This window comes from Pelobates fuscus, chromosome 8 (genome assembly GCF_036172605.1).
Source record: "Pelobates fuscus isolate aPelFus1 chromosome 8, aPelFus1.pri, whole genome shotgun sequence".
In the NCBI taxonomy this organism is placed as follows: Eukaryota; Metazoa; Chordata; class Amphibia; order Anura; family Pelobatidae; genus Pelobates; species Pelobates fuscus.
The window spans coordinates 121,231,243-121,375,421 of record NC_086324.1 but is presented as its reverse complement, the minus strand read 5'-3'; the positions used below and the strand labels follow the sequence as shown (position 1 = coordinate 121,375,421).

At 42.9% G+C, this 144,179-nt stretch overlaps 1 protein-coding gene across 2 annotated transcripts; it reads right to left on the bottom strand.

The window, feature by feature from the left end:
• Positions 1–54,887: 54,887 nt before the first annotated feature.
• On the bottom strand, positions 54,888–118,887 carry SLC29A4 (solute carrier family 29 member 4). Of its 2 annotated transcripts, none has more exons than XM_063430271.1 (11): positions 118,475–118,887; positions 115,867–116,046; positions 110,033–110,170; positions 93,745–93,858; positions 85,860–85,988; positions 84,439–84,513; positions 83,642–83,907; positions 80,034–80,157; positions 60,469–60,656; positions 59,721–59,961; positions 54,888–59,171 (listed from the first exon to the last, which is right to left on the bottom strand). In XM_063430271.1, the coding sequence occupies exons 2-11, from the start codon at positions 116,036–116,038 to the stop codon at positions 59,029–59,031; spliced, it is 1,590 nt and encodes a 529-aa protein (XP_063286341.1). In that variant the 5' UTR covers positions 116,039–116,046; positions 118,475–118,887; the 3' UTR covers positions 54,888–59,028. The 2 variants fall into 2 exon arrangements, with proteins under 2 accessions (XP_063286341.1, XP_063286342.1); XM_063430272.1 differs by having other exon boundaries at positions 115,873–116,046.
• Positions 118,888–144,179: the final 25,292 nt, after the last annotated feature.

Below are 144,179 nucleotides of genomic sequence, written 5' to 3'. Positions count from 1 at the left end.
ACACCCCCCCCACACACACACACACTGAACCTTTCACACACACTGCACCCCTCACACATTGCACCACTGCTCCTATACCCTACTACAGCCCCATATCCCAGCAGACCTCAGGTAAGTTTTCAAACTGTTCTTAAACGGTTTGACTACTTACTCTGGGAGGGGTTCCCGGCCCTCCTGGCACCATAACCACTACACAGAGCAGCAGTGGTTATTGTGCATGGATTATTTCTTTAAATAATCTACAAGTGCCCCCGTAGCCACCCAGCCAGCCAGTCAGCCGACAGGCCGGCCAGCCAGCCCACAGGCCAACCAGGCCACCAGTTAGCCAGCCCACAGGTCAGCAGCAAGCCACAGGCCAGTAGCCAGCCCACAGACCTACAGCAAGCCACAGGCTTACAGCCAGCAAGCCCACAGCCTGCCAGCCGCAGCCAGCAAGCCACAGCCTGCCGGCAGTAGCCAGCAAGCCCAAAGCCTGCCGGCAGTAGCCAGCAAGCCCACAGCCTGCTGCCAGTAGCCAGCAAGCCCACAGCCTGCCGGCAGTAGCTAGCAAGCCCACAGCCTGCCGGCAGTAGCCAGCAAGCCCACAGCCTGCCGGCAGTAGCCAGCAAGCCCACAGCCTGCCGGGAAGCCACAGCCTGCCAGCCGCAGCCAGCAAGCCCACAGCCTTCCAGCAACAGTAATTAAGGTAAGAGGAGCCAACTTGGCCTAGGTATCAGCAGCTATGTTGTGTTGCTATATTGTAAATAGACCCCCCTCCAGGCCCCCATTAGACTCCATTGTAGTCTCTAATGGGGCCTGAAGTAGATTCTTTCTAACACTCTATAAAGGACACTGAGATAGCCTCTGCTAGAAAGTCCTCCCCTCCATGGCCCATTAACCCTCAATTGTAGTCTCTACTGGGGCCTGGAGGCGACTGTTTCCAGCAGAGGCTATATAATGGACGCTGAGATGATCTCTGCTAGAAAGACACCCTTCGAAGCCTTTTAGACTCCATTGTAGTCTCTAATGGGGCCTGAAGTAGATTCTTTCTAACACACTCTCTAAAGGCCTCTGCTAGAAAGACCCCCCTCCATGGCCCATTAGCCCTCAATTGTAGTCTCTACTGGGGCCTCGAGGGGATTATTGCACTTTTGTTCCTTGTGTCTAAAGATTGTGTAGGGTGTGGCTGGAGGCGGGACATGGGTGGGGCTTGCTGTGGAGCATGGGTGGGGCCTGTAAGGGGGCCCTTGATTTATTTTGCCCGTGGGCCCTGAGGGTTCTCAGTCCGCCCCTGAGCAGTACGATATGGTCTAAGGAGGCTATAGAAGCCTTTGGAACTCTCAAACAGCGGTTTGCCTCCGCTGGCATATTGATACATCCTGACACCAGTAAACCTTTCATACTGGAAGTTGATGCCTCAGAGACAGGGGTAGGGGCAGTTCTCTCCCAGAGGGAGAGCCAGGATACTCCATTGCATCCTTGTGGTTACTTTTCTAGAAAGTTGTCTCCTGCTGAGCAAAATTATGATATTGGCAATAGGGAATTGTTGGCCATTATTCTAGCTCTCAAGGAGTGGCAACATCTTTTAGAGGGTTCCAAGGACCCCCTTTTGATCATTACTGATCACAAAAACCTGGCTTACATAGGAGATGCTAAACGATTGTCTTCTAGACAAGCTAGGTGGTCTCTGTTCCTTTCTTGCTTTAATTTTCTTATTACTTATAGACCTGGTTCTAAAAATGTCAAGGCTGACGCCTTATCCATACAGTTTGATACTGAGTCTATACAAGAGCAAGAAAAGTCCCATATCATTCCCCCGGAATGTATCATTGCTTCCACTATCCTTTCATTATCCTCTCCGCTGCTTGGCTCCATCATGGGGGCTCAGTCTCAGGCGCCCTGCGGTAAACCTCAGGACAAATTGTTCATTCCATTGGGGGAAAGGGTTAATATCATGAAGGTGTTTCACGACAATGTGTCTGCTGGTCACTCAGGTATTAATATATCCACTTATGCTATCATGAGGTCATTCTGGTGGGATTCCCTCAGGAAGGATGTTAAGGAGTATGTGCAGGCATGTTCTGTTTGTGCGGTTTCCAAAGTACCTCATAAACTCCCCTGTGGCTTGTTACAACCTCTTCCCGTTCCTGAGGTCCCATGGTCACACTTGTCTATGGATTTCATTGTAGAACTTCCTAGTTCTAATGGTTATACCACTATTCTCATGGTTGTTGACCGTTTTTCTAAAATGGCTCACTTCATCCCTCTCAAGAAATTACCGTCATCTCAAGACATGGTACTGATCTTTATAAGTGAGATTGTCCGTCTGCATGGCATTCCTCACAATATTGTATCTGATAGAGGTTCTCAGTTTGTATCCCGGTTTTATAGGGCTTTCAATAAGCAATTGGGGATTGAATTGACTTTTTCATCCTCTTACCACCCCCCAGACTAATTGTACAGCTGAGAGGGCTAACTCTTTGGAGTTATACTTGCGTTGTTTCATTAATAGCACTCAAGACAATTGGTCCGAATTATTACCATGGGCCGAGTTTGCCAGGAACACTGCTGACCATGACTCCTCTGGGCATAGTCCATTTTTTGTTAATAATGGCCGGCATCCTACTGTCCTACCGGCTGCTTTTCGTGTCCTTCGTAGGATCAATCCTGTTGCGTACTCTCTGGCCCTTCCGGCCTCCTTGAAAATTCCTAATACTTTAATGTGTCCTTGCTCAAACCTCTTGTTTGCAATAAATATACTGTCTCTTCCTCCCTAAGTTGTTTCTGGACAGGAAGAGTATGAGCTCTCCTCCATGATTGATTCCAGGTTTTCTCGGGGCACTTTACAGTACTTGGTGGATTGGAAAGGTTATGGACCAGCCGATCGTTCTTGGGTTCCGGCATCTGATATACATGCTGGCCGCAAGATTCGCTATTTTTTTTTTTAAAGACAAGACATAATACATTTCACTGAACATAGACACAATAAATATTACATTATTCGATTATTATTAATAACCCTGACAGTAATCTCTAGATCCTTCTCACTTTTCCTTTCCCTTTTTCCCCTCCATTCCTTTTTCCATCTCATAATATAATATGACATACAAAAACATACACTTAACAATATTTCCAGCTAAGAGAACGGGGGAGCCAGGATAGACTTCTATTAACTTTTTACATTCCTTTTAGACATTAAGATACTTTTAGAACAATGTAAGCCGTGTTTTTTCATTTCTATTTTACCGAATACATTTAGTACATACTTTAAATTTGCTGTGTGATGCCGAGCCATTCTTTCATTGTGTTTGGTTCTTTAACTATACCGATCTCCATTTTTATCTGATATATTACTTGTAATTTAACTTCCTCCCAGATTGGGACTTCACTAGATTTCCATTTTCTAGCAATTAATATTTTAGCTGCTAACAGGATATGTATTACCATTGCAGCATATTGATCAAAATTCTGAATTATATATAGTTGTTGCAAGAAAATATCTGGCTTTATATCAAAATTAATTTTAGTCAGTGATTTAATCTTTAAGGCTACCATTGACCAATACATTTTTTATTTATTTTATTTTACATTTTTTCCGTGCATAAAAAATCAAAACATACAATTTCGAGGTACCCCAACTGTAATCCTCGAAACAAGCATCAAATGGTACACTTGGGGTATCAAGTTAGACATGCACAATTTTATGTTATTAGGGATAAACATGAGTGTAACAGTTATGCTAAGCCTATTAGGAGAAGGAGTGTATATGCAACTTGCAATAATATTTAAGCTTGGGTTAGGAAAAGCATTGTCGTGAGTGTGCACTCTGTGTTAGGCATAAACAAGTGTGGTATGCGCAGGCTGAATATGTGTGGACTTGAATTATATTTCTGTAGCTTAGCTGCTAAAACATTACTACAATACGGTTGAGGCCAACATGTGTTTCGCTATCTACCCCTGGTGTATGCAAGTGTGTCTCATCGCCAAAAATTAGGTGTGTTTTGACTAGGGGTATAGCATGGCGGTATGATTAGCAGTGGGTTGTAAGCAGTCTCAGAGGCAATGGGAGGTTTGAAGGGTTGGGCGGATTTCTTATCTGTGGTGGTAAGTGTCCCATTCAGCCAACTCCTGCCTGTGGCATGTTACAGTCCCGTTTAGAAGCTTCTGCCACTTTTCCACCACTTGGATACAGGCCTGGTAGGTGGGCTTGATCAGTAGGGCGATTTGAAGCAGCCATGTTGCTCCCCTCCCGTTGTGGCCCAGGCGTCTTGCTTGTGTACACTCGTTGGTCGCAATGGACCCCCGGTCCTCTTATCTGGTGCAGGTGTTGGTACTTGCTGGGGGTCGTGTGGCGTTGTGGTGGTGGGTGGTCCCTTCTGCCCCGGGACTGTGTTGGAGCTAGTGCCCTCTTACCACTGACCTGGGATCCGCTGTGGCCCATGGTCGTCCCTGTTGGGAGGTGGCGGTGAGTTACATAAAGTTGCACGGGTCTTCGTGTGGCATCTGTCCGCCGGTGTGGTCGACGCTTGCGGGGCATGCCCCTGGGTGCTCCCAGCCCGGGAGGGCCTCTTTTGTGGGAGGTCGCTTTTTTTGTTTTCTTTGTGCCCTGAGGTGGAGGCCCCGGTCTCCTCCCGCCATGGACTTTTGCCTGTGAGGGCGGCGTGGGATGGATTGTCGCTGCTTGCAGTCGCTTCATTCACTTGGCCCAGAAGCTATCGAACAGCGCATTGATGGGGTCATCAGTAGAGTCATAGGTGCTTGGGGTGGGATTTGGTCGTTGTTGGTCTCGAGTGTCTGGTTCTATCAGTGCTGCCATCTTGGAGGCCCTCACCACCGCGTTGCTTGAAAGGCTGGCGGGAACCGACGATTGGTGCGGCGTGTGGGGTCTCCCTTCTGGTGGGGACCGGGATAACCCCCACCGGTTCACAGGGGGGGGGGGGGATCGGTTTTCCTGCATTTGAGGGCCCTTGATTCGGGCGGGAAGGCGGCCGTCCTTCCCCCTCACCTCCTCCGATAGGCCCAAGCCAGCCACAGCGTGTGCACCAGCATTGTGTCAGTCTGAAGGTCTTGGTTATTCACCACTCTTGTCGCTGTGGTTTGCTTTTTCAATGTATTTGAGTCCATATAGCTGGAGCCCATGTGAAGTGTGACCAGCCAGCTTGCTTGCTCAGCTCTGCCCCCCTGACCAATACATTTTAATTGCTCCACACTATATATATATTGCTCCACCATATATGCATCATTCCTGCCTTATGAACCCCACAGCGCCAGCATTTATCGGAGGCATCTGTATACATTTTAGCTAGCCTATCTGGCGTTAAATACCACCTATTCATAATTTTGTACTGGAGTTCCACTAAATTAAGAAAATGTACATTCTTTGTAAGCAAATTTAAGGCCTTCTTCCAGTCTTCATAACTTATAATGTTACATAGCTCCTTTTCCCATTTATTTATTGCTTGGCAGATCATTTTTTCCGGGTCTTTTTCAATTAGATTAAAGCATTTTGAAACCAGTTTTTTTATAGTATTTTGATTTTTTAATAGTTGTTCAAGTATTAATTGTTTACCAGAATAGTTTTTGGGTAAGTGCTCTTTGAGATAGCCCTTTATTCTCATATAGATAAATATTTCTTTAGTCTGCAGCTTATACTCATCTACTAGAGCGTTGAAATCTTTTACTTTACCATGCTCTACTATATTATTTATTTTCATAATCCCCGATTTAATCCAGCTCTGTATATTTAGATTTGCGATATTATTTTGCAGATATCTAAGATCAATACTAGTAATAAGTTTATCTTGTAAATCCAGATCATTTCTTAATTTATTCCATATAGGTATAATATTATTTAGAATCAGACCCTTGTAAGTATATCTCTGTCGATACTTATATTTATTATCTGTCTTCCATAAAAGGGAGCATATATCTTCATTTATTTCATCTTTAAGTAAGCTCTGCTCCACTTTATACCAGAATTGATCTTTGGCTAAATCGGATTGGGTTATTATTGCTTTGGCTATATTACATGCTCTCCACGTTTGACTTAGCTGTGGGATTCCCAGTCCTCCTGATTTTATCTTTAACATTGAATGATTACGACTTAATCTTGGACGTTTTCCACCCCATATAAATCGGTTAAAAATTGATTGTGCTAAGGAGAGCCAGCTTTCTGCACAATAGAGAGGTATCATGTGGAAGAGATAGACCCATTTTGGATATATTTAGAATATATGATAGAATTTTATCATATTTATTCTTCCCCACCAAGATGCCTCTATTCCCTTCCATTTTTTCAAAGTTTTTCCCGTAAATTCTATAATTTTCTATAATTTTAAGAATACTATTTGGCTCATTAGTAATCTCTCCCAGAACTTCTATGGAATTCTTTTTACAATCAAATCCGAATTTGTCAAATAGATTTCGCTTGGTACTTAACGTGAGATTAAACGGGAGTACAACTGACTTATTTAAATTTAATTTATATCCTGAGTATAGTGAAAATTCCTTGATAACATCCATGACCTTTTCCATGGATATCAAGGGATCCGTCAGTGTGAGTACCACGTCATCCGCGTACATTGTGAGCTTTACTGATTCTCCCTCTAATTCTACTCCTTTTATAGAATCATTATCTCTAATTTTATGTGCTAGGGGTTCAAGACTTATCAGGTATAAAAGTGGGGATAGAGGACACCCCTGCCTTGTTCCATTTGTCAACTGAAACCACTCTGAAAAGAAACCACTTCCTACAACCCTAGCTGTTGGAAATGTGTATAAGGCCATGATAGCCCTAGTAGTAAATATAAAAAACACTAATTCACCAACACAAACACGCAGGTGGGTGTTGTGCCAGGAAAAAGAAGTACAACCCTGTAGAAATGTACTAATAAATCAAAAAAATATTTACAACATTATTTATTTATAAAGCTAAAAATCATAGCCTCCTTACTAATAGGTACTCAAGGTAGGTAGGTACTGTAGCCTATAGCCAAATATAAGGCAACTATCAGGGATAGAACAGGAGAGAAAATTGCAATGTAGGTATATAACCTGCACTAGATGAGGTTAGTAGAATGTCATGAGAACCCTATAGTATGTATCAGGCAGGCATAAAGCTCTCCATCCATATATAATACACCAGTAAGGGATCCAGAGACCTCTCTACCTGCTCCCCCATTCTGAAAACTTAATGCTACCTTAAATCAATCCCTGTTACCTCGGCATAGCATAAAGCTAATGCCTACCAACACCACTAATCCTATAGTAGAGCTAAATACACAAAAAAGTGCTAACACCCACAACCCAAGTGCATGGTGAAAAGAATAAAATAAAAAAGGAGAACGCCCGACGCGCGTTTCGGCGTATCAAGACGCCGTCATCAGGGGCAAAAGCAAACAAACTAGCCACATCTCCAACTTCCTTAAATACCCAATATGTAATTAGCCATATTGGTATCAGCTGATTCCTATAGAGGATCCTCACATACCGTTGGACCGGCCGAAGAACTGCCCAACTGACGTGCGGCAGCTCCCAGTTCAGCCCAAATTACCTCCGTGTATCCTATGTATCCAGTACGTCACCGCTAGGGGCGGTACCAGCCGGATCACGTGGGCGGAGGGGGGGGGGAATCAGCCACTACTACCACACTCCCCTCTCTGCCAACACGAGTGAGTCATAACGACATCACTAAATGGGCGGAGTTACCGCAACATATAAATACAGTACACAGAAAAGGGGGGTTTAAAACGGAACATACATGCCGTTGCCAATCATCCCTAATCCAACCCACCGAAAAGATGGGTCTATGGGTGTCCAGATATTGACCTTTATTCACTGATGCTTAATACCAGCTTATATCCAATAGTATTTATTCATAGCGCATCAATATGGGATCCATCAACAAGGGATAATTCTATCCCCATAAAGCGTATACCCACTGAGGAATGGTTATGGCAAAGGTGTAAATGTCTCGATATAGGGTGCCATTGTCCTTTCTTTTGAAGTATTACATTTGGGATTTGGTGCTGAACCCGGATCTGGTTGCACCCTGGTTCTAAGGTTGGAAGATTGAGTGCAGTTCCTGTGTTACATTCAGAACACAAAACAGACATTACTTCCGTGATCGCACAGCACTACAAAGGTCAGGTATTGTAACAGAAAGGTGTTGAACTATGTTAAATTTACTACATCATCAGATTAATACAAGAGGCATGGGTGAGCTTATGTGAAGGCCAATGATTTGATTTAAGTAGAAAAAAAAAGGAAAACGTTCCCCACAGATCCACAAATATTAAACTTGGCAACACGGATTAAGAAAATAGTAACTGATTAAATCTTTAATTAGCTACTACTACTAATAAAAATAATAATAATAATTATAGTTGAGCTGGGCAACTCTTGTGAGAAGAAATATAATGAACATGTAGCATAGTGACAAAGAAATGTACAGTACACGATGTCATAATGCCAGTTTTTGTGGAGACAGCAATGGCTATGAGCTTACCGTATATACTCGAGTATAAGCCGACCCGAATATAAGCCGAGGCCCCTAATTTTTCCCAAAAAAACTGGGAAAACTTATTGACTCGAGTATAAGACTAGGGTGGGAAATGCAGCAGCTACTGGTAAATTTCTAAATAAAATTAGATCCTAAAAAAAATATATTAATTGAATATTTATTTACAGTGTGTGTATAATGAATGCAGTGTGTGCGTATGAGTGCAGCGTGTGTGTATGAGTGCAGCGTGTGTGTATGAGTGCAGCGTGTGTATGAGTGCAGCGTGTGTGTGTATGAATGCAGTGTGTGTGTGTATGAATGCAGTGTGTGTGTATGAGTGCAGTGTGTGTGTGTATGAGTGCAGTGTGTGTGTGTATGAGTGCAGTGTGCGTATGAATGCAGTGTGTGTATGAATGCAGTGTATGAATGCAGTGTGTGCAGGGCCGGTGCAAGGATATTTGCCCCCCCCCCCCCATATGTCCTGACCTCCCCTCCTCCTCCCTCAGTGGTCCTTACCTCCCCACCCCCGTGTTCCTTCACCCCCCTCCCCCAGTGGTCCTGACTCACCCCTCCCCTAGTGGTCCTTACCCTCCCCTCCCCTAGTGGTCCTTACTTCCCCCTCCCCTCCCCTAGTGGTCCTTATCCCCCCCCCCTCCCATAGTGGTCCTTATCCCCCCCTCCCTCCCATAGTGGTCCTTATCCCCCCCTCCCTCCCTCCCATAGTGGTCCTTATCCCCCCCTCCCTCCCATAGTGTTCCTTTTCTCCCCCCCCTCCCTCCCATAGTGGTCCTTATCCCACCCCCTCCCTCCGATAGTGGTCCTTATCCCCCCTCCCTTCCATAGTGGTCCTTATCCCCCCCCCTCCCTCCCATAGTGGTCCTTATCCCCCCCCCTCCCTCCCATAGTGGTCCTTATCCCCCCTCCCTCCCATAGCGGTCCTTATCCCCCCCCCTCCCTCCCATAGCGGTCCTTATACCCCCCCTCCCTCCCATAGTGGTCCTTATCCCACCCCCTCCCTCCCATAGTGGTCCTTATACCCCCCCCCCTCCCACAGTGGTCCTTATACCCCCTTTTTTTTATTATTATTATTATTTTTTATTATTATTTCTTATTTTATTTATATTTTTATTTATTTTTCATCCCCCCTCCCTGCTTGATACATGGCAGGGAGGGGGGCTCTCCTTCCCTGGTGGTCCAGTGGCAGTTCAGTGGGGGGGAGAGGGGGGCTGGCAGAGCTGTAACTTACCTGTTCTGCAGCTCCTGTCAGCTCTCTCCTCCTCTGCGCCGTCCGTGCAGCTCCTTCTATCAGCTCACACTGTAAGTCTCGCGAGAGCCGCGGCTCTCGCGAGATTTACACTGGGAGCTGACCGAGGTGCTGAACGGACGGCGCGGAGGAGGAGAGAGCTGACAGGAGCTGCAGAACAGGCAAGTTACAGCTCTGCCAGCCCCCCTCTCCCCCAGTCTGTATTATGGCAATGCAAATTGCCATAATACAGACCTTGACTCGAGTATAAGCCGAGTTGGGGTTTTTCAGCCCAAAAAATGGGCTGAAAAACTCGGCTTATACTCGAGTATATACGGTAATTTTATATATCATTTAACAATATGCTAAATCACTTATTTAGAAGAGGCCACCTCATAAATATTGGTCATATTATGGATGTTTTAAAATAGAGAGACTATTTCACATATGCCGGGTCTTCCAATTAATTGCTTTTTTAGTGCAATAAACATCTAATGAGACTAATTAGTTACAAAATATATTAACTAATTAGTTAATGGCACAGTAATTAAATTAATTCCTGAACACTAGCCTGTCACCAGGCCCTTGAGAACTGATCTGTATACCATTGAGCTAATCCAACACCTTTGCTATGAAACAATGGTGCTTTTTTATTTCTTCAGAGACTACTGTCTTCTAATCAGCAGTACAATTATGCAGTACCTTTCCATTTTATTTTGGCACTATGAAATAAATATTTCTTTAAAAAAATATATATGCTGAATGTAACAATGAATGATGTGTTATAAAAACGTTACTTTTTTATTTTTTTTAAATAAAAATGTACAGAATTTTAGCAAAAAAAAAATAAAAAAAATATAAAAATAAAAATATTGAGGCCATACACTTCAAAACACATACGTTTTACTGAGGTATCCATGTTGAGGCAATTGGACAGAATGAACAGTTTTTAAGTATTTGTCATCATTATATTACTTTGTCAGCCGTTTTTGCCACAGTTGCACTAATTTAGAGCTGCCTTTTTTAAAAGCCTTAAAGGGTCCAAAACAGACACAATATGGAAAGAAATGTTTAAAAAGATAATCCTTCTCTATTTTATTTATAGATTATGCATTAAAAATAATGCAAGCAAATATATAAAAAGTAAACAAATACTTACCATTAGAGTTCCTTGTATATTCATAGTTTAGACAGGTTGCCTGCAGTTACAGGCAGACGCATTCTTCACCCGAAAGAGATACTCCAAAAGGACCATCTCATTCTGTTCTTTGAGGTTTCTTCTATACACCATTCTATTAGTTTTATTGGATAAATATTCGAATTCCAAGTTACTGTGATTCCTATCACACAGCCAAGCTGATTGTCATCAACTCAGACTACGTACAGCTATCAGCAGTGGAACAGACTGTATAAGGGCACTCATTGGTTTTACTTTCCCTTAATTAAGAAGATAGCTCAGACCAAGTGATACGTGTACATGTCGCATGCTCGGCATAAACAAAGTTTATATGGATTAATAGAGCACAGATAATGAGAGAGAAAATTAGAAAAAAAATGCAATAGTACTTTAACCCCTTAAGGACCAAACTTCTGGAATAAAAGGGAATCATGACATGTCACACACGTCATGTGTCCTTAAGGGGTTAAACCCTTAAGGACGCAGCTTTAAAAACTGGATTTACCCATAAGGACACAGGCCATTTTTGCGGTTTGTGTTCAAATGCAATTTGCATCTCTGTCATTTATTGCACCTATTATATACAATTTTTAGAGGGCAAAAAGAGCATTTACTTGATGTCACATATACAGTTGCAAGAAAAAGTATGTGAACCCTTTGAAATGATATGGATTTCTGCACAAATTGGTCATAAAATGTGATCTGATCATCATCTAAGTCACAACAATAGACAATCATAGTCTGCTTAAACTAATAACACACAAAGAATGAAATGTTGCCATGTTTTTATTGAACACATCATGTAAAGATTCACAGTGCAGGTGGAAAAAGTATGTGAACCCTTGGATTTATTCACTGGTTGAACCTCCTTTGGCAGCAATAACTTCAACCAAACATTTCCTTTAGTTGCAGATCAGACGTGCACAACGGTCAGGAGTAATTCTTGACCATTCCTCTTTACAGAACTGTTTCAGTTCAGCAATATTCTTGGGATGTCTGGTGTGAATCGCTTTCTTGAGGTCATGCCACAGCATCTCAATCGGGTTGAGGTCAGGACTCTGACTGGGCCACTTCAGAAGGTGTATTTTCTTCTGTTTAAGACATTCTGTTGTTGATTTACTTCTATGCTTTGGGTCATTGTCCTGTTGCAACACTCATCTTCTGTTGAGCTTCAGCTGGTAGACAGATGGCCTTAAGTTCGCCTGCAAAATGTCTTGATAAACTTGGGAATTAATTTTTCCTTCGATGATAGCAATCCGTCCAGGTCCTGATGCAGCAAAGCAGCCCCAAACCAGCCCCAAACCATGATGCCCCCACCATCATACTTCACAGTTGGGATGAGGTTTTGATGTTGGTGTGCTGTGCCTCTTTTTCGCCACACATAGTGTTGTGTGTTTCTTCCAAACAACTCAACTTTGGTTTTATCTGTCCACAGAATATTTTGCCAGTACTGCTGTGGAACATCCAGGTGCTCTTGTGCAAACTGTAAGCGTGCATTAATGTTTTGTTTGGACAGCAGTGGCTTCCTCTGTGGTATCCTCCCATGAAATCCATTCTTGTTTAGTGTTTTACGTATTGTAGATTCACTAACAGGGATGTTAGCATTTGCCAGTGACTTTTGTAAGTCTTTAGCTGACACTCTAGGATTCTTCTTCACCTCATTGAGCAGTCTGCGCTGTGCTCTTGCAGTCATCTTTACAAGACGGCCACTCCTAGGGAGAGTAGCAGCAGTGCTGAACTTTCTCCATTTATAGACAATTTGTCTTACCGTGGACTGATGAACAGCAAGGCTTTTGGAGATACTTTTATAACCCTTTCCAGCTTTATGCAAGTCAACAATTCTAAATCGTAGGTCTTCTGAGAACTCTTTTGTGCAAGGCATCATTCACATCAGGCAATGCTTCTTGTGAAAAGCAAACCCAGAACTGGTGTGTGTTTTTTATAGGGCAGGGCAGCTGTAACCAACACCTCCAATCTCATCTCGTTGATTGGACTCCAGTTGGCTGACATCTCACTCCAATTAGCTCTTGGCAGCATTTCATTCTTTGTGTGTTATTAGTTTAAGCAGACTGTAATTGTCTATTGTTGTGACTTAGATGATGATCAGATCACATTTTATGACCAATTTGTGCAGAAATCCATATCATTCCAAAGGGTTCACATACTTTTTCAAGCAACTGTACATAGATAAATGCTTATTAATTATACAACAAATGCCAAAACAATAGGGGACAAAACAAAACATTATTTTCACAGTTTAGGCAATAATAGCGTGTGGATAATATATCCAGCTTAGAAAAAGTAATTCAAAATAAATTAATTTATGTGTCTTGATTTATAAAGTACATAATATGTATAGGATTTCAGCTTATTTTGAAAGTTAGAGGTCACAAAATAAAAGGACTAAAATAAAATTTCAATGTGAAACAATTTTAGAAGTTGGTATGTTTGTCTTGTAAGTTTAGTAGCCATCATAGAAAACAAAATTGTCATACCAAAGTATATATTTATATAAAGTAGACATCACAGGCTATTTACCTAAGGTTATTTTGACACTTTTTACGTAGCCATTTCATCGCCAATCTCTGCTAAATGTTGGAGTAACATTGTATTTTTTCTCTATTTTGACATGTTGAAGGGGCACATTTGAGACACAGCCATTCAGGTTTTTTTCTAACTTTGAAGTTTTATGCTGTGTCCATGTTCCATTTTGGAGTTTAGCTGGTTGGCTATTCAAACTTCCCCACAAATGCATACCATTTTTTAAAGAATACACCCTGAGGTATTTAAAAAGGCATATTTTGAACCTTTATTTGTGCATATGATTAACAAGTGGGTTTGCTTTGCCACAACAGCTGGAACAAACTGAACAATATACACAGTAGAACAACATTATGGTATTGAAGACATTGCACATTTTTTGTTAAGTTTTCAGGATGAGCGTGCATATAAACTAGCAGAAGCATATTATGTCAGATAACAACGCTGTCCAGGAGGAGAAAGTCTCATAACATGATAACCTATAATTATTTGTGGGGTTTAGTGGCTGCTGGGTGTGATTCTTAGAGTTAAGGCAGGTTCCAAGGTAACGTTGCTTTAAATTAAGGTGCCCAGCGTTAGTTGGAAATTTGTTAATCTCCGTGACTGGACCATCCTGACTTGTTAACCATCCTGACTTGTTAAATAACGAGAGGCACAACAGGCTGAGCAGACTCACAAAAAGAAAAAGAAAAAAGTAAACATACTATTCATTATGTTATATATTAGGCAAGAGCTTCAACCGGCATGCAAGTATTACTTGACTGGCACATAGGCATTAAGGAAACTGAAAATGGAGGGGTGGGTGGCGCTAACAGCAGTGCCGCTATGACCTATACATTAAGGCTAAGGCAAGCTAGGTGTTAAAAATCAGGAGTTAGTGTAAATAAAGTGGCCTGTGTATTTATGTTGGTGCTTAGTGTCCATGGCAGGTGACCCAGAGGTCTGACTTAGAGTCTGGCAGTAGGATCAGCCAATCCCCTTCAGTGGCATTGATGGTACCTGTTTAGGTAAGTATAGTCCCTCTGCTTTCTTGGCGCTCTGCTTGGGATGGCATTGCTGCTGACGTCGGTCGGTACCGTGGTGGGAGAGTTGCTGCCGCTTTGCTCTCTCAGTCAAAGCTGCAACGAATGTCGTTTCCCTGCGTCTGTAGGGCCCCCCGCGACATGCGGTAAGACCATGCGCCCTCTGGAGTGCCGATCTCCGAATGCCTTTGTGGGTATTGAAGCGGTGGGTAGGGCGCTTTCCCTTGCGGCTTCTCAGCCCAGGAGAGGACCGCTGGGCGACCCAGGGAGCCGGGGGCCGGGTGCAGCAGCCATTTTGTGTGTACCTCGTGGGTTTTCAGGTGGGCCATCATCTTGCTTAGGTATTGCTTGCTGCCTTTGGCGCTGGGCCAGTTTTCTCTAGAACTCGTTAAATATCGCGTCCAGCCTTGCGGAGACATCTGCTTGTCTCCCAGGGACGCATGGCCGAGGCTGCTGCTGGAAACTCTGGTGTCTTCTGTGGCTGTATGGGATAATTCTGCTGTGGTGCAGTGAGTAACCACAGCGGGGACCGTGATTACCCCCGCCGGTCCGGGGCGGGGGGGGGGGGGTAGCAGGGCTGTTGTGAGCTGTCTGTGCCAAGGGATAGGCCGCCTCCCCCATGCACATGGTCCCGTTCAGAATTAGGCCACATGGCCGGACAGGGCGGTATTGTGGTGTTGTCATAAGAGATGAGTTTCCCCATGTTCCCAGCTTTTTTCTGTGCTTTTCGGCCCAAGCGTCTTTGGGTGTCGATGTACACATAAGTTGCTTATTTTCGTTCGTTGGTGCCGCAGCTCCTAGAAAGTGCTGCCGGACATCTTGGCTGTCAGGCCCCGCCCCCCTTTTAAGCCCCTTTTCCTTTTTAAAACTTGTTTTTAATTTTTTTTAATTATTAAATTTTTTTAAACTTTTTGAAACCTTCTTAAAACTTTTTTACACTTTTAAAATTTGTATAAACTTTTTTAACATTAACCCGTAACTAGCAGTAAGCAGCACTTACAGTAAATTCCCCAATTACCCATAACTCCCACCCACCCCAGCTAGCAAAATATATAATTTAAAAATATTAAATTAATTAATGAAATGAATTGAACTCCTGAGGGTTAAAAAATAAATAAAAGTTAACCCTCACTGGTTAAAAAAATCAGTATCACAGTTTTCTGTATTTTGATCACTGTAGGCAGTGATCAACTGGCAGGGAAGGGGTTAATTTTTATTAGGACTGGGTAAAGCAGGGTGGGATTTTTTTAACTTTTTTGAAACATTATTAAAGCATTTTTGTACCTTTTAAAAAACTTTTTTTAACGTTAACCCTTAGCTAACCTAACACCAAATTCCCCAATTCCCCACTAACTTTCACCCACCCAGCTAGCTAAATATATATATTTTAAAATATTTAAATTCATTTATAAAACAAATATAACCCCTGAGGGTTAAAAAAATAATAAAAGTTAACCCTCAGGGGTTAAAAAAAATAATCAGATCACAGTAAAATGTAGTCCATGCCAATTGATCACTAATGTCAGTGATCAATTGGCAGGGAAGTTTTTTTTTTTAATTTAAAATGGGTAAAGGGGGGGGGGGGGGGATTTTAAACTAACTTTCTTTTTTTTCACTGCTGATCCGTCTCTCTGCACTTCACACTGAGCGCGGAAGCACAGGGAGGTGGCTCAATGGTCCCTGGGCCTGCAGCATGTGTGCTCGCTCTGACAGGCTGTCAGAGTGATCACAGCTGCAGGGACAGTGCAATCGGGTGCTCCCGGTCTGCCTCGAATACTGAGGCAGATCGGATTTCCGTCATGCGTCCTTCACGGTAGGTCTGCCTCGACGGAAAATTTCCGTCAAGCGTCATTAAGGGTACAAGCAAGATAATAAATTGTCTGATAGATCCAACTCCACTAGGGGCAACAGTCCCACCTTAGCAAAATACCTCTAATATATATATGCAACTGAATAAGTAAAATAATACACAGAGACCAAACTCCCTCTTGGCTTTCTTTAAATTGCTCATTATGACAGGAAACCCACAACATCCCCATAGTACGAGACCACTTAAAATACCTAGGAATACGGCTACCAGGTGACCCGACCAGGATACACCACCTGAATTATGCCCCACTGATCCGGACACTAATGCAAGATATGGAAAAATGGCAGGACAAACCAATCTCCTGGATTGGGCGCATTCACGCAGTAAAAATGAATGTGCTACCAAGAATCCTGTTCCTCTTCCAAGCGCTCCCCGTGAAATTGCTGAAATCCGACTTGGCTCACCTACAAAAAGCAATTGGTGATTTTATATGGCAAAACCGCTGACACAGAATTTCCAGGAACATATTGTACAGACAGAAGCAAAGGGGGGGGGGGGGGGGGGTTGGGCCTGCCACACCTCTACTCCTATTACCTAGCGGCACAACTGGCACAAGTCGCGATGTGGCACGCGCCTCTGGGGGTGAGAAGATGGGTAGACCTGGAATCTCTCCTGATGGGGGCCGACTTGCCACAGTACCATATGTGGGTGCCCAGGGAAGATAGACCAATCCTGAGAACTACATGCCCGGCCATCCTAAACTCCCTGAGCCTCTGGGATGCCCATGCACACAAGTATAACCTGACATCAAAACTATCCCCACTGACCCCCCCTCCTAAGAAACAGGGCGTTCCCACCAGGTATGGCAGTCAGGGAATTTGCGAACTTGTACACACCTCACCCCTACCGACTTTTTTAGATATATACAGATACGAGACTATGTCCAACAACCACTTGTGCGACAGGCGGCGACAGGTCCCCTGACATTTTTTGAAAGGATGTGTCTCAACGAAACCACTCGGAAGGGCTTAATAACCATGATGTATACACATTTATGCACAGAAACGAGGGAGTGGGGAGCACTGACATACACAGAGGCATGGGAAAGAGATCTGGGCGAGGTACTGGAAGGAGAGGAATGGAGGGACATCTGGGAGGCAAATCACACCGTTTCCATATGCGTAACACTACAAGAGCAATCCTATAAAACGATGTTTAGATGGTACACCACACCGGTTACATTACATCGTATGAGACAAACACCAACAGATGACTGTTGGAGGGGTTGCGGACATCGGGGCACGTACACTCACATGTGGTGGGAATGTCCCAAAGCCCGAGCATTCTGGACAAAAATACACCAATTGGTATATAGCATTTTCCATAAGGCTCCCGACCTGAACCCATGGACGTACCTCATTAACAGATCCATAGACAACTGGACTAAAGGGGAACAAAACTTACTCCATAAAATTACATTAGCAGCCAGAAGAACAATGGCACAAACATGGTTACAAGCAGACATTCCCTCCTTACAGAGAGTGATAGGTAACATAAAAAAGGTACACCTAATGGATAGCCTGACGGCCAGACTGTGGGGGACCACACATAAATTTGATAAAACATGGGAACCATGGCACAACTTCATTCTAACTAGCCCCCCCTGAAATAACGAGCACACAGAACCACTGCAAGCCGCACTGAACCGTCGCATATACCCCCCCCTTCATTCCTTCCTCTCTCTCTTTCTCCACCTTTCTTCCTCTCTTCTCTTGATGGCCCAAGATCCCTTGATCTCAGGGTCTAGGGGGCGCGAAGATACTACCCATACACTATAGCAATCTAGACAGACCATGGCTGACCCAGAGTCGCAACGAATCGGGGACCTGGGAAGGGGCCCTGATCCGAACTAACCACACCAAGATCAGTATGCCAACATCGGCACACACCAATAGGAACATACGAATACTTGCGGGGGAGTCCCAGAGACAGTCTAGACCAAACCACTTGCCTAAACAACAAGAGGGCCCAGGCCAACGGATTCAACCTCAATACACACGGCACACGAAGTTTACAAGTAAGGGTAGGACGCACGGTTCATATAGATTACATACAATATGCAAACCAAGTTACAAGACAGGCACACAGACATGAAGCTAAAGTTATCTTAATGTATGCAATAGAATGTCACACCTGTCGATTATGTTAAAGTTTTACCTTGTTGATAAAAAGTAAATGAAAAAACTCCTTGACGGACGGGGACAACAATGGCATGAATGTGTGAAAGGCTCTGTCACAGAATACCCTTGTTAATTTGCGACGTTGTACATATTCATGATATGCCCGATGGCTTCTGCGTAAGCCAGTAAGCCAATGTTATGTCACTTTTGTCCGCCAAGATGGAAAAATAAAGAATTAAAAAAAAAAAATTGCTCATTATGGGTCCTTCAAAAAGTCCTTCAAATTATGAGTGATTTTCCTTCCAGAGCCAGTTACCCTTAGCATTAATTCTCGTTGCACATGCCCGTGTATATGCAAACACAAAAATGGGATGGGGAAGACAAAGGAGATACCTCATAGAGTACCATTTAAAACCAATACAATTTATTAATGACATTGAATCAAACTTTACCAGCATGTCAATGCCTTGAGAGAGTCTCTGTATTGCTCCCACACTGTTGAGCATTCTGCCAGTTACAAAACAGTAGAAGCAGTTTGACACTCAACATTCAATTTCTTGTATTCCTAGGTTCTTCGGAATCTTGTCAGTCCATGTTTGACCAAACTGACAGTCCTCTATGCTATGACAACAAACCTATTTCACCAATCTTTTGGCTTTATCAATGGATATTTTGGTTCAATGTGCACCTCTTGATTTTAAATGGTGTTACCCTATGAGCTATCTCCTTTGTCTTCCATCTCCCCTTTTTGTGTTCACATATACACGGGCATGTGCAAGCAAAATTGATGCTATGGGTGACTGGCTCTGGTAGGAATATCACTCTTAATTTCAAGGACTTTGAGTACTTTTCAAGAAGGCCCAGAGGGAGTGCGGTCTGTGCACACCTCTGTATAAAAACACCAACATTATATTTACACACACAAATGCACACCTGCATACAAGCACCAACATTCACACACACACATACACTATAGAAAAACATGTTTACATATTAACACCGCTCACTGCTACATACAATCCTACAAGGATGGGCAAATGGTAAATCCCCAGATGGCAAAGCATTGTGGGACTTGTACGACAGCTGGGGATCTACTTTTGGTCACCCTTGTTATATTGGGGCTCCAAAATAATTCTTGCACAAGGGCCCTCTTTATGTTAGTTCCACCTGATAATGTTTCTTAACTTTTTTTGAAGGTATAGATTATTTTTTTCAGTACAATCTAAACCCAACAAAACAATAACTTTTTCTACACTGCCAGTATTGTATACTTAATAGGCATGTGCATGGAGAAAATTTTCGGTTCGGTTCCGAAATTCGGGACTTATGTAATTCGGCACTTCGGAACTTCAGCAACTTCAGGACTTCGGCACTTCAACACTTCGGAAATTTGGAAATTCGGCACTTCGGGACTTCTGTAATTCGGCACTTCGGAACTTCGGCATTTCGGGACTTCGGCACTTCGGGACTTCTCTTGCAGCCGCTTAGTAAATAACTCCCTAATTCCCACGGTATTAGGGAGTTATCTACCAAAAGGCTGGAAGACCTAAATTGGTCTTCAGCCAAATTTACTAATACTAAGCAAAAATTACTTAGCATTAGTAAATTTTGCCCGTACTCGCTATACCGCGGGTAGGGGCATGTCTATTAAAGAGTGAGCAGCCTGTGGCGAGTGGGGGCTTTTAAACTAAACCTATTGCCCCCCCAACCCCCACCCTTAGCGGTGGGTGGGGGCCCTAAATACTAATAAGGGGGGGACCTAATGTTCTCCCCCCTGGCCCCCACCCCTGAGCAGTGGGTGGGGGCCCTAAATTAGAATAAGGAGGGGACCTAATGTCCTCCCCCCTGGCCCCCACTACTGAGCAGCGGTTGGGGGCCCTAAAGTAAAATAATGGGGGAGGGGACCTATTGTCCTCCCTCCGGGCCCCTAACCCTTAGCGGTGGGTGGGGGCCCTAAATACTAATAAGGGGGGGACCTAATGTTCTCCCCCCTGGCCCCCACCCCTGAGCGGTGGGTGGGGGCCCTAAATTAGAATAAGGGGGGACCTAATGTCCTCCCCCCTGGCCCCCACCCCTGAGCGGTGAATGGGGGCCCTAAATACTAATAGGGGGGGACCTAATGTCCTTCCCCCCACCCCCACCCCTGAGTGGCGGCTGGGAACTCTAAAGTAAAATGATGGGGGGACCTATTGTCCTCCCCCCTTGCCCCCACCTCTGAGTGGTGGGTGGGGGCCCTAAATATTAATATGGGGGGGACCTAATGTCCACCCCCTGGCCCGCACCCCTGAGCAGTGGGTGGGGGCCCTAAATTAGAATAAGGGTGGGACCAAATGTCCTCCCCCATGGCCCCCACCCCTGAGCGGTGGGTGGGGGCCCTAAATACTAATAAGGGGGGAACCTAATGTCCTCCCGCCTGTCCCCCCCACCCCTGAATGGTGGGCGGGGGCCCTAAATACTAATAAGGGGGGGACCTAATTTCCTCCCCCCTGGCCCCCACCCCTGAGCGGCGGGTGGGGGCCCTAAATAAGAAATTAACCCCTTCTCCCCCAGGTGACTAGGGGTCGCCAAACCCCTAGTCACCCACCTCCCCAAAACAAATTAACCCCCTACCTACACCCATCACCCTAAAAATAATGAGGGGGAGGGGGACCATTAACTAAGTACCTGTAAAAAAACAAACAAATAACTTACCATTTGATGTTTTCTTTCTTCTAAAATCGTCTTTTTTCAGCCCCAAAAAAAGGCCAAATAAAAAATCCATAATAACCGACACAATAAAATATTTTAAAAAAAAACGAGCGCAAAAGAAAAAAATCCATCTTCACCCATGGAGGGCTCCACGCAGAGTGAGCTCTGCAAGGCGGGGGAAAGCTTATAAAGCCTTGCCCCGCCCTTCAATTAGGCTCAGAGCACTCTGATTGGTGGGTTTAAGCCATCAAATCAGAGTGCTCTGACAGGTAAATGAACAGACTGACAGGTAAGTATCTACATTTACCTGTCACAGCACCCTGATTGGTTGGCTTGAAATCCACCAGTTCTTTGGCATTTTCCCACGCTGTGTAATTTGACTCATAACACTCTGATTGGTGGATTAAGTAACACTGTTTAATAGACATGCCCCTACTCGCGGTATAGCGAGTAGGGGCATAATTTACTAATACTAAGTAGTCTTTACTTAGTATTAGTAAATTTGGCTGAAAGACTAATTTAGGTCTTTCAGCCTTTTAGTAGATAGCTCCCTAATACCGTGGGAATTAGGAAGTTATCTACTTATTCATTCCTGTAATTACATTGACTGGCTAAGTAACTTACATTTTATATGAATGTATGTTACTTGATTGTTGTAAGTGTTGCAAATGCTTACAGCTGAATCCTGGCTACGTTTGTATACTTTTTATTTAAAATTGTATACAGTGTAACATTCTTCATTCTTCCACTGGGTAAGTATATTAGTTCTTAGGCAATACTGTGCTTCGGAACTTCGACACTTCAGAACTTCGGCAACTTCGGAACTTCGGCAACTTCGGAACTTCGGCACTTCGGAAATTCTGTAATTTCGGAACTTCGGATCGTCAACAATTCGGCAATTCGGAAATTCATCTATTCTGACATTCGGAAGTACCCGAATGTCCGAATTGCCCCAAATTCACATTCGGACTGAAACGAATTGCACATGTCTAATACTTAATATCAAACAAAAAAGATCATCTAAGAAAGTTCTGAACTGCCTGTATTACCTGTTTTATAGAGCAGAGGCAATGATAATGTAAGGCATGTGTAAATTAGGTATTTTTAATATCTCGAATGTCAAATTAACTACAGTAGAAATGCTAATTCTTGGCAAAGGCTTATAATTCGCCCCAAATATATCACCAAATGTTTTAAATTTATTTATTGATGTTCAGAAATTTACTAGAAAGATGGCACTGAAGAGGTTTTTTTTGCTAAAACAGAACAAGAAGGTTATAATAATAAAAAATTAGATCTTAATGATATGATCTTATGATAAATCTAATTGTTGTCCGAGTGAAAAAGGTAGTTACGTTGAACTATTTCTTAAGATGGTCCTAAAAGATTTAAATCAATTGAAAGATAAAAAAGATCAAGTATAACCCTACTAAAAGATAAAAAAAAGGTATTGAAAAATCTATAGAAGAGATATGACATTGTCATTAATAGTGCAGTTAAAGGAGGTGGGATTGTAAATATGTCGGTGGACTACTATTTAGAGTAAGCTAATAGAATTTGGGGAGATCTAAATACGTATAAAATATTAGGTGAAAATCCTAACCATAAATTCAATAAAAAACAAAACATTTTTGATCCGAATATAAAGCAAATTGTCATGATTACTAGTTGATTCAGCACGTAAGATTGTGTCACATTGAGGACTAATAGGTAATGTATTACCGAGCCTTAGAATGGCCGGACTTAACGCACCAAAGAATAGTCAGGATACTTGCCGAGGTCAGGGACACAGAATGAGACACAACGATAAGGGAAAGCCAGAAGTACGGGATACTAGCATACAGGGAAGTCAAACGAAGCCAAATTCAAAAACCAGAATGTAAATGCTCAGGAACACACTCTCGGACAACCACTAGAGAAACCACGACAGGGCAATAAGGAAAAGTAATTTTGAGCTTAAATAAGTGCTTTGCATTTCTGATTGGCCATGAACGGCCTTTGACCCCAAAACGTGCGCGCGCGTCTCCCGTGTGACGTAACACGAATGCCGACATTGTCATTAACGTGGGTGGATGTGGGGGTATAATTTGGCATGGACCCGCAGCGGCTGGGGTCCATTAACATATTGCAAGAGTCATTTGTACAGACGCACGGCCACTGGGCGCAAATACCGCAAGATGAGGAGGAATATGTTACACAAATGGAACTAGTGACAAAAAGATTTTTGCTTTCCTATTTTTAGAGTTCCCAAGGGTCACCAAATTATATTTCCTCCCAAAACGTCATAAATCTGTAGATTGACCTCCTGGCAGACCCATTGTGAGTGGGATTGACTCACTGAACTCAAGCCTATTAAAATATGTAAACTACTTTCTGCAGAAATATGCTCAAACTTTGCAATCGTATCAGAAAGATACTAAACACTTAGGATTCAAGAATAGTTAATTTTATCTCAAATTCTAAATGCCACCAACCCCCTTGGTTGAATAATGTACCTTTAGGTCAATTTCAAAGAATTAATAAAAACTGTACAGATGGGAATGTATGCCAAATGCAGATAGAGAAAGTTAGAGCACAATTTGAAGAGGAAAAAATATGATACAGAGCTTTTAAGAAGATCAGTACAGAGAGTGAATTGTTTAGACAGAGATCAACTAATACTACCTTGTGAAAAGAAGGATACTGAGAACAACCAAAATTGATCTTGTTCCCTTATATTCAACTATAGTTCTCAATCTAAGCAACTTAAAAATATCATCCACAAAAATTGGCACTTATTACTACAAGACCCCACATCTTACCTCCTAAACCCAAAATACTCTTTAGAGGAGCACCGACAATTAAACAAAAATTGGTGCATATTTTTAAAGCCCTTTGATCCCGAAAGACATTTCTTAAATTACCATAAAGTTTTTTTTAAATGTGGGCAGTGTAATATTTGCAATTTATAAAAGTGAGCCATTTTTTAAAACCTGCCAACTACCATTAGGACAACTGTGTTACCATTTGAAGGTGGCAATTAAACAATAAATTCAATAGACAGATGTCTATTGTTGATTTAGACTGAGCCCACGTGATACAAGACTGAATGAAGTCAATAACTTCTGCTTTTAAAGAAGCCACCAAAATGAATGAAAAATAGACTTATATTTCTTTGTAATACTGGGATTTCCAGCAGGTTTTGTATTATGATACCAATATGATGTTTGTTCTGTCCTTTTCCTAGATGTATAATTTATCAGGAGAAAATTCTGAGGGTTTTTGATCATGGTACATTCTGATTCGATCAAGCAATTCTGAGGATATAGTGATACTGCAATTATATTAGGAGGAGGTACTATGGGTCCTGGATCTTTGTCTACCACCTCCATAGGTTTAAATTGTCTGAAAAAAGCATCCACGTTCGTATTGCGATACCCTGGTCTGTAAGTTATAACATAACTAAAATGTGACAAAAACAATGCCCAATGAGCTTGCTTAGAAGTGTCATGGGAGTCGTAACCCAACACACAGGAAAGAGGAAACCACAAAAAATACGATCCAAAAAACGTATTACCAATCCTTAGAATGGGCGGACTTAATGTAACTTAAACAACAAGAATCAGGGTCAAGAATAAATAAAGGACAGAAATAACAGGAATACTCAGGGTCAAGACAAAGCCGGGGTCAGGATACCAGAAATCACGAGTCAAATACAAAGCCGGGGTCAGGATACCAGAAATCACAGAAACCATGACAGGACAAAAACAAGCCTTAAATAGACTTATCTATGTACTGATAGGTCCACGTCATTGCTGCGATCCAAAACAGATTAGGATCGCAATGATGACGTGGGCAGACGTCACGTCCACATCTATATATAGATGTCCTGCTGCGCGGTCGCGTAGTTCAGTCAGACCACGTGGCAGTAGGAGGTTGGCTAGGATCGAGAGTCTCCCTCAGTGTACTGCGCAGTCGCGGTGTGATTGGACTGCGCGGTAGAAGGTAGACTAGGACCGAGGGAGGTGAGTTTCCCTCAGTGGGCAGAGGCAAGTAATGCCCCATTAAGATAGATGTTTTGCTTCAGCAATATAAGATAAGTTTTGATGGTCAGTCATTACTAATATAGGATGCCCAGATCCTTCCAGCAAGTGCCTCCATTCTATGAATGCCAAGATAATCCGTTACTTATATCATGGTTCCATTCAGAATCTTAGAGCTTTTGGAATAAAATCAACATGGGTGTATTGATTCTTCAGGATTCTTTCTTTGGGATAGCAATAATATCAGGAAGTATTACTTTACTGAGAGTGGTAGAGATTAACACAGTGAAGCAGTTTAAGCATGCGTGGGATATGCATAAGGCTATCCTAGCTATAAGATAAGGCCAGGAAAAATATTTCCTGAGGTTTCAGGTTATTGCCTGAACATAGATAAAACTGAGGCATTACCAATACACATTTCCACGGCTTTACTGTCCACCCTTAAAGGGGCGTAACAATTTAGTTTCAATTTTACAAGTATTCACTACCTGGGAACATACCTCCCAGCAGAGCTCTCCCAAACTCACACCTTTAACTATTCCCCCCTTCTTGAAAGAGCATTCCAAGACCTGAAAACATGGGACAACTTATCTATATCATGGTTAGGTTAGATTTTTATATTTGTTTCAAACGCTCCCAGTACCCATCTCCAAAATGGAGTTCAAGCTGCTACAAACTCAGACAACTTTATATGGGTCAACAAGAGGGCTAGAGTTAAAAGAGCTTGTGTGACAGAACGCCGTCACGGAGTGCCATGCCCACATGTGCCCACTTGCTTGCCCGCATTGTTTTCAGGTTGCTGGGGATTGCCTTAGGTTGGCGCAAGTTAAAGGGCTCAGCTCGGGACGCCTCCCCTCCCTGAGCGCTGATTTGGCGCTGCTTGGTCTAAGCGCGAAGTTTGAATTTACCAGCCTAAACCAAGCAATTCCGTGGAACTAATTGCGTGGATGTACAGAGCCTCAAGCCCAGACTTTATATGATGATTTCTCAGGCCCTGTACATCCGATAACCCTGCTATTTGCAGGGATTCTAGCTGGGACCCGGGGCTATCCAGGGATGTATGTTTTATTGTGTGTGCCCATATCCTGTCTGGGTGCATGGAGTCCCCTAAGTTTTCCCCAATGTATGTGATGTGTCTTACTCTATGTAATTGTTGTACTGTTGGTATCTCCCAGAGCGGGAGATGGATATCTGTAAACCATCCCCCTCCAGCCTGAGACTGAGGGACTTGTGCTGAATAGAATGGAGACCACCTGAGGGGGTCTGTGTATAAATTGGCTGTACCAATAAAGCATTTAAATTAGACTCCCAGACAGGGCCGGTGCAAGGATTTTTGCTGCTATAGGCAAAAGTAAAGTTTGCCGCACCCCCCCATGTGACATCACAATGCCCCCACCCATATGATCTGCCATGTTAAGTAACGCCAGTGCTGCAGTGTCGCCGTGTTTACATTAAAAGGCCTGCAGGGACAGGCTATAGACACCAGAACCACTACATTAAGTTGAAGTGGTTCTGGGGACTATAGTGTTTCTTTAATGTGAGGTAAATTAGAGATTAGTGCCACAAATAATATACTAGATTGCCTACTTACAACCAGAGGTGGATGATGATGGGCTCTAGCTGCAGTCTGGCTCCACTGGTCTGGTGTAGAACATGCTCTCTGGAGGCTGTTTGTAACTGTGGTCACAAAAATCAATGTTCTGGGAGAACGGGAAGCAGCTCCATTTTTTTGGGGCCCTTTACACAGCTCAAGGTCTGGGTCCCAGGGTCCACCTTCATGTTCCACCAATGATTTTGTTCACAGGGCGTGGAGTGTGTAGGGGATGTCCTGATATGTGTGTAAGGAATGCATTGTGTGAATCTGTGTTTGTATGTGTAAGGGCTGCAAGGTATGTTTCTGTGTATGTACGGGATGCAGTGTGTGCGTCTGTAAGGGGTGCATTGAGTGTGTGTAAGGAATGCATTGTGTGTTTCTGTGTGTGCAAGGGATGCATTGTGTGTAAGGGTTGCATTGCTTGTGTGTGTGTGTCTGTGTGTGTAATGCATTGTGTGTTTTTCTGTGTGTAAGGGGTGCATTGTGTGTGTGTGTGTGTGATGGGTGTCAATCTCTCCCCCCTCCCTTGCCACTCTCTTCTCCCCCTCTCCCTCCCTTGTCGCTCTCTTCTCCCCCCTTGTCCCTCTCTTCCCCCCTTTGTCACTCTCTTTTCCCCCCTCCCTTGTCACTCTCTTCTCCCCCCTCCTTTGTCACTCTCTTTCCCCCCTCCCTTGTCACTCTCTTCTCCCCTGCTTGTCCCTCTCTTCTCCCCCCTCCCTTGTCACTCTCTTCTCCCCCCTCCTTTGTCACTCTCTTTCCCCCCCTCCCTTGTCACTCTCTTCTCCCCTGCTTGTCCCTCTCTTCTCCCCCCTCCCTTGTCATTCTCTTCTCCCCCGTTGTCCCTCTCTTCTCCCCCTCCCTTGTCACTCTCTTCTCCCCTGCTTGTCCCTCTCTTCTCCCCCCTCCCTTGTCACTCTCTTCTCCCCCGTTGTCACTCTCTTCTCCCCTCCCCCCTCTCATTCCCCCTCCCTCCCCCATCAATTCCCCTCCCTGTCAATTTCTTCCTCCCCTCCCTGTCAATTTCTTTTCGCCCTGTCAATTTATTCCCCCCCTTTCATTTTATTCCCCACCCTTTCAATGTATCCCCCCCCCTTTCAATTTATCCCCCCTCCCTTTCAATTTATCCCCCACCCTCCCTGTTAATTTATTCCCCCCCTTTCAATTCCCCACATCCCTTTTAATTTAACCCCCTTTCAATTTATCCCCCCAACCTTTCAATTCCCCCCTCCCTTTCAATTTATCCCCCCTTTCAATTCCCCCCTTTCAATTTTCCCCCCTTTCAATTCCCTCCCCCTCCCTTTCAATTTATCCCCCCCTTTCAATTCCCCCCTTTCAATTTATCCCCCTTCCCTCCCTGTCAATGTATTCCCCCCTTTTAATTCCCCCATCCCTTTTAATTTACCCCCCTTTCAATTTATCCCCCCACCCTTTCAATTTATCCCCCCCCTTTCAATTCCCCCCTCCCTTTCAATTTCCCCCCCCTTTCAATTCCCTCCCCCTCCCTTTCAATTTATCCCCCCTTTCAATTTCCCCCCCTCCCTTTCAATTCCCCCCCACCCTTTCAACTTATTCCCCCCCCCACCTCTATTGTAGCACGGCCGAGCTCTGTATGATCCGCGGGTACAGGGAGCTTTTGTTTCCTGTACCCGGCCGGACTGAAAGGAAGTGAACACTCAGTGTTCACTTCCTGTTAGTCCGGCCGGGTACAGGAGACAGATGCTCCCTGTACCCGCGGACCATACAGAGCTCGGTCACGCTACAGTGAGGGAGTGACAGGAGGGAGCGCTGAGCGCTTCCCTCCTGTCAGCCCCTCTCCTCTGGCTGCGCCCTCATGGACGCACCTGCCCGGGCAAAGCTGCAGCCGCCTGAGGCTCTCTACAGAGCGCTCGGGCGGCTGCAGCATGAGGGGGGCCGGCGCTGCCTAATCCGCCTAACAGGTAGCGCCGGCCCTGCTCCCAGAGCTGTGTGTTGTCCAGTTACTGGGGGAGAGAAATGGGCTAATCAATGTACAAGCTTGCTCCAGCTCGTAAGGACTTAGAGCTCTCAGGGCTGTGTGTCGTCCAGTCCCTGGGAGTGGATAAAGCTATCCTGTTCTGGCTAGGAAGCGGTCCCTGGTGGAGGTACCCTACCGGGGTACAGGGAGCTCTGCCACAGCTACCATGTACATCTCAACTAGAGAAGGTGAACTGGGTATACCTCATTTCTTGCACTACTTCTATGTGGCTCAGCTGGCACAGACCCAGTCTCTACATGCCCGGCAGGACTTAAACGCTGGATTGACTTGAAACATGATCTGTTCATTAGGGACTTTCCCTCCCTTTACACCTGACTCCCAAAACAAGCCCGAGCCTCCATCCCACCGACAACACCGGCCTTAGAGATCTCCATTACGGTATGGGACAAACTTACCTCTAAAGTTTCTCTAATCTCATCTCCTTTACCCCTTACCCTGATCCTAAGGAATGAACAGTTCCACCTAGGAATGACCCACGTGACTTTACCTCCTTAGAATTTATCATTTTGTTCAGGCCCCACAAATAATTTCCTTTGTAGAATTACCCCAAAAGACACAGTTGACACCATTTTACCACTTCTGATGTTTGCAGATACGTGGCTTTTTGGACACCCCAACTAATAAACAGGCAGTCACCACCAGCTTAACAGCGTTTGAAAAAACATTTATCCAATGCTCGTTTCAGAAAAGCCAGATCTCGGCTATCAATAGTCCTAAAACTACTACCTACTGTACTATCCTACTGTCATGGTTCTGATCAGGTCGGATAAGAGACGTATGCCGGGGTTGACCTTATGTTCTTTATTGGAATTCTTTGACATGTTTTAGACTTGAAATAATAAGAGTAGTAATACAAAAGGGGAGAAAGCAGAACCTATAAACTAGATTACAGGTAAGTATAATGAAATGATTAAAATAAAGATTTTAGGTAATAAGCCCCAGACAGGTTATAAGGAAATAGATAGAAGTAGAACATATAAATGAAATTATAGGCAGAAATAGAACCTATAAACTAAATTATAGGTAAAAGTTAGAAGGAGAACCTATAAGCGGAGTTATAGGTAGAAGGAAGAACAGAAATAAGAGTTAGACAATATGCCCCAAGCAGGTTATCAGGAGACAGGGAAACCTATCAATGCGATTACAGCTAAATTAAGAGATGGAAAACCTATAAAAGAAATTATATGTTACAGGCAAACAAAATATAATAAGACAGAAATAAACAGAATATGAAGGTTTAACAAATTCAGGTTAGTTATACGTTTAGTTGTTCAGTCTCTTTTGTTTGGCGGCAGTTATACAGTTATTAGATAGTTGTAATAGGGTTACTCAGGATAGATGCAAATAATGAGGAAAGTTTGTATTATCCAGGTTGGTTGTGTTGAATTCGGTTGGAGTAAAATAGGTTTGCAACAAAGTAAAAAGGTAATAAAGTCCAGTATGAAATAAAGCAGGTTGGTATTGGAGATTAGGTTTTGTTACCAAGCTTTTTGAGAAGAGCAGACTGGAAACAAAGCAGGTTGGTTAGATAGATCAGGATGGTTCAATGGTATTTAGAGTTGAGCAGGTTTTCTCAGTATGAGCCAGGATCAGAAGTCATCTCAGGTTCAGAACAGCAACTTCTATCAATGTAAATGCCCTTTGGTTAGCAGGGTGTGGCCTCTTATAGCAGATTTGGATCATCATGCAATGGAGAGACTGAGGTTTGGCTAGTGACTAGGGAGGCCACCAGTGGAGAAAAACTGCTATTATGGTAAAATAAAACAGAAGAAATTAAACATAATTTTAATTGTCAGCATAGGACACCTACCCTACTATCCTCAAACTACCACGAAGGTTCCTTATCATATGTCTCAGCTTGGGAGAGGGAACTGGGACCCCCTGAGGATACCCTTATCGATCCCCTCCACTCACTCTCTTACACTCCTTCTCTTTCACTTCTCCTGTTTTTCACGACTCCGACTATCCACCACTCAAATACCACCCAACACTTTTTCTCCCACCTCGGCTAATTATATCTCTTTGTCCAACCCATGGGCATGCTAAGACCATTTCCATCATAGTAGACACTGTCTCACCTTAAGCCTAAACCGCAAAGTACAATGCTGGAACCTGATTTTGACTCACCACTCACAGCTTGCCCTCAGAGGCCTTTACACACCTAGAGGGAACCGACTCCAGTTTGCTCGTCTGCCTAGTGACTCATCTGGTGCACCTAGAAAGTATGCCTGATACCATCCAGCATGTCTTTCTCAATGTTGTACAAAGGCAACTAGCGCGACTTGCCAAGACACAACATGGGGGAGACCTCCCAACCCAGAAAACCATAGGCACACTCCGGATCTACAGGAATACCATACTTGCGTACCCAACTATGTTTGCAATGGTAATTATTATTAGTTTTTTCGTACCATTGTCTCATGACACTTATGTTAAGTTGTGTTTATATGTTCTGCTGTATGGATTAAACAGCATTTCTTAAGATGGATTCACATTTATTTTCTATGGAAAATAAAAAACTATAAATAAAGAATTTAAAAAAAAAAAAAAAAAGCTCACCAAAAGAATCAGCATTGGCTGTTGTGATTAAAAAAAGATGATGGCTGATGGGCCGATTTGATGCACTTTTTCACCAAAGAGCAATTGCAATATTGGCAGCAGGGGTACTGGAGTAGTGTAATGTGTAGGCAGTGTCATGGACTTAGCTGTGCCTGGTGCCCGTGCTGCTCCCCTCTTCTGGCCACGCTTGGCTGCATTATATCCGTCCTCAGGCCGCGCAGCTCAAATGCTCCATGTGGCCGTGCGACCTGGATATTGCTTACCTTCGTTCCCGTGAACGGCTACCTCTGCTGGTTCGTGGGTCGAACTGCAGCCCGGATAAATATATTATGCCATGACGTCATGACCTTAGAGGGACCACTTCATCTAGGCAACCCAATGCTGTTTGGGGTCGCAGAGATGACGTGGACCAATGGGAACTCTTTTGAGCCTATTTAAGGCTTGTTTTAGCCTCCATTCATTGCCCTGTCGTGGTTTCTGTAAAGATCCGCTCTTTGTGCTCTTATTGATTTTCATTGTGATTTTCTGTGTTTGATCTCAGCTTTGTATCGACCTTGTGTCAGGGTACCTGTTGTCTCTACCTCAGAGGAGGTGAGACACTTAGAATTCCGTCCTCTCAGAGGGGCTGACTCACTCGTTCCTCGCAGTCCTCTCGGCCGTTTACACGCCGGACGCCTCTGATCCGCCTCCTTTTATGACGCGGCTCTAGTAGCCGACGTCATGACGACTATCCGTTCCGACCTGTCAATGTCAGACCTTCCGGCATTCGCTAACCGTGGACTTCCGGGTTCTCGGAGCGCGGCCACTCCCCCTCCTATGACGTGGTCGTTCCCAGGGTTCATAGAGAGTCCGCGTCAACACCACAGTGCTTGATCAACTCGAAAGCTCCCGCGAACTTCAAACTGAATAATTACTTCTACTGTGTATCGGACCCGGACTGTTTAATCATTTACCCTCCTTCTCCTCTCCTACGACCTCGGACTGTTTTTGGATATTCTCTTGCCTGCTGCAACCTCGATTCTCTCTGGAATCTCCATCACCAATTTGGATTATCACTCCTTCATAAGTTAAGTAAACCAGATTGGCTCAACCTTAATATATAACCATCCTAAATCTAAGTGGTTCGCTATCTGCTCCACATCAACTCATAATCTTATTTCCAACACCTACTTATTTATCTTCATCCCACTTTGGAACTTCTCGCTGGTTGTGTTAAAATTACCTTATCCTAAAACAACTTCAAACACCGCTGCTGGTTATAACCTGCCAGGAATTAAAGAGACAGTTCATTTTGATTATCTTTTTTATTTAAAGTAATAAACGTTATCAAACTCAGAAATCTGCAGTTGTTTCCATCTTATCAACAATTGAGCGTTACAGATTGATCAAGCCTAATTAATGGATACAGCAGATCTCACTTCTGAAATCACCAGATTAAACCAAAGGGTGGATACTCTCACTCAAGGCATGCAAGATCTACAGATCACCAATGATAGAATCCTTACTTTTGTAAGGGACTTGCAAACCCATACTCCTCACACAGTTACACACTCGGCTAGTGACCCTGCTGTCTCCAACCCCGAAAAATTCTCTGGAGACAGGTCCCAATACCGAGAGTTCATCAATTCCTGCAAGTTGTTGATTGCATTAAAACCCCGATCATATCCCACAGAAAGATCTAAAGTTTGTTCTGTTATTTCATTTTTGAGAGGTGAACCCATGGCCTGGGCTCATTCCTTTCTTGAGAATGATGATCCCATATTGGATTCTCTGGATGAATTCTTTGAAGCCATGTCTCTCCTTTACGAAGACCCAAACAAACAAGCGACTGCAGATTTAACCATTAGAACACTGCAGCAAAGAAACCGGCCTGTGGAAGATTACATTGCTGAATTCAAACGATGGGCACCTGAAACTCAGTGGAATGACATAACTCTACGTAACCAGTTCCGTATTGGGTTATCTGAAGCTGTCAAAGATGAGCTCTCCAGAACTGAACTACCTACTACACTAAATACACTTATTCAACTGTCAATCAGTATCGACAGAAGACTTAGGGAAAGAAAAGCTGAGAAATCACTCACTAGCTCTCTATGGAAAAAACCCTTCACCTCTTCAAAGGCACCGGAGAAACCTATAACTCCCGCTGAACCTATGGAAATAGGGGTTGTGAGAAGTTCTCTTACTCCAGAAGAGAGAACCAGAAGAAGACAACTGAACCTCTGCATGTACTGTGCTTCGCAAGAACATGTGGTCCCAGACTGTCCCCTATTGAAACGTCCAAGAGGCGGTAAGCATGGTTCTACCACGACTATAATGAGTGTACTTCCTTCTAAACCAACCTCTCATTTCTCCTCTGTCTCTCTCATATTACAGTGGGACAAAGAAAGAATTACGACTAAGGCCATTATTGATTCCGGTGCTAATGGGGTGTTCCTGGACTCATCCTTTGTTACAAAAAATAAAATTCCTTGTGTTCAAAAACGTAATTCCGTCTCTGTCAGAGTTATTGATGGCTCCTTAATCTCCTCGGGGCCCATTCGCCTTGAAACTGTCCCTTTAAGGACTACTACTAATTATGTCCATTCTGAATTTCTTATTTTTGATGTCATAAATTCTCCTCTTTATCCTATAATATTAGGGATAGACTGGTTACGGACTCACAACCCACTTATTACCTGGGCTCCTTTCTCTCTCACGTTTAACTCTGCATATTGCCAGAAAACATGTCTACAACACATCCCCATTTTGCATGTTACTAGGGAATCCACTATACCTTCCAGCTATTCGGAGTTCGCTGATGTGTTCAGTAAAAAGGAAGCAGAGACACTTCCTCCTCATCGACCCTATGATTGTCCGATTGACCTTGTTCCTGGTGCTCCTATCCCTTTTGGACATATTTATCCCCTCTCTGAATCAGAGCTAAAAACCCTCAAGGAATACCTAGATGAAAACCTCCGGAAGGGGTTCATTAGACCTTCCTGTTCACCAGCCGCTTCCAGCATGTTTTTTGTGAGAAACAAGGACCAGACTATTCGGCCAATCATCGATTACAGGTCTTTAAATAAAATAACTATCAAGAATCGTTACCCTCTTCCCCTGATCAATGAACTGATCGAAAGATTAAGAACAGCTACCATCTACACTAAACTTGACCTTCGTGGGGCATATAACCTTGTTAGAATCAAAGCCAATGATGAATGGAAAACGGCGTTCAGAACCCGATATGGTCTTTACGAATATCTTGTCATGCCCTTCGGGCTATGTAACGCCCCTGCAACCTTTCAGCATTTCATTAACGATATCTTCCGAGATCTCCTAGACGTTTGTGTCATCATTTACTTAGATGATATTCTCATCTACTCCAACAACCTTGAAGAACACAGAAAACACGTGAGATGGGTATTATCCAGATTAAGAACACACAAATTATACGCAAAACCAGAAAAATGTATATTTGAAGTCAATGAAATCACTTTTTTGGGATATGTTATCTCCCCTCATTCAATAAGTATGGATACTTCCAAAATAGATTGCATTGTCAACTGGTCTACTCCTACTAATACTAAAGACTTACAACGTTTTCTGGGATTTGCCAACTTCTATAGGAAGTTCATTAAAAACTACTCCAAGGTTGCTCATCCCCTCAACCTGCTCAATAGCAGTAAACGGTCCTTTGCTTGGAACGAAGAGGCTCAAGCAGCCTTTGATGAATTAAAACGGAGATTCACAAGTGCACCCATTCTTCAACTACCTAATCCTGATTTTCTCTACGTCATGGAAACGGATGCTTCTGATACAGCTATCGGGGCTGTCCTCTCTCAACACCAAACGCCTCAAGATCCTCTCCATCCAGTAGCTTTTTTTTCACGATCCTTGTCTCCTGCTGAACGAAATTATCCTGTAGGAGAAAAAGAATTATTAAGTATTAAAGCTGCATTCGAAAACTGGCGTCACATACTTGAAGACACACGCACTCCTGTAATTGTTTATACCGACCATAGGAACCTTGAATATCTTCATTCCAACAAAACACTCTCTGCCAGACAAGTACGCTGGAATCTTTTCTTTTCCCGTTTCAATTTTCAAATCATCTACAGACCTGGATCCAGAAATAAAAAGGCAGATGCCCTGTCCAGAATTCACCAAGATCTTCCTGCAAACGAAACTCAACCTCCTAAAATCATAGGTATTATTTCGTCATTAACTGATGATATTAAACATCTCAAAGAAGAAGATCTTGAACTTCCCAAACAAGGCAATCTATCAAAAAAGGACGGTTTGTACTACTTCAAAGACAGGTTATACATTCCTCCCTTGTTTAGGAATAAAATACTCTCCCTGATTCATGATTCCCCTCTGGCTGGTCATCCTGGTACAAGAAAAACACTGGAGCTGTCTAAAAGATATTACTGGTGGCCTCGCCAGGACAGAACCATAGAATCTTATGTCAAAAACTGTCCAACCTGTCTGAGATCAAAATCTGACCATCATCCACCATTCGGTCAATTACTGAGCCTACCTGTTCCAGAAAGACCTTGGCAGTCCATCTCAATGGATTTCTTGGTAGAACTCCCTCCTTCGCAACATCATACCACCATTCTGGTAGTGGTAGACCGTTTCACCAAGATGTCCCATTTTATTCCTTTAAAGAAATTACCCTCTTCATCTGAACTTGCAAAAGTATTCATCAACAACATCGTGAAACTTCATGGTCTTCCTGAAGAAATCATATCAGACAGAGGAACACAGTTCACCTCCAAATTCTGGAATGAGATGTGTTCCTCCCTCAACATTCAACGTAAATTATCTTCAGCCTATCATCCTCAAACCAACGGACAAACAGAGAGAGTTAACCAATGTCTTGAACAATACTTGAGATGTTATTGCTCTCATTTACAAGATGATTGGATCACGTGGTTACCAATGGCAGAGTTCTCATACAACAACTCGGTACACTCTAGTAGCAAAATGACTCCATTCTTCTCGAATTTTGGATTCCATCCTTCTTCATTCCCCGATCAAGGACTTCCTTCTTCTAATCCATACGTCTCCAACCATAACTCGTTCATGTCTGCCCTCTTCCTCAGGTTACGTGATAACCTTAAAAATGCATCATCTGCTCAGAAAAAGTTTTTCGATACTGGTAGACGACCTTCCCCTACTTACAAGGTTGGTGATCTAGTATGGCTCTCTTCAAAAAACATTGTTACCAACCGTCCCTCAAAGAAACTAAGTTCACTCTTCCTTGGGCCTTTTCGTATATTGTCACTCATCAACGAAAACGTGGTTAGATTGAAACTTCCACCTACCATGAAGCTGCATCCAGTCTTCCATGTGTCGTTGCTTAAACCACACCACTCCGACCCTTTCATGAGGGATGTTCATACCACTCCTGATCCCATTCTGGTACAAGGTGAAGAGGAATACGAGGTTCAGAGGATTCTCGACTCACGAATCCATCGTGGTTCCTTACAATATCTTGTCCGGTGGAAGGGCTACGGAGTTGACGAAGACTCATGGGTGTCGTCCTCCGCGGTGCACGCTCGTCGACTTATCAACGCGTACCATGCTCGCTACCCATCCAGACCTCGTTGACAGCATCCGGTGGCTGCTTCTTATGAGGGGGGTTCTGTCAGACCTTCCGGCATTCGCTAACCGTGGACTTCCGGGTTCTCGGAGCGCGGCCACTCCCCCTCCTATGACGTGGTCGTTCCCAGGGTTCATAGAGAGTCCGCGTCAACACCACAGTGCTTGATCAACTCGAAAGCTCCCGCGAACTTCAAACTGAATAATTACTTCTACTGTGTATCGGACCCGGACTGTTTAATCATTTACCCTCCTTCTCCTCTCCTACGACCTCGGACTGTTTTTGGATATTCTCTTGCCTGCTGCAACCTCGATTCTCTCTGGAATCTCCATCACCAATTTGGATTATCACTCCTTCATAAGTTAAGTAAACCAGATTGGCTCAACCTTAATATATAACCATCCTAAATCTAAGTGGTTCGCTATCTGCTCCACATCAACTCATAATCTTATTTCCAACACCTACTTATTTATCTTCATCCCACTTTGGAACTTCTCGCTGGTTGTGTTAAAATTACCTTATCCTAAAACAACTTCAAACACCGCTGCTGGTTATAACCTGCCAGGAATTAAAGAGACAGTTCATTTTGATTATCTTTTTTATTTAAAGTAATAAACGTTATCAAACTCAGAAATCTGCAGTTGTTTCCATCTTATCAACAATTGAGCGTTACAGTCAATCAAGTCCTGAGCACGAATCAGGACTCGTCAGGGGCGTGATCATCTATTTAGAACCAGGGTATAAAATAAGGTTTTGTGTATTGGTTCATTGCCCTGTCGTGGTTCTAGCTAGTCTAGTCACTCAGTGCTCTTATTTCTATTTGTCTCTTTGGTTCTGACCCGGCTTGTATTATTCTACCCTGCTTACCTCTATTACCCTTTTGACCCGGCTTGTCTCTCGTTTACCTGCTCTCTCGTTCCCTCGACCTCGGCTTGTCTCTAGACCATTCTTTGCTTACTCCTTACGTTAGTCCAGCCATTCTAAGGTCCGGTATACGTAACTTCTCCTGTTTGTACTCTGCGTGTTGGATCCCTGTCCCGATCCTGACATTACGACAGGGCCAATGGATCCTGCAGGTACAAACACTCAGGTCGGTTCTCCTGACTCTAGATTTGAGGCCATGGATCATAGAATGGACCAGATGGCTCTAGCGTTGCAAGCCTTACTATCTCGTTCTAGTAACCAATCAGAAGAGATGCGTACTGCATCCATCTCTCCTGTAAGTTCAGGCCTAGAGGTAGCCACAGTAGGTGCTTCATCCCGTATAACTCCCCCTGTACGTTATGGTGGCTCTCCGGATACGTGTCGAGGTTTTTTAAACCAGATAGGTATTCATTTCGAATTACAACCCCGCTCCTACCCTACAGATAGGGCGAAGGTTGGATTCATAATCACACTACTCATTGATAAAGCTTTGAGATGGGCTAATCCTTTGTGGGAGAATGATAATCCGTTAGTCTATAATTATAATGCCTTTGTCACTGCTTTTAGAAGGACTTTTGATCCTCCAGGTAGAAAGGTTAATGCTGCTAGACTACTGTTACGTCTTAGACAACATAACCGAACCCTTGTTGATTATGCCTTAGAGTTCAGATCCTTGGCAGCAGAAGTCAAGTGGAATGAACAGGCTTATTGTCAGGATCGGGACAGGGATCCAACACGCAGAGTACAAACAGGTACAGGATACGTATACCGGACCTTAGAATGGCCGGACTAACGTACGGAGAGTATAGAGAATGGTCAGAGACAAGCCGAGGTCGAGGGAACGAGAGGACAGGTAAGCGAGGAACAAGCCGGGTCAAGGATAACAGAGGTAAACAGAGTAAGTCAAACAAGCCGGGTCGGAACCAAAGGGATAACAGAAAATACCAGAGCACTGTGTGACTAGACAGGCTAGAACCACGACAGGGCAATGAGCAAATGAGAGAAGCAAGTTTAAATACCCTGGCTCGGAGGGATAGACACGCCTCCGACAAGATCTGATTAGTCTCTAAAGGATTGAGTGACAGGTCGTTCCGGGCTGGCGTCATGACGTCGGTTTCCGGACGTCCTGCTACAAAAGGAAGTGACTCCCTCGCGGCCGGCGTTTACGTGACCGGGTGGACCGCGAGGAACAGAGGAAACAGCCCGTCCGGACGGATAGACGTCTAAGTCTCTACCTCTCTCGGAGGTAGAGACTTCAGGTACCCTGACAGTACCCCCCCTCTCAGATACGCCCACCGGGCGGAAGGAACCGGGACGAGATGGGAAGCGAGAGTGAAACGCCCTGCGGAGACGAGGAGCATGAACATCCTCTTGAGGTACCCAACTCCTCTCCTCAGGACCATATCCCTTCCAATCGACCAGATATTGTACTCTCCCCCGGGAGATTCGAGAATCGATAATAGAGTTAACCTCATACTCCTCCTGACCCTCCACCTGAACAGAGCGAGGAGAGGACGTTGTGGAGGAAAATCTGTTGCAGACTAGTGGTTTCAGCAATGAAACATGAAATGAGTTAGGGATGCGTAAGGCAGTTGGAAGAGCTAGACGATACGCAACTGGGTTAATTCGAGTCAGCACCCTGTAAGGTACTTTTAAACGGATGTTTCTTGTACTCAACCATACTCTATCACCTGGAACAAACACCGGAGCCGCCCTTCTACGTTTATCGGCGTGTTTCTAAACCAGCATAGAATTGTGCAGAAGAATTTGTCGAGTCTGATCCCACAACTTCTTCAAATTGGCAACATGAACATCAACCGACGGTATCCCTTGGGAAGGAGAAACCGAGGGAAGAATAGATGGATGAAAGCCATAATTCATGAAGAAGGGGCTTGAATGAGTAGAATCACAAACGAGATTGTTGTGTGCAAACTCCGCCCAAGGAATCAAACCAACCCAATCGTCCTGTGTTCAGAAACAAAACAACGTAAATATTGTTCAATTTTTTGGTTGGTGCGTTCAGCAGCTCCGTTAGACTGAGGATGATAGGCAGAAGAGAAATTCAATTTGATACCCAGTTGAGAGCAGAAGGACCTCCAAAAACGGGAAACAAATTGGGGACCTCTGTCAGATACAATTTGGGAGGGTATCCCATGTAAACGAAAAATCTCCCTTGCGAATATCTCTGCCAATTCGGGTGAAGACGGGAGTTTAGGCAGAGGAACGAAGTGAGCCATCTTGGTGAATCTGTCAACCACGGTGAGGATGACAGTCTGTTTTTTAGAGATAGGCAAATCGACAATGAAGTCCATAGCTAAACAGGACCATGGTTTCTCTGGAACCTCTAAGGGATGCAGAAATCCACATGGAAGCGTATGAGGTTGCTTAGTCTTAGTACAGACCTCACAAGTATCGATGAAATCTTTAATATCCTTACGCAAAGCAGGCCACCAGAAATCTTTGGAGATTAAAGCATACGTCTTGCGAATGCCAGGATGCCCAGCTACCTTGCTGTTGTGGAAACACCGTAACACTTCCAGTTGGAGAGCAGGAGGAACGAAGTGTCTATCCCCAGGAGTCTGTTTAGGAGCTAGATGTTGTAACTTTATGATCTCGGTAAGCAACGGAGAATGAATCCTGAGATTCGTGTTAGCGATGATATTACATTTAGGAACTATCGAGGAAAGAACTGGCTCAGCTATAGTGGACGGTTCATATTGGCGAGATAAAGCATCGGCTTTGGAGTTCTTAGAACCAGGTCTATAAGTAAGCACATAATTGAAGTGAGTCAGGAATAAGGACCAACGAGCTTGCCTGGCGGATAGGCGCTTAGCCTCCCCAATATAGGACAAGTTCTTGTGGTCCGTTAAAATAGTAACAGGATGTAAGGTCCCCTCTAATAAATGCCTCCACTCCTTAATGACCGCTAACAGTTCCCTGTCACCGATGTCATATCTGCTTTCAGGACCAGATAGTTTCTTAGAGAAAAACCCACAAGGGTGTAACGGTTTGTCCACCCCTAACCTTTGTGACAGAACAGCCCCTACTCCCGTCTCAGAGGCATCGACTTCGAGTAGGAACGGCAGAGTCGTATCAGGATGAACCAAAATTGGAGCAGAAGCAAAAATTTCCTTGAGCGTCTTGAAAGCAACAAGAGCCTCAGTAGACCAGGTCTTAGTATCAGCCCCTTGTTTGGTCATATTGGTAATAGGCGCAATAATAGAAGAGTATCCCTTAATAAAGCGCCTATAATAATTAGAGAAACCAATAAACCTCTGAATAGCCTTGAGTCCCTTAGGCAATGGCCAATCTAAAATAGATTGGAGTTTGTCAGGATCCATCTTAAAGCCTTCCCCAGAAATCACGTACCCAAGAAAGTCTATCTGAGACTGGTCAAAACTGCATTTCTCCAATTTACAGTATAGGCCATGTTGCAGAAGTTTGTGCAATACCTTTCTGACTTGTCTGTGGTGGGTCTCAATCTCCCTAGAGTGTATAAGTATGTCATCCAGGTATACAATGACACAATCATGTTGAAACTCCCTAAGAACTTCATTAATCAAATCCTGAAATACTGCCGGAGCATTACAAAGAACAAATGGCATAACCGTGTATTCATAGTGACCATAACGGGTATTGAACGCTGTCATCCACTCGTGTCCATGCTGGATTCTCACCAAGTTATACGCCCCTCTGAGATCTAACTTGGTGAAAATTTTAGAGCCCTTTAAACGATCAAACAGCTCGGTAATCAAAGGAATGGGATAGGCATTTCTGATGGTTATCTTGTTCAAACCTCGGTAATCAATACAAGGTCTCAAAGTACCATCCTTCTTTTTAACGAAAAAAAAACCAGCCCCGGCGGGGGAAGAGGATCTCCTAATGAATCCCTTTTCTAGATTCTCACAAATATATTCCTCTAGAACTGAGTTCTCTTGAGTGGATAGAGGATATACATTGCCCCTCGGAGGCATAGTACCAGGTAGAAGCTTAATTTTACAATCAAATGACCTGTGTGGAGGTAAGGTATCGGCATTCTTCTTGTCGAATACTGCTTTTAAGTCCTGATAGATGAACGGTATCTGTCCCTCTGTAGACTGAGTGGAACTACCCGGTGTGTTTATTACAGCCAATGGGGAAACCCTGCGTAAACACTTCTCCTGGCAGCCCTGACCCCATGAGAGTATCTCCCCTAACTCCCAATCGATAATAGGGTTATGTCTTTTTAACCATGGGTACCCCAGGACTATGGGGACCGAAGGGGACGAAATGAGCATAAGTGATAAGTTCTCCTCATGTAAGATACCAACAGTTAAGTTAACGGGTATAGTCTCACGGGAGATAACAGGCTCAAGTAAAGGTCTACCATCTATGGCCTCAACGGCCAAGGGTGTATCCCTTAACTGGGATGGGACAGTGTGTTTAGTAGCAAAGGCTTGGTCGCTAAAATTCTCAGCAGCTCCGGAATGTATCAAAGCCATAGTCTTTAGTACTCCCTTCTCCCAAGTTAAAGAAACTGGTAGCAGAAGCCTGTGATCTTTATAATTATGAGTAGAGGACAAAATAGAAACACCCAAGGCATGTCCTCTAGAGAAACTTAGGTGCGAGCGTTTCCCGAACGATTAGGACAATTCAGGCGTAAGTGACCTCTGACTCCACAATACATGCATAATCCCTCTCCTGTACTGTCTCTCTTCTTCTGAGAGGCGAGTATTGCCTATCTGCATAGGTTCAGGAAACAGTGAGGTAGTGGAATCAGGACTTTGAAATGCGGGAGCTAATTTAAAGGAAGGTCTAAGGTTCCTCTCTCGAGTGTTTTGTCTCTCTCTTAAACGCTCATCAATACGAGAAATGAACGAAATTAAATCCTCCAAATTTTCAGGGAGTTCTCTAGTAGCAACCTCATCAAGGATTACGTCTGATAGCCCGTTCAAAAATACATCTATATAAGCCTGCTCATTCCACTTAACTTCTGAGGCCAGAGACCTGAACTCTAGTGCATAATCCACGAGAGTTCGGTTCTCCTGTCTCAGGCGCAACAGTAATCTGGCTGCATTGACCTTTCTACCAGGGGGGTCAAAAGTTATTCTAAAGGCAGCTACAAAGGCATTATAATTATATACTAACGGGTTATCATTCTCCCATAGTGGGTTGGCCCATCTCAGAGCTTTCTCAATGAGTAAGGTGATAATAAATCCAACCTTTGCCCTATCTGTGGAATAGGAGCGAGGTTGTAATTCAAAGTGGATACTGATCTGGTTAAGGAAACCACGACACTTCTCAGGTGAGCCACCATAACGTACTGGTGGTGTAATACGGGAAGAGGCACCTACAGTGGCTACCTCTAGGCCTGAGCTCACAGGAGAAATAGAAGTAGTACGCGTCTCCTCTGGCGGGTTATTAGCACGAGACAATAACGCCTGTAGTGCTAGCGCCATCTGATCCATTCTGTGCTCCATGGCTTCGAACCTAGGATCAGAAGGACCAAGCTGACTGTTTGTACTTGCAGGATCCATTGACCCTGTCGTAATGTCAGGATCGGGACAGGGATCCAACACGCAGAGTACAAACAGGTACAGGATACGTATACCGGACCTTAGAATGGTCGGACTAACGTACGGAGAGTATAGAGAATGGTTAGAGACAAGCCGAGGTCGAGGGAACGAGAGGACAGGTAAGCGAGGAACAAGCCGGGTCAAGGATAACAGAGGTAAACAGAGTAAGTCAAACAAGCCGGGTCGGAACCAAAGGGATAACAGAAAATACCAGAGCACTGTGTGACTAGACAGGCTAGAACCACGACAGGGCAATGAGCAAATGGGAGAAGCAAGTTTAAATACCCTGGCTCGGAGGGATAGACACGCCTCCGACGAGATCTGATTAGTCTCTAAAGGATTGAGTGACAGGTCGTTCCGGGCTGGCGTCATGACGTCGGTTTCCGGACGTCCTGCTACAAAAGGAAGTGACTCCCTCGCGGCCGGCGTTTACGTGACCGGGTGGACCGCAAGGAACAGAGGAAACAGCCCGTCCGGACGGATAGACGTCTAAGTCTCTACCTCTCTCGGAGGTAGAGACTTCAGGTACCCTGACACTTATATGGACGTATTTCTAAACGGACTATCAGACGAAATTCTAGATGAGGTTGCCACAAGAGAGCTTCCTGAAAATTTGGAGGATTTAATTTCTTTTATTTCTCGAATTGATGAACGTTTAAGACAGAGACAGAACACTCGAGATAGAACCCGTAGACCTTCCTTTAGACTTGCTCCCTCATTCCAAAGTGCTGAATCTACAACTTTAGCGCTTCCAGAACCTATGCAGATAGGCAATACTCGTCTCTTAGAAGAGGAGAGACAGTACAGGAGAAGGGAGGGGTTGTGCATGTATTGTGGAGCAAGAGGTCACCTACGCCTAAACTGTCCTAACCGCCTGGGAAACGCTCGCACCTAAGTTCCTCTAGAGGACAGGCCTTGGGTGTTTCTATCTTGTCCTCTATACATGACTATAAAGATCATAGGCTTCTACTACCTGTTTCTTTAGCTTGGGAGAAGGGAGTATTAAATACTATGGCGTTGATAGATTCTGGAGCTGCTGAAAGCTTTATTGACCAAGTCTTCGTCACTAAACACTCTATCCCATCCCAGCTAAGGGATACACCCTTGGCCGTTGAGGCCATAGATGGTAGACCATTATCTGAACCTGTTATTTTTCATGAGACCATACCTGTTAACTTAACTGTTGGTATCTTACACGAGGAAGGTATATCTTTTATGCTTATTTCATCTCCTTCTGTTCCAATAGTCTTGGGGTATCCTTGGCTTAAGAAACATAACCCCATTATCGATTGGGAATTGGGTGAAATAGTCTCTTGGGGCCAAGGTTGCCAAAGCAGGTGCTTACAGAAGGTCTCACCGGTTTGCGTAGCTGACACACTGGTTAATTCTACCCAATCTACAGACTTACAAATACCACCCCTATACCTGGATTTAAAGGCAGTCTTTGACAAGAAGAATGCTGACACTCTACCTTCACACAGGTCCTTTGACTGCAAGATCAGACTCTTGCCCGGTACCATGCCTCCGAGGGGCACGGTATATCCTTTATCTACTAAGGAGAACCTAGTCTTAGAAGAGTATATTCGTGAGAACCTGGACAAGGGATTCATTAGGAGATCCTCCTCCCCTGCCGGGGCCGGGTTCTTTTTTGTGAATAAGAAAGATGGTACATTAAGGCCTTGTATTGATTATCGGGGATTGAATAAAATAACTATTAGAAATGCCTACCCGATTCCTTTGATTACTGAGCTCTTTGATCGTTTAAAAGGCTCCAAAATTTTCACCAAGTTAGATCTCAGAGGGGCGTATAACTTGGTGAGAATTCAACAGGGAGACGAATGGAAAACAGCTTTCAATACCCGTTACGGGCACTATGAGTACACGGTAATGCCTTTTGGTCTCTGTAATGCTCCAGCAGTATTTCAGGACCTGATTAATGAAGTTCTTAGGGAATTTCAACATGATTGCGTTATTGTATATCTGGATGATATACTTATACACTCTAGTGAGATTGAGACTCACCACAGACAAGTCAGAAGGGTATTGCGCAAACTTCCACAACATGGATTGTACTGCAAATTGGAGAATTGTAGTTTTGACCAGTCTCAGATAAACTTTCTTGGGTACGTTATTTCTGGGGACGGGTTTAAGATGGATCCGGTTAAACTCCAGTCTATTTTAGATTGGCCATTGCCCAGGGGACTCAAGGCCATTCAGAGGTTTATTGGATTCTCCAATTATTATAGGCGCTTCATTAAAGGATACTCGTCTATTATTGCGCCTATTACCAATATGACTAGACAGGGGGCTGACACTAAGACTTGGTCTACTGAAGCTCTCGTTGCTTTCAAAACACTCAAGGATCTTTTTGCTTCAGCACCGATTTTAGTTCATCCTGATACGTCTTTGCCTTTTCTACTCGAGGTAGACGCCTCGGAGACAGGTATAGGTGCTATCTTGTCTCAAAGATTAGGTGTGGATAAACCGTTACATCCATGTGGTTTTTTTTCCAAGAAATTGTCTGGGCCTGAAAGCAGATATGACATTGGTGACAGGGAACTATTAGCGGTTATTATGGCTTTAAAGGAGTGGAGACATTTATTGGAAGGGACCTTGCACCCTGTTACTATTTTGACAGATCACAAGAACTTGTCCTATATTGGGGAAGCCAAGCGCTTGTCCGCCAGGCAAGCTCGTTGGTCCTTATTCCTCACTCATTTCAATTATGTGCTCACTTATAGACCTGGTTCTAAGAACTCTAAGGCCGATGCTTTGTCTCGCCAACATGAACCCTCTACTATATCTGATGCGGTTTTGTCCTCTGTAGTTCCCAAGTGCAATATTATCGCCAACACGAATCTCAGGATACACTCCCCGTTGCTTGCCGAGATCATGAAGGTACAGCATCTGGCTCCCAGACAGGTTCCCGGGGCACGGCACTTCGTTCCTCCTGAACTCCAACTGGAACTGTTGCAGTGCTTTCACAACAGCAAGGTAGCTGGGCATCCTGGCATACGCAAGACGTGTTCCTTGATTTCTAAAGATTTCTGGTGGCCTTCGTTACGTAAGGATATTAAGGATTTCGTCGGGGCATGTGAGGTCTGTATGAAGACTAAGCAACCTCATACGCTTCCTTGTGGGCTCTTGCACCCCTTGGAAATTCCCGAGAGACCATGGTCCTGTTTGGCTATGGATTTCATTGTCGATTTGCCTATTTCTAAAAGACAGACTGTTATTCTCACGGTGGTTGACAGGTTTACTAAGATGGCTCATTTCGTGCCCTTACCTAACCTTCCGTCTTCTCCCGAATTGGCTGAGATATTCGCGAGAGAGATTTTTCGTTTACATGGTATACCCTCCGAAATTGTCTCTGATAGAGGTTCCCAATTTGTTTCCCGTTTTTGGAAATCCTTTTGTTCTCAATTGGGTATCAAATTGAATTTCTCTTCTGCATATCATCCCCAGTCTAACTGAGCTGCTGAACGCACCAACCAAAAGATTGAACAATATTTGCGTTGTTTTGTTTCCGAACACCAGGACGATTGGGTCGGTCTGATTCCTTGGGCGGAGTTTGCACACAACAATCTCGTTTGCGATTCGACTCGTTCTAGCCCCTTTTTCATGAATTATGGCTTTCATCCTCCTATTCTTCCCTCGGTTTCCCCTTCCCAAGGGGTACCGTCGGTTGATGTCCATGTTGCCAATTTGAGGAAGTTGTGGGATCAGACTCGACAAATTCTCCTTCATAATTCCACGTTGTTCAAACAACACGCAGACAAGCGTAGAAGGGCGGCTCCGGTTTTTGTTCCAGGGGATGGTTGAGTACCAGAAACATTCGCTTGAAGGTTCCCTCTATGAAATTTGCGCCTCGTTACATTGGCCCTTACAAGGTTCTGACTCTAATTAATCCTGTTGCGTATCGCCTTGCCCTTCCACCTGGCTTGCGCATTCCTAACTCCTTTCATGTTTCCTTGTTGAAGCCTCTAGTTTGTAACAGGTTTTCCTCCGCTGCACCCTCCCCTCGCTCTGTTCAGGTTGAGGGCCAGGAGGAGTATGAGATCAACTCCATCCTCGATTCTCGAATTTCTCGGGGGAGGTTACAATATCTTGTGGACTGGAAAGGATATGGTCCTGAGGAGAGGTCTTGGGTGGTCCAGGAGGAGGTGCATGCTCCTCGCCTCCGCAGGGCTTTTCATTCCCGGTTTCCGTCTCGTCCCGGTTCCTTCCGCCCGGTGGGCGTTTCTGAGAGGGGGGGTACTGTCAGGGTACCTGTTGTCTCTACCTCAGAGGAGGTGAGACACTTAGAATTCCGTCCTCTCAGAGGGGCTGACTCACTCGTTCCTCGCAGTCCTCTCGGCCGTTTACACGCCGGACGCCTCTGATCCGCCTCCTTTTATGACGCGGCTCTAGTAGCCGACGTCATGACGACTATCCGTTCCGACCTGTCAATCAAGTCCTGAGCACGAATCAGGACTCGTCGGGGGCGTGATCATCTATTTAGAACCAGGGTATAAAATAAAGTTTTGTGTATTGGTTCATTGCCCTGTCGTGGTTCTAGCTAGTCTAGTCACTCAGCGCTCTTATTTCTATTTGTCTCTTTGGTTCTGACCCGGCTTGTATTATTCTACTCTGCTTACCTCTATTACCCTTTTGACCCGGCTTGTCTCTCGTTTACCTGCTCTCTCGTTCCCTCGACCTCGGCTTGTCTCTAGACCATTCTTTGCTTACTCCTTACGTTAGTCCGGCCATTCTAAGGTCCGGTATACGTAACTTCTCCTGTTTGTACTCTGCGTGTTGGATCCCTGTCCCGATCCTGACACCTTGTGATTTCTGGTATCCTGACCCAGCTTTGTATTGACCTCGTGATTTCTGGTATCCTGACTGGCTTTGTCTTAACTCTGAGTATTTCTGTAATCCTGACATTTATTTATCTTGACCCTGTTTCTTGCTGTATTAATACATTAAGTCCAGCCAGTCTAAGGCTCGGTAACACGTGTTTCAAAATCACCTTTAGTGGGTCTCCAATTTCTTGTGTGTTGAGTAAAGACTCCCCGTGACAGCCAGAAACTGAGTAAAGGTGAACAAATGTATATATAAAAAATGTTTATTTGTGCTTATAACTCAATGTCACCTATGTCAAAAACCTGCGTAATTGAGCTTGTACTATGCTGTTGTGGCATCGTCATTTTTTCTGTGATTTCATGCACAATAAAAATAAAGAATTTTAAAATGTTTATTTGTAGGATTATAGGCCTAGATTGGAGTATAGATCTGGTATATCTTATTAAAAGTCCATTCAGGAAGGAAGCAGAATAAAATAGCAGGTGTAGTGGTTGATGGCTCTTGAAACCTTGGGGATGCAGCTTGCATTATGTCAAACTGTTGGAGACAAGGCTGGCGGAGTAAAATTAACCAAAACTAAAAACACAAAAAAATATATAAAAAACTGAAGAATGTACAAGACAAATTTCCTGGGAGAATTATGGGCCCAGGAAGGAATTCAGCTTTTAAATGTATTGTTCAGAAAATACACTAAATGATCCTACCTGCAGTCTGTGGTGAAGGATGGTGATGAGCTCTGGGTTCTTTAGCACATGGCGTTTAACCAGATACCTGGGAGTGTGTGTTTGTAGGGGTTGCAGATCTCTACTAAACTTCACTCTGTGCAGCTAAGATAGCGGTTGGCCTGCTTGGTTTAGTCTGGGTTCAGAACCTCATGGAGTTTTAAAGCTGCTAGTCGGCACCGAAGTACACAAGCTTTATGTGTTCCTAGATTTTAGTGCTTGTATTCCCCTGGTTTTTATGTCCTTCAGCTTTGTGACCCACAGGATTTAGTGTCTATGTACCTCAGCTTTATGAACTCCTTGCTTTTATTGTCGGTTTCCACAAACTTTTAGTGCTCTCAAGCTTTGTGCTTATCCTTTTGTGACAAAACTCACTATTTTACCAGTGTCCACGATAACCCCCTGATAAGTTCAGTACTAGGTTCCTTAACCCCATTCATGTTTTTCCCGTTCGGGAGCTACAAACTCCCGAACACCGACCACCCTCTGGCTCATTAAACATCAAACATCCCACAGACTCAAGTGCTTTCTCTATGTGGCCATCTTGTAGCATGAACGCAGGCAGTGGAGCCTGGTCGTCGAGTGTCTGAAACTATAAGTCAGACACTTGACCACACGAACACCTGTTAAAGCTTACGAATGCCTGCTTCTTTCTGCAAAAAAGCCAGGAGAGCGCCGTTTGGTAGGTTTGTTTTCATGAACAAGGCGAACAAACGCTACATATGAGCCAGGGGAACTGTTCGTCTTTTTGTTCATTTTGGAACTCCCGAAATTGCGGTCGGTCAAAACTTTACCCCGGTCTCGATTCAGATGTATTCGTGGGATCTGAGCGCTATTTGGACAACTTGGGCGCTCAGATCCAGGCTATCCGAGAATATAATATTTGTGAGGGTTCCCAGGGCTCGAGTCCTGCAGGAACGCGTGGGAACGGCGTTCCTGCACTTTTCCCACAGCAGGAACGCCGTTCCCATTACTAGTCCTGCAGGACCCAGGCCTGGCACAAGCGGCTGCCAGAGCAGGGGGAGTACAAATCCGAATCCCCTGCCTCTGACTGGGGACTCGGATTTTTAACTCACCTCTCCCCCTGCAGTCAGTGGAGTCGTCCGGCCTCTCCTAATGATGTCAGTAGGAGGGGGCGTGACTTTCTCTGCTCTTCTCACAGGACCGCTGGGGAGCAGAGGAAGCCACGCCCCCTCCTCCTGACATCATCAGGAGAGGCCGGCTTACTCCACTGACTGCAGGCTGCAGGTTCCAGATCCTGTCCCACCCCTCCTGGCCCAAGGTAAGCCTCAGGGAGTGGGGAAGGCACTTTAGGTTTTTTGTTTTTTTTGTCCCTTTCCCCAGTCCCTGTCTCCCTCCTCAGTCCCTGTCTCCCTCCTCAGGCCCTGTCTCCCTCCTCAGGCCCTGTCCCCCCTCCTCAGTCCCTGTCCCCCCTCCTCAGGCCCTGTCCCCCCTCCTCAGGCCCTGTCTCCCTCCTCAGGCCCTGTCTCCCCTCCTCAGGCCCTGTCTCCCTCCTCAGTCCCTGTCCCCCCTCCTCAGGCCCTGTCTCCCTCCTCAGGCCCTGTCTCCCTCCTCAGGCCCTGTCTCCCTCCTCAGGCCCTGTCTCCCCTCCTCAGGCCCTGTCTCCCCTCCTCAGGCCCTGTCTCCCTCCTCAGGCCCTGTCTCCCTCCTCAGTCCCTGTCCCCCCTCCTCAGTCCCTGTCCCCCCTCCTCAGTCCCTGTCCCCCCTCCTCAGGCCCTGTCCCCCCTCCTCAGGCCCTGTCCCCCCTCCTCAGGCCCTGTCTCCCCTCCTCAGGCCCTGTCTCCCTCCTCAGGCCATGTCTCCCCTCCTCAGGCCCTGTCTCCCTCCTCAGTCCCTGTCCCCCCTCCTCAGGCCCTGTCTCCCTCCTCAGTCCCTGTCCCCCCTCCTCAGGCCCTGTCTCCCTCCTCAGTCCCTGTCCCCCCTCCTCAGGCCCTGTCCCCCCTCCTCAGGCCCTGTCCCCCCTCCTCAGGCCCTGTCCCCCCTCCTCAGTCCCTGTCCCCCCTCCTCAGGCCCTGTCCCCCCTCCTCAGTCCCTGTCCCCCCTCCTCAGTCCCTGTCCCCCCTCCTCAGGCCCTGTCCCCCCTCCTCAGGCCCTGTCCCCCCTCCTCAGGCCCTGTCCCCCCTCCTCAGTCCCTGTCCCCCCTCCTCAGTCCCTGTCCCCCCTCCTCAGTCCCTGTCCCCCCTCATCAGTCCCTGTCTCCCTCCTTAGTCCCTTTCCCCAGTCCCTGTCCCCCTCCTCAGTCCCTGTCCCCCTATTTAAGGCCCTGTCCCCCCTCCTCAGTCCCTGTCCCCCCTCCTCAGTCCCTGTCCTCCCTCCTCAGTCCCTGTCCTCCCTCCTCAGTCCGTCTCCCACCTCCGTCCATGTCCCCCTATTTAAGGCCTTGTCCCCCCTCCCCAGTCACTGTCTCCCTCCTTAGTACCTTTCCCCAGTCCCTGTCCCCCTCCTCAAGCCCTATCCCCTTACTCAGTCCCTGTCCCCCTCCTCAGTCCCTGTCCCTCTATTTAAGGTCCTGTCCCCCCTCCTCAGTCCCTGTCTCCCTCCTCAGTCCCTGTCTCCCTCCTCAGTCCCTGTCCCCCTATTTAAGGCCCTGCCCCCCCCTCAGTCCCTGTCCCCCTCCTCCAGCCCCTGCTCCCTTCCTCCAGACCCTGCTCCCTTCATCAGCCCCTGCTCCCTTCATCAGCCCCTGTCCCCCTCCTCAGCCTCTGTCCCCCTCCTCAGCCCCTGTCCCTTTCCTCAGCCCCTGTCCCTTTCCTCAGCCCATGGCCCCTTCCTCAGCTCCTGTCCACCTTACTCAGCCCCTGTCCACCTTACTCAGCCCCTGTCCACCTTACTCAGCCCCTGTCCACCTTACTCAGCCCCTGCATACGAGCCTCAGCCCCTGCATACGAGCCTCAGCCCCTGTCCCCCTCCTCAGCCCCTGTCCCCCTCCTCAGCCCCTGTCCCTCTCCTCAGCCCCTGTCCCTCTCCTCAGCCCCTGTCCCTCTCCTCAGCCCCTGTCCCCCTCCTCAGCCCCTGTCCCCCTCCTCAAGCCCTATCCCCTTACTCAGTCCCTGTCCCCCTATTTAAGGCCCTGTCCCCCTCCCCCCTCCTCAGTCCCTGTCCTCCCTCCTCAGTCCCTGTCCTCCCTCCTCAGTCCCTGTCCTCCCTCCTCAGTCCCTGTCCCCCTATTTAAGGCCCTGTCCCCCCTCCCCAGTCCCTGTCTCCCTCTTTAGTCCCTTTCCCCAGTCCCTGTCATCCTCCTCAAGCCCTATCCCCTTACTCAGTCCCTGTCCCCCTCCTCAGTCCCTGTCCCCCTATTTAAGGTCCTGTCCCCCCTCCTCAGTCCCTGTCTCCCTCCTCAGTCCCTGTCCCCCTATTTAAGGCCCTGTCCCCCTTCCTCAGTCCCTGTCCCCCCTCCTCAGTCCCTGTCTCCCTCCTTAGTCCCTTTCCCCAGTCCCTGTCCCCCTATTTAAGGCCCTGTCCCCCCTCCTCAGTCCCTCTCCTCCCTCCTCAGTCCCTGTCCTCCCTCCTCAGTCCCTGTCCTCCCTCCTCAGTCCGTCTCCCACCTCAGTCCCTGTCCCCCTATTTAAGGCCCTGTCCCCCCTCCCCAGTCCCTGTCCCCCCTCCTCAGTCCCTGTCCTCCCTCCTCAGTCCCTGTCCTCCCTCCTCAGTCCCTGTCCTCCCTCCTCAGTCCGTCTCCCACCTCAGTCCCTGTCCCCCTATTTAAGGCCCTGTCCCCCCTCCCCAGTCCCTGTCCCCCCTCCTCAGTCCCTGTCCTCCCTCCTCAGTCCCTGTCCTCCCTCCTCAGTCCGTCTCCCACCTCAGTCCCTGTCCCCCTATTTAAGGCCCTGTCCCCCCTCCCCAGTCCCTGTTTCCCTCCTTAGTCCCTTTCCCCAGTCCCTGTCCCCCTCCTCAAGCCCTATCCCCTTACTCAGTCCCTGTCCCCCTCCTCAGTCCCTGTCCCCCTATTTAAGGTCCTGTCCCCCCTCCTCAGTCCCTGTCTCCCTCCTCAGTCCCTGTCCCCCTATTTAAGGCCCTGCCCCCCCTCCTCAGTTCCTGTCCCCCTCCTCCAGCCCCTGCTCCCTTCATCAGCCTCTGTCCCCCTCCTCAGCCTCTGTCCCCCTCCTCAGCCTCTGTCCCCCTCCTCAGTCCCTGTCCCCCCTCCCCAGTCCCTGTCTCCCTCCTTAGTCCCTTTCCCCAGTCCCTGTCCCCCTCCTCAAGCCCTATCCCCTTACTCAGTCCCTGTCCCCCTCCTCAGTCCCTGTCCCCCTATTTAAGGTCCTGTCCCCCCTCCTCAGTCCCTGTCTCCCTCCTCAGTCCCTGTCCCCCTATTTAAGGCCCTGCCCCCCCTCCTCAGTTCCTGTCCCCCTCCTCCAGCCCCTGCTCCCTTCCTCCAGACCCTGCTCCCTTCATCAGCCCCTGCCCCCCTCCTCAGCCTCTGCCCCCCTCCTCAGCCTCTGCCCCCCTCCTCAGCCCCTGTCCCTTTCCTCAGCCCCTGTCCCTTTCCTCAGCCCATGGCCCCTTCCTCAGCCCATGCCCCCCCCCTCCTCCTAAGCTCCTGTCCCTCTTCCTCAGCCCATGGCCCCTTCCTCAACCCATGTCCCCCCCCCCTCCTCCTAAGCTCCTGTCCCTTTTTCCACAGCACTGGCACCTTACTTAGCCCCTGTCCCCCTCCTCAGCCCCTGTCCCCCTCCTCAGCCCCTGTCCACCTTACTCAGCCCCTGTCCACCTTACTCAGCCCCTGTTCACCTTACTCAGCCCCTGTCCACCTTACTCAGCCCCTGTCCACCTTACTCAGCCCCGTGCTCTTACTCAGTCCCTGCATACGAGCATCAGCCCCTGTCCCCTTCCTCAGCCCCTGTCCCCTTCCTCAGCCCCTGCCCCTCTTCCTCAGCCCCTGCCCCTCTTCCTCAGCCCCTGCCCCTCTTCCTCAGCCCCTGCCCCTCTTCCTCAGCCCCTGTCCCTCTTCCTCAGCCCCTGTCCCTCTTCCTCAGCCCCTGCCCCTCTTCCTCAGCCCCTGCCCCTCTTCCTCAGCCCCTCTTCCTCAGCCCCTGTCCCCCTTCCTCAGCCCCTGTCCCCCTTCCTCAGCCCCTGTCCCCCTTCCTCAGCCCATGCCCCCCCTCCCCCCTCCTAAGCTCCTGTCCCTCTTCCTCAGCTCCTGTCCCCCTCTTCAGCCCCGTGCCCTTACTCAGCCCCTGCATACAAGCGTATCATTTTTTTGGGGGTGAGGGGGGGGGGCGGGGAGTGGATCTTGGGTGAGTTCCTGCACTTTTTTACCCAGGACTTGACCCCTGAGGGTTCCTCTATGTCTTATGTATTTTTAATATTTTATGTTTTTATGCTTAGTCATTCTGACACAGAAATTCATGGGCGTGTTGTTTGAGTGTTCGGTATCCTTGCTGTGTATATAAGTGGGCCATCTGGCCATATTAAAAGAAGTTCTTTATTACCCTTCATCAAGTCTAGGCTGATGTTTGGGTAGCTCGGAGTTATAATCACTATTTCACATGTATTCCCCAACTTGTTTGTAGTGATCCATAGCTTTCTGGGTGACTCCTCTTACTGCCCCCCAAAATGTCTTGAGTTTTTGTTTCTCACACTTCTGTGTAGTCTCACAATTGTGTTTTGGTATACAAATCTAGATTAACGTTTCTAATTAACAAATATTTTTATTTCGCTTAGCTTGTGTATCCATGGGTTAGATTTTGTTTTTTCATTGCATTTCCTATTTGTTATGTGTATCCTACAGTGTTATTCATTAAGTGCAAATTTCAGAAAATGATAAGGTCATTCAAAGTGTATTTTGGCCTAAAATTTGAAATTCACTTTGACTTCCTCACAATTCATACTTAACTTGTTATGATAGCGGTCTTTGGTAAGAAAACAATCTTAGACAGAAAGTTTGTTTATAAAGGCCTGGGCCTGTTTATTGTAGGCACACAGTGAAACGGCAGCACAGAGATTAAAACTAGCATAAAGGAAACAAAAACCCTGGTTCGTCCGAGAAGTATATAAACTATGGGTTAAGAATGACAGTAGGTAGGTGACAAGAAAATAAAAATATAAATTACTCTTTTATAGTTTAACTGCAAGAATTAAAGTTATTTTTTGAAAGCAGCACTTCACCCATCTTCTCTTGTTAGAAATAAAAGGAAATTGTAGACTATACCTTTGAACCTTTACTGTTTTTCCTGCTATTTTTTACTGGGTCAAATAATTTAAATAAAATAGGGACACTAGTATTGGGAATCCAGGTTTGCATTCCTTACGCTATAGTGTTCCTTTAAGAGCATGTTAAGTCTTGACATGTTAGAAATTCAATGATGACTACAGGTGGTAAGTCACTGTGTAGAATATTTGTAATGAGCTGGTAAATATGCTAAAATAACAGACATCCCAAGTCTCCCGGAGGTTCTTGCTTCACAGAGAACTGTCCGGGAGGAATAGAGGGAGGAGGAGGCTGGAGGCAGCGGCTCTATAGGGAGCATGGAGGCAGATGAGAGGCTGTGGCAACGCCAGTACCCCACCCAAGCCACCCTTCTGGACACAAAGGTAAGCTAACAGGAGGGTGGCCGCAAATCTATAAAGTATGGAATCTATGTGTGTCAGTGTGAGTATTTGAGCGTATGTGCCAGTGTGTGTATCTGAGTGTGTGTATAAGTGTGTGTATATGAGTGTTAGTGTATGTATCTGACGATGAGTGGCACAGTTACTGGTGAAGCCACCTCCCTGAAATTATTTTTTGCATGTTGGGATATCTGTAATAATATTCAAAAAAAATGTCAGGAGTAGTTCATTTAGAAGTTACAAGATGTGGTGTTCTTAAGACCTGTCCACCTAAGATGGCCTTATTTCAACATTGAGTTATCAACTCTATAATGGGTTTATTTTATTGAGAAATCAGTTTAATAGCAAATCATGGCGTATTGGTGAAAACAAAAACAGGTTTGAATACCAATGGCCTAATTTGACTTTGGAGTACATATAGCTCACTGAAAAATCCACAAATAATTGCAGACATCATGTAACTTATTTTCTGACTCACATACTAATAAAGTACTAGCCAATCGTGCATTCAGAATGCTTTACCAAATTTATATTAAAACATACCTCATCAATTATTACCATTACAAATGCAACAGATCCTCCCTAATACTGTGTTTCCAAAGATAATCAAACTTGGAATAAATACTGTGTATACATATAAACATTACAAATGTAGGAGCACCCATGATAATAATTATATTTCCCATCACAAAGAGAATATCAGTATAGTTACCAATACTGGTATCTCTAAGATATTTTACCAGGCGTACTCACAGCACAGGTGAGCAAAGGTAGATCCACATATGTTGCACAATTAAACCCCCTGAGGTTTTGCCTGCTTTTAAGGGACACTATGAGTACTATAGCCTTTTCACCCAGCTCTGTCCCCCCATTCAATGTTGATCCACTCCATACAGCCCAGCCCCTACTGTACGTATGGCTAAAACACTCTTTTATTCATTTCAATATTTCAATTAATACCAGCAATTAACAGATCTAATAGGCTGAAAGCAATCGCAAGACACTATCAGCCACTAGCCACTTCCTTATTAGCCCAAGCAACAGAGAGGGTATGGGCTGATGAAAACTCTTGTTTAGCATTAAACCAACAAAATCAGTTTTACACATTACAGAAGGAAAGTGCTAGGTCCTCAAGATAATATAACCACTTCAATGACATGAAGCAGTTACAATTTCTACAATGTCCATTCAAGGCTGGCTATTGCATTTTGTTTTAGAATTAGGCTGGTCTTTTAGCAAGTCCTCTTGGTGGTTATTTTCTAAACAGTGGCCTGTGGGCACATTGACAAGTGTCTGACAGAAGTAATAATCAAGAAACCAAACTGTAAAGTGTCTCTAATTCTCTCACATTGAAGATTATACTAGCTCTGTAGTGCAAGCGTAAATTTTTAAACATCCATGGCAAACTATTGCTTAATTACCGAATACCCAGTATAAAAATTGCCAGAATGAGGCTGATTTTCATCCTATGAGTGCTGCTACTTTAGTGATATTCCAAATATGTTCATGAGCCCAAAGATAAGGTACTATCTTTGCAATTCATATTTTAAAGTTATTATCATAGAGTTGTGCATGTACCGACAATGCACAAATTCTGCAACTCACTGATCAGAAGATATAAGTATGCACAGTGTGAAAGTCAGAAACAGCAGATATTGAGTGTTCTGCTTATATTTTCATATATATACTGTAGTGTCCAGTAATAACAGCATGTTAGATAGGCTGTCGGAAGGTTCTCTGTTTATCAAGTATAAAGAAAGCAAATATATAGTGTCTTGTCGAGAATTTGTATGAAAGTATTTTTTCCCCAAATGCTACATAAATAATAATGACAATTATCACAAAATAGAAAGAAGTACAAGCAAAGTGGACATACTAAGTTTACATATTCACCATTAAACAATACAGAAAAGAAGGGAAGAAGGTCTATGCATTTGAATTGCCTGCTGGGCTTTGGTACATGAACTAAGACCGGGAAAAAATGCAAAGACAAATTAGAATGTAAGCAAGCATTACATGTTACCCATATGTCAAGAACACGCATTCAATTATTTGTTATGACACACAGTATCGGTTTTACCTGGTTCCTGTTTCACTGTTAAATGTCCATTTGGGAAAGCATTACCATGGCGGCAGGAGACAGCGTGATATAGAGTGCCAGCGATAAATGTGTGTTGTTTATGAACAGCAAAGGATGAAACTGTGGGAAATACCCCAGGAATACCCCAGCAGCAAAGTAGTTCCCAGCAGCAAGATGGCCACAGACTGATGGCATAAAGTATGACTATCCAATCAGACAGTGAGGAACGAGGACATGTCCGAAATTCTAACACAACACGACACATTCTGCAGTAGGAAGCACTTAAGAGAATCATAGAAGGCTGTGAGGATAATAGGGCCCTCATTGAGGCAGCACTGAGAAGAACACAAGAAGTTCTGTTTGGGATATCCAAATTTAAGGAACCAGCTACACAGAAAAAAAAGCATTTGCCCAAAAATATTGGATCATGTAAACCGTGAAGTAAGGAGTTAGGTTCTTTCATAGTTCATAGTTCAAAGTATGCATGTCAGCATAGAAATATTGGTTTATACCAATAGCAAGAGACAGTCCCATGAAAACTACATGACCATATTTAGTCTTTTTGCAGTGAGTGAACACAAGAAATTTAGATTATAATAGAAATGCCACACCGCCCTGATGATACAAATTGCAAAAAAAAAAAAAGGAAAATGTCAAGAAATCAGCTTAATGCTTAATAGTAACCACAACAGATGAAGTTGCAGCAGAGGGCCTGGCTGTTCTTTGCTTCCATCTTAAGGCAAAGCTGTAAACGGTAATTTAATGTGGGAATTACATGCTACTGAAAAACCTAGGCTGTCATACAGATGGTATCATTTAATAATCTAATGCAGTAACATGTATGACCTATGTAGACTGGATGGACACCGATCTATTTAGATAGTCATGTGCTGCGTCCTATGTTCTATTTTTTTTTTTTTTTTTATTTATATGTTGGTAAAAACAACTGGCTATACCAGTTATCCCACATGCGAAAGGGAACGTTAGAGTTCTCTCTTCTGAATAATACCCTTTATGCTTTTACTGAATACACCATTAAGACATAAATGTTGGAAATATTGTACGTTTTTCCTCATGATTTCACTGATCATTTGGCTTTTCGGCGTCAGCCATAAAGTCTCTGCGGTTCTCATCTTGGGTTTATTTATCATTGTCTCTTTAACTGTGTTTGTTTTAGTGACATACATTTCCGGTTACGGATGTCTGACGTATACTGTAGACAAGAAAATACTAATTTGCTCATCAGAGAGGAGGTTTCATTGGCTAGTCAAGCTCTGACCCACCAACAATAATGAAGCTGGTTGGTTCCCTACTAAAAGCTGGGAAGCCTGATGTTGATGTGTATTGTGTGCCTGTATTTATCATTTAAATGACAGGCTATCACACTTTTTTATCGGGTGAAGAGAAACTGAATTGAGACTAAAATTCTGGGGGTAGTGAGCTGTTGTAAGTCTCTGTGTGGAAGCAAACAATGTGAGATGTGCTAGCTAGGTTGTAAGCAGAGTATGCGACGGCAGAGCCAAGTGTTAGCCCAGTCATATAGGAGACGGTCATTGTGTTTCCTGTAAAACAAAAGAAGTCAGTGTTAGAAAGCTTAGGAGATTTAACAATAAAATGATAAGATACGATAGGTAGATAGATAGATAGATAGATAGATAGAATAGAATAGATAGATATGTATTTAAGTGATGCAATGAGAAATTGTGAGTTGTTTAACCCCTTAAGGACCAAACTTCTGGAATAAAAGGGAATCATGACGTGTCACACATGTCATGTGTCCTTAAGGGGTTAAATGAAAAAAAATAATCATTTCCTATGCAAATCTGTTAGAAATAATAAGTCTTAATAACTCATTCCACTAGGTTCATAAGATTATTCTTCTGTGTAGCAGTACTGTTATTTATTGGTTGCAGATAATATTTTTGTTTAATTTTGACATTCTTATGATCCTAGTAGGTTTATTGGACTGTAACTCCCTATAATTTAAGAGCAAATACCTATTTACAATAGTGTTATGTGTTTATTGCCCCCAAGCATGTTCTACACTGTTCAAAAGATTAATCTCTATTCTAAATGTAAAAGCAACAGAAACAGATATTCAAACCCTATACCTGCAAGTTCTCGTTGTTCTGGAACCACTTGTCTAACAGCGAGGATCATGGGAACACTCCCAAAGTAGCCGTTGCTGATGCCCATAAGAAGGGAGAAAATGCAGGGCCAAGCAGGGTGGCTGAAGGTGGGCCTTCCACTTGGGTACACACACATTATAAAAAGTGGAATAAATACCACCCGTATACTTGAACAGATGAAGAGATTAGTGCCACTCCAGTCGACTGGCAATGCTGCCAGTATCTAAAAATCAAAACAAAAAAAAAGAGAAAATAAAAAATTCAAAGATATGCACAAGACCGATAAAGGATATATAAAAGTTTTTCATAAAGTGGGGATTCATTCTGCTGAAGAATAATGAGTGTAGGACTCACTCATATGTTTCACCACAGGATATAAATTAAAACTATAATCTTCATGAAAACTGTCACTGTTTAAAACAGTATAGTGTTTATTTTGGCCATTGCAAAGTCTGTATAAAGGGTAGAAAAGATATGGCTATAAATGAGGCAGTACCTAAAGAGAATAGAGTGAAAACAGCATCTCAGTCTCTAACACGAGGTTTGTCACTAAAGTGAGAATTTCTAATTCAAGGTCAATATAGCTGAATTCAAAAAAATTAAGCTTCAGTTTGGCTACTTGGCCTAAAATTTTGAATTCGCTTTGAATTCTTACATTAGTAAATATCCATGTGAGACATTAGCTATGTGGTGTTTTTTGACTCTATTCTCTTTATGGTCAGTGTCTTACCTTCCCCACAAAGTCAGAAAGGTTAAATATGGCCATGATGAGTATAGGAAGCCACTCTCCCAGTGTACAGTTTCGTATTTCTGACTCCAGCCCAGGAAACAGGCAGAGAGTGATGAAGTAGGTAACAGCAATAGACAGCATGTGTGCCCAGATCATTCGTAGAACTAAATAACGATGGAACATCATATCTGCAAAACACAATCAGTAAGAAGTAAACATGGATATTGCCTTGTGACAGATGTAAGGAAGTCTAAAATATCCACTTGCAATCATTATAATGTTGTATATGTATGTACTTTATATTATTTATGGTAAATTCAACATTTTGCCAAACTGTTTTTTAATACAGTGACTTCTCACCTGAAGTCAGCTGGTCACTAGTCCCTTCCTCCACTAATGCCAGAGTTCCTAAACAGTAACTTCAGTTAGCTCTCCTGAGCTGAAAAGTCCAGCAAAGCAGGAAGCGTTAGCCAATTAAAATTCCGGTTCTCCGGCATTTGTAGTTGAGGAAGGAAGCAGCATCTGACAAACCCTTGGTAAAAAGTAAAATCATTCTAAAACAGTTTGACTACTTGCAATGGGGGGTTGTAGTGGTTAGAATTCTTGGATCATTCCTTTTAGTTCAAATGAACAATCAGAGCTTTAGTGATTATATACTTTATGCCACAAAAGGGTAGTTAAGGTTATTGTGATCTTTAATATCAACATGATTTGTTTCGATTCACAAGCCAAAACTAGCCATTTCTTCTAACAGCTTTGTTTGTTATTAGTTAGATTATTATAACTATTAATATAAGTAACAAGAGATTTGCTTACTAGACATGTACACCAGTAAAATTTTCATTTTGAACGAATGATTTTGTACTTAATAAAAATTTCATTAGTCAATCCCGAATTTCGTCCGTAAACCATTTGTTTTTCGGACAAAATTCGTTAAAATTGTATTTGTTTTCGTCATTAGGATGAAAATAGCACTGCTCATGCGCCTAAAAAAAAAAGCAAGGAGGGAGCCGGCAGCGCTGCCAGCTCCCTCCTTGTAATAACCATTCCAACCACCCCCTTGCATTATCTATGTGGGTCATTTTCACCCCTATATTAATAAAAGGGAGGTTAAATCCTCCCGCATGCCCCTACTCACAGCATGTTGCGAGTACGGGCATGTCGCCTGTTACGGTAACCCAGGGATAAAAGGGGTTTAAACCGTATAGGATGCTCCTTTCCCGAATATGAAGACAACTACCGATTACTCCAATCAGCCGAACAGGAACCATACGAATCATACACTCTCCAAACATCCAAATGAGAATCACCATACGAATAAATCCCCCCAAGTACGAGACAAAGCTCCGTATTGAGGGTCAGCAGAAATCTGGTTTATTATGGGCTACCTGCCCGGTATTTATGCAGGTCTTCCACCAGGTGGACACTCCCCTAGGGCAGTGCTCCCCAACCTTTTTATCGCCGCGGACCAGTAAACATTTGATAATTTTTCCGTGGCCCACTTGTTTTGATTTAATAAGACAAAAAAAAAACAGTCACATATATTAAAAAAACACGCAGACACATACATATTCAGAAAATCACAAACACAGTCACATAAAGACATAGACTCAAAATTGTGTGTATGTGTGTGTGAGCGGTGCAGTGTGTATGTGAGGGTGGCAGTGTGTGAGAGTTGCAGTGTGTGTGTGTTTGGGGCGGTGTGTGTATGGGGGGCAGTGTTTGCGGGGCAGTGTGTGTAGTGTGTGTATGGGGCAGTGTTTGGGGGCAGTGTGTGTAGTGTGTGTATGGGGCAGTGTTTGTGGGGCAGTGTGTGTAGTGTGTGTATGGGGGCAGTGTTTGCAGTGTGTGTATGGGGCAGTGTTTGGGGGCAGTGTGTGTATGGGGCAGTGTGTGTAGTGTGTGTATGGGGGCAGTGTTTGGGGGCAGTGTGTGTAGTGTGTGTATGGGGGAGTGTTTGTGGGGCAGTGTGTGTAGTGTGTGTATGGGGTAGTGTTTGTGGGGCAGTGTGTGTAGTCAGGGGCGTATTAGCCGCGAGGCAAACAAGGCATTTGCCTTGGGCGGCATTTTCCAGGGGGCGGCAAAAAAAGCTGCCCCCAAATGCCCAAGGCAAATGTCTTGTTAGCCTTGCGGCTAACAGACATGCCGGCGGGCTGCTGGGCGATCGGGCGGCACTGCCTGCTGGGCGGGCGGGCGGCCGGCGAGGGAGCACTTCCCCTGAGCTGTCTGCTCAGCTCCCTCGCCAGCCGCAGAGTGAGGCTGGGAGGCGGAGCCGGAATATGACGTCATATTGAGGCGCGCGAGGGAGCTGAGCAGACAGCTCAGGGGAAGTGCTCCCTCGCCGGCCGCCCGCACGCCCGCCCGCCCGTCAGGCAGTGCCGCCCGATCGCCCAGCAGCCACTGGACCACCAGGGAGGCATTCCCAAAGGTAAGGAGGCTGGGGGGGGGGTGTTAAATAATAAAAAAATGTGTTAAAAATAAAATAAAAAAAACCGTGTTAAAATTTTTTTTAAAAAAAAGGTGTTAAAAAAAAAAAGTGTTAAAAAAAATTAAAAAAATGTGTTAAAAATAAATTTTAAAAAAATGTGTTAATGTGGGTGGGTGAGTGTGTGTCTGTGTCTGTTAGTGTGTGTCTGTGTCTGTTAGTGTGTCTGTGTCTGTTAGTGTGTGTGTGTCTGTGTCTGTTAGTGTGTGTCTGTGTCTGTTAGTGTGTGTGTGTCTGTTAGTGTGTGTGTGTGTGTGTGTGTCTGTGTCTGTTAGTGTGTGTGTGTCTGTTAGTGTGTGTGTGTGTCTGTTAGTGTGTGTGTGTGTCTGTTAGTGTGTGTCTGTTAGTGTTTGTGTGTGTGTCTGTTAGTGTGTGTGTGTGTCTGTGTCTGTTAGTGTGTGTGTCTGTTAGTGTGTGTGTCTGTAAGGGTGTGTTTGCCTGTGAGTGTGTGTGTATGTTAGTGAGTGTGTGTGTCTGCTAGTTTGTGTCTGCTAGTGAGTGAGTGTGTGTCTGTTAGTGAGTGTGTTTGTCTGTTAGTGAGTGTGAGTGTGTCTGTTAGTGTGTGTGTGTTTCTGTTAGCGAGTGTGTGTGTGTGTGTATTTAGAATGCGGGGCGGGGGAAAGGTTGGGTGGGGGTGGCGTGGGGGGAGGGAGGGCGCCTGAGTTTTGTCCTGCCTAGGGCAGCACAAAACCAGGATACACCACTGTGTGTAGTGTGTGTATGGGGGCAGTGTTTGCGGGGCAGTGTGTGGAGTGTGTGTATGGGGCAGTGTTTGTGGGGCAGTGTGTGTAGTGTGTGTATGGGGCAGTGTTTGTGGGGCTGGGTGTGTAGTGTGTGTATGGGGGCAGTGTGTGTAGTGTGTGTATGGGGGCAGTGTGTGTAGTGTGTGTATGGGGGCAGTGTTTATGGGGCAGTGTTTGTGGGGCAGTGTGTGTAGTGTGTGTATGGGGCAGTGTTTGTGGGGCTGTGTGTGTAGTGTGTGTATGGGGCAGTGTTTGTGGGGCAGTGTGTGTAGTGTGTGTATGGGGCAGTGTTTGGGGGCAGTGTGTGTAGTGTGTGTAGTGTGTGTATGGGGCAGTGTTTGTGGGGCTGTGTGTGTAGTGTGTGTATGGGGGCAGTGTGTGTAGTGTGTGTATGGGGCTGTGTGTGTAGTGTGTGTATGGGGCAGTGTTTGTGGGGCAGTGTGTGTAGTGTGTGTATGGGGCAGTGTTTGGGGGCAGTGTGTGTAGTGTGTGTATGGGGGCAGTGTGTGTAGTGTGTGTATGGGGCAGTGTTTGTGGGGCTGTGTGTGTAGTGTGTGTATGGGGCAGTGTTTGGGGGCAGTGTGTGTAGTGTGTGTATGGGGGCAGTGTGTGTAGTGTGTGTATGGGGCAGTGTTTGTGGGGCTGTGTGTGTAGTGTGTGTATGGGGCAGTGTTTGTGGGGCTGTGTGTGTAGTGTGTGTATGGGGCAGTGTTTGTGGGGCAGTGTGTGTAGGGCTGTGTGTGTAGTGTGTGTATGGGGCAGTGTGTGTAGTGTGTGTATGGGGCAGTGTTTGTGGGGCAGTGTGTGTAGGGCTGTGTGTGTAGTGTGTGTATGGGGCAGTGTGTGTATGGGGGCAGTGTGTGTATGGGGAGTAAGGAGGGTAGGGAGGCTTTTTTTTTATTTATTTAATTAAATATAATATATTGATGTCCCCCCTCCCTTCTTACCTTTACTGGGAGGAGGGGGACATTTCTTAGTCCCTGGTAGTCCGGTGGGGATTCCCTGGTGGTCCGGTGGTGGTGAGATGAACTCTAGCCCAGTTACAGGGCTAGAGTTCACTCTCGCGAGATTTGGAGCGTTGCCGTGCAAATTGGGTATGTCCAGTCTTTTTTAGTAGCCACTTAGTCAAAAACACTGGCCAAATTTGGCGTTCAAATTAGTTTTTTGCATTTTTCACACACAAACAAATATTAACACTAACTTTGGCCAGTGTTTGTGACCAAGTGGCTACTAAAAAAGACTGGACATATCCCATTTGCAATACCTTGGGTTGTCTACTTTTGCAAATTGTATGCCAACATGGGGGTAATTCTTATTCCTGGGCTACCATACGGTCTCAAAGGCAACGTTACCAATCTGGCGAATTTCAATATGAAAAAACTGAAAAATGTAACATGCTATATTTGACCCTGTAACTTCCTAAAAGACCAAAAAATCTGTACATAGGGGGTACTGTTTTACACGTGAGACATTGCTGAATAAAAAATATGTGTATTTTATTGCAGTAAAAGCAAACAGTATTATGACATTCACAGTTAAAATGTCACGTAGATCTAAAAAAATTAGCATTTCTTATTTTCTCCCATTTTTTATATTTTATTAATATTAAATTATGTTCATACCTGAATCGACATATAGCGTAAATTCAAGTTTTTATCTACATTTTGTTTTGATCACAACGTGTACATTTGGCTCAGGGGTTAAACGAAACAAACAAAACATAAAGGTTATGCATTTGGAATTTGCCTTTTCATTTCGTTTATATTTCGTATATAAACAAATTTGAATAGTAGGGGGCCGAGTATGGAGCATTGGGGAACACCACATGTGACTAGGGGAGTGAGGCACTATCAGAAATGGTCACAAATTGCTATTGGTCTGATACATATGATCGAAATCAGGTTAGTGGCCGACCACCAACACCTGAGTTTTTAAGTGTTTGCAAAAGAATGCCATTGTCTACTGTGTCAAAGGCTTTGGCAAAATCAAGGAAAATAGCTTCAGTTTAGTCTCCTTGTTCTATGTCAATTTGTATGTCATTGAAAACTTTTAAGAGGGCAGTTGTAGTTGAGCAATTTGGACAAAAGCCTGATTGATCAGGGGTCAGATAGTTAGATTTTTGATAATATTCACATAGTTGCGTGTGAACAAATTTTTTCAAGATTTTTGACAATACGGGGAGCAATGATATCGGACGATAGTTAGATACCAAAATATTGTCACTACTTTTATTATTATTTTATTTATTATTATTTATGTAGCGCCAGCAAATTCTGTAGTGCTGTACAATGGATAGGTACTACTTTTGCAGTCTTCCAAAGTTTGGGTGTGTATCCAGACACCAGGGATTCATTTATAAGGGTAGTGAAAGGTTTAGCAATTTCCGGTGCACTGAGCTTCAGCAACATTGCTGGGATTTGATCTGGTCAACACTGTTTTTTCATTTTTAAATTTATTTTATAAGACATTTATTACTAACAGGCACAGATCTAAAATTGCATTTCTCTATATGAGGATTTTGCAGATTTAGCAGGGCCTAATCTTCATTTGTGGTCTGAAAATGAGTGTCATTCGTTATCTTAGCAATCAAAATAGATGGATTACGTCTTATAAGCTATGATGGCCATTTTATTACATACACCTAAAGCAACGCATTGAGTCTGCATGCTTAAAGAAGCACTATAGTGCCTGGAAAACTCTTTTTCATGGTACTATAGGGTCATTAGGACCCCCCCAACCCTTAGGGGCCCCCTTCAGCCACTTACCTTTCTCCAGCGTCAGGCTCCCTCTGTGCTGGGGAACTCTCCACCCCCTGCCGACGTCAGATCTGAATGCCCATGCGCTGCAAGAGCCGCGCATGCATTCAAACCGCCCATAGGAAAGCATTAGTCAATGCTTTCCCATGGACGTCCAGCATCTTCACAGTGAGAATCGAGGAAAAGCCCGAAGCGGATGTCAGTGAGACAGCCACTAGAGGCTGGATTAACCCTCTGAAACTGTGATGTTTTCATCTGCAGTGTTAAAACTAGAGGCACCTGGCACCCAGACCACTTCATTGAGCTGAATTGGTCTGGGTGCCTATAGTGTTCCTTTAAGGAACCCAATGTATTAAGCATGAGGTATAGTTACTCTTCAGTGAAACCTTAGAAGAAGGAAAACAGTGATTGTCGCCATTGCATGATTGTTAATGCAAGATCACTTGGTACCAGCCATTTTTAATGCACTACAATGTAAATAAATAAATAAATATAATTTATTGAATAAATGGATGTATTTAAGTGGACAGTACTATGGTTTTGTATTTATGGTTTGAAAGAGGTGTCAAGCATTCTGTGAAAGGATCAGACAATGTAACATCCACAATTCTTTATATATGTTAGATAAAGTAAGTTCTTAAAATTAGAGACTTGGACTAGCCCACATTCATTTGCTGGGAGCTTGGACAAGGCACAACATTCCAATTATATTTAGTTTCCCACATCTTCTGAGTGTGTTATGGCATTTGTTACAGCTGATAAATATAAAAAAATATGATCAAATCTGATGTGAGTCAATAATAATTTTATGGTTAAAGAGAAAAGAGAAAGAACACTGCCTAAACAAATATACTCTAAAATGTAACTTTTAATAGTGAATGAAATACAAAGTGATCCTTTCACACATTTAATCTTGGTGCGTCTTGATATGTATATACCAAGACGTAGAGAGATAATGTGAAAAAGCTAAGATTTAAAAAACCTATGAGAGACAGTATCTAAAAATCAGAGGTATAGTTAACAATGTCTGAATAGACTCAAATGTATGGCTCTGAATAGAAACTGTCTAAATGGTTGTCTGCTGTTGCAACTTGACAGGAGAATGATCCGATATATGAACCCCAATAAAAGTATAGTCAGAAGGGTGAAGATATAACTGTCTTATAGTTATAGTTATATCTTCACCCTTCTGACTATACTTTTATTGGGGTTCATATATCGGATCATTCTCAGAAGGTGCTGTCTCATACATAGGGTCTGTTCACATTGTTTTGCGAACACCTATATTGCAGCCTATATTTAGTAATCGTATCAGACTATATTCCTGTGCTGGCATACCACTCTAGTGCAACAATTCGTTTAGAACCCAGTTTTATCAGAGTACCCTTTATTAAGCATAGCAATAAACGATCTTTATTTGCAGATACTGATTAACTATAATTGAGTACTCCGGTCAAATTGAAAAGGGTTTAGCCGCTCATACCATTTGAGGCTTTAACACTTTTTTAACGTTTTTTTACACTTAAACAACACATTACAGGATACTGATCAAGGGATTTTGGATACTATCTGTTACACTATGTTAGTACCATAATTTCGCCTATGATCAGTTTGTAATATAGTATCCTTTACTAAGTACAGCAGCAAACGACCTCTATTTGCAGAGCCTGATCAACTGCAACAGAGTACCTCCGCAATTATTGTACAGTTTATACTCAGAGTATTGCTAATCATGCCTCTGGTATTTAAATACTGTCTGACATGTTATTGAAGTGTCAATTTTCGTTTATGATTAATTTGTAACAGGATATTCTCTCTAACTACAGCAGCAAACGACTTTTTATTTGCCAAGCCTGATTAACTGCAATAGAGTACTCCTGTCAAGTTGCAACAGCAGACAACCATTTAGACAGTTTCTATTCAGAGCCATACATTTGAGTCTATTCAGACATTGTTAACTATACCTCTGATTTTTAGATACTGTCTCTCATAGGTTTTTTAAATCTTATCTTTTTCACATTATCTCTCTACATCTTGGTATATACATATCTAGACGCACCAAGATTAAATGTGTGAAAGGATCACTTTGTATTTCATTCACTATTAAAAGTTACATTTTAGAGTATATTTGTTTAGGCAGTGTTCTTTCTCTTTTCTCTTTAACCACACGTTTATTTAGGGTTAACCCCTTCACTGCTCTGATACTTAATCTTTGTACTAGGCTTTCACTTCATTAAAATAATAATTTTAGAATCAGGCTTCTCTTGTATCTGGTGATAAAATATGCAACTTCGGGGGGCGGAGCCTGACTAGCAAGAGGAGCAGACGTGTGTGCCCTGAGCTCCTGCTATGAACGCAAATAAAACTGGTTTTACCCCAGAAAAAACAAAGATTAAACCCACTGACGGGCAATACAGATCCCAGAGGGGACACAGCGATACACCCCAAGACCTTCCCAAACTGCCAATTCACGGGAGACCAGAGGGGCACCGCTGCGGCCTACTAAACCGGAGCTGGGTAGAGGCGGCCGATCTCCCTGCTTCCTGGTTACGAACGAGAACACACAATCTCCTACCCCCCCCCCTTTGGACCGGCGGGGGTCATCCCGGTCCCCACTCGACTGCCTTACCCACTCGACCCGATAGGCAGTGGTGTATCTTGGTTTTTTGCTGCCCTAGGCGAGACTAAACTCGGGCACCCCCTTAATCAGTTCAAATCAACAGACGTACCGTCAGTGAAAATCAACAGGCGTACCGTCAGTGAAAATCGACAGGCGTACCGTCAGTGAAAATCGACAGGCGTTCTGTCAGTGAAAATCGACAGGCGTTCCGTCAGTGAAAATCGACAGGCGTTCCGTCAGTGAAAATCGACAGGCGTTCCGTCAGTGAAAATCAACAGGCGTAGCGTCAGTGAAAATCGACAGGCGTAGCGTCAGTGAAAATCGACAGGCGTTCCGTCAGTGAAAATCGACAAGCGTTCCGTCAGTGAAAATCAACAGGCGTAGCGTCAGTGAAAATCAACAGGCGTAGCGTCAGTGAAAATCGGCCAACAGGCGTAGCGTCAGTGAAAATCGGCCAACAGGCGTAGCGTCAGTGAAAATCGGCCAACAGGCGTAGCGTCAGTGAAAATCGGCCAACAGGCGTAGCGTCAGTGAAAATCGGCCAACAGGCGTAGCGTCAGTGAAAATCGGCCAACAGGCGTAGCGTCAGTGAAAATCGCCCAACAGGCGTAGCGTCAGTGAAAATCAACAGATATAGCATGTCTGGATGTCCTGACTAAATTTGTGCAGGACAGGGGGGTGCTTATGGGGACAATCAGGCGAGAACCTATTGTGACTTTTGAGGACAGTCAATTTACCTTTAAAAAAAAAAAGTAGTAATAATAATAATAAAAAAAATAATATATAATAATTATAAATTACATTTTATTATAATTCTATAATAATACAATTAATAATAATAGGGGGGAAAAATTGCATTACTACAAAATACATGTTTTTGGAATAAGGGGTTTGTTCTTTAAACAGTGCCATACATAAGGGGGATTTAGTGCTGTTAAAATAAAAAAAGACATTCACATGTTAAATTTAAATTACTCACCCACACTGCAGAGTAAAAGAAAAAACCCACAGACTGCAGCTTTTCCCGGTTTCTCCCTGTCACAGCTCAGCGGAGCTTACTATTCAGACAGCATGTCTGCACTCCTCCTCCACGGACCGCATGTGCTGCCCGGCTAGAATAGAAGGAGGCTCTGAAGGGGTGCATGCTGCTTCTCGTGGGAGGTCGGCTTGCTCTCTGCTCTCCATGGCAACAGACATTAATCAGGAAGCAGGGACAGAGCAGAGCAGAGAGAGAGTGGCAAGTGCGAGGGGGCGTCGGATTGATCGTTTTTTTTTTTTTTTTCTTCTTACAGCTTTTATCTAAAGCTGAAATATGTATCTATCACTAGGCAAACAAGGCATTTTGCCGCCCCATTGACAAGTGCCGCCCAAGGCAAATGCCTTGTTTGCCTCGTGATAGATACACCCCTGCCGATAGGCAAACCATGCACGGGGCCCAAGTACCTGAGGAGGCCCTACCTAAAATGGCGGCAGAGACGGCATATGAAAATGCCGGCAGAGACGGCGTATGAACAATGCGAACCAGCCCTTCGCTCTGTGGACCGCATGTTAGCCCTTCGCTCTGTGGACCGCATGGACCGCGGCTGAATGAGCATTTTCATCAGTTATAGATCAACTTGGAGACCCACATGATCTCTATACTGCTCCAGCCTCGAATTAACAGACAAGGCGGCAGGCAATGGAGGGAGTGGAGGACCCCCTCGGGCCTAACTTACCTTGACAAGCTTGCACCTCCTATTACTGGCCCACCTGGGCCGTGGGCCACCAAGGGCAGGACCCGAAGGCATCACCCACATGGACGGAGGGATGGCCGCCACTGAAGGCAGCAGACCATCAGACCCCTCCGCTATTCCCACCACGGGAAGGACCCGGCCCATGGAAGTGCCCGGGTCTGTGGTTTAAAGATGCCGGCCTTCATCCCGGCCCGGGGCTGGAGGGTGGATGTACCTCGCCCCCGGCGACCAGCCACCTTCGTAACCACCCCTACAACAAGAGCAGCAAACCGAGAACAGGACATAGAGCGAGAGGGCAGCCCACGAGAAGCCCGCTACCGGATCACCTGCAAGGCCCGAGTGGCCTACTCACAAACCAAGCACAGAGCTGGAGTCGGCTGAACCCGGGCTACACAGTGGACTATAGCCACGATATTTCGCCCTAGCACCGGAGAAGGCCCCGGCAACACGTAATGAACATTCAGTCTGCCTTTTATTTTTCTACCACATGTAGTCCGGTTGTCTTTTTATTTTCGTTTGTACCTTTCTTCTCATTCTCCTAGTTTCAATACATGTACTAACATCCTGATATCTAGCATTTCACGTAATTTCTAAATACAAACATGCTAGGGACTTCCCCACCAAGACAGGCTCACAACAGCCCCACGTGCAAATACTTGTATCCCTCCTTAGACCAAACCCTAACACCTACTCTGCTTAAAAGAGTAAGCACTACACCTTATCTATCATAAGCCAGGTGGCTACAAGTTACAGCCTAAGCTATTTTTCCTACAAAACAAGTGCAGTTCAAGTGGTAAATATCACTACGTTAAGCTAATCTGCTAACATGTAACATGCAATAAGTCTGATGCATCTGAATGTACCTTTGCACATCTATGTCTTCCTAATCGAATGCTACATTCTGACGTTATCCTAACTTAATTTAAAAATGTGCAAGTAACCTCGGAAACCCCACTGTTTTATTTGCTGAAAATCAACGTGAGGATTGCCTTTGGGGTACCACACGTCTGTTGTAATCATTCTTTGCACTGCAAAAAAAATAAAAAATATGCAACTCGTTTTAAATAACTGGCTACTTTCTTTTTCAAATTAATTGGGATACTTATTATCTTATATTATGTTACTAATTGGTATCAATGACCTGTGGACTGTTTCATTCACTATGAATGTCTAATTCAAAGTATTAACTCTTTGTATGGAAGGCAAGTATTGTCTTTTTGAACCAAAACTGTATTAAATGTTATGTTTTATTGAAATCACATGGTTTTTGTCTATCTCGATTAATTTATTAGTCTTGTGGTGGACCATTCTGCTAATTACTCTGCTATTAGTGTTTGTTTACAAGTTTTAAGTTAGAATGTCTGTATATATATATATATATATATATATATATATATATATATATATATATTGGAGTGGGTAGGAGCACAATTTCAAAATTCTCCACTTACAGGTAAATTAAAAGTATAGCTGGCCTTGAGGGAGTAAAAGTCAAGATTGTGAGGCTCTGACACAGACATCCTGGGTGCTGGGCATTAACTCATGATATCTGTAGAGCTGCATCAGGGGGAGAAGTGTGTGTAAAAATCCTAGCACTAGACCAAAGTGTGAGTATTTTGAGAAATTCAATTCTTGGTACTGTTCATGTGAAATAAATGATTTTCGGCTTTTATTATTAATTCTTTAACGTTATGCTTAAATGGATAGTAAAAAAAAAAAAAGAAAAGAAAAGAAAAGTAACCATATGCTTATTAGAATTAATAATTCAAATTAAACATATAGGTGGTGTTAATATCACTGTATTAACGGTGAGAATGCAATGTTTCATGTAATTATTATTATTGTTATTAATAATGGTATTTATATAGCGCCAGTTTATTCCGCAGCGCTTTACAATAAGAGGGGAATTTACCAAATGCGACAATAACAAAATGTAACAGGACCAAAGGTTTTTAAGGACCCTGCTCAAACGAGCTTACAGTCTAGAGGAGGTGGGGTATAAAAACACAATAGGAAGGGTATTGAGAGAGACAGCAAATAGACATGGTGGGAAAGTAGCATTGCTGGAGGTGAGAGTGGAGTGTGGCCCTTTAGGATAGAGCAAGAGGAAGGTTTGAGAGATAGAAGTTACTCTTGGAGGTCATAAGCATTCCTGAAAATATGTTTTTTTTGAAGGACTTCTTAAAAGATTGAAGACTAGGGGAGAGTCAGACAGGGGTAGGCAGGCTGTTCCAAAGGAAAGGAGCCACTTGTGAGAAGTCTTGCAGGTGTGAATTTGCAGTAAGGGTGCAAGCAGTAGACAGGAGCAGGTCACCAGTAGAGCGGAGAGACAGAGAGGGGGCATACCTATGAATCAGTGAAGAAATGTAAGAGGGGCTAGAGTTGGTTAGAGCTTTATAGGTAAGGATTAGTATTTTAAATTGACACCTGTAGGTTACAGGAAGCCAGTGTAAGGATTTACAGAGGGGTGAGGTATGAGAGGAGTGACAGGAGAGAAAGATCAGCCTGCCAGCAGCATTCACCACAGATTGCAGAGAGGCAGTACGGCTTCTGGGAAGACCAATTAGGAGAGAGTTACAGTAATCGATGCAAGAGATTACTAGAGCATGAACAAGCTACTTGGCAGCATCTTGCTTAAGAAAGGGGCGAATGCAGGCAATGTTTTTAAGCTGAAATTGACAGGTTTTAGCAATAGACTAGACATGAGGCGCAAAGGTGAGGCCAGGATCAAAAATGACGCCAAGACAGTGAGCTTGAGGGATTTGGTAAGACAGGTACCGTCAACCTGCAGGGAGAGTGAAAGAGGAGTATTAGTGTTATGAGGAGGAAAAATAAGAAACTCAGTTTTAGAGAGATTGATCTTCAGAAAGCGGAAGGACATCCAATCAGAGATAGAAGAAAGGCAATTGGTGACACATTGTAGGACAGAAGAGGACAGATCAGGAGTGGAGAGGTATATCTGGGTGTCGTCAGCGTACAGGTGGTAGTGGAATCCAAATGAATTAATGAGTTTGCCAAGAGAGGCAGTATAGAGAGAGAGAACAAAGGGGGACCAAGAACTGAACCCTGGGGGACTCCGACTGAGACAGGACGAGGAGAGGAGGTGCTGTTGGAAAAAAAGACACTGAATGAGCGTTGGGAAGAATAGGAGGAGAACCATGCGAGGGCTGTGTCACAGAGACCAAAAGATTGAAGAGTTAGGAGAAAGAGGCCATGATCAACAGTGTCAAAGGCAGCAGAGAGATCAAGAAGAATTAGTATGGAGTAGTGACCTTTGGATTTAGCTGCAATTAGATCATTTGTAACTCTAGGCAGAGCAGTCTCTGTGGAGTGGAGGGGGCGGAATCCCAACTGAAGAGTGGAGGGGGCGGAATCCAGTCTGAAGAGGGTCAAGGAGAGAGGTGGAATTGAGGAAGCAAGACAGACAGGTAAAAGACAAGTCTTTCCAAAGGCTTTGAGGAGAAAGGGAGCAGTGATATGGAAGGGGTCAAGAGGTGGCTTTTGGAGGACAGGTACAACGGTGGCATGTTTAAGGGGAGCTGGGACAACATCAGAAGAAAGAGAGCAGTTGAAGATGTGCATTAACGACTGCACCAGACAAGGGGCGAGAGATCTGATGAAGTGGGATGGGATGGGTGTGTGTGTGAGCGAGAGCCTGTCAAGAGTGTGTGTGTGAGTGTCTGTCAGAGTTTGTGTGTGCGAGTCTGTCAGAGTGTGTGTGTGTGTGCCTGTCAAGAGTTTGTGTGTGCGAGCCTGTCAAGAGTTTGTGTGTGCGTGCAAGCCTGTTGTCAGCATGAGTGTATATATGAACCTGTCACAGTGTGTGCGTTTAGGTACCTGCCCACTTCGATCGCATGAGGAAGGTGTTTTTACTCACCTTTTTTTCCCATTTTTCTAGGCCATGCCAGTTTCACCGTGGTTGAGATTATCAATCGTTATCATCTCAGTTTAGCCAATGCTTTCCCTTAGGAAATCATTGGGAGGATTGTGTGCATGCGCAGCAAATTTACCAATCCACATCTCCTCACAGAGATGCATTAAATTAATGAAACTCTATGAGGAACATTCAGCGCCTCCATGCAGAGCTTGAGTGACTGTCACTAGAGGTGTTACTAAGCAGAAATGTAAACTCTGCATTTCTCGTTGAAAATGACTGGCTCCTAACTTTTTTTAGCTGACTCCTAGATGCCAAACAAATTTGTCAAGCCCTGCGATAGCTCAAAGGAGGAGGTGATTGAAATAAGATTTGAGGTTACTGAGGACAAGGGTGGGTTAATGGGAATGTTGAAATCCCCAAGAATTAGGGATGAGATATTGGTTTAAAGGAAGTTAGGAAGCCAGGCAGCAAAATTGTCAATGAAGAGACAAGGAGAACCAGGGGGCCGATAAATAACTGCAATGTTTTCAGATTTGGGTTTGAATAAGAGAATTGAGTGAATTTCAAAGGAGGATAAAGAGAGGGAAGGGGGGCATGGGTAGAGGTTTAATGGAGCAGTTGGGTGAAAACAGAAACCCTACACTGCCACCTTTACTGTCAGGCTGCCTTGGGTTGTGCGTAAACTGTATACCACCATAGGATAATGAGGCAGTGGTAGCTGTGTCAGAAGGAGAGAGCCAAGTTTCAGTTAAAGCAAGTAAGTTAAGGGAGTGTGAGAGGAATACATCATGGATGGAAGTAGATTTGGTTATGTTGCACACAGAGCGTGCATTCCAGAGGGCAGCATGAAAGGAGGGCTTAAAAGGAGAGTTGCATGGGATGGATATAAGAATGGAGAGGTTTCTGGTCTGGACACATGGTAGGTGGGTAGAGGCGGGACCAGGGTTTGAATAGACATTGCCAGCTGCCAGGAGCAGAAGCATAGAAAGTAAGAGAAGGTGGGAGTAAGATTTAAATGTTTTGGTTGAATGTCTGTATTTTGAGGATTTACAAGGTGTTGGAAGAGAAAGGGTGGATAGGTACGAGTATAGTGTATGGGATGAACAGAGAGAAGTAAACCAGGAGCAATGAAGCTGGTGTCAGTAGGGACAGGTAAGCAGAAAGATAGAGAGATTTTAGTAATGAGAGAAGTGAGGGTGAAACTTTAGGTAGTGTTTTGTTTTAGATGATGTAATTATAAGGGCAGCTAGAACCAGGGCCGGCCTTAGTCTCAAGGAGCTTCACTGCCTGTCTGCCTCCACAATGAACAGAGGTAACTATGTGTGATTGTCTGTGTGAGTGTGACTGTCTGTGTGTGTGTGCATGACTGCCTGCCTGTGTGTGTCTGTGATTGTCTGCCTGTGTGTGTGTGTGTGTGTGTGTCTGTGACTGTCTGCCTGTGTCTGTGTGTCTGTGACTGTCTGTATGACTGTCTGCCTGTGTGTGTCTGTGACTGTCTGCCTGTGTGTGTGTGTGTGTGTGACTGTCTGTATGTATGACTGTCTGCCTGTGTGTGTGTGTGTGACTGCCTGCCTATGTGTGTGTGTGTGTGTGTGTGTGTGTGTGTGTGTGTGTGTGTGTGTGTGACTGTCTGCCTGTGTGTGTGTGTGTGTGTGTTTGTGTGTGTCTGTGTGTATAACTGTCTGACTGTGTTTGTGTGTGTGTGACTGTATGTGTGTCTGTGTTTGACTGCCTGTGTGTGTCTGTGTGTATGACTGTCTGCCTGTGTTTGTGTGTGTGTGACTGTGTGTGTGTCTGTGTGTATGACTGTCTACCTGTGTTTGTGTGTGTGTGTTTGTGTGTGTGTGTCTGTGTGTATGACTGCCTGCCTGTGTGTGTTTGTGTGGCTGTCTGCCTGTGCGTGTTTGTGTGGCTGTCTGCTTGTGTGTGTGTGACTGCCTGCCTCTGTGTGTGGATGGCCGCCTGCCTCTGTGTGTGTGTGTGTGTGTGTGTGTGTCTGTCTGCCTGTGTGTATGTGTGTGACTGTCTGTGTGTGTGTGGCTGTCTGCCTGTGTGTGTGACTGTCTGCTTGTAAGTATGTGTGTGTAAGACTGTATGTGTGGCTGTGTGTGTGTGGCTGTCTGCCTGTAATAGTGCGTGAGTGTGTTTATCTACCTGTAACTGTGTTATACATATGTGCATGTGGTGGATTTGACAGTGTATATGTATAACTGTGTGCATCTGACTGTGGAAATGTGTGCACATAACTCTGCAAAAATATACACCTGCATTCACACACAGGCCTAAATGCATGTTTTTATTTGAATTAAATAACCATCACACACAGCCTATAAACCCAGCACAAATATCACATACAACCAATACACGCATATCACACGCTGTTAATACACCTATTACAAATATCACACACAGACAACACATAGCATACAATATCACACACAGTCATCACACCTATCACATACACAGACAACACAAACATTACATCATACATGGATGACGGGGGGGCGCTGTGAAGATTTCCCACACAGGGCACGTAAAGGGCCTAAGGCCGGCCCTGGCTAGGACCATAGGAGAGCGTGGAGGGCTGAAGGGTTAACTGGTCTATGGCGTGGGAATGGAGGTATTACAGGTGAGGAGAAGATGATAGACATGATTGATGTAATGACAGATTGCTGTGGTGTTGGGCAGACTAGATGGGCCAAATCTTTCTTATCTGCCGTCACATTCTATGTTTCTATGTGTTGGTGGCAGTGGTTGTGATTAACGTGGGTGGGCTCATCGCACATAGGGGCTCTTGATCTCCCATTTCCTGGGCCCTGTCAGTTGTCCACCTATGAGTAACTGAGAAACAAAATGTATCCAAAGCAGTGCATTTTGCCTAAATTAATCAATTCAGGCTTCATTTGCTATTATTTTGTTTTTAATGAATAAACCTCATTATTTTATCACTGTGCACTCCAAATCATTTAGAATACAAAAAAACTGTCAAGCTGCAAGAATCCCTTTCACTCCAAGATTAACAAACAGAAGACTAAGAGGGTAGAATCTTTTGATAAATTACTTAATTACATTGTGACTTTTTTGCCCCAGGGACACACCTGTTCCTTATCTGCCACTGCAAACAGTAAAACTCAATAAATACTAGCCAATTATCAAGATTTGCCTGTGGTAAAGATGTAATAAATTAACAAAAAATATACACAATCCCTAGAGCCAGAGGCTAAAGAATGCTCCTAGAATGATATTGTAATGAAAGGCGAGGTCATAATTAAGGAAACTCGGTGGGTTCCATAAAATGGTTAAAAATTAAGTCATCGTAAATGGGGTCTGCTAAAGAATAAAATTTGGAATTACAGTCTGGTTATTTATGAAAATGTATGTCCTTTGTGTAAGTGCACTTAGAGGTAGATAATGTGTTAAGTCTATTAGAAGTGCACTTAGAGGTATAACCTATGGTTACTGTCCACCTGCTCTTTAATTATCCATCACTAAAGAGGCTGGTGTGAGTATATAGAAAAGAAACCATACTGTCCATCTATCATGCTTTACAGGGAGTGCAGAATTATTAGGCAAGTTGTATTTTTGAGGATTAATTTTATTATTGAACAGCAACCATGTTCTCAATGAACCCAAAAAACTCATTAATATCAAAGCTGAATATTTTTGGAAGTAGTTTTTAGTTTGTTTTTAGTTATTTTAGGGGGATATTGTTTTTAGCTATTTTAGGGGGATATCTGTGTGTGCAGGTGACTATTACTGTGCATAATTATTAGGCAACTTAACAAAAAACAAATATATACCCATTTCAATTATTTATTTTTACCAGTGAAACCAATATAACATATCAACATTCACAAATATACATTTCTGACATTCTAAAACAAAACAAAAACAAATCAGTGACCAATATAGCCACCTTTCTTTGCAAGGACACTCAAAAGCCTGCCATCCATGGATTCTGTCAGTGTTTTGATCTGTTCACCATCAACATTGCGTGCAGAAGAAACCACAGCCTCCCAGACACTGTTCAGAGAGGTGTACTGTTTTCCCTCCTTGTAAATCTCACATTTGATGATGGACCACAGGTTCTCAATGGGGTTCAGATCAGGTGAACAAGGAGGCCATGTCATTAGATTTTCTTCTTTTATACCCTTTCTTGCCAGCCACGCTGTGGAGTACTTGGACGCATGTGATGGAGCATTGTCCTGCATGAAAATCATGTTTTTCTTGAAGGATGCAGACTTCTTCCTGTACCACTGCTTGAAGAAGGTGTCTTCCAGAAACTGGCAGTAGGACTGGGAGTTGAGCTTGACTCCATCCTAAACCCGAAAAGGCCCCACAAGCTCATCTTTGATGATACCAGCCCAAACCAGTACTCCACCTCCACCTTGCTGGCGTCTGAGTCGGACTGGAGCTCTCTGCCCTTTACCAATCCAGCCACGGGCCCATCCATCTGGCCCATCAAGACTCACTCTCATTTCATCAGTCCATAAAACCTTAGAAAAATCAGTCTTGAGATATTTCTTGGCCCAGTCTTGACTTTTCAGCTTGTGTGCCTTGTTCAGTGGTGGTCGTCTTTCAGCCTTTCTTACCTTGGCCATGTCTCTGAGTATTGCACACCTTGTGCTTTTGGGCACTCCAGTGATGTTGCAGCTCTGAAATATGGCCAAACTGGTGGCAAGTGGCATCTTGGCAGCTGCACGCTTGACTTTTCTCAGTTCATGGGCAGTTATTTTGCGCCTTTGTGTTTCCACACGCTTCTTGCGACCCTGTTGACTTTTTTGAATGAAACGCTTGATTGTTCGATGATCACGCTTCAGAAGCTTTGCAATTTTAAGAGTGCTGCATCCCTCTGCAAGATATCTCACTATTTTTGACTTTTCTGAGCCTTCTTTTGACCCGTTGACTTTTCTGAGTCCTTCTTTTGACCCATTTTGCCAAAGGAAAGGAAGTTGCCTAATAATTCTGCACACCTGATATAGGGTGTTGATGTAATTAGACCACACCCCTTCTCATTACAGAGATGCACATCACCTAATATGCTTAATTGGTAGTAGGCTTTCGAGCCTATACAGCTTGGAGTAAGACAACATGCATAAAGAGGATGATGTGGTCAAAATACTCATTTGCCTAATAATTCTGCACTCCCTGCATAGGAAGTCCTTGGGACAAAAAAATACATACTTTGGACATTATGAAGTCTGCCTTGCAAGGCATAATAAAGGCCAGAGGTGCTCAGGCAAATATGCAGTCACATTTCTTCAAATCAATTGTTTGTAGATTGTATTGCACTTAAAATATAAATGTATTTCAAGTCTTTCAAAGAACAATTTTTTAAAAAGTATACTGACCTTTGAAGCTTGGCCAGCTATTCTTCACTTTGGGTGTAGGAACATCAAACCTCATATATGTACCACCAGCATCTGACTCTGGTTGTAATTCTAAACCATTTGAATGGTCATTTTCTTCATTCTCCTTTAAAAAAAATATACAGCATAATAATTAGTACAACCTTATTAATTACAGTCACAATATATTTGCACGGGTATTTTAAAGGACAATTGAATTAAATGGTAATGTCAGCATGTAGATCCTTTCTGTTTTCTATATCTTGCATTAAAGGGACAGGGACATTAAAAGCTCAAAACCAACTTTAGATTCATGAGGTAATTTTGGTGCATAGATCACGCCTGCGCAGCCTCACTCTCCAGTTCCATGCCATCTGGGAGTTAAATCATTAGTTTAAACAGACTTAGCCACAGACTCACTTAGCTACACACTTCCTAAAAAAGAAGTTTTACTTTTTTAGCTTCCTTGATTGCACAATGTGTTTTTATTAGAATTTCGTATCCCCTGCTCTGCGAATAGCCTGCTACAAAAAATCGATTAAAGTGCATTAGTTAAGAATGTATAAAGTAAAGACACTGTGCTGTAAGATCTGATTGAAAATGCTATTTTTTTCATGTAGGCTGTGTGAGTCACAATCAGTGGAGGTGTGGTTAAGGCTAGAAACAAAAAACATTTATAGCAGCCATTTTATTTTTCTCTGTCCATGAGGTCTGCTTTTTGCTTTCTGTGGGATTGATTTTACTTAGGATCAGTGCTGTATTTAGCGCAAGGCTGACAAGGCATTTGCCTTGGGCAGCGCTATAAGGGGGCGGCAAAAAAGCCGCCCCCCAAATGCCCTGGCAAATGCCTTGCCAGCCTTTTATCCTGGGGTGCCAGGAGCTGGCCACCTGAGAGCCCCCCAAGGCTGGCACCTACTTGTGATGGAGGCTGGAGGGGTGGAGGCACTCTCCCCTGAGCTCTGATCCTCCTGCGTGTGTCAGTGTGTGTATTTGTGTCTGTCAGTGTGTATGCAAGTCTGTCACTGAGAGTGTATGTCTGTCAATGTGTATTTGTCAGTGAATGTGTGTGTCTGACACTGAGTGTATATATGTCTATCAGTGAGTGTGTATGTGTGTTTGTATGTGTGTTTGTCAGTGTGTATCTGTCAATAAGTATATGTGTGTCCCAGTGTATGTGTGTGTGTGTGAGACACTGAGTGTGTCCAAACCAAGTCCCTACTCCCATACATAATTTCGCAAAGCATAGCTTCCCCATTTAACTGTCCTAGATACATGTGTGAGCGTGTGTGATGTGTGAGCACTCAGTCAGCCTTCTGAACTTGCAGGAACTGAAATTGCATGTATGTTCAGAAGCACTGTATCTTGTCTGGCTAGACTAAGTTTGCATGTGCAACTAGCTTGGCTCCAGGCTCTTGCTCAGGTACATGGAAGGAGGTGGAATGTTGGTACCAGGGATCTCGTGGAGGATATATAAACCATCAGGGGCTAGAATATTTGGCTGTACATTGACATCTTCAATACACCACCGACAAGGGATGGTATTCAAGATGGTTCTCCTTTAAGAACAGAATGGAAGGCAAGGGAAGCAGGCAATTACCAGATTAGAATATAAAAGGATACTCAATGAATTGAAAAGTTAATTACAGCCACCAAGTTGTCTGAATGAATGCTAGCTGATACGTGAGAACAAAGCTTTATTGTTCCTAGCACAAAACTAATTAATTCAACTAAAATGTAAACATACTGAGTAAACAAATAGTTTATATTACATCTGCTGTCCTTCCTTCTAGCAGAAAGCATGATATATGGGCTATTGCTTCTCTCAGTCAAGTAATGCTGGTTCATCCAGGGCATATCAAACTCTAAACTCCAGAGACTTCAAAGGAGACAAATAAATCTGCAAATTCAGTGAGATAATTTCATGTTAACATTGAGTTCCTCATAACTATTTGGGCAGTTCAAATCTCTCACATGTCCCTTCTGTTCGTGTACTGTAATCAGTTAGTCATAATGCAAAGTAACTTATGGTTCAAGTTGATCCACTGTCCCACAGCTTATAATTGCAATAATTTGCAAAAAAAACACGTTTTCCCTTTTCAGTTTATATGCATTAAAATGTATTGTATATACATTTTAGACTGGCCTTTTATTGTGGCCAGCCTAAGGCACACTTTTGCAATTATCATGCTGTCTAATCAGCATCTTGATATGTCACACCTGTGAGGTGGATGGATTATCTCAGCAAAGAGGAAGTGCTCACTAACACAGCTATAGACAGATTTGTGAACAATGAGAGAAATAGGCCTTTTGTGTACATAGAAAAAGTCTTAGATCTTTGAGTTCAGCTCATGAAAAATGGGGGCAAAAACAAAGTGTTGCGTTTATAATTTTGTTCAGTGTATATAGTTGTATTGTTTTTGTGGTGTTCATTTCTATTCCATTTTATGACTATTTCATGCCTTCTGCACTGACTTGTAGCTGATATTAAAGATTTTTTTGGGGGGGAGGGGTTGTATTAAAAAATATATTCTGACACAGAGATATCATTAGTTTAATTAACAGTTGATTTACAGAATTTCGGTTGACCATTATTTTCTGGCTATTAGTCAAATAGTTAATAACATTCTCTGGCGCAGGGGTTATTCATATGGTGACTTGCAAGTGCTTGCTAGCCAGCCAACACATTAAAATGTAAAAAAAAAAAAAAAAGTATTCTAAACAGCAGGCAGCCAGAAGTTGTAATTAAATACATATCTACTAGGCAGCTATTGCTTCCCAATCACTATGAAAATACACTTCGCCTGATGCCCCCTAAAAAGGTCAAATAAATTCCAAATATTAAAATCGGGGGGAAAAAAGTAAAAATTTCCCACACTATTCAATATTAGTCAGAGCTTATTGCAGGAAAGCTTTTCCCGTTATGCAAGCTCAGTCTGCACCGAATCTTCACAGAGTGAAGATGGATCATTTTTATTGCGTCACGTTTTTTTTTTTCTGACATTTCGTGATTATTTTTTTTATTGCAGTCCAGTACTTTTTATTTTAATAGCTGCATCTCGTTATTCTGGAATTTATTTTGAGCTGTAGAAAAGAAGATTTAGAAGAAAGAAGGCATCTCGTGGTAATTATGTTTTTTTTTTTTTACCCTTACAGTTTATTTGTCTCCTAACTATTATTAGGGAGATTGGGTAGGTAGGCAGAATCTTTAGGGTGAGGAGTGGCTATGGGCTTAGCCACCTGGGGCTGGATAGTGGACAATTTATTTTCTGATATTTTGGTAGGGGTTGAAAATGGCATGTCCACCCCGATTTCCATATTTATAATTAATATATAATACTTCCAACTCATAAAATCTAATTCAACTATATAACTATTTTTGCCTAAACTTTGCAATTATCTGATCCATTCCCAGTATAGTGAATAAACCTGATCAGATATGTGTTATTTGGTATCACTTGAAACATCTTTGAAATGTAGGATTGTAGAAGACAAGAAAAATATAAAAAATATCAGCATGTCTCTGAGACTACATATTTCCATTGTCAACATGAAGTTTATTTTTATCGAGAAACATTATTTGAACGTCATTTGTCAAAAAAACATACACTTACGGTTTTTGCTTCTTCAGCCATGGAATTGAGATGTACTCTGTATCTGAAGCTTTTGTCGTATGGTTCCTTCGTCCATGTGACTTTCTCCTTAGTCAGTGTTGTATGATATTTTACAAAATCTGTTTGTTTTACCAGAAGGTGCAGTACAAAGCACATGAGCTCCAGTGAGATAGATATTATGAAAAAAATTAAAGTACTTTCCTTCTCGACAGGAAGCAGCAGCTTGGTGAAAATGCGGCTCAGCGAGATCACAACTCCCGCAGTGCCTACAGAATGAGATATTTGGTATCAGCATAGAAGAAACAATTACAGTAAGAAAAATTAGAATAAGGATAAGATATTCTCTGCCCAAAGAGGTCATTTTATCAGATCCTGTAGATATTTATTTTAAGAGGTCTGGATATATTCTTGAAAGAACAAAACTTTAAGGATGTAATTAATATATGTGGGAACTTTTTGTGTAATCTGATTGCCATTATAAAGTCAAGAAGGATTTTTGATCCCTTTTTGTGGCACAATTGCAAATCACTTCAAATTGGGTTTTGCAATATGTGGGCAAAAAAGGGTGAGCTGAAAAAATGGCTGAGTTGGTGAATTTTTTTTAAAAATGACTATTCTGGGCTCAAATTTGCAATAAGCAAACCTTTTTGTTTGCATCTATTTTAACATCTATCTTATAAAAAGGGACATTTATTTCCACTGTGTAACTCACAGGATAGAAGAACATATCAAACACGGTGTATAAAATGAATGCAGTAAAATGGCATTTAACTTGTGTGCTGACATGCAGTACTTACTTTCTCCAGTCATCACCCCCTGAGTGTATCGTTTGGGTAACATGCCTGTGTAGCCATAGAAACTGGATTGCTGCACTTTAAAAAAAAAATCGTATATTATTACAGTTTGTGCCATGTAAATTGAACGCTTGTAATGGTGTGTTTAGATCTTAGGTTACGATAAGCTATTTAATGTAGAAATTATAAATAAAAATAACATCAAACATTCAAAACTAAATATATAATGCATTACAGTAGAAAAATGATCCCTTGGGGAAATAGCTTTGATTTATGTAAACATAAGGCTTATTTTAAATGTATTCTGCTACAGTTGATTCAGCATCTTATTTTATAAGGTAAATGTGTTATTTTATTTTAGTTGTAGGAAAATTAAAGCTGTTTAAATTCAATTTATTACAAAGGCATAGGCTAAGATAAACTAACTCAGGGGTCATCAAGCCTTGCTCTGCACACAAGGTGCTTTTGCACGGCGCGCAAGTCTGCTGGACCCAAACAGGCTGGGGAGATGTGAGGATCATCCCAGGAGCCAGCCTATCAGGAGTCCTAGTGGGACTTATTAGATTACTGCTATTGGCAACCAAATGTTTGGCAATAGTGGTGATTGCATTAGGTGGTGAGGGGCAGTCCTCAATTTATTTATTGCGGCAATTCCTCATTAGAGGACAGCACCCCACTGCATCCACAGCAGACTTTGTAACTGTCCAGTCCAATTCCCACTTGACCCCAGAGAAGCAAGCAACACAGCCAGGCATATACACACAGCTGTAGAAGAAAAGCCTCACCAACACACATATAATAGAAACAGCCCACACACAAACACAACACCATTAAAAACCTACACACACCCACAAAACTCCACAAGCAGCCTTTCACATGCAGTACCCCAAAAGCTTTCACATACAGACACAATCCAACATATCACCGACACTCAATCCAACATATATTATATATTTTTATGTATATCATTTTTGGTTCTCTAATACTAATAATAAAGTAGAATTTTATTTTGCCATAACCTTAGAATGATTTAAATTGGGATTGGGTCCTCTCTTTTTTAGAGAGGATCCTTCTCTCATTAGTTTTGGCTTATTGATCTTTACACATTACTGCTCACAGAACTTTAAGGCTATCACTGACATTCATGGTGGGATGCCTAATGTAAAACAGGGAGATGATACATAAAGACTCTTAGTAGCATAAGCACTACACTGAGCTGTAGTAGTTATGGTTCTTAATATCCCCCTTCAAAAAAAGATTGTGGATTACACCTTTCAAAATCTTTAGTTAGAAGTTAGCATAACATCAATCTGGAACTCAGAACTTGCACGGCTTTTTTCCCCCTTGCTTTGCGTTAACGGCCTTATTAACATTGTATTATAGTAAAGTAAATATAATAAGTAAAATCCCGCAGTTTTACCTACCTGTGCAGCCAAAAGCCACCACTCCAATTGCAATAAGATTAATGGCATATGATTGTCTTAAAGTGAAGAGTTCAAGCCAAACATCACAGATACCAATGAACAGCAATGGCCCTAGAGCGAACAGGTAACCTGAGGGAATTAGAATAGGTGGAAATGTTTTAAATTGATATATTTTAGTGCCCAACAGTAAGACAACACGATTATTCTGAAAATATACAATAATGAAATAATTGTGTATGACTTTTATTTAAAAAAAGTTTGAATGCTTGTTTTGATCTCTACAAAGCCTGCAATTTGAGGAACATTAAAAGTGTGTATTTTTAAATTTAATATGCTAACCTTTTTACATAAAATTGTATTTGTTAATACATTATAAACATAATGTATTAAAAAATGGGAGTCATTTCCTGCCAGGAAGAATCAGTTTGGAAAAGAGACGCAACGATAAGCTGTTTAAGCTAATTAAAGCTGAATAATTTGGCTGAGCAACTGGAGAAAGTATCTGCTGCGGGCTCAGGGAGTGTGAAGAGGTGCTGGTATGCAAGGGAGATGAGGAGGAAGAGGACACCATTAAACCTCCCATTTGATGAGTATGATGAGTATGAGTATCAATAGATTACTTTAGTTATTATTTGATTACTAGAGGGTGCACCTTCTAAAGCAGCAACTTCATAGCTGAATGGTGTACCTACCACTGTGATAGTAGAGCCTGGGAGCAAGGGCTGGCTAAAAAAATCTATTATACAATGGACACAGAATGCCAGTGAAATAAAGAGCCATACAGTGAGACACATTGAATATTACTATATTGGCTGGTAATAGGAGATAATTATTGAGTAGTTTCACTATTTGGGGAAAAGGAACTCACGTGGAAATATAAGTGGTCAAAATTGAGTATGAATATATATTAACACACGATAAATGATTAGTAAACGCTGGACTATTTATAGGATTATAAATAATCAATAAGAAGGAGTATTTTGAGTTTGAATGATTAAGAATAATGTGCCTAATGGTATTAATGAAGGGGGGTGATCACTATTTTTTTTTTTTTACGTATCATTGTATAGAAATTCGAAATATAGCAATCCAAAAAATTTCTGAATATTTATATGGGTGTGAAGAAGGAAGTGATTCGGAATAATGATAAGTAATATTATAGGGTAAAGGCGATAGAAGAATCCCCTTTCAATATAGATAGCACATCTTAGGGCTCATGGTTCCCTCTCCCCCCCCCCCTTTTTTTCTCTCCCCCCATTTCTCTTAATCTTAGGCAGCTTTTCTAACAAGATGCGACTGTAGGGATGGTCTCCCTTTCTCCCTTTTGTCTCTTCCCCCCCTTTTTATTTTGGGATGGGGCAATATCAGGTATGTGAACTATTACTAATATAAGACACACGATGCCGTCAGAAGTAAATAGGGATAAGTAACCACTTGAATAAGGTTTAGGGGCATGGGTAATTAATACTGTGGTGATATTTATAATATGGAACTACAAATAATAATGGTGACTAAATTGTATCATGGACAAGGGCACTAAATAATAATATGTTTTTTCACGCCTTTCAGAATGCGTAATATAAACACAGTAATTTAAATAATAATGTATGATTCTATATTGTAGTGAAATAGGAAATGATAAGAAGTATTGAGTAGTTTCACCTTTTTTTTTTTGCCATTCTTTAGAACAGTAACTCGTTTGAGATGAGCTTGATTGGTCCACCTAGTAAAGAGTAACTACGGTCGGTAGTTTCAGTACTCTTTGAGAACATGCAGGCTATGCATGTTTATAGTCCTTATGGTAGGATTAAGGACGGTGGGTTTGGTTTTTTTTTAAGAGCCTGGAAGTGTTGTTGTGTCTACACCAGTTATCGAAAGAAAAAGGAAAAAAGATGAACTAAACTATGGTTAGGATGCTCACGATAAACACCCAGGGTCTTTATAGTCCACAAAAAAGAAATGCCTTGATAGAGATGCTTAAAGAGGAAAAAATACAGGTTTGCTTTATACAGGAGACCCACTGGGTGGAATCCAATAAAGAATATTACCTGGGGAAGCAAACAGCCTTTGTGGTCAAAGCCTCTTCGAAGGAAGGGAAAAAGAGTGGAGTAGCTATCTGGATTGGGAAGGATATTTCATGGGAAGTATTGTATCAGGAAACTGACCCACTGGCTAGATACATTATATTGATTTGTAAATTAAATAATGAGATATACACTCTAGCCAATATTTATGCTCCTAACTCGGGTCAAGTGGCTTTTGTGAGAGAAGTAGTAGCTAAAATAGATAAAATCGCAAGAGGTAAGGTGATAATGGCGGGAGATTTTAACTGTGTCTTGGACACGGATTGGGATAAAAGAACAAAAAAAGGGGTACAAATTGATCTAGCATTAAAACGGAAGGCGAAAGCTCTTTCCACTGTTTTAAAAAAGGCTGCTTTATACGATGTTTGGAGAATTTTCCACCCTCGGGAATATGATTTTATGCATTTTTCTTACAGACATTGTTCATATGCTAGAATAGATATGCTGCTAGGTAATATTTCACTGGTTGATTCCGTTAAAAAGGTATTAATTAAATCAATAATATGGTCAGATCATAACGCGGTACTCTGGGAAGTACATCATAATCAGAAACAAACTTTTAGACAATGGAGATTGAACGAATCACTTTTGAGAAGCGAATATAATAAAGAATATATTGCCAAAATGACAGACTTCTATTTTTTAGAAAATAAAGACTCGGCACCTGGGAATAGGTGGTTAGCATATAAGTCTGTCATTAGGGGCCATTTTATCAAACTAGGAACATATGAGAACAAGAAAAGAGGAAATAATTCAGCAGATATGTACATTTCTTTATATAAGTTAGAAAAAAGTAACAAAGAACTTCCAACTAAAGAAAAGGCAGAACAAATTCGAATTATTAGGAACAATCTTAATGTTCTAAATATGAATCGAATAGCTAATAATTTAGAGAAATTAGAAAAAAATGGTATATGAAAAGAAATCGTTAAGATAGAATGCTGACCAATAAATTCAAAAAACGACAAGCGATATGCCGGATTGATAAAATAATACACCAAGAAAAGATACACAGAACCCCTAATGATATTGGTCGGACATTCAATGAATATTACAAAGCTTTATATAATAGCGCGGATAATACTAAATTAGGGAATCTGACAGATTTTATTAAAGGCCTTAATATACCTACTATTAGTAAAAAACAACAGGAAGTGATAGACAGACCTCTAGAGGAATCAGAGGTCAAAACAGCTATAGACGCTCTTAAGAAAAAAAAAAAGCCCCAGGACCCGATGGGTTTAGGGAATCCTTTTATAAAACTTTTAAGAATAAAATCGCAACGGAAATTACTTTAACTTTCAATAACTTTATTAGGTTGGCTAAATGCCCGGCGGAATTTCTTGCGGCCAATATTCTTCCTATCCCTAAACAAAACAAAGATCCTGCTTATGTAAAAAACTATAGGCCGATATCTCTAATTAATACGGACACAAAGATTTTCTCATCGATCATTGCGGCTAGACTTAAAAAAGTTGTCGAATTAGTTGTTTCTAAAGACCAAGTGGGATTGTTCCTGGTCGTAGTTCTGTAAATAATATCAGGAAAGTAATTGATATCTTAGATTTGGCCAAAAAAGAACATAAAGAACTAGTTATGCTTGCTTTTGATCGGGTGGAGTGGGGCTTTTTGTTGCAGATCTTAGAATTACCGTATATACTCGAGTATAAGCCGACCCGAATATAAGCCGAGGCCCCTAATTTTACCCAAAAAAACTGGGAAAACTTATTGACTCGAGTATAAAACTAGGGTGGGAAATGCAGCAGCTGCTGGTAAATTTCTAAATAAAATTAGATCCTTAAAAAATTATATTAATTGAATATTTATTTACAGTGTGTGTATATAATGAATGCAGTGTGTGTATGAGAATGCAGTGTGTGTGTATGAGAATGCAGTGTGTGTGTATGAGAATGCAGTGTGTATATGAGTGCAGTGTGTGTATATGAATGCAGTGTGTGTGTATGAGAGCAGTGTGTGTATATGAATGCAGTGTGTGTGTATGAGAATGCTGTGTGTATGAGTGCAGTGTGTGTATATGAGAATGCTGTGTGTATGAGTGCAGTGTGTGTGTAGGAGTGCAGTGTGTGTGTATGAATGCAGTGTGTGTGTATGTATGAGAATGCTGTGTGTATGAATGCAGTGTGTGTGTGTGTGTATGAGTGCAGTGTGTGTGTGTGTGTATGAGTGCAGTGTGTGTATGAATGCAGTGTGTGTATGAATGCAGTGTGTGTATGAATGCTGTGTGTATGAGTGCAGTGTGTGTGTATGAGAATGCAGTGTGTGTGTATGAATGCAGTGTGTGTGTATGAATGCAGTGTGTGTGTATGAATGCAGTGTGTGTGTGTGTATGAATGCAGTGTGTGTGTAATGTAGAGTGTGATGCAGAGCCTTGGTGGGGGGTGGGCATTTTTATTTTTTAATTATTATTTTAATATTTTTTTTGCTTCATTACATTTTTTTTTTATTATTATTTTTTTATTTTATTATTATTTTTATTTTATTATTATTTTTATTTTTATTATTATTGCTATAAATACATTTTTTCGTCCCCCCTCCCTGCTTGCTAGCTGGCCAGGGAGGGGGGCTCTCCTTCCCTGGTGGTCCAGTGGATGGGCACTGTGTAGGAGGGGGCTGTGGGGGCTGCAGAGAGATGTTACTTACCTTTCCTGCAGCTCCTGTCAGCTCTCTCCTCCTCCGCCGGTCCGTTCAGCTCTTCTGTCAGCTCACAGTGTAAATCTCGCGAGAGCCGCGGCTCTCGCGAGATTTACACTGGGAGCTGACCGAGGTGCTGAATGGACCGGCGGAGGAGGAGAGAGCTGACAGGAGCTGCAGGAAAGGTAAGTAACATCTCTCTGCAGCCCCCACAGCCCCAGTCTGTATTATGGCAATGCAAATTGCCATAATACAGACTCTGACTCGAGTATAAGCCGAGTTGGGGTTTTTCAGCACAAAAAATGTGCTGAAAAACTCGGCTTATACTCGAGTATATACGGTATATGGATTTGGAGAACAGTTGTGCAGGGCAGTTAAAGCTTTATATAGTTTCCCTATAGCCAGAACTATTGGACAACATATTTGCGCTGATTGGTTTTCCCTTGGAAACGGACTAGGCAAGGGTGCCCATTATCACCTTTGCTTTACATTCTATCAATTGAAATATTAGCAATTAAGATAAGAGAAAGTAACAGGATACAGGGATATCCTATCTCTAAGGGAGAAATAAAGATTAGTATGTATGCGGATGACATATTGGTGATAATTACGGATCCTCATAAATCCTTGCCGGCCTTAATGGATGTGATTAATGCTTATTCAATTTTTTCTAACTATAAATTAAACACAGATAAAACTGTGATCATGGGTATTAATTTAGAAGAGTCATCTAAAGCAGACATGCAGCAAAAATATGATTTTGTATGGACAGATATAGAATTTAAATATTTGGGAATTAAAATCTCACCGGATGTTAATAATATAATGGAAACAAATTTTATGGCCGTATTGAAAGAGATGAATTATACACTTAAAGGATGGAATACTATGTTTATATCATGGATAGGTAGGATTAATGTGATAAAAGTTTTTATTATTCCTAAATGGTTATATATATTCAGACATCTTCTCATCCAAATATCGGACAGCTGGTTAAATATGGCTCAGACGAGTATTTCCAAATTTATCTGGCATGGAAAAAAAACGCAAATCAATAAACTACATATGGCATATAAAGTAAAGGAGGGGGGGCTGGGCTTGCCCATTCTGAAAAAATATTATTATGCAAACATGATTAGCCACATATATTTAATGCAAATTCCAGAGGCCGCTGATGAATGTTGGTATCATATTGAGAGCCAACAAGCACAGATAAAAGATCTATCTAGCCTATTATGGAATATTCATTATCCAAATTGGAGGGCAATAGGAGAGAATTGTTTTATTATTGGACATCTTGAAAAGTTTTGGACTATGATTAAGAACAAGATGGGAGGGAAAAATAAAATCATTAATAGCCTCAGCATTAAATTTCTGGAGAATAACTTACAGGACCTATCATTAACTACTTGGAAGAACTGTGGTATTGAGAAGGTCTTAGATCTATATAAAGATGGGATGATAAAAACCTTTTCAAACCTAAATAGTGAATACGAGCTGCCTTGTAGAGAGGTGTTTTCTTATCTTAGGATAAAGGGGTTCTTACAAAATTCCATCTGGAAAGGCGAGGTTCAATTAATGACTATGCTATATAAGATATTTTGTAAACACATAACTCCCAAGGTAATGGCCAAATCATATGCTTAAATTTCTTGCCTAACACTAGGCGTGAAAGATAAGTATATGAATAAATGGTCTGAGCTGTTACAAATCCATATCCATGAGAAAGATTGGCTGGCGGCTATAAGGAAATTTAATCGAGACATACATTGCTTAAATATAGTGGAGAATCAATACAAGGTGATACATTTTTGGTATTTGGACCCCCAAAAAATGTTTAAGTTCTCTCAACATAAGGACACTAAATGTTGGAGATGCAACAGTGCTGAGGCAGACTATATACATATGTGGTGGACTTGTGATGTTGCAGCTAAATTATGGAATATAACTTATGAAAAACTTCAGGCCCTAGGAAAATTTAGAATAGACAAAAAAATAGAAATAGCAATATTACATCTCGATTGGCCGGATTTACATCCTAGACAAGCTTTATTGGCAACCCATTTCTTTGCGGCTACAAAATTGGTTTTGGCCAGATACTGGAAATTGGGGGTCTCAATTAACTGGCCAATCCTAAAAAAGCAAATTGTTTTCCAGTGTAAAATGGAACAGGGCCTTAAATGGATTAATAAAAAAGCTGCACAGAATAGCAATTGGATAACAGATTGGATGGACCAACTGATTGATCTTGAGTGAACATGATATTTGAAGTAAGATATAACTCACACTGTATAAATAAAACCTTCCTAACTCATATAATTAATATATTTAATTAGTATATATAATACTCTTTAGTTTCTTCTCTCAAGGTATAAAGAAAGGAGCTTCCTTTAAGACGATAGATAGGATATTTTTTAAGGGATAATTTTAAGATGACTGGTGTATTGGTATGTCTTTGTTATGTTTTTGTGATATTTGGCTTTTTTTATATTCCAGACCTCTGCATGATTTTGATGTATATGGATGGCAATCTCTGTAAACTATATTGGCAGGGTCTTATAATATGAATTGTATATATGTGTTAAAATAATTTATATGTGTTTGTAAAATATAATGAAATAAAAAAAAGAAGATTAAAAAACAAAAAAAAAAAAAAAAAAAAACCCTCACTCCCCCCTACTATGTTCAGTGGTTCTAAAGCAACTGGACAAACAAATATAATAAAATAACAATTAAAGATCATTCTTTGTACTTGATTTAAAATCCTTTGCATCTTTTGGGGTTAAAGGGTTACTCCAAACATCATAATCACTACATCTGCTTTGCAATAGTTTGCCGCTTACCAGTGACTGGCAACCTTTGGCCCAGAAGGCAAGTACAACCCACTCCGTGTTCTTCATGTAGAAGTGGTTATGGTGGTCAGTCGCCGTTTAAGGTCAAAATAGTGAACTGGAAATATTGTCTTAGTCTGCTATGCTTTCAGTTTGGCCATACATTTGAAATTCACTTTACATTCACTTTTAATTCTCACTTTAGTATATAACCCATTGTTCAGCACTATGGAATCTGATGGCGCTATATAAATAATAAAATAATAATAATAGTAATAATAACCTTGTGAGAGTAAAAGTTTTAATTGTTTGACTCACCCACAGTGATCCGCATATGAAGCGACAGTAACTCCACTAAGGCATTATTCAGGATAACAGCTGCCAGAGCTACAAGGATATATGTCAGACTCATATCAAATACAATAGATGTACCTGTGGAGTGGAATACATTTACACAAAATTAAACTTGCATATTTTTCAAAAGCTTTATGCTTTGAAAACAATCTTCATCTGTATGGCCCTGTAATTCCTTAAGGACAGACACACAATACTATATATTAATGGTAATTATAATAAAACCCCAGACATGTAGCACTATATGCAATAACACCATAACATAAAGACACCATAAAAAAAATATATATTTTTTTCTGTAGTTGAATATGTTCCAAGCATACTCAGCCATGCATAATGCTCCTTATTCATTTATTTTTAAATTTGACAATTTTTGCTCCTTATTTTTTATATTGCAGTGTATAGTGTATCCCGCAAATCATGCTTTATGGGCTTAGCATGGATTTATGGGGGACGCAGCTCAAGTGCAAGCTTACTACTGATAAAAGAGCTTCACTATGGAACAAAACCAATTTTTTTTTTTATAACTATGGTATTGTAGCGGTACTTACCTTATCCGGGGGTCGGCCGAGGTCCTCAGTTCCCGCTGTGCGTGGCTCGCTCGGGGCTCTGATGATGGCGGGCACTGACCGCGTGATGCGGCCACGTGTCCTACCTAGCTCCAAGAGCGTGCCGCGCGTCTCGGGCACACTCTTAAAGGGGAAGTGGTAGACGAAAATTAAAACGGTCTCCCATTGGCCCCTGTCATCCCACATTCCCCATACACTCACATTTTGGGGGCGTGAATATGACAGGGGCCAATCAAGAATAAGGTGAGGGTATTTATACTTACCTCTCCCTTAACTCCCTGCCCTATCGTGGTTTCTGTTTCAGTTCCCTTTAGCGCTTGTTGTGTTCAGTTGTCATTCTTCGTACCTGACCTTGGCTTTGTTTCTGACTCCGTTTATCGCTTTATCCCTGTTTTGTCCTGTTTACTGATTACTGTGTACCAGACCTTGGCTAGTTCTTGTTTTCGCTGTCTCTTTGTACCCCTGATCTCAGATCGTTCCTGACTCTGTATTTCTCTCCTCTACGTCGAGTCCGGCCATTCTAAGGTCCAGTAGACGTATCTCTGCTCTTTATTGTCAATTGTTGGACTAAATCCTTCGAGTTGGGGTAAACTACCGTGACAGGTATCAATTATACAATGTGTGATAAAACTGTCCAAGTGATAATATCTCAACAACAGTTATTTTATTGCCATTGCAAAATCACTTTATGGTATGCATTAAATAATTACTTTGTGCAATTTATTGCATCTGAGTTACCACACTGAAATCTCTCGGAAGTGCGGTGAATTGAGCTAATAAGCAGCCATATGGTTTATTATATACAATAAAGAAGCATTTATTGCAGATTACTTTACAGCTGACTGCGTTTAGTGAAGACTAAGTCTAAAGACATATTAAACACATGTGACATATGTAAAAAGAATCTTGAAAGGGACTCTCTAAGGTGCCAAGATGCTGCCCTTTTTGTCATCTCTTTTCAGAGAGAGACATTTTCCTGAAATTTTGCATTTTGCCTAAAATGCGCAGATTTCTGAGGGTTTTCACCTTCTATGTTATCAATCACAGCATAAGGAGTGACACCCATGCTCCTCATAGATAAGCATTGGATTGCTAACAAAAAAGCACAAATTCACAAACTGAATATAATGCTGACTGGATATCTCCAGTCAGCATTATATTCAGTTTGTGAATTTTTGCTTCTTTGTTTCTGCTGCTAGTATCTAGGGTTAGGCCCTTGGGCATTGCTGGAGTGCCCTCATGGTGCATGGGATCAGTGTGGAGGTGGTGTTTATTCCCTTTTACACCCATTTTTACATCGATTCCATTTCTTTCTATTCATTTCTTTATTCAATGCTCTATGGCAAGCACTGGATTGACAGAGCATGCGCATATGTACTTACAATGGGTGGACGAACAGACATGTAGTTGTAACCAGACAAGTTGGACACACAGGAACAGAGGGGTTGAGGGCCCTGCTCAATGAGCTTCCATGCTAGAGGGAGTGGGGTAAAATGACACAAAAAGGTAAGGATAGTATTAGACTAGTGACAGTTGCAAGAGAGGAATCAGTCGGGAGCTATTAACAGGTTGGATGGAATACACATCAATAATGCATAACTATAATTTCTGCATTATTAAAGGGACACCATAGTCACCAGAACAACTACAGCTTACTGTATTTGTTCTGGTGGGTAGAATCCTCCCCTTCCAGCTTGTGTTTGGCTTGTGCTGGCTCTGCCCCGATCTGATTCATTGACAAGCTCAGTCAATCCAATGCATTCCTATGGGAAAGCGTTATGATTGGGTTTGATCAATGATGATGTCAGCCAAGGAGGCAGACCAGGGGCAGAGCCAGCAACAGCAGACTGAAATAAAGGTAAGATTTTACTATATTTAGGGGGGCAAAAAAAAAAAGTACGTACATTTATCTTTCTATTTCTACTTTATGCATGTTTATAATGTTTTTTTTTTTTTAATTATTTTCTTTTGTAGTGCATCGAATAACAAAGCATGGTCACATGGACATTTCTCAAATAACAGGAACAATAGTAAGTATCAGAAATTGTCATGGTAGCTGCACTTTTTGTAATTAAGTCCCAAACTCCGCCACCGACAGCAGCCATGATGGAGTCCCTCCACTGCGCCCAAGCGATTATATAACTCAGGGGTTTCCCCCACTGGCAGGCCTCCTCTCCTCCAGCAAGAGCTAGGGTTCGCTGACTGCAGAGCAATTGTGGCTGGTTACCATGGCGACCAGCCACCGAGATTGGGTCGCCTTTGGCGTGAATAAGTGCACCTGTCTGGTTTAAGGGCGAGGTAAGGGTGTGGTAGCTGAAGCGTTGGGGTACTGTCCACCTCCTCTGTAGCCCCCTGCGTCGTCTCTTCTGCAGGACCCACCTGGGAACACGTGGAGGAGGCCCACGCAGACTGTGACAGGCAGCAGGTTGGTGCTTGAGGACTGTGACTAGGTCTGGAGGGGTAGAGACAAAAAGATGATGCCCGAGCCCTTTCATTCAGAGCTGCCCATTCAAATATCTTCTCAAGCTTCTTCATGGAGTCTTCGATGGTGCCAGGTTGATTGCGGGATGGGCTGTCCGCCATCTTGGCGAGATACGCTCGGTTGCACAGGGAAGTTGGAGTGTTCTGTGAGTCACACTAAAGTTATGTAGTTTAACCCAGTGGTTACCGGATATCCCCCACCAGTCCGGGAGGGGGGGGGATGAGGCAGCAAGAAGACGGTCGGGTCTGTGTTACACAGAGCAGGAGAGTGGCCGCCTCTCCCGCCCGATGCCTGCACTAGGCCTCATCTGTATTTCAGGAGCAACAAGCAGTTAGGGCTTCGTGGGATCATCCAAAACACCCCGATGGGTTCAGCAAGCAGGTAAGTCTCAAAGGGTGCTATAGGTGAGTACTCAAGATCCGTGATGGGTCAGGATTAGATTAGTAGCTGAGGAGCAGACTCGAGATGCGTGCTGCCACCATGAAGCCCAGTCCCCGCCCCCCCCCCCCCCCCGTTTATAATGTTTTTAACTTTATAAAGTTTAATGAGAAAACAATAAAGTAAATTAAAATCACCTTTACTAGTGATTAATGAGATCCTTGAGGTTGATGCTGCGAGACTAAATATTTGATATCTGGTTCGATTTTCGTAAGGAACAAGCAAAGGTCTCCTCTTTCGGTGATATTCAGATGACTTCTCTGTTTGCTCATAATATGATTTCTCATCTGTGCATCAGCTCCCCTCCTCTCCCTCCTCAATTCCCCCCACCCCCCTTTTATTTCTTCCTTTTTTCTATTTTTTTACCTTCCTTATAGCAATGCCCAGCAGTAAGGCTGAGCCAGGTAGCCCACTTATTATTATAAGCCAACAACAATTTTCTCCTCTTCCTTTTTATATTTTTTATTTTCCTTCTTTCTCCTTTTTTACAAGCACTCTGCTCTTTTTTCTCCTATTCTTCAAGAACTCTGCTCCTTCTTTCTACTTTTTTATAAGTACTCTGCTCCTTCTTTCTCCTTTTTAGAAGTACTCTGCTCCTTCTTTCTCCTATTCTACAAATACTCTGCTCCTTCTTTCTTCTATTCTACAAGTAATCTGCTCATTCTTTCTCCTATTCTACAAGTACTCTTATCCTTTATTTTACCCCCTTTTTTCAATTTTTCTTCTTTATTTTTTTTAATTTTTTTGATCTTTTCCTTTTTATTCTTCTGCCTGCTTCTGCCTGTCCCTGCTATCGTGCATCAGCTCCCACTCCTCCCCTTCCCACGTGTTACACTTGCTCGCGTTGGCACGTTCGCGCCGCATTCTCGTGTTTGCACGAGTACGCGCGCGTTTGTACTTTAATGTGTGTTTGTGCACTCGCGCCCATCCGATTTAGCATTATCTTGTTGTGCCACTGAAACTCCTACCGCCTACCTGGAATCCTGAAACGCCCACTAGTGGGCGGTAGGGACCAGGTTGACGACCCATGCTCTATTCAGTCATATTTGAGCATTGTAACACTGAATGAGGATCCCTGGAGGCACTCAGCCTGGCCTCCTTGATAGCATGGCTAAGACAGAGATTACATACTTTGTTAGTCATAAGATAACATTTTAACATTAAATTATTAAAAACAGTTTAAACACTGAACGGAAGGACATCAATAGGGGTCTACAGATATTAAAACCATTTCAGTGGGATGAAGCAGTTACAGTGCCTAGTGTCCCTTTAATATACATACATACAATTGGGGTTGCCAAACACTGGCAATGAATTGGAACAATAAAAAGTGTATAAATTCTACAAGTGGAATGTATGTAACTATTTTCTACTAATTTTAAATATGTCATTATTATGTCTACTTTGGAAATTTGTACAAATATGACATTATATATATATATATATATATATATATATATATATATATATACAGGGCCGGCCTTAGGCATTTGGGCGCCCTGTGCAAAAAATCTTCACAGCGCCCCCCCCCCCCACTCCTTACCCCTTCCCACACACCCTGTCACACACACACACACAGGCAGGCAGACAGCCATACACACACACACACAAACACACTCAGGCAGTCATACACAGACAGCCACACACAAACACACACAGAGACATAGAATGTGACTGCAGATAAGAACCATTCGGCCCATCTAGTCTGCCCAGACAGTCACACATAGGCAGTCACACACAAACACACACACACACACACACACAGGCAGACAGCCACACACACAGCCACACACAAACACACAGGCAGACAGCCAAACACACAGAGGCAAACAGCCACACACACACACACAGTCACACACACACTGTCAGACAGCCACACACACACAGTCACACACACACACTGGCAGACAGTCTCACACACACACACACACGCAGACAGTCACACACACACACGCGCAGTCACACACACACACGCGCAGTCACACACACACAGTCAGACACAGACACACACTAACAGACACAGACACACACTAACATACACAGACACACACTAACATACACAGACACACACTAACATACACACACTAACATACACACACACACTAACAGACACAGACACACACTAACATACACACACACACTCACCCACATTAACACATTTTTTAAAATGTATTTAGACACCCCCCCAGCCTCCTTACCTTTGGGAATGCTGGGGGGGGGGGTCATCTTTTTTCCCTGGTGGTCCAGTGGCTGCTGGGCGGCGCTGGCGGGCGGCTGGCGAGGGAGCACTTTCTCTGAGCTGTATGCTCAGCTCCCTCGCGCTCCGCACAGTGAGGCTGGGAGCCGGAATATGACGTCATATTCCGGCTCCCAGCCTCACTCTGCGGCGCGCGAGGGAGCTGAGCATACAGCTCAGAGGAAGTGCTCCCTCGCCAGCTGCCCGCCAGCGCCGCCCGACCGCCCAGCAGCCCGGCATGTCTGTTAGCCGCAAGGCTAACAAGACATTTGCCTTGGGCATTTGGGGGCGGCTTTTTTTGCCGCCCCCTGGAAAATGCCGCCCAAGGCAAATGCCTTGTTAGCATTGTGGCTAACAGACATGCCGTGTGAGCTATGCGGCCGCAGGGCGCCCCCTGCACCATGGCGCCCTGTGCGGCCGCACAGCTCGCACACCCCTAAGGCCGGCCCTGTATATATATATCCAAAGTGTATAATACAGTAATAATGTGAGCTTGTTTGTGTGTGTCAGCGAGGTTGTCTGTAATGAGCTTGTGTGTGTGTCTGTGTCAGTGAGAATTTGTGTTTCTGTGAGTAAGTTTGTCTGTAGTGAACGTGTGTGTGTGTGTGTGTGTGTCAGGGAGCGTATCTGTAGTGAGTTTGTGTGTGTTCCATTGAGCTTGTGTGTGTCAGTGAGCTTGTCTGTAGGGAGATGTTGACGAACTGAACTTCGCCACTGACTTTTGGAGGGGCCTGTTTGCCAGCCTCCTACCCTGTGACTATGGCCCCTGTGTTAAACCTTTGTTCATGCCTTTTCCCCTCTACGGTTTAGTATATGGGGCTATCAAATGGATTATGGTTATGGTGTTCGTTTACACCGAACAAACAACCGAACAGTTGGACCACACGCAAGTGGAGTGTGCATCCCATTTACCTCCCAGACTGGTAGTTAACCGCAGCGAAATTGATGAATGGCTGGGTTGTCGCCGTTCCTATAGCCGAACACGTGCCATCTTGTTTAGTCGAACATGTCCAGCAGTGTTTAATCGTTGAGCGTATGGAACTAAAATCGGACACTCGGCGGCACGAACACCGCTGGGACTTCCACCTCCAGTTAAGCTTGACTAGAATTGCATGAACGGAGTGCCGTTTTGTAGAAATAATCTACTGATCCAGATACACTCACTGACTCTGTGCATGAACGGCTCTGTTCAACTATTTGAACGTTACTTCGACTGTTTGAAATAGACCTGCCGCATAGCCTAATTCTCTGGAACTATTTTGGGCATGAAACCATGCACGCGATCGGTCAAAAAGAGACTTCCAGGAATTTCCTGAACCCCTGCTCTGATCTGGGTGATTTTTAGACATGTTGTTCACCCAGATGAGGGCTATCAGGGGATATGTTGTGTTTTGGGGTACTTATGACACTTTATAAAAATTTATGTTTTTCTGCCTGGAGATAAATTAGTTACATACAAGACTTTACTCAATTATCTCACAGGATGAGGGGAGGGATTGTGTGTAATGTGTGGGAATGTCACCTACTGTACTGCATTTTCATTGGCTGGTAACAATTGTCATCCTGCCCTGACAAGGTCCACGTGGGTGCTCCCTTGCATGGGGACTTGCATAAAAGGCCAGCTGTGGCTCCCATTAAATGAGATACTTTACCCCTTCATGAAGTCTTGGCTCATGTTTGGGGAATTGGAGAACTACATACACTTTGGGGATTGCTATAATCACTATACTCCCCTGAGTATAATCACTAGCTCTTATAAGAGCTGTTCCTGCTACGCTCTCTGGACTAAGGAGAGGCCTACCCATTGGAAGCTGGATCCTGGTCTTGGGTCCAGGGCGGGTGGAGGACGGCGAGACCCCCAACCAAGCTGCGCAGGTTTGTGTGATTTACAGTTGTTATGGTGTTTCAGTGCAGTGCTTATGGTAGTCGCGAGTACTAGGAAGCAGCGGTTGACGGAGGTACCCGGTCGGGGTGCCAGGCGGTCCGTCACAGAGATTATGTGTGTTGGTGTGAGAAGCTTGCCTGCAGTGAGCTTGTCTATAATGAGCTTGTGTGTCAGTGAGTGTGTGTGTCAGTGAGCTTGTGTGTTTGCTTGAGTGAGTGTTTTTAAAGTGAGCTTGAGTGGGATTGTGTGAGTGAGCTTGTCTGCAGTGAACTTATGTGTGTCAGGTAGCTTGTCTGTAGTGCGCTTACATGTGTCAGTGAGCTTGTCTGTAGTGAGTATGTGTGTGTGTCAATGAACTTATCTGTAGTGCACATGTATGTATTTACCAATTGTTTGTATGTAGTAAGCTTGTGTGTGTGTTAGTAGGCTTGTGTGTGCATGACTGATCTTGTCAGTAGTGATCTTGTGAGCTTATCTGTAGTGTGTGTCAGTGGCTTGTATGTGTGTCAGGGAGCTTGTCTGTAGTGAGCTTATATGTGTCAGTGAACTTTTGTGCATTTGTGTGAGTGAGCTTGTGTATGTGTCAGTAAGCGTGTCTGTAGTGAGCTTATGTTCAGTGAACTTGCCTGTAGGGAGTCAGTGAGCTTTTCTGTGGGTCAGAGAGCATCTGTGTGTTTGCAAGCTTGCATTTAGTAATTTTGTGTGTGTATACCATTGGGTTTGTCTGTAGTCAACTGGTGTGTGTCTAATAGCTTGTCTGCAGTAAGTTTGTGTATGTGCCAGTCATGATAGATTTGCTTAGAAAATATTATAATTACAAATAAATACCTGGGACCTACAGAGAGTCCCAGGAGGAAGCATTTCCCAAGTAAGTGGATTAATCTAAAAACAGGCATTAGGTTACTAGAATAGGACCTGCCAAGAATGGGGTACATTGACGTTGTGGAAGGCTTATGCAATGTATAATCATATATTGTAACTAAACCCCCATTATTTTTTGCCTAGGCGAGGTGTCTTTTAAATAAAACTATTACATTCTGAGAGACTTGAAATTGCTGTTTAATGAATGAGTGAGTGCGCTGAATCATGTTGTATGAATTGGCCCAAGTGGTTCCGTTAAACATGTACATGTAACAATATAGAAGAAGAAGAAAAATCATACCTCAGTAGTGACACTTGGTACCAGATGCCACCTTATTACATCACTTACACAACTGAGTCTAAATGTAGCACTGCCATAAGTGAAATATATAAACAAGGCTCATATTAAGCTATATAATATAAAAAGGCTCTATAGTCATGGCATCCAGATTACTGTATATTGATTGTCATCTGTATTCAGCTGCAGGGACTGATTCCAAAACAGTTACTGATTTTCTGCAGTGCCATCTTTGACCTGAAAATTTCCATGTATACACTGATCAGCCACAACATTTAAACCACTGACAGGTCAAGTGAATAACATTGATTATAGTGTTACAATGGCATCTGTCATGGGGTGTGATATATTAACCCCTTAGTGACCAGGCCATTTTTCAATTGTATTACCGTTAAGGACCAGGGCTCTTTTTACATTTCTGCAGTGGTTGTGTTTAGATGTAATTTGCCTCTTACACATTTACTGTACCCATACATATTATATACCATTTTTCTCGCTATTAAATGTTCATTCTAAAGATACCATCATTTTCATCATATCATATAATTTACTAGAATAAAAAAAGTAAAATATGATAAAAAAACAAACAAAAAAAACACAGCTGGCCATCATGCACCCATGTCCCAGTTGGAACATGTCTGAAGCCGACCAATGTAATTCACCTCCGTCAAACTGTATGTTTTTGAAAAGTACACACCCTAGGGCATTTCACATGGTGGCATTTGAACACTTTACATGCACTAATTCTACCACCAGTCTCTGTCAAACGTTTTTGTGGTGTTATTTTTCACTCACACATTCTACTTTGTGCATAGATTCTAAGCTCCTGTTAGGTGTTACTGCCAAAGGACACCACAATATGTACTTGGCATCATCTCCCGAGAACAGCGATAACACTCATGCATACATTTGTGGGGTTCACTGGGGGGGTGCAAAGCGAAATGTCTGATATGCGTTTTTCAAATTTTATATATCTTGTTTGCCTATCTTGCTTTTGAGGGCCTTATCAGATATCCCAATGTATTTTCTTGCCATGAGCGTGCATATATTTGAAAAGTTTACACCCCACAGTAGTTGAAGAACGTGTGTGGAGGTAACTGTTCAATCCTCAATTTTACACACGCACACCGCTATTTGACTGTGATTTAGGAGAGCCCGCTGTTGGTTATTGCAAGAACACACCCCGGGTTGTTTTCTGCGAGGCCTCCTAAGGACACCCATGCCCCCCCCATGCATAGGTCTGCCAGGATCTGGGGAAGGTACGGTAACAATTGAATGACTTGCCATTTGAGTTGAAATTGATAGTATGTCTTCTGATAGGCCTATCTTTAGCTTGGGGCTTATCACATACCCCAGTTTTATATATCGCCACAAAAGGGTACATACTTGAAACGTAGACACCCCGAGGTATTGCATGTATGTGGAGTGCTTTGATGCAACTTTTTTTTAGCCAGAAAAAAAGATAAAACAAGATGAAGAACGTGTGTGGAGGTAACTGTTCAATCCTCAATTTTACACACGCACACCGCTATTTGACTGTGATTTAGGAGAGCCCGCTGTTGGTTATTGCAAGAACACACCCCGGGTTGTTTTCTGCGAGGCCTCCTAAGGACACCCATGCCCCCCCCCATGCATAGGTCTGCCAGGATTTGGGGAAGGTACGGTAACAATTGAATGACTTGCCATTTGAGTTGAAATTGAGAGTATGTCTTCTGATAGGCCCATCTTTAGCTTGGGGCTTATCACATACCCCAGTTTTATATATCGCCACAAAAGGGTACATACTTGAAACGTAGACACCCCGAGGTATTGCATGTATGTGGAGTGCTTTGATGCAACTTTTTTTTAGCCAGAAAAAAGATAAAACAAGTTGAAGAACGTGTGTGGAGGTAACTGTTCAATCCTCAATTTTACACACGCACACCGCTATTTGACTGTGATTTAGGAGAGCCCGCTGTTGGTTATTGCAAGAACACACCTCGGGTTGTTTTCTGCGAGGCCTCCTAAGGACACCCATGCCCCCCCCCATGCATAGGTCTGCCAGGATTTGGGGAAGGTACGGTAACAATTGAATGACTTGCCATTTGAGTTGAAATTGAGAGTATGTCTTCTGATAGGCCCATCTTTAGCTTGGGGCTTACCACATACCCCAGTTTTATATATCGCCACAAAAGGGTACATACTTGAAACGTAGACACCCCGAGGTATTGCATGTATGTGGAGTGCTTTGATGCAACTTTTTTTTAGCCAGAAAAAAGATAAAACAAGTTGAAGAACGTGTGTGGAGGTAACTGTTCAATCCTCAATTTTACACACGCACACCGCTATTTGACTGTGATTTAGGAGAGCCCGCTGTTGGTTATTGCAAGAACACACCCCGGGTTGTTTTCTGCGAGGCCTCCTAAGGACACCCATGCCCCCCCCCCATGCATAGGTCTGCCAGGATTTGGGGAAGGTACGGTAACAATTGAATGACTTGCCATTTGAGTTGAAATTGAGAGTATGTCTTCTGATAGGCCCATCTTTAGCTTGGGGCTTATCACATACCCCAGTTTTATATATCGCCACAAAAGGGTACATACTTGAAACGTAGACACCCCGAGGTATTGCATGTATGTGGAGTGCTTTGATGCAACTTTTTTTTAGCCAGAAAAAAGATAAAACAAGTTGAAGAACGTGTGTGGAGGTAACTGTTCAATCCTCAATTTTACACACGCACACCGCTATTTGACTGTGATTTAGGAGAGCCCGCTGTTGGTTATTGCAAGAACACACCCCGGGTTGTTTTCTGCGAGGCCTCCTAAGGACACCCATGCCCCCCCCCATGCATAGGTCTGCCAGGATTTGGGGAAGGTACGGTAACAATTGAATGACTTGCCATTTGAGTTGAAATTGAGAGTATGTCTTCTGATAGGCCGATCTTTAGCTTGTGGCTTATCACATACCCCAGTTTTATATATCGCCACAAAAGGGTACATACTTGAAACGTAGACACGCACACCGCTTTTTGACTGTGGAACACACCCCGGGTTTATCACGATTCCGGGAACCTAACACGCTAACAGACACACACACACACACAGAAAAGGTGCCGTACCGGACCTTAGAGTGGCCGGGCTAAGCACACACAGAATAGTCAGGAGACAAGCCGAGTCAGGGGAACCAGAAAACAGAATAACGAGAAACAAGCCGAGGTCAAAGGGTAGGAGAAAGTCACAAAGTCAGTTTAACAAGCCAGAGAGTACGTAACCACAAATCACAAGTTCAGAATCCATACTATACAGCAAAGACCACAACAGGGCAGGGAGGAACAGGAAAGGTGAGTATAAATAACTATATATAAAGATAACTTCCAATCAGAATTAACAATCACATGTGGGAGATATCTAAGCCTCCCACTGTGATTGTGGTACTGTTGCTTTAACGCCGGGTCACTCACGTGACCCCGGCGTTTGCATAAATCAACGACCTTCCAGCGTGCAGCGTTATACATGCTGCCGCTGGGAGGCGTGACGGATGCGAGCGGCGGAGAGGAGACGCCGCTCGCCGACAGGTAGGAGGAGGGGAGACCGCGGGCGGCGATGGACTGAGGGTGAGTGCTGCGATTTGCGAGCAGCCTCCCCTACTAGCCGCCCGCGGACCCCTGACAGGGTTGTTTTCTGCAAGGCCTCCTAAGGACACCCATGCCCCCCATGCACGGGGTAAATGTAACAACCCCCCCCCCCCCCAAAGAAAAAGACACCAAAAAAAAAAACCTGAACGGCAAAAAATAAATTAAAAATGGGCCAGCGTGTGGTATCGTTTGAAACAGTCTCCAATGCAGAGTCCAGGCTGCCCAGGGCAATCAGGAGAGTAATATACACTGTCTTTTCTCTGCCCCCTCTTAGAACAGACCCTGCATCTTTTTTGGGGATTCTGTTTTGCCGCAGTAGGGGGAATTTTAAAAATAAAATGTGTAGCCCCAACTCTGCTCTCTCCCATCACCGCCCGGGGAGCAGGTGCATCACGGTACAAAATCCCCGAAATGATCTGGAGCTGAAACTGTAAAAATCTCAGTTGCGTCCCGGGGTTTGCTTTTTTGAACAACAAGAAAGCGTTGTGGGTTGCAATCTGCATTAGGTAGATTGCAACCTTTTTGTACCAGGCCCTTGTCTTTCGTATAACTAGGTAGGGCTGCAGCAGCTGATCTGCCAGATCAACCCCACCCATATGACGGTTATAGGCCTTGATGCACACTGGCTTCCTCGTTCTCTCAGCTCTGCCACGTACAGGGACCTCCACAGTCCCCTCAGTGTGGATGGTGGTAAGAAGGTACACATCCTTCTTGTCTCTGTACTTAACTGCCAACAGCTCCTCTTGGCGCAGAGCTGAGGTCTCCCCCCTCCGTAGCCGGGTGCGTGCAAGTTGTCCTGGGAAACCTGTGCTGTTCTTTTTAATTGTGCCGCAAGCTACTGTATCAAAACAGTACAGTAGCTTGAACAAAGGGACACTTGTATAAAAATTGTCAGTATACAAGTGGTACCCTTTGTTCATCAGGGGGAATATCAGGTCCCAGACAATCTTGCCACTGGTTCCCATATGTTCTGGGCAACCTGGAGGATCAAGGTGGCTATCCTTTCCCTCGTACACCCGGAAGGCCTGATTATACCCAGTCTCGCTATCACAGAGCTTATACATCTTTACACCATAGCTAGAGCGCTTGGAAGGAACATACTGCTTGAATCCCAGCCTTCCCTTATACTTCATCAGGGATTCATCCACGCATATATTCCTTCCAGGTGTATAAGCCTCTGCAAACCTGGCAGCAAAGTGGGTAATCAGGGGGCGGATTTTATACAGCCTGTCAAACTGGGGATGCTCCCTAGGGGGACACAGGCTGTTGTCGCTGAAGTGCATGAAATGCAGAATCATTTCATACCTCTTCCTCGACATACATTGGGAGTAAATGGGGGTAGAGCAGATGGGGCTACTGCTCCAGTAGGAGCGGATGGAGGGCTTCTTTATGATGCCCATCAGCATAGTCAATGCCCAGAATCTTTTAAATTCTGGCACATCGATGGGGGCCCATTGCTGCTTTGCCAAAAAAGAGTCCGGTTTTGTAGCTCGGAATTGATGGGCATATAAATTAGTTTGGGCGACAATGTTCCCCAATACATCATCGCCCAGAAACACCTCCATAAACTGCTGAGGGCTAAATCCTGTGACATCCAAATTAATGCCAGGATTTGCAGTAAAGGATGGGATGTCTGGCCTCTGGTTATGAGGCACTACCCACTCCTCAGCAGTTCTGCCAGCTGGAGCAGCACGTCTCCTTCTGGCAGGGGGACTAGCAGGCACAGATACAACATCACCAGATACATCACTAGCAGTAGACACTGTATCGAGTGATGATGTATCTGAGCACCTGGCAGGGTCAAAATCAGGGTCAGAGTCTGACATAGACGCGTCAGACTCTAGCGCAAGGGTGGCATATGACTGCTCAGCGCGGGTTGTCTTCCGTGACCCGTGTGCCATGATCACAATTGCTTTACTTAGTAGTGACCTGTCACAAAAAAAAAAAAAAAAAATAACCCCTGAAAAAATGAACAGACAGCAAAATAAGTGATGCTGTGCAAGAGCCTGTGATCTGTATAGTGATCACTGGCAGGGCAGGGGTTAATCGTTCTGAAAAGAGCTTTTGGGTCTCAAAAAAGATCACAAAAAAATGAACCCCTAAAAAAAAAAAAGGCACAAACAGCAGAAAAGATCTGCTGTGCAAGAGCCAGTGATTATAGTGATCACTGGCAAGACAGGGGTTAATGGCTCTGAAAAGAGCCTTTGGGTCTCAAGATTTTACAAATCCCTACCTATAAATACCTAAATCTCTCTAGCTAAACCACAGATCTCTCTCTCTCTCTCTCTCTCACACTAAAACACAAGTGAAGAGAGGGAGGCAGATCCACACTAATCAGAGAAATGGGGAACACACTTGGGATGAAATTGCTAATGGGGCAAGCTGTGATTGTATGACTCCAGCCTTCCCCTTATGATGCGGCATGCTAGGGACGCCCCCAGAAGTCCCATGATTCACTGCCTTTCGAAAAAAAAAAAAGGGGGGGGGGGGAGTTAATATTGATCATTTTCTTTATTTTATATTTATTTTTTTATATATATTATTTTATATGCACGGAGTGCCAGGACCCCTCAAGGCACTCATCACATGCAGTACATCACTGCTATACTATCAGAGCTTCCAGAGCTCAAAATAGGTGCAGACGTACCAGGTACGTCCAAGGTCATTATGGACTGTTTTCTGCCAGACGTACCTGATACGTCCGCAGTCGGGAAGGGGTTAAGCAGCAAGTGAACAGTCAGTTCTTGAATTTCATGTGTAGGAAGCAAGAAAAATGGGCAAGCGAAAAGATCCGAGTGACTTTGACAAAGGCCAAATAGTGATTGCTAGACGACTCGATCAGAGCATCTCCAAAATCGCAAGTCTTGTGGGGTGTTTTTGGTAAGCAGTGGCTAGTACCTACCAAAAGTGGTGCAAGTAAGGACAACCGGCAAACCAGCATCAGGGTCATGGACGCTCAAAACTCAATGATGCTTGTGTAGAGCAAAGGCAACCCATCTGGTCCAATCACAGAGAAGAGCTGCTGTAGCTCAAATTGTTGAAAAACTTAATGCACGCCATGGTAGAAAGGTATCAGAACACACAGGGCATCACAGTTTGTTCAGGAATGGTTTGAGGAACATGACAAAGAGTTTAAAGTGATGCCTTGGCCTCCAAATTCTCCAGTTCTCTGTGCTAAAACAACAAATCTGATCTATGGAGGCCCCTCCTCGCAACGTGCAGGACTCAAAGTATCTGCTGCTAATGCCTTGATACCAGATAACACAGGACACATTGGGAGGTCTTGTGGAGTCCACACCTCAAAGCATCAGACCTGTTTTTGCAACGAAGGGGACCTACACAATATTATGCAGGTGATTTTAAAGTTGTGGCTGATCAAAAGAGAGGACATAGGGTTTCCAGTTATCTGAGCAGCAATACAAGGTCTGAAAATTAGTGGAGAACAGTCTCAACAATGCATTGTGGCTTATGATGGCATAAATTACACAAAGACGAACTTGCTCACATAACAATGTGACACGCTACCTATCTATCTATCTATCTATCTATCTAAATATCTATCTATCTATCTATTTATCTATCTAAATATCTATCTATCTATCTATCAATCTATCTATATATTTATCTATCTATTTATCTATCTAAATATCTATCTATCTATCTATCAATCTATCTATCTATTTATATATCTAAATATATATCTATCTATCAATCAATCTATCTATTTATCTATCTAAATATATGTTTTATCATACTGTTTGTAAGCATATACAGTGCTGCACTATATGTTGTTTGCTCTTGAAACAAAAATAGAAATATCTTTTGACTGACTACGTGCACCACTATATGTTACTACAATACTGAACAAACCTGGATATTTGTGATGCAGATAGTCCACATCTGTGATGAAACTGTTATAAGGAAGGAGAAATCCAACCCCTGCGAGCAGCATTGCAAAATATATCCCATGATATCTATCTTGAGGCTCTGGACTCGAACAGCCTGCATCTGTAGTAAACAAAAGTGACATTTAGAAGGATGAAAAAGAGCAAGTGGTTTGTCTTGTATGTATAATCAGATAAACAGGATGGTTTTATTTTACAAAAGATACACAGTGTGCTTGATTTATTAGTTGTAGTTGCCAAAAAAAAGCTGGCAGAACTGCTTTTATACACCAAAAACCCCATTCACTTAATGATTTAAATAAGCAGCGTCACCAGAAAAAAAAAAAAAATCTCTCTAGAGCAAAACTGTCAAACTCTGTTTCATCTGTTATTTAACTAATTGTAGTGGCATACAATGTATGCTTTTTAGCAGAAATACTATGATCCCTTGAACCAATCACCTTCCAGCTAGCTAGAGTAGCCTCAAAGGAAATAGTACATGTAATACGCTCTAAGTGACAGAAGATATCAACATAATTAGCCATTCTATTCTCTGGCACTAACAGGCCACAAAAAAGCATAAAAATAAAACATATGTGGTCTACTGTACACAGCCCTAATCCTAGAGAGCCAGGCACCTCTGCGTGATGAGCTGCAGACAAGGCATTCAGGCAAAAAAAAAAAAAACAAGCAGTGGGTCCCCTGAATCAAAGAATAACATAAGCAGCCTCAGGGATTAGCCTTCACTTTCTCCACCACATGTGGAAGGGTGGTAATCATTAAAGTAACATATGCATATATGTATTTATAACATTAAAGGGACATTATGGTCACCAAAACAACATTAGTGTAATGAAGCAGTTTTGGTGTGTGGATCATGCACCTGCAGTTTCATTGCTCAATTCCCTGCCATTTAGGAGTTAAATCACTTTGTTTATGCAGCCTTAGCAACACCTCTTTGCATGTGACTTGCACAACCTTCCTAAGCACTTCCTGTAACGAGTCAACTGTTTACACTTCCTTTATTGCAAATTTTGTTTAATTTAGAATTGCTCATCTTCTACTAAGTTAATAGCTTTCTAGACCCTGCAGGAGCCTCCTGTATGTAATTAAAGTTCAATTACAGAGCAGGAGATACAAACTTTTAAAGTAAGTTGTATCTGATTGAAAGTGACGCCATTTTGCATTCATGCAGGCTGTGTCAGTTACAGTGAGGGGAGGTGTGGCTAGGGCTGCATAAACAGAAACAAAAGTGATTTAACTCCTAAACGGCTGAGAATTGAGCAGTAAAAAACTTCAGAGGCAAGATCTATACACCAAAACCGCTTCATTAAGCTAAAAATGTTTTGGTGACTATGGTTTCCCTTTAAATGGTTCCTGGTTCATTTTAGATTCAGGACTCCTCTGTAGAAAGTTAAATAATAAAATTATACATACCTTTCACCCAGTGGTATCTTAGTTCTATGTATTTGTCTGATCATTAGATCATTAGGAAGAATGATCTCAGTCACTCACATGCTTCTACATAGAGTAGTATTGAGAGAATGCATGGCAATTGCACCTCTGCACTAATAAGACTATCTTGTAATGCTTCTCTATGAGATGCTTAATGTATGTTCAGAGTCGTCTTGATGCCAAACGTGAAGGCTGTAATTTTTTTTACAGTGTTCACTAATAAGTGCTTCTAGTGTGTATTCTCACATTTGTTATAGTGCAGGGTCAGCATCTAGAAACCAAAGCCATCAGCTCAGCTAATGCTCTAGCGAATAGTACAAATCTTGAAATTAACTTCTAAGTTTAACCCATTAGCTAGCACATATGGCAACCAGAAAATCTAGCCCATTGATTGCATAAAGAACTACAACAATTATATATATGCATTAAACATTTGGGAGAGATTAAGGATAATTAAGTAGTGTATGCAAGGGGAAGAAGTAACAACATAGAAACATAGAATGTGACGGCAGATAAGAACCATTCGGCCCATCTAGTCTGCCCAATTTTCTAAATACTTTCATTAGTCCCTGGCCTTATCTTATAGTTAGGATAGCCTTATGCCTATTCCACGCATGCTTAAACTCCTTTACTGTGTTAACCTCTACCACGTCAGCTGGAAGGCTATTCCATGCATCCACTACCCTCTCAGTAAAGTAATATTCCTGATATTATTTTTAAACCTTTGCCCCTCTAATTTAAGACTATGTCCTCTTGTTGTGGTAGTTTTTCTTCTTTTAAATATAGTCTCCTCCTTTACTGTGTTGATTAAATATAGTCTCCTCCTTTACTGTGTTGATTCCCTTTATGTATTTAAATGTTTCTATCATATCCCCCCTGTCTCGTCTTTCCTCCAAGCTATACATGTTAAGATCCTTTAACCTTTCCTGGTAAGTTTTATCCTGCAATCCATGAACCAGTTTAGTAGCCCTTCTCTGAACTCTCTCTAAAGTATCAATATCCTTCTGAAGATAGGGTCTCCAGTACTGTGTACAATACTCCAAGTGAGGTCTCACCAGTGTTCTGTACAATGGCATGAGCACTTCCCTCTTTCTACTACTAATACCTCTCCCTATACAACCAAGCATTCTGCTAACATTTACTGTCTGCCTACCTTTAAGGCATCTGAAATAATTACTCCTTAATCCCTTTCCTCAGAAGTTGAGGTTAGGACTCTATCAAATATTCTATACTCTGCCCTTGGGTTTTTACGTCCAAGATGCAATATCTTGCACTTATCCACATTAAATGTCAGTTGCCACAACTCTGACCATTTTTCTAGTTTACCTAAATCATTTGCCATTTGGCTTATCTCTCCTGGAACATCAACCCTGTTACATATCTTAGTATCAACAACAAAAAGACATATCTTACCATCAAGACCTTCTGCAATATCACTAATAAAAATATTAAAGAGAATGGGTCCAAGTACAGATCCCTGAGGTACCCCACTGATGACAAGCCCAAGCTTCGAATATACTCCATTGACTACAACCCTCTGTTGCCTGTCACTCAGCCACTGCCTTACCCATTCAACAATATTGGAATCCAAACTCAAAGATTTCAGTTTATTGATAAGCCTTCAATGTGGAACAGTGTCAACAGTCTTACTGAAATGTAGGTAAGCAATGTCTACTGCACCACCCTGATCTATTATTTTAGTTACAATCAATAAGATTAGTTTGGCATGATCTCCCTGAAGTAAACCCATGTTGCCTCTGATCTTGAAATCCATGTGATTTTAGATGTTCAACAATCCAATCCTTTAACATGGTTTCCATTACTTCCATTACTTTCCCCACTACTGAAGTTAGGCTTACTGGCCTATAGCTGCCCGACTCCTCCCTATTACCTTTCTTGTGAATGGGCACAACATTCGCTTACTTTCAATCTTCTGGGACTACTCCTGTTAACAATGATTGGTTAAATAAATCCATAAATGGTTTTGTTAAATCCATAAATTATTTTAATAACTTAGGGTGTATTCCATCAGGTCCCATTGACTTATTTGTCTTTACTTTTGACAGTTGAAATATAACCTCACATGTAAATGACTCATTTGCCTTTTTCCTAACTGTAGTCCCTCTCTTTCATTTTCAGCTGTAAATACTGAACAAAAATAGTCATTGAGGCAGCCAGCTAGACCTTTATCCTCTTCTACATACCTACCTTCTTTTGTTTTTAATTTAACTAATCCTTGTTTTACTTTCCTTTTTTCATTTATGTACCGTATATACTCGAGTATAAGCCGACCCGAATATAAGCCGAGGCCCCTAATTTTACCCCAAAAAACTGGGAAAACTTATTGACTCGAGTATAAGACTAGGGCGAGAAATGCAGCAGCTACTGGTAAATTTCTAAATAAAATTAGATCCTAAAAAAAATATATCAATTGAATATTTATTTACAGTGTGTGTGTATGAATGCAGTGTGTGTATGAGTGCAGTGTGTGTGTATGAGTGCAGTGTGTGTGTGTGAGTGCAGTGTGTGTGTGTGAGTGCAGTGTGTGTGTGTGAGTGCGTGTGTGTGTGTGAGTGCGTGTGTGTGTTGCAGAGCTTTGGTGGGGGGTGGGCAATTTTTTAAAAAAAAAATTATTATTTAAAATGTTTATTTTATTATTATTTATTATTTTTTATTTAATTTCATTATTATTATTTTTGTCTTATTATTTCTTATTTAATTATTAATAAAAAACATTTTGTCCCCCCTCCCTGCTTGATACATAGCAGGGAGGGGGGCTCCTTCCCTGGTGGTCCAGCATTGGCAGTTCAGTGGGGGGAGAGGGCGGCCTGGCAGAGCTGTAACTTACCTGTCCTGCAGCTCCTGTCAGCTCTCTCCTCCTCCGCGCCGTCCGTGCAGCTCCCTCTGTCAGCTCACACTGTAAGTCTCGCGAGAGTCGCGGCTCTCGCGAGATTTACACTGGGAGCTGACCGAGGTGCTGAACGGACGGCGCGGAGGAGGAGGGAGCTGACAGGAGCTGCAGGACAGGTAAGTAACGCTCTCTGCAGCCCCCACAGCCCCTGTCTGTATTATGGCAATGCAAATTGCCATAATACAGACTATTGACTCGAGTATAAGCCGAGTTGGGGTTTTTTAGCACAAAAAATGTGCTGAAAAACTCGGCTTATACTCGAGTATATACGGTATCTAAAATGTTTTATCCACCTTTTTTATTTACCGACTGTGCTAGTCTCTCTTCTGTGTGTGATTTGGAAGCTCTTATAACTTGCTTTGCCTCTGTCTGACAAATCTTATAGATCTGCCTGTCTTCCTCACTCTGGGTTTTTTATAATTACTAAATGCTAACATTTAGTTTTTTACTATTTTGGCCAGGCCACTTCTGTGGAGTACCACAGTGGTTTCTTAAATTTTCTGCTCTTACTGACAAACCTAATGGAATTGTCTGTTGCTTTCATTACAAAATTAGAAAGGGGAATGGAAAACATTAATTATGAGAAAAGGCTAGAAAAAACAAAATTGTTTTCTTTGGAAAAGTACAAAAAAGGCGCGTCAGAGGGGATATGGTACCACTATACAAATATATACAGGGTCAGTACAAACCGTTCTGTGCTAACTTATTCATTAGGCAGAGCCCTCATCTACCTATTCTTCCTGTGTCCATGTGTAATTGACTCATTTATTGTATATTTCCCCCCTTTCATATTATTGTAAAGTGCTGCGGGATTAGTTGGCACTATATAAATACCAATAATAATAATTAGCAGGAATATACAACAGACAAGATGTCAGACATTGAGACAGAAAAAGAAAGTCTGTCTTATCAGATTCTATGGATATATCTAAAATAATCTTGAATGCTCTTTTTCATAAACAGAATATTCAAAGATATAGTTGATATGTATGTAAACAGAAATGTGATTGTCATTATGGAGTCAAGAATTAATGTTTTCCCTTTTGTGTCATAACTGAAGGGGGGTTGCCTTCTTTTGGATCAACAGCATATAATGATGAGTTTCAAGGTTGAACTTGATGGACCTTAGTCTTTTTACAACCTATCTTAAACAACTATGTAACTATACTATAAATATATATATATATATATAATTGTAATTGAAATCCTTGTTATTTTGCATTATGCTATCGACTGAACACATTGCGCTTGAGAAATTTAATATAGATTGAAATGAATTTATATATATTTTTGTAACTTTTATATGTGTTCCGTATAATGACATAATCTTTAATTGGTATATGCATTGCATACCCATTGTACAGCGCTACGGAATCTGATGGCGCTACTTAAATAATAAAATAATAATTAATAATAATACCAGATGGAAAGGAAAGAATGTTTGTTTTGTATACCTTTACCTGGCTCCATAAATGTCAGCACGCCATCTGCTTGTTGGTTTATTCTTGCCTGCAGCTCGTCTTCCTCCAGCTGATAACTGTCAAAACTGAAGCTTGTGACAACATTCACCTCTGGAGTCAGAGTTGGACTCATTTCCTTCGCAGAGTCCCTCCTTTGGGATGGCATTGTAATGTCTGCAGGTGGAAGGAAACAGGGTGAACATTTAAATCTCAGTAGGAATGCTTTGTAGTCAGGACAAAAATTGGGAGCAACATAGTCCCTAGTGATCAGGAGTACAGCACAATTTAACACTTGATGAGGAGAAGAAATAACACTGTTTCCAATCTTTTATTTTCTTGTCTAGAATCTTTAACAATACATTTTACCCAAGTATTCTCAATAGCAACAATCTCCTACCAAATGTCATTAACAGAAATAAAACAGGTATTCAAATATTTTTCTCCTTGATTTCCTACTGGTATGAGTGCTTTTTTAAAGGGACACTATAGGCACTATAACTATTTTATCTCATTGAATTGGTTATACTTCCTACAGGCCCCTGGCCCTGTGCCTCCTTTAAGTGTTAAATCATTTTTGAATAGTTTAACACTGAATAAGGGTCTCTGGATTTCCTTAGCCCGATCCCCCACTGGAGGTGTGGTTAAGGCCAAGATTACACACTTCCTTGTAGCCATACATATTCATACATGCAATGACACTATGATAGGTTGAATGTAGTCAGCTGACACTCAGCCAATCGCAGCCGCCCATTGCTGCTCAGGTTATTTCTTCCTCATTAGCACATGCAGCACAGAGGGGATACGTTGCTGGTGACTGTTGCTTAGCATTAAAACATTAAAACTGTTTAATGCTGAAAGGAAGGACAGGGCCAGGATACTAAAGATGCTATGGCCACTTTAACCCCTTAAGGACCAAACTTTTGGAATAAAAGGGAATCATGACATGTCACACATGTCATGTGTCTTTAAGGGGTTAATGAGATAAAGAAGTTATGGTCCTTACAGTGTTCCTTTAAAGGACTATTGAAGGCACCTAGACCACTTCATATCAATAAAGTGGTCCGGGCGCAGTGGTCCTTTAGTTTTAATCATGCAATGTAACACATTACCGTTTAGTAGATAATTTAGATTTCCCAGTTTAATTTATATTTAGGGTATCCGGAATCTAAATAAAGAGAACACTATAGCGTTACGAATACAAGGGCACTATATTTGGATAGTGCTCCTTTAATCCATGTTATACATGATGATAGAGTAGATTGCCACAAAGGACTACAAATACAGCTTAAATATTTTATATACACATGTATTACATATCATAACAATAGGGACCACATGGGACCACAACCATGTGTTTCAACATCTGTTTGTACTGATGGAAAGTGCTGATTTTTGGGTGTTTCATACCAGAGTGGGCATGAAACGAGTCAGATTTAATTATTCCTTCCCCTCGTATGCCTAAACCATGTTGTTGCTTCAATAAATGTATATATATATATATATATATATATATTTTTTTTTTTTCGTTTATCTCTTTGGGAAGCAGTAGGATATTTTTACTTAATTTAAAGTTTAAGCAGTTACATAGGTAAACCTGGCAAAAGATATTTTAATAATTTGCCTTGTGAGTGAAAGAGCCTTACAAGAGCAAAACAGATTCCTGCCCAATGTTGTTAAGGAGAGGAAAGAGACAGGAATAGTCAACAAGGACCCTTAAATGTATACTACCAGAGCCTACCTGAGGTGAGGGGCAGGGCTATATCATATTATAATCCAGCCATTGTTATCCAAGAAAAAAAAAATACCCAGTAATCGCAAACAGACATTATGGGGTGTTCCAATAAAGCATTCAGCTGTATATGAACTATTTTACCATTTTGGTTTGTTAATATTCACATCATATTTTAATTTTTGTTAACAGAAAAAAAAAACATTTTAAATTGTCTTTACTAAAAACCCAAGATTCAGCAATGTGTTTCCTGGTTGAAAAGATCAATAAACAGCTCAATGCAACAGTCATTGTAAGAAATGGGTGTGCTGTGTCTTGCAGCAATAATCTTTCCATCACAATTGTTGCATCCTAACTAAAAAAAATAAATAACTAGTTTATTTAGCAATTAATAATCACACCTAGCAGAGCTTACAAACACTATAACATACACCATAATACATTCCTTTTAACCACAATAAGGAAAACAACGTGCAATACAAATAAAATCAAATTAAACAGCACTACTGAGCATGCACCCAGTCACTAAGTAAGCAGAGATTGTATCCAGTGTGTAGGTCACAGTGAGAGAGGTTTGTCAGTGTGCAATTCTGGAGCAAATAGCTATCAAGGGAGCAATATCCATGGTTACCAATAGAATGTTTCACAGCATGTAGCACTGTGCTACACATTAGCACCTCATTTGCCTTGATAAAATCTCACCAGACGTGTCTATTTGCGCCAGTCTGTGTCCTCCTCCTCGTAAGACGACAGGGAATAGCTTGTTGCTGAAAATGTGGCTTTTAAAATAATAAAAAAAAAAAAAAAATACTAAGAATAATGAGCGCACAAGAGAAAGGAGGAGATGCTGCTGCACAATATCCACCCACCTGCCTTAGAGAGCAAGAGAGGGCCCAGGATAGCGTGTAATGGAGATCAGTGGGGGATGACTGAAAGAGAAGGCAGTATCATCAAGCCCATCTCTCACAAGGCAGTCCTATCTACAGGCGCTCCCTCCAGCAAGCAAGGCGAGTTTACCATCCAAGCCCTGATGGATGGAGACAGATTGGATGGGAAGATGGAGGCGGTGGGCAGACAGTGATTCCACGGGCAATCCCTGTATTTATAACAATGCTACCAAAACAGCTTATTCTGGTCACGCTCGCCCCCTCTCCCTCCTAGTGGAGCCCGCTCTGTGCTAATCAGGTTAGGCTGCTGTGTTTTGGGCAGTCTTCTGTCACCCTCCTCCTTGCTGTGCATTGAGAATAGGAGAGCTAGGTTATTATAGCACAAGCGGAGGATACACAGCAGACACTTGGACGATGAGGGATGCTGGCTCCTGTTTACTTTTATGCTAATAATGATTTATTGCCATCCATTCGGTCACAAGCATAAACAGAAAATTGGAGAGACAGAGAGCACACTGTTTTTTTGCCAAAGGGGATACCAAAAGACATACTTTCAAGTCAATGTTTATTGTTTTGACTTGGAACCCTATTGATCAATATTTAAATTTGCTTAAAAGAAAAAATAATTTAGGTTTGCTTATTTTTTATTTATTGGATGTATAATTTGGTGCTTCCCATAACGATTTACAATAAAAAGAATCTACATATATATCCTTTTTTAAATATATATTATTGGTATATTTATTTTTTAATTCAACAGGGTAAAAACAAAAATTAAACAGCAAGCATACTCATATGCAGGCACAAACAATTTCACTGACACAAGTACACCAATACACAGGCTCTATAGACAGACAATCTAATGGACACATACACACTCTCTGACACAAACACAAGACAATCACACTGACAGACAATCTCAGTGACACACACAAGATCACTGACACACACGGACAAGCTTACTGGTACACAAACACAAACTTAGTACAAATAAACTCACTGACATACAAGTTTACTATGGATAAACTCACTGACACACGCAACACATGCTCACTGCAGGCAATCTCGCTAACACACACACACCTGCTCACTACAGAGAAGCTCACTGACAAGCACACATGCTCACTACAGAAAAGCTCACTGACACACAAGCTCACTACAGACAACCTCACTGAGGCACACACAAACATGACAAGCTCATTGACACACACACACATGCTCACTATAGACAAGCTCAATGACACACACATGCTCACTGCAGGCAAGCTCACTGACACACATACATGCTCATTACAGACAAGCTCACTGACACAAACACATACTTATTACAGACAAGCTCACTGACACACACATGCTCATTACAGACAAGCTCACTGACACACAGATAAATGCCCACCATAGACAAGCTCATAGCAGGCACAAACACATTTATTGGCTGCTGAATATATGGAGCCTATCTGGTACTGGTGGCTGTGGAAGCAGTGGAGGGTGAAAACGCCATTTTCCAGCCTCTTCCTGTCAGCGAGGTTAGCTGCTTCAGGCTGGGGTTGGAGCTTGAGAACAGGGTTGGCGGTTGAGTTTGGGTGTGGAGGAGAAGAGGCTGAGAAAAGATGCTGGGAATTGTGATGGGAGACTTATAGTGCTCACTCTGGCTGCCTGCAGCCTTAATGTGACTGCACCAGCCCCCAGCACCTCCCTCCTTAATTCCCTTGGACTGTGACAATCCAAGGTTAAAAAAAACAATTTAAATTTCACTACGGCTGCCTGCCTGACCCAGGTGCTGCAGCAAGCCCTGCCTGCCAACACCCCTGGCGCCCCACTTCTGGTTCAGCTTTTGGCGCCAAGTGCACCCTGAGCACCAGACCAGGATCATACCTGCAGTTGATAGTAACAGGTGAAAGTATGTTGAGATAACCATGTAGCTGCTTTTCAAATCTGGTCTGCAGAAACATATGCAACAGCTGTCCAGGAGGCTGATAATGCCCTTATGAAATGTGCCTTCAAACCTTGTTATATTGGAACGTGCATTGCCTCATAAGCCTTGGTAATGGCTGTCATGACCCATCTGGAAATAGTTTTGACTGATGCACTGTCACCTTTCTTGTGTCCTGATGGGAAAATAGATGACTTTCTCCATTCACAAGTTCTTGTGAGATCTACAGATAAGCGTCTCACCACATCTAGATGATGAAGAAGTTCCTCTTCCTTTGAGACTGAAGAAGCGAGAAAAAAATGGAAGCCCTGTATCCCAGTTAAGATGGAAGGTTGACATCACCTTAGACCTGAATTTAGGCACAATCTGGTCATGAAAGAGAGATGTGAAGACATTGTCAGAGGAAAGAGCACCCAGCTCTGATACCGTTCCGACTGGAAGTAATAGCCACCAACAATATTGTCTTCAGAGAGAGTGTCACAATAGGAATTTTCTCTAAAGACTTAAATGGACTTGATTGAAGGGCAGAGAGGACCAAGGGCAAATCCCAAGGAGAAGAAATGATTTTTAACAGAAATATGACTTTGTAGCACTGCTCTCATGAATCTTGCCACATCCAAATACAATACCCACCTGAACCCTGAAAGGGCTGAGACCTGCACTTTAAGGGTATTGAGGCTAAGATCCTTATCCAATCCCTCCTGAAGGAAGATTAGTAAATCGCCAACCGAAAAGGTCATGAGAGAATACTCTTTTTGGCTGTCAAGTCCGTAAAGATGTAACAAAATAATAGACTCTTGAAATAGATTTCCTCTTCACCTGCAACAAAGTAGTGATGATCGCCTCCAAGAAACCTCTACGATACAGGGCAAGAGGAGGCAAATGCCATCCCTTCTCCTCATGCCCGTCGCAACAAGGCAAGCAAACCAAGCAATTGCTTGGGGCTCCAAGCTGGCCTGGGGCTCCAAGACAATGACCACGGGCGTATTAGCCGCGACCCACAAGGCAAACAAGGCATTTGCCTTGGGCGGCACTTTCCAGCAGGCAGCAAAAAAAGCCGCCCCCAAATGCCCAGGGCAAATGTCTTGTTAGCCTTGCGGCTAATTAACAATCCGGTCGGTTGGGTGGCGCTGGCGAGGGAGCACTTTCCCCTGAGCGCTCTGCTCAGCTCCCTCGCGTGCCGCAGAGTGATGCCGGGAGCCGGAATATGACGTCATATTCCGGCTCCCGGCATCACTCTGCGTTGCGCGAGGGAGCTGAGCAGAGTGCTCAGGGGAAAGTGTTCCCTCGCCAGCGCCGCCCAACCGACCGCCAAGCAGCCCCACTAGATCCAAGGGAGAGGGAGAACCCCCCTTCTCCCCCCCCCCCCCAGCATTCCCAAAGGTAACGAGGTACTTTATTAGTGATTTTAAACTTGAGGGAAAACAGAATTTAGGCAATATGCCACAAAACAGGATACTTGCCACAGAACAGGTTACTTGCAAATAATAAAGAGTGTCTGTCATTTCCAGGTAGGGTTGTAACAAAGGCAGGTTGGTATCAAAGGTAGGCTGGTAACAGAGGCAGGCTGTTTTGAAGTATATGTAAGGGTGGAGCAGGTTATGTAACAGTTTTATACCCTTCAATAGTTATCACAAGAAGACATGGCTGAATAATATCCCATACAGCCAATTTAGAAGAATTAGGCGGAATTGTTCAGAAATGGAAGTGTGCGAAGTACAAATGAAAGATATGAAGAAACAATTCCTGAACAAAGGATATCCAGTAGAACTAGTAGAGGGTGGTCTCAAGAGAGCTATTGAAACACCAAGAGAAGATACACTAATGAAAAAAGTAAAGAACCACAACAGAATATGGAGATCCCAGCATTATTCACTCAGTATAGTAACCAGTCTTTTAAATTGAGCAAGATTCTCAAGAAACACTGGAATATACTCAAAGGTGATCCTCTACTTGACCAGATTCTGGGTAATAAACCAAAGATTTTATATTCCAGGGCACCTAATCTGAAAACAATGGTAGCTCCAACATTGAAGGAAGAGAAGAAAGAACAGTCCAGTTCAATGGTAATGGGATTCCATAAATGTGGGAAATGTATGGGATGCAAAAATAACACGACGCAAGTACCCCTCACTAATGAATTCAAACACCCAACAATGAATGAGATTTTTAAGATTAAAGGTAATCTAAACTGCAACTCAAGTGGAGTGATTTATCTGCTGATATGTCCCTGTGGCAAATATTACATCTGCAGGACCAAAAGATTATTCAAAATCAGGATAGCTGAACACATTCGCAATATCAAAAAGAGCCTCCCAACACATAACCTCTCCAGACATTTTCATATTACACACTCAAGCGATCCAGGAGGATTAAAATTTATGGTCATAGAGAAGGTCTCCTTACATTGGAGAGGAGGCGATTTTGAAAAAGCTCTAGATAGAGCAGAAGCTAAATGGATGTTTCAGTTGGATACTTCAGAACCCAAGGGTCTTAATTTGGACTTTGAATTGAACGCCTTTCTTTAAAAAAATTAAAAAATAAAAAAAGTTCTAAGAATGAGAATAGCTACATATATATATTTTTTATTTTTTCCCCCGCATTTTATTTTGTCTCTTTTGGTCTTAACACGTGGTTAGATTTTATGTAACCATATAAAGGTTGATTTTTTTAGAATTATTTTCTAAAAAAAAAAAAAAAATTTTTGAAGTGGTGCTGGTACACTGTTTAGTAACACATTAACTAAAGGGTAATCTATAGATACTATGCTCTTCATATAGTAATGAGGAAGACATTTTCCTGGATATATATGTGATTTCACTCATTATGTGATCTTACTTACAATAACTATTTAAAATTTTTTATCATTTCTCACTTCCTAGAAGGACTGTATGCTGTTCCTTTAAATTTTATATGATGTCTTTAATAGGTTGCTTTTTTTAATGTATGAGATTTTTTTATATGAGATTCCTTTATATGAGATTTTTAATATATGAGATATTTCATTCTATTGAGATGTGATCATGTAGGGTGATATGTATTTTTATTATCAATTTATTGTTCTTTATGCAGAGCTAATTGTATTATATTTTTTTCTACTAACTTACTGTGGTTTTATCACCTATTTTATTCCACGTTTGAACTTTATATTTTTCAGTTCTTCCTTTTTTATTATTCATTTGATTGTATTTTAAATCCTGATGATTTTATAACAATTAGCAAATTTTATTATAACCATTAAATGTATATTGTGTTTTTTTTTTAGTTAGATCATATATATGTGTTTTATTACCCATGGCATGTAAGGGTTAATAGTCATAAAGTAATGAAAGGGTTAACCCCAGGGAAGGTTAACACTGCCGAATGGGGGTATATAAATCCATCAGCACAAGATAGATGCATTCCTCTGATGAAGTGACAGGATGTCACGAAACGCGTAAGGCTGCATCTATTCACACACTCACAGTGGAACGCATATTGAAGCGAAGTGGAACGCACGCGGTGAATCTCCCCGACAAGCTGCTGTCAACAAGGACTCGGAAGCTGCCTCTGAAGCCGGCTCTGACGAGGCAGCATTTCTAGAGTATCCAGGCTGCTGGGAGGAAGACACTGAAGGAAGGTTCCCCTTTTTTATGCTATCTGTGAACTATTGCATATACTTTTTATTCTATTTTATTACGTATGCTTTCTGCACAATAAAGTCTCTTCATAAGAAGAATTTCCTGCTTTTGAACTTTATATTGCACAGTTCAATGATTGATATTAGAAGATTAAATCTTCAGGATTTATTATTGACAATAGATGTAGAATTGTTTAACTCACATTTCTACATAAATAATATTCCCTTTTCCCAATCTTTATAAATTTGGGGGGATCAGCTCTGTTTCCACAGTTTATTGGTATTTACTCTGATGTCTGTATTAATATTGAGGGATGTCTAAGTAGTAACATCAGTGTGTGTCAGCAGAGCCAGCCGTTGGGGTGGGCACACTGTGCGGTCACGCAGGGTGCCTTGACAACAGAGGCACCCGGCGGCCAACACAGCTCACAAGTTGGGTACACCAGCATATTCAATTTAAACGATTCACTGGTGGTCCACTGGTGCGCACCAGCAGTAGTTGCAGTCAGATCATATCCTCTCCCTCGTGGTTCCGGCGCTCAGTTAGTGAGTCAGAGCACAGGCTCAGAGATTCTCAGCCTGCGCTCTGACAACATTGAAAGTCAGAGCTGTGAAGGAGCGGGTATGGCAAAGAGCTACTGACTAGCATAACATCAATATCCGTTATAAAACCAGGAAAAGGTGGGCATGGATGGTGAACTGATTTGGTAGTGCAATGGGCCACTTGACTGGTTTTGCCCCCCCAGGCCTAAGGCTGCCAGCCCTCCCTGGTAATTAGTCCTATGCAGGTGAGGACTGAGGTGACTAGTGGCTATGGAGGCCACTAGTGGTGGAGAGCTGTAACTTCTGCATCTTATTTACACAGACTGATATATATACTTATATTTCAAAAATCTTTATTGATACATTTTTTACAAAACATAACATAAATTTGAAAGAATTTAGTAATGATCATACTAGAATAAAATTACAATTAAAATAAAAAGGGGGGGGACGAAAGAGGGGGAAGGGATCCATCATATATACAGTTGTGCTCAAAAGTTTGCATACCCTTGGAGAATTGGTAATATATGCACCATCTTTAAAGAAAACATATACGAAAGGTGATGTACCAGCGCTAATTTTCCAATAAAATTTAATACCACGATTTGTGAGACGTTTAATGGACTAGCCGCTGAAACACCATACCAAGCAAGTCTACTGGTGCAGCGCTAAAGTGTTCTAGAGTGAAAACTATTTATATATTTGTACAGTGTAGTGAAATATACAAATGTGGTTAATATACCTTTACAAGTTTCCCTACTTTGGAGTCTTAGTGAAGGTATGGTTTCCCTTTAAAATATAAAAAACATATCATAGTACATACCATAAATAATTTTACAATTCGAATATTTTAACGACAAGTCACCACTCACAATATGTGGAGCTAATAATATGAGCTCAATTTTCTTTCTTTTGGGGTCCGTTGAGGTGACCCTATTCCTTCTTTGGAATTGGTGTCCTCAGCGTTCTATATAAAATAGTAAGACAGACACATATGGTGCAATAATGTAGTTGTCACGGGTGATAGTATATAAGTTAGTATAATACTCACAAACCCAGAGCCTTTCCCTAGGCTCAGTTCTGATCGCATATGTGGTTAAGGACCACATTCCTTCTTTAAAAATAGCAGGAAAATGCCATAAGTGTATTTTTACAGAAAAAAACATTTATTTATCGCTTAAAATTTCTTTTTTAAATTTTTTTTTTTAAATATACATATAAAAATTTCCACTTTCAATGGCAATATCAGTCCAAATAACAGAAAGTCTCTGATTATAAAGTCCCCATTTTTTTTCTGTAAAAATACACTTATGGAATTTTCCTGTGATTTTTAAAGAAATCGCAGGAAACATGGCAACAAAGAAAAAAATAAAATGACCCATTTTCAACAGTCTGCATACCCTTAGTTCTTAATACTGTGTATTGCCCCCTTTAGCATCAATGACAGCGTGCAACCTTTTGTAATAGTTGTCTCTGAGGCCCCTAATTCTTGAAAGTGGTATAGCTGCCCATTCGTCTTGGCAAAATGCCTCCAGGTCATGCAAAATCTTTGCTCGTCTTGCATGAATAACACGTTTGAAATCTCCCCAGAGTGGCTCAATGATATTAAGGTCAGGAGACTGTGATGGCCACTCCAAAGCCTTAATCTTTTTCTGCTGTAACCAATTGAGGGTCAACTTGGCCTTGTGCTTAGGGTCATTGTCATGCTGGAAAGTCCAAGAGCATCCCATGTGCAGCCTTTGTGCAGAAGAATGCAAATTGTCTGCCAGTATGTTCTGATAACATGCTGCATTCATCTTGCCATACATTTTTACAAGACACCCCATGCCATTAGAGCTCACACCCCTGCCAAAACACCAGTGAGCCACCATCATGCTTCACAGTGGGGATGGTATAGGCCTTGTTGACCATTCTCCAAACATAGCGCTTATTTTGGTCTCGTCACTCCAAATTACAGTATACCAGAAGCTGTGAGGCGTGTCAAGGTGTTGTCGGACATATTGTAACCAGACTTTTTTGTGGCATTGGCGCAGTAAAGGCTTCTTTCTGGCAACTCGACCATGCAGCTAATTTTGTTCAAGTATCGTCGTATTGTGCTCCTTGAAACAACCACTCCATCTTTTTCCAGAGCAGCCTGTATTTCTCATAAGGTTACCTGTGGGTTTTTCTTTGTATCCCGAACAATTCTTCTGGAAGTTGTGGCTGAAATCTTTCTTGGTCTACCTGACCTTAGCTTGGTATCAAGAGATCCCAAAATTTTCCACTTCTTAATAAGTGATTAAACAGTACTGACTAGCATTTTCAAGGCTTTGGATTTTATTTTATTATTTATTTATTTTTAAGTGCAGTGAGATACATTCAATCAAATCAAAAGCTTTTGTGTTGGAAAACATATAGGTAATTCGTGCACACTGTTGTATACATGTTGAGTCAACAATGAAAACTTGAACAGGTTCAGTATATATGAGAAAGCAATGCTAATGGTAGCAGGTCAACCCCACCATGAATAGGCAGTTATGAGAATTATAGTCTAGCTAGACAGATTAAACTATGTAAATTGAACAAATTGTTCTTCAGGCTAGACTAGAGACTGGGTGGCAATGAGCGACCCCTTAGTAGCCTCCCCCCCCCCCCCCAACCTGCTCTGGTAGTGAAGCTCTTTCTGTGCCAGAGACAGTATCCCTTCGCATCTTCGCCAAGCTCAGCTGATGCCCCACTGGGGTAGTGTGGAGCCCAGTTGTGAGAGTCTTAGTGTCGGGCCCTGCAGCCCATGTGAATGGGGACATTGGAGTAGTCGGCAAATATCAACCAATTAGGCTAGGTATTTCTAAAAATAAAACCTAACTTTTATTATGGCGATGAAGAGGTGAAATAAGTCACCACAACAAAAAGAAAAGGAAAACAAAATTCAAACAGAAATAATAATGTACATATTTACAAAACAATTATCCTGAGTGTAGCTAGGATGTTTGTATATGAAAATCTGGTAATTCTACCCAAATATAGGGATAATGAATACAGAGTAAGGTAGTACAGGCTGTAGCTTTGTGAGTTCAGGATAATAAAACAGACCATCTGTAGCAGACCAGCGGTATAAGGAGAATAGAAAAAAATCTAAATCTAAACTCCAAACAAAGGGATAAGGGTAAGTCTCCCTCCCTTTTAGAAAGAAAAAAGTAGTATTTCATAATGTGCAGTGCTGCAATAGGAATACTAAAATATCAGAAAATGCTTGTAACACAGGCTCAATGGTCTTGCTAGAGATAGTGCAACTAAAAAAGTCCAGCAATGTAGTGGGAACAAAAAAGCAACATTGTGTTAGCTAATAGTCAAGGAAAAAGTAAGAGCAGGGAGATTAAAGGATCCGCTGGACCCCAGGGAAAGGACCCACACCAGCTCTCCCAAAGGTAGGGAGGCTGGATGGGCCTCAAAAAGAAACAATACATAAAATGAATTTGTGTGTGTGTGTGTGTGTGTGAGAGAGAAAATGTGTATTGTGTATATGTGTAAGTGTATCAGCATCAGTGAGTGTGTGTCTGTCACTGAGTGTGTGTGTCTTTCAGTGTGCGTCAAATCAGTGAGAGTGTGTGTCTGTCAGTGATTGTCCAATCCTTGACAATGTCAGTGAGTGTCAAATCATTGAGAGTGGTGGCTGTCCATGTGTGGTAGATCAGTGAGAATGTGTGTCTGTTAGTGAATGTGTGTCTGCCAGTGAGTTTGTGTCATTGTAATTTCAATTTAGTTTTAGTCATAGTCTTTTGATGAAAAAAAATGTTTAGGTTTAGTTTAATTTTGGTCATCTGAATTGGTTTAGTTTTAGTCTAGTTTTAGTCGATTTAATCTCAAAAATGTTAGTCAACCAAAATTTGACTAAAATTGTTAGTCGACAAAATTATCACTGTTGTGTATGTCTTTCAGTGTGGGCGAAATCAATGAGAGTGTGTGTCTGTCAGTGAGTGTCAAATCAGTAAGAGTGTGTGTCTGTCTGTGTGTGGTAGACAGTGAGAGTGTGTATCTGTTAGTGAGTGAGTGTGTGTCTGTCAGTGAGTGTGTGTATGTCAGGGTATGTGTATCAGAGAATGCATGTCTGTCAGTGAGTGTCTGTCAGTGAGAATGTATGTCTGTCAGTGAAAGTGTGTGTTGGTTAAACAGTGTGTTCCAATGACTGTGTGCCATGTCAGTGAGTGTATGTTAACCCCTTAAGACCGGAGGGCGTACTATTACGTCCTTTTAAAAGCGTCTCTAAACGCCGCCGGACGTAATAGTACGCCCTCCGGTTTTTAGTAACTTACCCGGTCGCTGGCGGTCCCACGCCGGCGATCGCGGTTCGGGGGACTCCCAGGGAGCCCCCCGCGGCACGTCCGCCCTCCAGGAGCCCTCCCGGCCATGTGAGAGTGAGGTCCTTGCGAGGACCTCACAATCACATGGCCGGTATAGCTGCCTGCTGCATTGCCAGCAGGGGGACCAACTGTAATGACAGTTGGTCCCCCTGCTGGCTGAAAATCAAATAATAAAATGTTAAAACAGTGTAAAAAAAAAAAAATTATATACTTAGATCATATATATATATTATATATATATGATCTAAGTATATATATACACATATACACACATACACATACACCGTCTAGGTGTATTTTAATATTAATATATATATAATTATATATATATATTAATATAAAATTACACATAGACTGATACTGATTAAATATATATATAATTATTGTTATATATATATTTATAAATAATATAAAAAAAATTAATATGTAAATACGTAAACAAATTAAATAAAAAAATAATTAAAAATAAAATATTAAAAAATATATAGATGTGTTTTATTTCGTTCTAACTGTATTCTGATATTAATATATATATATTTAGATCAAAATACACTTATAACGAAATAATATATATATCTATATACATAAATATATACGTATATATCACTATATATATACCTATATATAAATAAAAATATTAAAAAAAAAATATATATATATATACGTATATATACACATATGTATATATATACATATATTAATTCTACACATATATTTATGTAATAATTTTACATAATTAGGTATCCTAATTAATTACAATTAGCGGGACCTGCCTGACCACCCATGCCGAAAGTATAGGGAATTTAATTTGCTAGCACTATATTTAACCCTATAACTTTCCAAGACACCATAAAACCTGTACATGGGGGGTACTGTTTTACTCGGGAGACTTCGCTGAACACAAATATTAGTGTTTCAAAACAGTAAAATGTATTACAACCATGATATCGCCAGTAAAAGTGACGTTTTTTGCATTTTTCACGCACAAACAGCACTTACAGGGACGATATTATTGCTGCAATACTTTTTACTGTTTTGAAACACAAATATTTGTGTTCAGCGAAGTCTCCTGAGTACAACAGTACCCCTCATGTACAGGTTTTATGGTGTTTTCAAAAATTACAGCGTCAAATATAAGGCTTGTGTTTAATTTTTTTCACATTAAAATTCGCCAGATTGCTTACGTTGCCTTTATGACCCTATGGTAGCCCAAGAATGAAAATTACCCCTATGATGGCATACCATTTGCAATAGTAGACAACCAAAGGTATTGCAAATGGGGTATGTCCAGTCTTTTTTAGTAGCCACTTAGTCACAAACACTGGCCAAAATTGGCGGTTTTTGCATTTTTCACACACAAACAAATACAAACGCTAACTTTGGCCAGTGTTTGTGACCAAATGGCTACTAAAAAAGACTGGACATCGCTTATTTGCAATACCTTGGGTCGTCTACTATTGCAAATGGTATGCCATTATGGGTGTAAATTTATTTCCTGGGCTACTATACAGTCTCAAAGGCAACGTAACCAATCTGGCGAATTTCAATTTCAAATGTAACACGCTATATTTGACCCTGTAACTCCCCAAAACACCATAAAACCTGTACATAGGGGGTACTGTTTTACACGTGAGACTTTGCTGAATACAAATATGTGTATTTTATTGCAGTAAAAGCAAACAGTATTATGACATTGACAGTTCAAATGTCATGAAGAACAAAAAAAATAAAAAAAAATCTTATTTTCTCCCATTTTTTTCATATTAAATTATGTTTCATAGCTAAATATTTGATATTAAATGAAAGCCCTGTTTCCCCTGAATAAAATGATATATAATAAGGGGGGGTGCATTTAATATGAAAGAGGTGAATTACGGTTGGACAGACATATAGCGCAAATGCCAGGTTTTGTTTACGTTTTGTTTCGTTCACAACTTGTACATTTGGCTGCGGTGTTAAGGGGTTAATTATTATTATTATTATTATTTATAAAGCGCCAACAAGGGGGGCGGGGCCTGACCGCAGGACTGAGAGGAAGCAAACCTCTGCAGCTCCTGCCGAACAGCGCTGAAAAAACGAGGGAAAAAACACAAAAACTGCGCTATTAAGCGGATCAAAAGCCCCTGAGTGACAGGGGAAACCGGGACACACACGGCGATACCAAACGAGCGACAAACGCCCGGTACATATCTGACACACGGATGAGGCCCACTAGCATGGCGGGCGCTGGAGGTACGGCCTCTCTTTCTCCGGCTCGAAAAGTGCTCCAGAACACCCGTTTCCCCCCCCATGGACCGGTGGGGGTCATTCCGCTCCGCCCTTATGCAACTCCCCAGCAGAGCGGGGAGAGGGAGACAGAGACACGGAGGCACGAGCCTAACGTTACTGAAGTCTGCAAGATGGTGGATGCCCCTTACACTGCAAGCCCAAGAGGTGTTGAGCTCGACACGGAACTCCGACTGAATGCAATTTTCGCTGCCTTTTGGAAGAAGTTGGATGCCCGTATGAGACCCCAAGCTCCTGAATACACTCCACAACAGGGCTTCCAACGAGCTGACAAGCGGGGTGTAACTACACTTGACCCCAGCTACAAATGTTGTCTGCAAAGAGCATCCGGGAGGCCTAACACCCTGGGCCTCACAAAAAGCAGCGGTAGACCGGGGCCTTTACCTGAGGCCGCACGGGTATATGGGAAGCATCAATCCAAGCGACCTACCTTGAGCATAAAAACTCAGCATGGGATCCGACAGAGCCCACCTGGCCCGGAATGAGTGGTGGGCCGGCAAGGCGAGAGACCCGACAAGATGACCACAACAGAGAGACCGTCCTGGAGCCGCAGCAAAACACCAGGGGGGCTCATCAAGGGAAAGATCTGGCGAGGAGACATAGACGGAGATCCGCACATGTCCCATCACGCCAGCATCACCCTCCAAGCATCAGGCATAGGGTGAACAACCCGGACTGGACACTAAGAAACGTGAGCCCCATACCACTCCGTATACGACTTCACGTGTTGTACTTCTATACATACCTCGGAATAGATTAACTCTTACTGTCTGGGCCTAGTGCAGACCCTGTTTAATGCAGACCCTGTTTAACTTGGCAGACCCCTGCTATGATTATGTTTTCTTCTCTGTGCCATATATGCCTAGCTTTCATCTCCTTCTCTCATACTAAACAACGACTATATAGTCAGCTTAGCAGTAAAGCTTATTGTAGCTAGCTACATGTCTGACTAGGTGGTCCATACGTCAATTAACCCTGTTAGCCTGAATGCAGGACTTGTACTATATACTCATGTGCTCACTATTGGTGCATACCACTGAGGCTGATGTATATAATCTCTTAGCTACTCAGGGGCATAATGCCTTCATTTTAAGCTTATCCTAGCAGAGCCACTCTTTAACGATATGGACGCCCTAAAGTACCAGCCTGTTGAACCATATAGGCAATCGCTGCTGAGACAATTCTAGAAATAAGCTCTCTATGGTGTGGCAAAAATTGTGGGAACCACCATTTGAACTCTTATTGTTACAAATGTTTAAACTTGACCACCATCTCTTTACCTATCTAAAAACTGTGCAAGTTAATTGAATACCCCATTGTTATGCTTGATTGAAAAAATTTTTAACCCCTCAGTAAAGTGGGTAAGCCAGCTGGTGGGTGCTATAGGAGTGAGTGTAATCAGTGATTGCACAGGGAGTGCCAAGAATGCTCTCTATAGAGACAGCTGCTGGGGTCTGCAGAGGGCATTACTGGTCCAGGGATGTAGGGTAGGAAGTAGTAGGTGGGACAGAGAGGTGAAGCAGGAATGGAGGAAGCAGACTCCTCATATGATGGAGATGGTCACATGTTTTTTGTTTGTTTTTACCGGTAATTAAATCTCAGTTTTCAGTGTTATTTGCAGTGTTGGAAGATAAATAAGTTGGTTTCATGAAGCAGTTTAGGCACTCCGGCTTAACAAGGTTTGTCATCATTGGCATAGTATATAGGGCATGATTAGTTCCTTTTCTATGATGTCTGCACTTAACTACTTGACTACTCATGTGGATACAACTTAGCTACAATATAGCATGTGTTCCAGATTTGGATACACAATTTAGCTGCAATCTAACAATTACCGTGTTTTACAAATTGGTTAGCCACTCCAGAATCTTTTTTTTTGTAAAGTCTACATTTCAATCCTTTTACTTCCAATTCTTTGCTAATGGAAAAAAGTAGAAAGGGATTTTTTATTATGTGATCTAAAGAGTACTTCATTTTGTTTATAAGCCCTTCGGATATTACAGTAATTGGATACATTTTGGGTAGAATATAGCACAATGTGTCCTGGTATTAGCAGTTACTTATAAAATGTTTACTATCTCTTTTTCGCTCAAAATTGAATTCCCAATCCTTCCACTATTAACTCCTTATATTAAAAAGAAAGGGAAGGGGAGATACTTCCATCATGTGTATTTTTGAGAGTACTTTATTTAGTTTACAAGCTCACTGGATACTTTGAATATTGAGCCTGTCTGCCTCTAGGCATTTATTCCACTCATTGTTTCATGGGGTCTATTTCACTGTAGGGTATTTTGCACATTCTGTACGCTGCACATACGGAAATGTACCCTTCTGTTGCCGAAGGTGTAACTCCACCTCCAGTAGCATCGCTGGTGTGTTATCAGCCAGCCTGGTGCCACAATTACAGGCTGACTAATGTCAATTCTTTGCACAGTTCTATGCACAGAATTGCAATCATTGGCTGAGAGTGGTCAGCTGATGCTCTCAGCCAATGGATGGCCAGCAGATCAGGAGCCGTAAACACGTCACAGCGAGTTTTAAAGCAGCGCTGGGCCTGGCAGAAACAGGTAAGAGGGCAAACCATTGCAAAGCTGTTTGCCCCATATTTGGAAACAGGACCAGAATACTCATCATAACCAGAGCACAGTTTGCTGTAGTGGTTATGATTCTCGGAGTATCCCTCTAAGCATTGTGACTTGCCGAACATGAGATAACATACATTCCAACATTAAAAGGTATAGAACTGACTTGTCAGCCTAGCATGAATGTACGCCAGGTTGATTGTCAATTTAACGCTGTTAAAATGCTCTGGTCTTGTGCTGAATGTTTTTAGCACAGTTTGTGCAGATCTCACTCTAATGGATCTTTAATAAAATGAGAATTCAAACAAACTTCAAATTTAAAGGACCAGCAAAGTCACCCAGACCAGTGAAGTTGTCTGGGTACAGTGCATAGTTTTAACTCTGCAATATAGACTAGGTGTTGGAAACTGGTGAGTAAACTTTGTTGAACTTTATTTCTCATTACAAAAAAGAAGGTGGACAGTGCTCACAGCAATCAAAGGGAACACGTAGTCTAGAAAAAAAAAACACATTGTTACTATAGGTTCCCTTTAAGACAAACTAAAAGCACAGCTGACTTGGAGAATGTCTCCAGTTTGTCTATTTTTAACTTAAATTTGAAATTCTCACTTTAGAGAATACCCATGTCTGTGTTTTGGGTGGACTTGGTTTCTTATGTCCACTAACCAGACAGCAAACCCTTGGTAGGACTTAACCAAAAATTCAGTTGTTTTGAAGGTATGTAAAACAGTTGCTCTCTAGTAAGAGGATTCATATATTGCAGGAATTAATCAATGAAAGGGTTACTCCAACCCTTTTTTGCCTTTTTTTTTTTTTTGCCACAATGCCCAATTGGACATTATTCATTAGCCACCCCCAATAAACAAGTAAAAAAAGAAAGCTAAACTTACCTTAACCCCTTAAGGACACATGACATGTGTGACATGTCATGATTCCCTTTTATTCCAGAAGCTTGGTCCTTAAGGGGTTAAATCTGGATTCGGCACCCTGTCTGAAACATTTGATTGGACCTGTCACAGATCCCCATCCCACCATGGACTAAAAAGGACTATTATCCCTATGGAAAAGGGGTATCAAGACCGCCTGGATGCTTAGTCTGCATTCCAGACGGCATTGGGAACCTTGGGGGATTGCCTGGATCCACCCTATACATCAAGCGCCTGACCAGGAGATACCTGAAACAATCAGGAACTCTTTGCTAAATTGGGACTGTCTTGTGATCTGGTGAACCTTTGATCAGGTATCTCTCAGTCCCTGAACCACCAATGAGGGCACTATTTGGCCAATATGGGTGCTCAATCAAGACCTTTCTAGGGAAATATAACATTTGGTGGTACCGGCCTCTTCAGGGCACTAGGAGTCCCATTTTATGAGACAGGGACTAGCCAGCCACATGCCTGTAACCAGGGCCGGTGCAAAGAATTTTGGGTACATAGGTGAAGATGCATTCCTCCCCCCCAATAACATCTTCACCTGTGTGCCTCTTAACCTCCCTTTTGTGTTTCTTATCCCGTCCTTTAAATATCTTAGTCCCTTTAGTGTATTTTATCTCCTATTTTTCCCCTTGTGTGTCTCCTATCTCTCCTCTTTGTATGACTCTTACATCCTCCCACATTTTGTGTGTTTTGTGTGTTTGTGTTTTACTCCTCCCAGCCCCTTTGTGTGACTCCTTCTCGCCCAGCCCCTTTGTGTCTTTTTTCTCTTCCCAGCTCCTTTGTGTGTGTCTCTTTCCCCCCCAGCCCCTCTGTGTGTCTCTTTTTCCCCTTCTTAAGCCCCGCTGTGTGTTTCTTTCACATCCAGCCCCTCTCCCCTTCCCGTCCCTTAGTGGTCCCCTCCCTTCCCTGACCCTTAGTGTTCCTCTCCCCTCCCCCTCCTTTTCCTATTGCTTAGTGTTCCTCTCCCCTCCCCCCCCTGTTCCCTGTCCCTTAGTGTTCCTTTCCCCTCCCCCCCGTTCCCTGTCCCTTAGTGTTCCTCTCCCCTCGTCCATCCTTTTCCTGTCCCTTAGTGTATCTCTGCCCTCCTTTCCCTTGGTGCACCCCCCACCCCAATAGTGGTCCCCTCCCCTACCTGGTGTGTCTCCTACCTTTCTTGTAGCGTGGCTGAGTGGAGCGAATCCCGGTACAGTGAGCTTTTCCTGTCAGTCCGGCCAGGTACAGGAAACAGAAGTTCCTGTACCGTGGTCCACTCCGCTTAGCCACGCTACACTCAGTGGTGTATACACACTGACATTCCCACACACTCAATGACAAACACACAGATGTCTCTGACAGCCAGACTCACTTATCTGACACACTCATTCGTTGACAGACACACACACATACATACACACTGACAGACCCATTGACAGACACATACTACTAGTCACACACACACTCAATGACAAACAATCTCACTGATTTGACAGACACACACAATCACACACAGACACACAGACTCACTCACAGACTCACTCACTCACACACACTCACTCACTCACAGACACACACACACACTCACAGACACACACACTCACACACAGACACACTCACAGACACACACTCACATACAGACACACTCACTCACTCACTCACTCACAAACACACACACTCACAGACACACACACACTCACTCACAGACCCACACATACTCACACACACACTCACTCACTCACACACACACACACACACAAATACACTCACAGACACACACTCACTCACTCATAGACACACACACATACTCACACACACACTCACTCACAGACACACACACACACTCACTCATAGACACACACACTAATTAATATAATTATAATTTAAATTTTCCACCCAGCCTCCCTACCTGGAGAGCTGGCGTGGGTCTCTCATTGGAGGTCCAGTGGGGCTGCTGGGAGGCGTGCGGCTGAATTTGAATCCGAGTTGGCGAGGGAGCTCTGATATCACTGTTCTGCTCCCTCGCGGGCTGTCTACTGATGCTGGGTCATATTCTGGCTCCCGCAGCATCAGCAAATAGGCTCCCTCGCCGCCTCGGATTCCAATTCAGCCGCACGTTGCGCCGGGAATCCAGAAGGTGGTCTGGCAGGAGGGAGCGCTTCCCTCCTGCCGGTCACTGGAATTTTGCGCCCCCAGAGCCAGTGCACCCTAAGGCAGCCTCCTGTGCCGCCTTATAGGCGCGCCGGCCCTGCCTGTAACTGAGAAACACTGTGACCCAGTCAAACTTTGTCACACTCTGTCTAGGACAAGGATTCTCCAATCAGTATTGGCGCTTAGTGAAGTGCTATCCAGGACATGTGGGGGTACCGGCCTCCCAGGAACCCTATTATATGACACCAGGACAAACCAGCTGCACACCTGTAACTGTGAGCCAGATCGGAAAAATAGCCGCGACCTGGTCAAATTTTAACACCAGAACTTGAGCGCAGATACTTCAATCAGGGTGCTGTATGACCAGTATGGGTGCTGGGTGAAGAACTATACAGAGATATATAGCAAGTGGAGGTTCCGGCTCCCCGGAGTCCCAGGAACCCTGTTTTGTAGGACTGGGACAAAGCAGTCGCACTCCAGAAACTTTGAGCCAGATCAGAGAATAGTCACGACCCAGTCAAACTTTGTCACACTATAACTCGGGTGCGGATTCTCCAATCAGTGTGCTTTTTGGACAGCATGGGCACTCGATTGAGAGCTACTACTGTCCACTGAAAGGGGGTTTTAGGGGTCAGTCTGTACATTTTGGCTCTATGTTTAGGAAGGCACAGCAGGGAGCATATCTGGTTAGCTGGGGATGTCGCAATCAAGACCCCAGACAGTGTGACGCCAGGGTGGGACTATCGTAAGGGCATAGCACCCCATGGTGTCGGAATCCACATTTCTGTGAATAAATAGCTGTGTGTGTTCAATAACATTACTTTCTACCCCCCTACAGTCAGTCTCAACTAATGTTTGGGGAAAAGCTATCTATAATCACTACTTTACAGGAGAAAGGGTCTCCACCATAATCACTGCAGAGAGCTATAACCACTGCAGGGAGCAATAACCACGATTGCACTATCCAGGGCAGCGGTATCCAGAGACACTCATTCCAGCTTCGGCTACTGGGTCTGAAGTTCTCCAACATTCCCTGCTAGCGGCAAGGAAGCTGACCTAATGGAGGTACTCAACCGGAGTATGTTGGCTATGTTACAGGATGGCAAAGAACAAGCAGTTCAACGTCTCTGCGTGTACACCTGTACAAACTGCCCCAAAGATAAACAAAGGGGTAGTGACAGATGCCACACACAGGGACACATGTACCGGTTTGAGACTCCAGATGTCTCAAAAAGGGGCTTAACCCCAGCTAAACGACAAGCAGCAACAAATACAAAAATGTAGTCAGTCTCAGTATGTACTTGAGACTAGCCACATGTCTGGAAATATCTACAGCGATAGAGTGTAATGTAACAATCCTGGCTTGCAAAGCTGCAAATGTTACTAGAGACCCATACGCAGAAAAAGTAGTAATAATATTAGTAATAAATAAAGTATATACAGGTGGTACTAGAATTCCATGCCAACCAAAGGGGGTATAGGTAGGGATATAAATACTGCATGTAACCTCCTGTCTCAACCCTAATTAACAGCTTTATTATAATGTACTATAAGGGTATGAGTATCCAGTGGCTAGGTCCCATCCATAAATACCTCCGAGGAGATGTCCATCGTTGGTATAACAGAAGCTCAAGATAGAGCTAACTCAAGTATAGAGGGAGAGAGAGGAATTGGTATATAATAGTAATAAACAGTCAAAACCAGACTGGTGGTTTAAGTTAAAAAGCCTCTCTCCCTGTAAATCTAGCTAGACAGGCATAGGAAAGATAGAGAAAAAGTAAATTAATTAAATAAAGTGATAATCATGGTGCTACATCCACCAGTGCCCAGTGCTCATATAAATAATATGAGAACAAAACGCCCGACGTACGTTTCGGTGCTAGAGAGAAGCACCTTCGTCAGAAGCACCTCTCTAGCACCGAAACGTACGTCGGGCGTTTTGTTCTCATATTATTTATATGAGCACTGGGCACTGGTGGATGTAGCACCATGATTATCACTTTATTTAATTTTACTTTTTCTCTATCTTTCCTATGCCTGTCTAGCTAGATTTACAGGGAGAGAGGCCTTTTAACTTAAATTACCAGTCTGGTTTTGACTGTTTATTACTATTATATACCAATTCCTACCAAATCTGATGGAGATGGTGCTGGATGGAAACTCATAGGATGAAGCTATGAGAAAACACATACCCTATGCTAATCTCACGCTTTCATCTTTCAAGAAAACCTATACCCCCTAACAGCGACGCCAGTAAAGCAGTTAGTCTATGAATGGGGTAAAAGGGTGGGCCACTGACACAAATCACATAACAAGAACTGCCGAAAGGGGCAAACATACACAAAAAGGGGGCATGTCTGTGTTCCCATGTCTCCCAGTCCCTTAATGTCTGTGTCCCCATGTATCCCAATGTCCCCATGTCACTAGGGGACATTGAGAGACATTGGGAGACATGGGGACACTGGGTGACTTTGAGACATGAGGGTACATTGGGAGACATGGGGCACATGGGGTGATACATAGGGGACACTGTGATATATAGGGGACACTGGAGACTTGATAAAGACTTGGGTATAGGACAGGTCAAAACATTGCGGTGTCCAATAAACCTGCTTAAATCTATCAGTGTGTGCCTGAGATTTTTTTCTTTTATACTAGGGAACACTGAGATACTTGGGGGCACTGTGAGACATGGGAACACTGGGAGACTAGGGGATTCTAAGAGATACTGTAATACATAGGGGACACTGTGATGTATAGGGGACACTGGAGACTTGATAAACACTGTGGTACAGGACAGGTCAAAACATTGCGGTGTCCAATAAACCTTCTTAAATCTATCAGTGTGTGCCTGAGATTTTTTTCTTTTATACTAGGGAACACTGAGATACTTGGGGGCACTGTGAGACATGGGAACACTGGGAGACTAGGGGATTCTGAGAGACACTGTAATACATAGGGGACACTGTCATATATAGGGGACACTGGAGACTTGATAAAGACCTGGGTACAGGTCAAAACAATGAGGTGTCCAATAAACCTGCTTAAATCTATCAGTGTGTGCCTGAGATTTTTTTCTTTTATACTAAGGGACACTGAGACACTTGGGGGCACTGTGAGACATGGGAACACTTGGAGACTAGGGGATTCTGAGAGACTAGGGACACTGGCTGGGAGACATTGGGACACTGGAAGTGCCCCATATCTCCCAAGTCTCAAAGTCGCCCAGTTTCCCCATGTCTCCCTGTGTATCCCAGTGTCTCCATGTCTCTGTGTCTCATTGTACTCATGTCGCCAAGTGTCCCCTAGTGTTTGTATCCCCATGTCTCCTAGTGTCCCTTAGAGTCTGTCTCCCCATGTCTCCCAGTGTCCCAATGTCACTAGGACACTAGGGGACATTGAGAGACATTGGGACACTGAGTCTTGGGGACACTGAGACACTGGGTCAGACATGGGGACACTGAGATACATGGGGACACTGAGAGACCAGGGCACTCTAGGAGAGTAGGGACACAGACACTAGGGACACTAAGCCACACCAGGCACACTGGGAGACATGGGGACACTGGGAGACATGGGGACACTAGAGACACTGGCTGGGAGACATGGGGACACTGAGAGACAAGAGGCCACTGTGGGACATGGGGCCACTGTGTCCCTAGTGTCTGAGGGTCCCCTTGTTCCCCAGTGTCCCTATGTCTCCCAGTGTCCCAATGTCTCAGCGTCCCCAAGTCTCTCACCGTCCCTAAGTTTTGCAGGCTCAAAACTGCTGTCTGGATACTCTGTGCTGCTCCCCCGCGGATCAGTGAGTAGAGAGGCAGGGAGGGAGATGCTGTAACTTCTTATCCCTGCCTCTCCACACAAACAGTGACTGGCCGGCGCTGGTATTGCAGAATAATCTCTGTTTATACTGAGACAGACATTTGTGTTGACGGTATTACTGCAATACCGGCACCGGCCAGGCAGCCTCAAATACCTGAGAAATACCTGGCAACCATAAGAAATACTTCTGAGAAATACCTGGCAACCCTAAGAGTAGTGTGTGTGTAAAAAAAAAAACATTTTTTTTTTTTTTTAAATCAGTGGGCCTATTCCATGGGCCTGGGCCTGGGCCTGGAGCTGCAGCTCCATCAGCCCCTATGTTAATCCGGCCCTGCCTGCAGGGACAGGCTATAGACACCAGAACCACTACATCAAGATTTAGATGGTTCTGGTGACTATAATGGCCCTTTAATGTGAGGTAAATTAGGGATTAGTGCCATTAATAATATACTGGATTGCCTACTTACCATTAGATGAGGACAAGAGTATGATGACGGGCTCAGGCTGCAGTCTGGCTCCACTGGTCTGTGTTAAAACAGGCTCTCTGGAGGCAGTGTTCACAAAAGCAACGAACAGGAAGCAGCTCCATTTTTTGGGGCCCCTTACACAGATCAGCGTCTGGGCCCCCAGTACTTGACCGTTAGTATGCCTACAAGGCCTCCTCATAAGCCTGATGCCTACAAGGCCCACCCATGAGTTCGCTCACAGTGATGCATTGTGTGCTTCTGTGTATGTGTGCAAGGGCTGCATTGTGGGTTTGTGTGTGTGTATTTGTGAGGTATGCATTGTGTGTGTGTATGTCATAAACTTACCGTGATTCTGCTCCCCCGAGGTTACTTACGCGTTCGGAAGTAAGCTCCTCTCCTTCAGATGATGCTCCACTCACCTCCCTTATAGGGAAGCCATGCCAAACTCAAATTGCGGAGTTATTTTGTTCCGACCTCGGACTCCTACCTCTTGTGCTTCCGCCAACCTCATTCTCCTCGCTGTCTTCATGTTCTGATTTACCATCAAGCACTCCTGAATACATGAACTCTCAAACAAACCGGATAGTTCTACTAAAATACCTTGATTTACAAATCCCTTCAATTTCTACTTCATCTCGGAAGTTCAAGATAAACCATAAGTATCACTTCTATTTCTTAATTGCTGCAACTCTGCATTTAAGGATAATCAATTTCTATGTTATTGCTGCTGATGTAGAATTATTAAAAATCTTTAATGAACTTGTATTGAATTATTGTACTAACTCCATTTTAACCTTACACTGTGACAGACCCTCCATTTTGTCCTCATTACCTGACAGATCCTCCATCTTAAACTACATTACATGACAGAATTTCCCAGCAACATTCAATACAATGAACAGAGACTGTATTTTCTATAAAGACATAGCTGACTGCGGAATTATTGAATCTCCTGTAACATGCAACAAAGTATAACCAAGGCCAGAGCCAAGGCCATGAGAACACTGTACTAATGAAATGTTCTATTCATAAGAGAACCTTGCACCTGACCACAAGACCTGACATCACTGACTGTGTAAAATGATGCTCAAGCCCCCCTTTCCACCGAGTAAACCTCATGCTGGGAAAGATGGCGCTTGAGCCTTCTGTCCACGCCCGTGTCCAGAACAATACCACCTCCCGGTGGGAGAACACCTAGCTAGTCACTCAAATCCCTGAGCCAATTAATAATATTGATAGGTGGACACTAACCCAGACACTTAACATTTAATCCAATTAATGATGTTTATTTGTTATTATCTGATATTCAATGATGATGTCATTTTGCCTTTAAAAGGGTCTGCATACTCGTTTTCTAACCAGATGCCATTAAATTTTCTGAAGTGCTTTTAACCTGAACTCCATGTGTCAATGTGAACTTACTTCTGCGTATACGCAATTTAATCATCTCAGATTTGGACAGGAACAGATAGACATTTAAACATATTTGTTTATTTCTAAATTAATCTACATCAATTTGGCGCCCAACGTGGGGCATCGGGCTATGTCTGGCCGGTGAGCCGTCCTAAGGAAGACGCTGTTGGACGGAGGAATCCTGGGGGAAGGAAAGGGAGACTGATCACCTCCAAGTACACGGTAGAGACTTCTGCAGAGCCTAGCCGGTATGTTCCAGCCCCCTTTGATTAACCCGTCCACGTGTCTGTGACTGCTTCCCAGGAGGACATCAAAGACAGGTAATATCTTGCCCGGTGTCTTGTTACTCACTTGTTTACCTGCATTTAGTCTATCTGTTGCCTGGGTGTGTTTGTATTGGCATATTCTAGCTTAAGTGCCCGGGTAGAGTGTGTGTCTGTTTACCCCTTTTGGGATAAAGGGGGTTGGACCTGCGGGGGTTTTGCCTGGGGTCCTCTGTTTGAGTGTTTATTTGTTTCCCCTTTTTGGGATAAAAGGGGGGTGGACCTGCGGGGGTTTTGCCTGGGGTCCTCTGTTTGCCTGTTTGCTTGTTTACCCCTTTTGGGATAAAGGGGGGTGGACCCGGGGGATTTGCCTGGAGTCCTGTTGCCTGTTTACTCCTTTTAGGAGCCACGTGGCTGTGGCTGTAGGGAAAAAGGGGGGTTGAACTGTGGAAGTTTTCCTGGGGGTCTTCTTTGCCTGTTTACCTCTTTTAGGAGCCTCGTGGCTGTGGCTGTATGGAAAAAGAGGTGTGTTGGAACTGTGGAGACTGTGTAGACTCATAGTCTCCTGTGATCCTTCTTGTGTCACTTTGATAGCCTAGCTAGCCTCATTGTGCACGTAGCTCTGCTTGCAGAGCGGTGGTACCCTCCAGCTTTGAGCGCTGAGTTGGAGTCATTCCGGTTTTATTTGTGGTGCGTGAATTCGGGCAGGCATTGCTGTCTTCATCACCACGGGGTAGTGAGACTTATGAGTGGGTTCATAGGGGCACTACGAGGGTGAGGATAGAGGTGGCCACTGTTAGTGGACTGCTGTAACGAGGGAGGCATATGGATTTCGGACCGGTGTTAGCTGTTATCCTTGGCCGCTGGTAGTGAGACTTACGAAAGTCGTTCTCCGAGGGGGACACTACGAGATTGAGGGAGGTGATTTTGGTCACTTGAGTAAAGGAAAGGAATTACTGTTGATTTCATTTGAACTGTGATGCATGCACTGTATTTCAATTGTATTGTTGTCTTGTTTGTTTAATTGGGAGTCATACAAACTCCTGTGTCTGTCTCTAAAATTCCACTTTACTTTTTTACCTTTTCTATACTTCCTGAGTTATATACACTATCCTCTCCTATTTCTATTGTGAGAGAAGTGATTGGTCACACACTTCTCACCTCGCTCCAATTAGTGACTAGTCTACGTTTTGGGAAGACGCACTTGGGGGGACCCACCCCTCTCGAGTGGCAGTCCACCATTGTAGACACTCTGTTTAAAACCTTTTTCCCCTATATCTGGGACGCCTGTATAGCTGGGGAATGGAACAGGGATTAGAAAAGCCCAATAAAGGGCTGGCTAGCGCGTGTGATCTAGTTGAAGA

Coding starts and splice junctions, on each gene's coding strand:
- SLC29A4 (XM_063430271.1), bottom strand. CDS start 116,038: ATGCCATCCCAAAGGAGGGACTCTGCGAAGGAAATGAGTCCAACTCTG. Junction 83,908..84,438: donor GGGGGTGATGACTGGAGAAA/GTAAGTACTGCA, acceptor CTCATTCTGTAG/GCACTGCGGGAGTTGTGATC. Junction 59,962..60,468: donor TTTCTGACTTTGTGGGGAAG/GTAAGACACTGA, acceptor TTTGATTTTTAG/ATACTGGCAGCATTGCCAGT.